Below are 124,471 nucleotides of genomic sequence, written 5' to 3'. Positions count from 1 at the left end.
GCTAATTTGACCTTCAATATCAGTTGCGACTATTTCAAAAACAATTGTAAAGTGCTTCATTCAGTGTAATATTGACAAACATATGACAATGATATACAACTATGTGTATAAGAGTTATTTAGACTTCTGCGGGAAAAGGCACATTTGAGAACAAGAGTCATCAGAAAGATGACATATCCCCCCGGCAGCTGTCTGTAAAGTAACCACTAGTGCATTTCTGTATGTAATGAGTCAACAGTTGAATGTTCTTTAAGAAGCATACATTGTTTACCCACAAAAGATCCACCATGGTCGCATCCATATGAATGCCAAGTTTCGATCAAATACATTGAATATTTTTCGAATTCTGCCCCAGAAATGAACCTCATCCCCAATTGAGTCTATGTCCAACTTGATTCCATTAAAAAAAAATAAAAAATAAAAATTAGAAAAATCCCAAAATTTGAAAGGCACCACTTCAGTATGTACATGATAGCTTTGCCAAGTTTCGATCAAATACACTGAATGGTTTTCGAATTCTGCCCCGGAAACGAACCCCATCCCCAATTGAGTCTATGTCCAACTTCATTCCATAAAAATTTTAAAAAATAAAAATTAGAAAAATCCCAAAATATCAAAAGGCACCACTTCAGTATGTGCCTGATAAGAGTTGCCAAGTTTCGATCAAATACACTGAATGGTTTGGGAATCCTGCCCCGGAAAAGGAAATGATTACGGACGGACAGACGGACAGACAGGCTGATCACTATATCCCCCGTATTATATGCCGGGGGATAAAAAGTAAGTGTATGACCTGTTGCCAACTTCTATCCCTGCCCTAAGGAAGAGTTTGGCCATTAACAATTTTTTTGTCTGGCTGTGACATTGACCTTTGACATAGCAGATCAATGTGTTATTCCAAAGATGTCCAAGCAATGCATGGTTTCATACGATAACTGTGGCTATCAAACTGAGGCAAAATATTGGAAAATCCCCATTTACACAGCTGGCTAAAGAAACAAACAACAAACAAATTATCAATTTCTTTTATTTATATGCATATATCACACATTGAACAGTGTTCATATATTGGTTCCTGATGCAGTATGCACTTTCCTCCTATTCTTCAATACTCATAACAGAGCGGGATAACTGTTCACTTGAAAGCATCAGCAGACCATGCACACCAGTTCAGAGTTACTTGCCCTCAAACATCCTTTTCCTTCTATATTGCCATGGAAAAACAGGAACAAGGATGAGGGGAGGCCAGATGGGCTCTATCCCTGTTGCATTGTGTTAGTAGAATTGTGAACATTCTATTTGGTGTTTGGGTCCACATTTATAGACAAGTAGTCGCAAACATCATTCCTTTCAAGTGATTACCACATGGCCAAAGACAATAATTTCTTCAACGTCCTTGAAGGATCCCACTCCGACTTGGCATTGGTTGGTCTTCTCACATTTGCCTGACCACCCTTTGTGAGTGTGTCCCAGTGTCAATTGGCATATAACTTCTCGGTAGGCTCCCATTGAAATAACAGGACTCTCCTCATCGCTGTCTGCCAATCCCTTCGGATATCTGGAAGGGTCCTTCCAGACTGTCAACCTGTCATCCGGGTATCTCAAGCTGGACTTCAGTTTCTGCAAAATTATGTATAAAGATTGTAGCAAAAGAAAAGAATTGTTGCAACATGTACTTACAGATAAAAGGCAGCAAATTCACTTAATTTATCATCTTTGAGTTTTGTTATATACCAAACAATTGAGATATATATTGTTCCATGCTGATGAGTTGAAACAATCATTAACTGACATCTCTTAAAAATGTTCCTAGCAACCTATGCTTGCCATACAAGCCAAAGTAATAGATGAGGTAGCAAGTGGGCTCATTGATCGCTCGTAATCGTACCCAATAACATGGGATGTTGTCCATAACAGTCATCATCGGTGCGTCTGGATCGAGCTCATAACATTAATCTCTGGTTTGTCTAGTTGAGATTTGAGATTTGATTAATTTATAATCCTTGTCATTTAGCCGAACTATTGCTGGATGTGGTGTTAAATGAGTGAATTGGGTTTAACGCCTCTTTGAACAGTATTCCAGTTATATCACGGCATGTAAGCTTGATGTGGGAAGAAAGCCCGAAGTGATGCAGGTCTTACATGTTTACCACTTTGATGAAACCCACAAGCAAGTGTATGATGCTACCCTCGATTCAAACCCACGACCATCGGTTTCTGTCAAGCCCAAGAGATGCAACTATGCACAGCAAGTTGTAGTGCCTTTGATAATTAGGCCATCCATGCCAACAGGTGATAAAGAACAAGCAAACTGAAGAATTATTTGCAGAATAGCTACATGAACATGATGAACCAAACAGAATAATTTCAAATATTTACCACTCACTGCTACTCTTCTCTTGTTCCTCATTGCTTCCCTTTTTCCATTGATGCTGTGCAGATGACTGACTCATTCATTCATCCAGACATTCTGCAAACATAAGTAGCATTCACATTAGAGAAATGTCCAAACTGTACATGCTGTACATTGAATTCAATTGAAAAGGCCCCAGTTGAGTTTCCAACTTAGAACTGTCCTTATTAAAATATTTCATCCCAAACATTCAGAGATAAAACATAACCCCATATTTAACAACTGTCAAACAATTATTTGACAACAAAGCCAGGGTCATTCAACATACACTTTACATAAGGAATCCCTTGTTGCAAAAAAGATCCTCGCCAAGGTCAGAGTCATTCCATGAAATATTGAATGATTAAGTTATGAAGCTTATACAAAACAAGGACATAACAGTGTAATTATAACAATATCCTAAGCGTAAAAAAAATAAAGTCTTTGGTTGCCATTATTGTAAATTATAATCTGTATTAGCATCCCACGAAAGTTAAGAGTTAATAATCGTTCCTAGATCTTGGTACTTTTCTTCATTATCTATAAAAAAGCGGATCTAATTTGGATCATCTTGTTTTGACCACAAATCCATTACGCCTCTTATGCTAACAAACAGTTGACCATAATACTAAAAAAAGGACCCTTGGCGTTTACGGTAAAGTATGTAGAGCAGGAAAATATCTACATCAATCCGTTCCATAAGATCTCTGCACAGAAATCATAAGGCCTCGAAGCCCTGCTACGTACCTGGCAATGCCAATCGCCTTTCCAAATACTGTTGACTTCCGCGTTGTGGATGGCTGAGAGGAACTTCGGCCGGCATTTCCGTGGTGGAGGTGAATGAGAACAATGTATCGATACACGAGGTAAGCTTATCGTAATCAAGAATCACAGTGTTTATCGATACACGAGGTTTGTTTACATCCATGTTCTAAAATGGCGCCCTGGACCGTAGGGGAATATGGGTAAAATGGCTTGTTCCGGGTTAACACTAAGCTGGGCCCCGTCTCTAATATCACATTATTGTTTGGCGCAAGTTGACGACGCGCATAGAGAGCCGGGAACCAGGTTAACACGACATAAGCTGGTTCCCGGCTCTCTATGCGCGTCGTCAACATGCGCCAAGTTATATTAGAGACGAGGCCCAGCTTATACACTGAACACGATCGGTCCTTTCGTCAAAACTGGCCAAATATTGAGATTGCAGCTGAGGTCATGCTGGCAGCTGAAGTGACACATTAAGGTAAGGAATATGTGAATATTACAATGATCACGTATTAAAGTAATTTACCACATGTAAGCCTGTCACATGTGACACATTAACTTTTATAGCCAACATGTAAGTAAATGTATAATTATATTTTTATATGACAAGTAGCCTGTCTATCATATGTTAGTATTTGCTTATGTATATAATGTAGAAATATGTTTACTTTAACTGGATAATTTGTATGCTAATGTGACTCACTGTCTTATTTCATATACTCCATGTACTCTGTGAGAATGATTAATAGCCTCAACATATTTTTCCAGATGTGAAGAATCAAGAACAGCTTTAATAACAGGGAAGTTTTGCATCAGAGATCATCGTGAAGTGGAAGAAAAGACATTTTAAGGGTATGAACATTTTCACTTGAACTAGTTGAACAATAACCATGATGACAACTTTATCATTGGGGAATTTTTGGTGGTGGGGTAGCCTAGCGGTTGAAGCGTTCACTCTTCGTGCTGAAGACCCAGGTTTGATTCCTGCCACATAGCTGCGATATTGCTGAGTGTGGCGTTAAACATCAAACAAAGCTAACAGCCGCATACTTACTCACGTGGGGATTCCAGGTTGAAGTTAGTCCCCATCAACATGATCAACCTATGCTAGTTGTGAGAGATAACTTAATGGATCGGGTGATCAGGCTCCCTGACTTGGTTGATCCATGTCATTGTATCCCAATTGTGTGGATCGATGCTCAGGATGTCAATCACTGGATAGACTGGTCCAGACTTGATTATTTACAGACCGCCGTCATATAGCTGGAATATGGCTGAGTGCAGAGTTAAACAACAAACACCAACATGATTCTACAACCTGCTCTTGTGGATACCATTTTGAAGATCCTACACATAACTTCTTTTCGGGTCTTAACTATTGCAATATGTTCTACTACATGTGTTTTAAACATATATTTTTTTTATAGTGAACTGGATTTGCAAACAAGCCGATGGCTTATCTAAATGATGCTGAAATACAAAATAAGTATTAATAAAATACTAATTCTATACTATTGCAAACTATCAGTTGAGCAATAATGTAATCATCTGATTATAAGTAGATAATGAAGGAGAAGTCCATATTGATTAAATCTACCAGATTCTGAGATAAATGCACGTATTGATTGATTTATTTCAATGTTTTCCTGTACATAATTTTCAACAATTCCATATAAAGCTTTCTTATATCATATCCATGCTGTATAATAATACCTATTATTTCTAATAATAGCATAATTTGGACACACAAATAAGTAATGAATGGTATTTTTATAACAGGTCCCACACATGCGGGATAGGTCATTTGACATGAATCAGTTTTATGTGAATTTAAATCACTACAAGCTGATCTGAGTCATGAAAGGATATGCCTTCGATTCTGTGAAAATGGAAATGCTAAAACATCTCCCAATATTAACCATGCTATTACAGAATCTGTTCACTTGTTTTTGTATGTAAAATATTTTTGAACGATTACATCCATCTAATGATTGTTTGTATGTGTGATATGCCAGTAGACGTATATGTGTACAAGCATGTGCATACACATAAAAAAAATTATGTTTGTTTGGCTAGGTACCAGTATATGAATAGGTTGTTTAGTGCGACTTGTATATTAGCATCATCATAGTTTCAACAGACAGTTTATGTATATCAAATGTTAAATGTCTTTGTAGGGAGAATTGCGTATCAAAACTGTCATTATTTTATTACTTATGAGTAGAACTTTTTAAGTATCTGGCATGATACATTTCCTTGGTCCACAGACACATGTTACCAGTAAACTGACTTGATAAGTAGCATAACAGTCAGTGTGGTTGGAAACTAATTAAGCCGTCACTACTCAATTAAGTAATTAACAGACAATTGCAAGTGATAATACCCACCTGACACTAATTGCCCTGTTAATCCCTAATCCACCATGAGTTGACATTGAGCTCATCTTGCTAATGAGCTGTTGTGAGCGTAACGAGATGATAAACATCAAAGGTGGGGCAGGCTTTGATCAAGTGTTCTGTAGAAGAGATTATGTCACTTGTTTAATGTTTATTTAGGATTAGCTACATCCCTTGATGCGACCAAGACCATACTTGAGGTTATCAGACAGTTTGTCTGGATACAGCCTGATGTCTCAACTGTACTTATTGGATTCTGCCTTGTAGCAAACTATGTGTGTGACAAGGACTTTGACCACTCTGTGCAGATGCATAACAATGCATAATGAACTTGGGGTATGATTCAATTATGTCACACAAGTCAAAGATAGGTTCCACTGTATTTAGAAACAGACGATAGATGCAATACTGTGTAACTTTATAACAATCAAATGATTTACAATTACCCTTGAAAAGTTCCAAAACCAAATAGAACTACTTAAATTAGGATTACACTTGACCAATATATTTGGCAGTTTTTGCCGTTATTGTTAATCTGAATTAAAGATAAATATAAATAAAAATATGATAATGCATATCACACACAAGTGTGTATTATACGCAAATAAATAAGTCTTGTATACATTGATTAATTGGAAAGGGTCCTAATTGGGATTGTTCACTAGCCAATATATTAGCAAATATTCCCATGGGCGCTTATTAGAGCGAGGCGCTTATTACGTCAAATACTTTAGTTCTGTTTTTATGTATAAGAACCTATTTTATGCAATTTGCATTGCCTTGTTTACCTTTCCTTATGTTTTGATGTAATGCAAACATATGAGAAAAATTCAGGTGAGCCTGCCTTATGGCACTACAGGAATTGTTTTCAGAAGATCAATTACAATTTTGTATTTTCTGTACAATTTACTGTTTGCTATGGCTTTTTTACATTGGTTAACATGGTTTGGTTAACAGTTGCTTGATAAATTGTCATTACCTTACTCATTGAGAAACCAAATTTTTACCCTTTGTCAATATATGTGTGTTTCTTATATTTTTAATAACAAGCTTTTAAAGATGTTATAAATTGTTTCAGGCACCTGGATTTCACAATGACACCAGATCAGACAAGTCATACAAAGGACTCTCCGGATGATGAATAATCCTCCCCAGAACAACTAACAGGTTCACCTCAGAAAGTGATGATTCTGAATGAATAATGCCACATCAGTGTGATTCTGTAGGTTGTTTTATTACGACATTAATCAAGTCTAAAGGAATCAATACCACAGCAGTGAGACTGTTTATGTGGTGTACACTGACGCTGACTATACAAATCTGAATGACTTTTGTGGTTTACTGCACAAACATAATTGACTTTAGATATTCTTCTACCTTGAAATTCTTCTGAGATTTGACTAATTTGTTTATTTAGAAAATGGCATTGAAGCATCTGTTTCTGTTTTTGAATGTTCTTGCAAACACCTCTGGTTACTGAACCAATGAAATGTCATAAAATCAATAAATATGATTTTTTATCTTAACAATTTTTTTGTTTTGCTTCTTTAAAGAAATATGATATTGATCATTCATAACATAGGTGCTAACATATATCAAATATACTAATGCCCTGAATGTTTTTCTACAATTAATACAGCTCACTGAACGAAGTTTTTAGTTCCATGTCAGTAGAAAAGTTACATTGATATTTTTATGTACCAGTACTTTATTAGGTGTTTTCTGTGGATGCCATTAGTCTTATGCACCCATTTGGGTTAATGATATTCTGTTTCGAATTTCAATGAAACTCGTCTGTCAAGATGTAACAAGTATTGATACAGTTCCAAAATAAACTTTTAATCTCACCAGGAACAAAGGCCCAAGTGAGCACATAGCCAATGACTTTCATTTTTTTGTCAGAGTGAGTATGGTGTTATGCCACTTTATGAGCAAAATTCAAACAATATTATGATGGGTGACACCAAGCAATGTACCGATGTGGTGAATCGAATGCTTCAACCACTAGGCTAAAACAAACTGGGAATATGAAGATGATATGTAAGGATACCATCATACCAGGACTGAATGCTTTTCATTTAATACGCTGAACATCTAAATTGAAATATATATGAACTTGAAAAATGTTTTCACCAAAAGTACATGCCCATAGATCTCAACTTCAAGGGGATATTTACAACTAAAATAGCACAGCATATTACTACAGCTATCTGCTATGCCCAGGCTAACATTATTTACTAGGAGAAAGACATCTCGAAAAATTGCATCCGGATACCTGCCGGATACCTGCCGGATACCTTCAGCAATGTTCAATTTTCATGGTTAGTTTCCAATATATTTTTAGGTGTTTCACACTTAATTGAACAAAATGCACCCCCCAAATTGTGACATGTTTTTGGAAACTCAGAATGAGGTATCCGGTGCCGGATCCCTGGACACCCAGATTGAGGTATCCGGTGAGGTATCCGGTGCCGGATACCCGGATTCCAGGTGACATACTTTCCGGTGAGGTGTCCATGCCGGATACCACAGATCTGGTATCCGGCAAGGTATCTGCCACCGGATACCCGGACGCGTTTTGGGTAAGTGTCCGGTGGTATCCGGCAGGTATCCGGATACCGGAAACTGCATTTTTTTTGCTGTGCAACGGAACAATCACTGAGACACAGTTTTTCACAAACAAGGTACTTTCTTTATGTTTGTTTTATACACCTTTACTATCAGACATAAACACAGAAAAGATTAGAACTACCATATTATTAAAACAGAAAAGCTACGTAAAGATATGTTTCTATTGTAAGAGATACAGGTTTTTGGAAAGGAGGGCTAGCATAGACAGTGAGTGAGTGAGTTTTGGTTTTACGCCGCTTTTAGCAATATTGCAGCAATATCACCAGAAATGGGCTTCACACATTGTACCCATGCCGGGAATCAAATCCGGTTCTTCGGCGTGACGAGCGAAAGCTTTAACCACTGGGCTACCCGACCGCCCCTAAAAACCGAACTTGCTAGATGAATGCAAAGAAATCGCGAAAATGCGTTTCCCAATCGTGTTATTTAACTATTTCTGTTGCAAGCGAAAACCAAATGATTTAGATACATTTAGTCTTTTTACATTATATGTCAGTTTACTTCCCACACCATTCTCAAAGCACAGTGGCTCAACTTGAACCTACAATAGAAGCAACGACGTGTGGTGCGCGGATAACCATCAGATACACCAACGGAACAATCACTGAGACACAGTTATTTCACAAACAAGGTACTTTATTTATATTTGCAAGCGAAAACCAAATGATTTAGATACATTTAGTATGTTGTACGTTAATATGTCAGTTTGCTTCCCCAACCATTCTCAAAGCTACATACCTCTGGATATAAGTATTTATAGACGCTTCAATACTCATTCGTAATCCCTTTTGAACACACCACCAGACCCGTGAAGATTCCGGGGTAGAATAGGTCTTCAGCAACCCATGCTATAGGTGACTTGTCGCAACACGTGACTAACGGGATCGGGTGGTCAGGCTCGCTGACTTGGTTGATGCATGTCATCGATCCCAATTGCGTGGATCGATGATCATGATATTTTTCACTGGGTTGTCTGGTTCACACTCGATTATTTACAGACCGCCGTCATATAGCTAGAATATTGCTGAGTGCCGCGGTAAACAACAAACCAACAACAACAAATACATCACCTGTTTTTCTATCCAATATGCTCAAGGATATCTTGTTTCCAATTATATAACCAGTCATTTCATCGATCATTTAATAAGACAGATAGATATATTAAATTAAATCAAATTATCTTTTTTTAATATTAGATTGATTATGCTGAGACCACTTTGACTGAGGTTGCTAAGGAAGCTGATGCTGATACGGCTGCCGCCATCCAAACTCTTGTTCCTGAGTGCCAGGGTCTGACCATCTATGCCTTGGAGGAGGCAACTGAAGACCCCAGCACAGGTACGTGGATTACACACTTATACTTATGTGCATCTCTATGGACATTCATGAATATACTGATTGTACCTGTGTAAATGTGTATTGGAGAAACCTGAAACCTGATTTTTAACAATGATGAATCGCCGATTCTACATTAACAATATTTCTTTTAACATCTTAACTGGCGATTTTATGAACGTTTTAAATTATTAAAATATCATGTTTTAAGTTGATATACTCATTTTTGATGAACAAAACAGGAATTACAAATGGGTCTATAGTATGTTGTTTAGTACTATTGTGAACGTTTTATCATTTATGAATTACTGTTTTGATCATCAAATTAATACCCGTGAAGATCCTGGTTAGATTCAATTTTCAACAATTCAGGCTGGAGAGTCTGAACAGGCAACTGACGAGATCGTGTAATCAGGCTTGCTGACTTGATTGATGCATGCCATCGCATTCCCATTGCATGGATCGATGCTCATGATATCAATCACTGGATCGTCAGGTCCAGATTATTGGCAGACCGCCGTCATTTAGCTGGAATATTGCTGAGCGCGAAGTTGAGAAACAGACAAACAAACAAATAACACAAATCAGTTGGCACACTCCCATGCCGTTAGGGTATGACACCATGCTATCATACAAGACGAACAACTCGATCCAATTTACTCGCCTCTTACGACAAACAATGCTGGGTAACGGGTACCAATTTTATTCATCGGGTCCCCGTAAAAAGACTCAATGCTTGTTGTAAGAGGCGACTAACGAGATCGGGTGGTCAGGCTCGCTGACGAAGTTGATGCATGCCATCGCATCCCCATTGCATAGATCGACGCTCATATCAGTCACTGGATTGTTTGGTCCAGACTCGATTTTTTACAGACAGCCATCAAAGAGCTGAACTGTTCCTGAGTGTGGCGCTAAACAACAAACAAACAAAGACATGGTTAATATCTGTCCGAATACCTCCGATTTAAGTTTCATGCATTTATGACTTTTCTTTGCAGGAAGAAAGAAGAGTGCGGTTTGAAAACCTATGTTAGACTGCGATATGTCGAGGGACTAGGGTGGAACACCTACTGTGCACTTGAGTTAAACTGCGTCATCTGAATGTGATGACAAAAAGCAACATAACACATCGACCGTCTTGTAGTTATCAAATTCATGATAGATATTGTATGATTCTTTAGTCTGATCTACATTTAAGAGCCCTATGGTACAAATTAGTCCAGATTACACCATTTGACACTTTTCAGTAATTATTTTGAGAAACATTGCATTTGTGTAGCAGTTTGTTTTTCCGTGAAATAAAACATCTATTCATATTTACTGGTATTTTAGATATAAGTTCAGTTTTTTAACCTACACAATATTTGTTGTGTCCATATTAATTTGAATGGACGTTGATATTGACTTTTTGTATCGAGTTTTGAAAACCTGTTTGTAATTGAATAAAATATTGTTCATGGACATGAGTATTTCTGTCGTTCTTTAGAACCTCGTAGATTCCGGGGTAGAATAGGTCTTCAGCAACCCATGCTTGCCGTAAAAGCCGACTATCCTTGTCGTAAAAGGCGACTAAAGGGATGGTGGTCAGGTTTGCTGACATAAAACATTTTACTAAAGTTGTTTCTGAGAAAACGTGTCCCTTTTGCAGACACCATGCACTAAGTAAAATAACACTGGTCGTAAATAAGTATGCACAAAACGTAGAAAAATATGTATCAAGGGAAGTAACTCTCAGACAATTTGCACAATTTTCAATCTTAGATCCAGTTTCAGTTCCCTACATCCTATCCTGCGCCACTGATCGCACCTTTGCCTCGACAACACTTTGTTAGTGGGTCTTGTCATGGGGGAAGACATCACTGTGAATATTGTCCTTGAACAGAAACACTCACCACCTCACAACTACCGGCGTCTGGCAATAACTGAGAGTAGCCAGAAAACGCTTGACAGAAGTGGCTGTTTCCCGCCGAAATGATGACTCGTTTGACTGCTCACGTGTAAAACTGTCAACCACAACAAACCTTTATAGTCATTTTTCAAACCTTCATGGAAGTAGTTTCTCCGTTATAACATCACCATCATCAAAATGATAGTCTCAGGTACCGAAGATCAGTGTCTAACAGAGAAAAAAAGACACCTATTGAAACACCTATTTTGTCTATGATAATTACGACTTTCAAAGGCCCACCTATTTTGGTCATTATAACTCACAACAGATCTTCAAGACGAAAAGTGTTCTGAGGCGGCCCCTGAACCTGGAAGTGAAGCCAGCGTTATCGGAGCGCCCGACGTCAAAGCCTCAAGTAATTCCTTGTGGAATTCCAACAAATGACACCAACATTTTTCATTTCCTGTTGATATATTTGTTTGATTGTTTGTTTGTTTGTTTGTTTGTTTGTTTGTTTAACGCCGCACTCAGCAATATTCCAGCTATATGACGGAAGTCTGTAAACAATCGTGTCTGAACCAGACAATCCAGTAATTGACAACATGACCATCGATCCGCGCAAAGGGAATACAATGACATGTATGAACCAAGTTCGCCAGCCTGACCTCCCTATCTCGTAAGTCGTTGATGTTTCGTTGAGCCGTAAGATTGCCCTGGATATGGACCAAACCTGTCTTGCCATGATGTGAGATAGCCGCCCACATCATAAGGCTACCCCCACCAAGCCTGTCCACTTTCTGTACGCAGTTTCCGGCGTAATGTTCTCCCCGACGTCTGAAGATCCGTGCTCTTCCATCCCCTCGACGGAGGGGGAAAAAATTGATTCGTCGCTGAACAAGACATCTCTCCATCGCAGTTGAGGCCATATCCTGTGTCGACAATTCCAATGCAGTCGTTGTTGATGACTCAATATTGTCGACTCAATATGACGCGTCGAACAGAACGTCTTGCTCGTAGACCTGCCGGTCTTAAACGGCTTCGTACGGTCTGGTCGGAGATTCTGCGCAGTCTGGGTATTTGGGGTGTGGTTGAGATGGCTGTGGTCGTCCTTTCATGAAGGTGGCGCAGTCGGATGTAGCGATCTTGGGCGGGGATGGTTACTCTTGGTGTTCCCGACCTTGGCCGATCAAATTTAATGTTGACACATGCTGGTGAAACCGATCCCATTGCCTTGTGATGATCGTGGCTACAGCTTATCGGGATTCCCCTGTCTGCAAGCGGCCTATGACGTTGTTTCTTTGCATTTCTGTTAGTCTTGGCATGTTGTTGAACTTTCACTGATCGAATGACGCAGATGCGAGGCAATCAAAAAATTTGCACTTTAAAACCGTTCATGGTGCTGCTTCACGTGCAGTACGTGCAGCTCCATGGCCCTTTTGTCAATGCACCGGGTGCGTTTTTTCCGAATCATACGTGTTTCCCGACTAATGGTTTGCAAGTCCTTGTTGTGATCATTTTGATCCGGGAAATTTGTCACTGACACTATAACACATTAAACCTTTTCATTTTGTGCCTCTTGGTCCTCTAATTTTGCTTTGATGGCCAAAAATATCCGTATTGCGTTTCTTTTTGTAAGCTGAAAGTAAATGCAGGATATTGGGTATATATAGTATTCTATCCACATCTTCAGATCCAGTAAGAATACTAACCATGCTGTAGGTTACACGATGCTGTGGTATATTCTGCAGGTTACACGATGCAGTGGTATATTCTGTAGGTTATGCGATGCAGTGGCATAATCTGTAGGTTACGCGATGCAGTGGTATATTCTGTAGGTTACAAGATGCAGTTGTATATTCTGTAGGTTACAAGATGCAGTCGTATATTCTGTAGGTTACGCGATGCAGTGGTATAGTCTGTAGGTTATGCGATGCAGTGGTATATTCTTTGGTTACAAAATGTTTTCTTTCGTTTGAAGAACTAAAAAGAAGATTTAACGTAAACGGAACAATACTAGATTATCAACATCTTTTAAATAACATAACGTGACAATGGGGAGAAATAATTAATGATAAAGATTATATTTTATTCAACAAATGTACATGTTTCAACATTGTTTATTTAAATCTATTCTGTCGTACAAAAGGATCTCGGATTTTTTATAATAAATTCATCAGTTCAAACACATTTGATAAAATCTTGAGAAATGGGAAAATATATATCTACAAAAAAAATCCAATGGAATAAAGTATTGACCCAATTTAGAAATTAGATATGTGAAATTGTTAGAGTTCCCGGATAAATTCATATACAACGTTATTTACACACACAAAATATTACTTATATAAAATTGATGGATAATGATGTGTGTTCCTTTTGCAACTGTAATTATATGTATTTTGTAACTGTGAATCTGTTCATGGTTTTGTATGCAAGTTCAGTCATTTATGTGCACAACAGGTGAAGATCCTGGACTAGCACATTCTACACATTACATCGCAGGATAATTGGTTTGTATCCTCGCGTAACACTTTTGGGCTGGGAGTAGTGATTTTGGTGTTTTGGGGGTCTTTGAGGCATACCCTCTTGGCCCTATTGTATAATGGTGGTTCTAGAGCCTACAGCAGACCCCCTATGCGCTTTTCCCTGGGGGGTCCCATCATTTGGCTCCGTATGGTTTGTACCCGCGGAGCCGCGTTTGCTGTTCTGTCCGGGCACCTTCGCGTTGACAGTCAGACGTGTTTAGCGTTTCCCAGCCCAGGAGTGTTCTCCAGTCCTTGTACTTTTCTGTATATAAACCTGCGTCCTTACATCCAACTCAAGTCTTTGTTTTTTCTTGCAATGGTGCAGCATCTACTTCTGCTAAAGCATTATCCTAAAATAATGATGTGTGTTCCTTTTGCAACTGTACTTATAGCTAAGATCTTTTATTATGTATTTTGTGACTGTGAATCTGTTTATGTTTTTTTGTATGCAAGTTCAGTCATTTATAAAAAGGAAGCCTTAAACTTGATATCACGAGACACACTAGTATTGTCTCTGGACTTGATACTGGTAACACTGTTGTGAACCATATTCTCCTAGCAGGTAAAAGATTTACTTGAGACCCAGGCATTAAACAGAAAAAGTTAACATTTGAGACCTTTTTGCCACGGTTGTCAAGGACATTTGTAAAACAGAAAATAAATTGCTTGTAACAATAATACTCAATATTTATTTCTCAAAAATGGATGTATTTAGTAAACATACTCTGTTTGATCAAGAATCACATCATATTTGTTTTTTAGATTTAAATTCTACTCATCGTTTATTATTTTATTTTTAACAGCTACGTTTGAAACCATAGCAATCAATTTTATCTAATTTGATTTTGTTTTCATGTCTTCAAGTCACGTTCAGGGGTACCATTGATTGATTGAAGCACAACATAAAAAATTGTAATTACAATTCTGAATACATTATACACTTGTTTATACCCATATATTCCCTGTTTTAGAATAATGACTCCCACCATGTACAATTTTGTTAATATCACATGCTATTGTGTCATAGATTCCTTAATATGGTCTCTGTATACTACTGAAATGGAATAAAAACTGTTTGAAAAAACAACAACCACGTTTGTAACTGGTGTGAGGCGAGAGTGTTTGTTCGTTTGTTCAATTAACTTTGAACTAAAAACGTGAGTAACGACATTCTTAATCATATGGCACCCATCATTTGATACTTGACAATTTCAGGTAGAAAGTGTATAATCCCCGCATCGACGTTATCATGCATGACTTACACTCTGAGTAAAAACTGATCGTTGGTCGAAGCACGCGAGTTTTAAACTTGAGCTGAGTTTTGTGGCATATGTTACAGAAAATTGATAACATAGCATGACGTGTAATTGGCTTCACAGGTCCATAGAATAGGAGATAGCTTCAGTCACGTTCCACACTGCACATGTGTAAGGCACGCCTATAGTCAGTGTGTATATGGCACACCCATGATATCACCACACATGCTGCATATTATAAGGGGCTGTCGGGTGGCCTAGTGGTTAAAGCATTCGCTTGTCACGCTGAAGACCCGGGTTCGATTCCCGACATGGGTACAATGTGTGAAGCCCTTTTCTGGTGTCCCCCGACGTGATATTGCTGGAATATTGCTAAAAGCGGGATAAAACCATACTCACTCACGCATGTCTTTATTGCTTTGATTGGTTGTTCTTTTTAGCCGAAGTCAGCTGTATGACGGTGATCTCTAGGCCTCGACCAGGCAATCCAATGAGAGTGCTTCTAACTGAAATACGCAATACACACTACCGTATACGAAATAACATGGCAACGAAGCATGTTGGCTTTGTCTGCTTGTGGTTCTTCTTGCTAAACGATTTTGGAATTTTACATTGCGAGAAAAGGTGACGCATTGTTTAATATATAGGACACTGTGCCACAAGACCACCGAGGCGGTCCTGTACGTTGGCTACTTGGTGCAAGGTCACAACCTTTCTGTGGAATGACAATGTCTGAATTTTTATAGTGAATAACAAGATAACTTGAGTTTTACTTAGTATAATTAGCATGGACAAGGTGTTTTACGAGTTAGTGTCTTGATTGATTATCGGAGCGTATTGGTTGCTTTTCAACGAGTGCATCTTTTGTCTGAATGAGAATCATAACTAGCGATCTGTCCAATCTGGCCAAAATGTATTTTGAACCTGATTTGAATTTCGTATTGCTCACCACCGACAACATGTTGATTTTTTGCAATACTCCCAACATTATAATCTCTAGTTCTGATTATACCTATGACCTGACCAAGGCCTATCTCATCGAGTAATAGATGAAAGACAAATGCTGGCAGCTAGAGCGTATGGTGGTTCTATCCTTTCCATAAACAACAAGTAAATGCAAAGGATGGTGTTATACTACATGTATTTTATTACACCTTCACGCCTTGTAATCTTATCTGACAACATTCATTGTTGATCTCCGAACGAAGGCGCAATAAGGTAGCCAGAAAATGACGTACAAACCTCGTTAGATCTTCCAAACAAATATGAATTTGCTCCTTGGGATTGTACCCATACCTGGTCCCCCTTCTTCAGTTGTAGTATAGCGGAGTTGCTTGCACCGTCATTTTCATCACTGGAATGAGCATGAACACTCACAACAAGATTGTTGTTGTGCATGAGCTCCAGCCACAGCGATTTTTTCTTTTGAGTTAAAGCGTGGACTTGGAAGCTGTAGATCCCGCTCTGGGGACATTTGAACCTCCCCGTATGTCTGTCGTACGCCTTGCCGACGTTCAGGAATATGTTGGTGTTCCGAAGGACTTGTCCACGGGTAATCAATACATCATGCGACAGACCAGTTGAAAAGGCAATCTGGTACACTGGTTTACCCATCGCAGCTGAAACAAAACATATTTTTATTGAAAATAACCAACGATTTATTGGGAATTACTCATAATTTGTCCCGGGTAAATGAATTATCTATATCCCCTGCGTTTAGGTGCGCATTCAACTTGGATAGATAATATTTATATTCCGATTTTCGAGAATTTCAAACCAAAATTGAAGAAAAAGTATAACATTTACAAAAACCTTGTCGATCTTCTTTTATCCTGACAATAATTAGTATCGATTTAATAGCTTTTGGAAAAATAATTAAAAAATTAATAAACTTCACTAAAATCGCGCCATATCTGATGAATCAGCTTTGCAAATGATCAATGTATGATATTTGTGCAGATACTAGAACTTTAAGCATATCGAATGTTTATATCATAATATGTTGATTTCCACTTAATAGGATGAATTCTTATTGTTGAATGAGCGTTTCAGGATGCCAGTTAAGAGTTTTATATTACAGAAGATAAAATCAAGTTTTAGGGTCATATGAAACGACAATGAAATGGCTCTAGCTCTGCCACTTGGTTCATGTATCCATCATACGCTAAAGGTGTGGGGCGTTGCTCGTGGTATCAGCCACTGGTTTCTCTGACTCGATTATAATTATTTGCATCTCGCAGTGCTAATAACTTAAACCAATATATAACATGTAAAGGGAGAAGGGACCACGTTCGCCTAGTACATTAGATTTCTTTACATCCAAAGCCTCTTACATGCCTTTATCTGTACAGATTTTTATATTTAAAACTTGTATATCACTCGTATATCAGATTCACAAAGTAGAGTGAGTGAGTGAGTTTGGTTTTACGCCGCTTTTACCAATATTCCAGCAATATCACGGCGGGGGACACCAGAAAATGGGCTTCACATATCGGAAATCGAACCTTGGTCTTCGTGACGAGCGAAAGCTTTAGCTACTAGGCTTCCCGACCACAAAGTAGAACTTGTGCAACTTTAGTATCGATTATCAGCAAAAACAGGTCATCAGGATTGGCTTCAAATTTATTGGCTTTAATAGTTATCTTAAAACATAGAACAATATCTTCTAAGCCAATGTGCTTGCATATATATGGCCCCGAAACAAACTTTCATTAAAAGTAACTCCTAAGTACATTCCAACACCTTCCGGTAATACCACTTTTCACTTATGCCAGGATACCCCTTTCTTAAAAAATACACCTATTGTCTTTTACAAGTAAATAGCAAATATTTTCCTAAGACACCATATTTTCTATCATAAATAAGAACACCACCACAAGTGAACAATAAAGAGAACAAATGCACTATGTCTTGATATGACTGAATGCAAAAACTACAAGATGATTCGATTTCCTGTGCTGTCTCACTAATGAACATCGAAAATAAATAGTGGCTGAGTACACAAACTTGACGAACACCAGTGCTACATTCACACACGTCTAACAAAGATAATTTACACATCATTGGACTTCAGAATAAATAGACTGAGCACATTTTACCATTTTGGATGAAACAGCACTTCTCTTTAGTACTGTCCACTATATTGTTCAAGTAATGAAACCAAATGCTTTAGAAAAATCAATGAATCGCTTTTTTCATTAAAACCGCTGAATAACAGAGTAAATATATTATTATTGTTTGAGTATCCACTGCGGAAATCTGTATGCAATGCCACAAGTTTTTTATATACATCATCAGCCCAAAATCTTAAACAAGATTTTAGAATTGAAACATGGTAGCAAAATATGCTTAATATAGTAATAACCCTTTTAATATTTGGAGAATGCACATCCCCTTTAAAATATATAGTGGCTGAGAACACAAACTTGACGAACACCACTGCTACATTCAAACAGGTCTAACAAAAATAATTTACACATTATTGGACTGAGCATATTTTAACATTTTGGATGAAACAGCCCTTCTCTTTAGTACTGTCCATCTTGTTCAACAAACATTACCTGCGCCTCGGCACAGTAGCTGGCGTCACAGGAAAAATCAATAGGGTCGATAATGCGTCGGTGGAGATGACTTTCCCACGATTTTCATATTCATATTTCACTTTAATGATACAACGTCCGCCCGGAGAACGGAAGGTTCTAGGTTCGATGGTACTTGTTGTACCCCATTTCAGCTCACCACCTTTAATAATCTTCAATAGTTTCTAACTAACGATGTAAAACGAAATCTAATCGAATTTTGAGCTGATAACTTACATGGATCAAATATGAGCGACACCCGCCATTTCTTGTCACAGACAATGGGACTGTCTCAAACTATTTTGTAAATTATTTCAAATTCATACAAATGTGATTTAGCGATGCTCTGTTTTTCATTGTTTTGCTAGTGACACGTGCATCAACCTACCCTTGCCCATCGAAATGATCTTACATGTGTGACAACCGGTGACGACCAAGTCAACTGCATTCCTTATATACGGATGTTATAGTACGTTTTACCATTGTGGAAAAACTACTCAAACGTGCAGGGTTGATGTGTATTTGAGGAAATTATGGATCCAATCAACAAGCACATGCTTATGTTTTCGTTAAAAAAAATCACGGCCAAGAAGGGAACAGAATTTTGAGTCTACCCTTCAGATATACAATTCTACAGAAGGGTCGTTAAATACGCAGGTCGATTTTTGCGTGTAGGCATACAGTAAGTGGTTCCTCATTATGTAAGCATCACGGAAATATAATTTCCTATGTTAAACACGAAAACATATACCTTGGTGTGTGTTTGAGTACAGCTTACATAATGTTACAATTCATATGAGTAAGGTCACCGCTGTTGGCAGATTTAACCGATTTTAACTTGCCCAAAAGTATCACAAACCATATGAAGACTCGTGATTTGTTAGTCATCTTTGAATGCAGGACCAATGAATACATACTGATTATGCATGTAGCCGTTTTATTTAATTAACATTTTCCTTTGTGTTAACAGGTATTAAGAAGAAGGCGGTGGGCACAGTGTAACACTATAAGTCAAAGTACCTACTAATTTTTTTATCATATACAATCCGCATATCAACAAAGGATACCCCTTATGGAATATAAGTATCTAACTTACTGTTTAGGGGGACCCTCTCGATGTTCAATCAGCACCGTTGCATATAATTGTAAGTAAGTTATTTTCAACTTACCCGCAAGGACCACCAACACAAGGAAGATACTGCATAGGTTCATCTCTGAAAGTGTTAGGTATACCTTCGTGCAGAGATGGTTATAAAGCATACAGGTGTGAAAGTCATTAGCATGGGTATACCAGGATATAGATAGAATCACTGCAACATGTGCTCGTGTCTGTCAGTGAATAGAATACGTATGTAATTACGTATGGGAGTATGGCGAGAACTTACTGCCACGTGAATTGAAACAGTCAAAACAAATTCATGAAACATTGTGCAATTCTTGTAAATCAATGTGTTCATGAAATATGGAGGCATGTAGAAGTAATACAAGATCCCGTCTGTATCCATACCCCTATTGCCGCCACACACAAAAATTACGTATTTACTTATTTTATTATGTTCATGTCACCAGACGTGAACGTAGGTTCATTACATATATACATGTACATACATGTACATATACATATTTAGGGGCACGGGTGATCATGACCAAGTCGTCTAAGGCGCCGCGATTTTCTGTGTGGAGTAGTGTCCCTCGTGCACGCCAGAAACCTATGATTATGGGTTCGAATCCCGGTTCGCCCCGATTATTACCCCCTAAACACCTTCAGCGTCTGGCCAGAAAGTGTCGTACAACAAGCGCTCGCCCAGCATGCATACGATTTCTAATTTGGTCTGGTCAGCAACGTGAACACCGATGGCCTGGCACGGGTGCACAACGATTTGATAGGGCCTGGTTTCTGATTAGTCGACCCTGGCTTTTTTTGTGCAGGGCCAATCATTAACACTTTGTATCTGCATGCTGAGCCTGGGAATGCTTTCCTTTTGTCTTCATGTCCACTGCGGACACATACCAAATCTGTCAATTTGTCTGCCTACTTCCAACACTGTTTCCTGACTCGTGATATTCAACTGAGAAAAATTCTGGACAATAGTGAGTGCACTGTCTAGAGTAATAGGGCCTATTATCAATTGTTGCTGTCACATATTTTGACCGATTGAATTACCTTTTTACCCAATCCTGTGTATATCAATATGTGTTGTTAATTACTCAACGAGGTGAGGTGAAATCGGGTTTAACGTCGCGTCCAGGATTATTGCACTTATATTAGCGACGTGCATGCACGTGAGAGTGTGGCTGCTTGTACTAGTCCGGACTGATGCCGATTTATAGTGCCGCAGTTTGACATATATACCCCACTCAGACACGGCATACTGACTCCGAGCCGACCAGTCCTTGTTTTAGCCCCTTAATGCCGAGCGTCAGACAGGGTAACAACAAGTACCATCTTTTAATGTCTTTTAGGATGACGCTTCCGGGGATCGAACCCCGGACCCCCGGGGGGACGCACTACCACAAGAACACGGAGGCGGTCTTAATTACTCAATGTTCATTTGATATTTACTCAATTACAATTAACATGTATTCCTGGACTTGACAGTTTTCGGGTTAACCGTGGCGTTTCAACTTGCAAACAGGTAACACTACGTTAAAATGACTAAAATTTACAGGAGGTAAACTGAACTACAACACAAAACAATGAGAAAGGAAAGTTTAATAGATGAATTGGTAACATTCGAAATCACCCAATCTATGTTACATGAAGCTGTTTGATTATTTCTTCTAACAAGTCCAAGCAGACAGCCCGTTTGTTTGGTGCTTCTAATTCAGGGCAACAGAGCCAGTGGGATATCACTCGCAATAACACCCCAATGGGATCTGACCCGTGAAGATCCGGGGTAGAATACAGGTCTTTAGCAACCCATGCTTGGCGTAAAAGGCAACTATGCTTGTCGTAAGAGGCGACTAACCGGATCGGGTGGTCAGACTCTCTGACTTGGTTGATGCATGTCATCGTATCCCATTTGCGTGGACCCGTGAAGATTCAGGGGTAGAATAGGTCTTCAGCAACCCATGCTTGCCGTAAAAGGTGACTATGCTTGTCGTAAAAGGCGACTAACGGGAAAGGGTGGTCAGGTTCGCTGACTTGGTTGATGCATGTCATCGATCCCAATTGTGTGGATCGATGCTCATGATATTATTCACTGGATTGTCTGGTCCAGACTCGATTATTTACAGACCGCCTACATATAGCTGGGATATTGCTGAGTGCGGCGTTAAACAACAAACCAAACCAAACCATTTGCGTGGATCGATGCTCATGCTTTTAATCACCGGATTGTCTGGTTCAGACTCGATTATTTACAGACCACCGTTATATAGCTTGAATATAGCTGGAATATTGCGGCGTTAAACAACAAACTAACGAACCAACTGTATATATTTATATTATCGGTAGAAGCCCATCAAAGCCGGGACAACCTGAAATGACGGATGTAATGTCTAAATGCAAGGACGCGGGGCGGTACACCTGCCACACAGTGTGACAAAGAGATAACAGACACGCATGCAGGCACGCTGCACAATGTTGAAGGGGTGGATATTTATTTACATTCTGTCATCGTGTTACAACGCATCCTGCTAACCGACCGCCTCAGTGGTCTAGTGGAAGACCGTCCGCCTGGAGAGCGGAAGGTCCGGGGTTGGATCCCCGGGCGCGTCATACCAAAAGACGTTAAAAGATGGTACTTGTTGTTACCCTGTCTGGCGCTCGGCATTAAGGGGCTAAAACAAGGACTGTTAAGCTTGGAGTCAGTATACTGTGTCTGAGTGGGGTATTCATGTTAAACTGCGGCATGGTATCTCAGTGAGCTAGCACTATAAATCGGCATCAGACCGGACTAGTACAAGCAGCCACACACACGTACATGCAGGTCGCTAAATAACTGCAATTATCTTGGACGATTTCATCCATCACATCCTGCTAACCCGTGCAGATCCAGGATAGAAAAGGGCTTCAGGAACCCATTCTTGCCGTAAAAGGCGACTATGCTTGTTGTAAAAGAGGCGCCTGTAAATAATTAAGTCTGAAACAGACACCAGTGATTGACATCATCAACAGGCTCGCTGACTTGATTGATGCATGTCATCGATCCCAATTGCGTGGATTGATGTTGATGATGTCAATCACTGGATTGTCTGTTTCAGACTTAATTATTTACAGACCGCCGTCATATAGCTAGAATATTGCTGAGTGTGGCGTTTAACAACAAACAAACCAACCAAACAAACATTAACTCTCCTACCACAAAATTCGCCATTGAAGTAGCAATATGGGCAAACCACAGATATTTCACAAATCCGAAAAAACTCCAGTCAGCCCTGGGCGGAGTAGATCAATGATGCAATAAATTGGGGTTCACCCTTTCAAGTGTAAATACTATGAGAGTTCTATTCAAACGCAGGGTTAAAAGATCCTGTGATATCCCGTCTATACAAAAAAGGCAAACTAATCAAATCAGAAAAATCCGCAATATCTATAGGGGTTACCCTAGATCAACACCTCACTTGGACAAAACATATAGAATATGTGGAAAGTGGATATATTAAAGACCTGAATGTATTACGGGCAATTTCAGGTACATCTTGGGGCACAACCAGGGACACTCAGCTGGACCTCTTCAAATCACTTATCAGATCAAAAATGGTTGATGGTTTTGAGGCATTTCACTCAGCATCAAATACTGTCTTGAGCCGCTAGACAAAATACACTACAAAGTCCTAATGCTTGCCACAGGTGCAGCAACAGGTATTTAACTAGAAGCACTGCAAGTAGAAACAGGAGAACTCCAATTGAAACTAAGAAAAGAGCAGGCAATATTTTCGTTTTGCGGACGAACATCAAAAGCTTTGGTGAAAAAAATATAGCGAGACAAAGTACCCAAACTCCATCACTAAAGCCAACTGTGATATTAGTAAGTGAACTCATCCAAAGTCACAATTATGATGACACTCAGCCACCAGAAACATACTACAAAGGGTTACAACCTCCGTGGACTTTAAAAACTCCCACAGCTGACACTGTTGTAACATCAGAATTCACTATAAAAAAAAACCTACAACGATCTGTAGCTATCACTAAAATTAAACTATCTGGGATGGATCGATACTAGAATACCAGCAACAACAGTGCTGGTTACAGGATCAATATCCACAGCTCCAAACACCAAGAATATTCGCCTTGCCCGATGGTCAGCCAGTATTCACTGCTGTATTGGAGGCAATTCATCATGCACTAAATGTCATACCGGAACTACCGAAAGCAAAGGCAGCCATCCTATCAGCTTTGCTACGTGCAGTTTAAGCCATCAGCGACAGAAACTCAAACTCCAGGCCAAACAGTCAATAATATTCTATACGAATATACAACAGGTGGAGCTGTGTTGGATCACCTCTCACACATATATTAATGGATATGAAAAGAGCAGACACACTGGCAAAGCTAGCGCAACATAAAGCGGAAATACAGCCTGTTCCCTTATGAAAACTAATGATAAAAAGCAAAATCAAAGTTTCCATATCCCAGAGATGGCAAGCCCAGAGGGACGCAAGTAAGATCTGCAGATGGCTGTACACATTTAAACCCAAGAACCACCAAAAGCCATACTCATACTCAAATGAAAGGAAAGTTGAAATAGCCATCTCACGCCTCAGACTCAGTCACAATAAGCGCCATGACAAGGTTTGTCCATCTTGCAGTCATACTTAAATCATTGCTCGCTTGTTGCTGGAATGTCAAGACCATGCCCCAGCCCGGGCTCGGTTGAAACAAGAATTGCAGTTAGATCCGCTATATGTCGTAGATCTCCTAAAGCCAAGAGATGCACTAGCGAGGAGCAAACTGACTCTAATAATAAAACTATATCAATTTTCGAAAATAGAAATAATATCAATACAAAAACAGAAATTCTATGAATAACAAAACTCGCAATAGATATGTGTAACCTACTCATACAAGAGTCCCAAAGAGGGAGAGGTTCAGCCGAAATTGCTAAGGCAGAAGCCGACCTCTTAAACACTTAATTAAGGCAACAACAACAAGAATGGTTCTGTAGTTTGACGATGGCTAACCCACAGCGTGTCGTGCTCGTTGAATCAAAGCGAGTTGGGAGAGAGGTCTTACTCAGGTATAGACTGAACAACTGACGACTTAAATGCATATGCATAAGTGTGTTACTTCTGGCTGTCCTGGCAAATGCACCACTGTTCATGCATATGTCAGGAACGAGTCTCCGCACATTCATCCGCCAGAAAATGACAAACAAACAAGATTTCTGAGTACCCTGCGTCAGCGTGTGGACACTGAGTCCCTGCCTGTTCCTCGCATATGTGATGAAGATGTATCAAGATTGGCCCGTGAAGAAGCTGCTGTTCTCCAGTCACATCAGACCTTGCGCCCTGGCTTGTATAGGAGATGACAGACGAATATCCGAGTCCTGCCGCATTCCCCTGCAGCAGTTGACCTTCCCATCCATTGGACAAAAAACTTTACTGCAGACAACAAGAGCTTTCTCTGTGTCAACGATGGAAGTGATGACCGTATTCTCTGCTTTGCCTCAGATGACCAACTTCAACTTCTTCAGCAGCTTGACCTCATATACAAGGATCGAACATTTTACTCTTATCCCCTTTGTGGGTTCCAAGATGACACAACGACTGGGCATGACACATGCCTACTAGGAGGATCCAGACCCGAACCGTTTGGTGAGACGTGCCCCCACTTTACCCTTGCTGCCGCTGTTCGGTACACGACACCTGGGTCGATGCCATGGATGAAATGCTACATGTTCCCCCAGCTATCCTCTTCAATGATTTTATAGTGACCGATTGGGTTAATGATGCAGCACAATTCCTCCCTGGCATATGGAATCACCATGACAACGTCGAACCGCACACTAACAACCACCTGGAAGGATGGCATGCTCACCTTAACAGAACTGTTCAAAGTGCGCATCCCAACATCTTTGCCTTGGTCAGGACCCTGCAACGACTGGAGAAAACAGAACGAATCAAGCTGGCGTGGTACCTCAATGGTGCCCGACCCCCACCACGAAAGAAGATGACCGTGAACTGGAGCAACATATCGTCAGGCTCAAGGAACCTCTACAGATCCGTTTAGTGAGTCCGCTCCAGTTCCCTGATGCTGCTGAGCGACTGCTAAAACTGGACTGGTATTAGTAGTATTACAAGTATTATAAGGGTTGGCATGGATTTCATATTTTCATTGTAAGGTTTTTTATGTCAATTGTAATATATGTGTGTATGAGTGTAATAAGATTATTTGGGGATCAAATGTTGGATTTTAAATTGTGAGAAGTGTCAAATATTTCTCATCCCCTCTTTATTATGTTCATATATATGAAATAAACCACGAGTCTACTTCAAGTCTAAAGTTATTCCTTTCTTGTTGCATGGATAAGTTCATTACGGTTTAGGGATGTAGCTTTTGCTGTTGTGTGCCCTGAACCATGAAGTTGTTTTGATAACACTGCAGACAAAGTGCACTGTAGGCAATAAGAGAAGACAACTTTGTTTTTTTGTGAGTATCTCATGCCGCGAGCAGAATGTACTTTGCACACGGCACGCGACGGACTTTCACGTGACCGAGCAGACGACAAACTGAAGACGAAATAACACAGTTGTTTGAGCAGGTAACGCGAAGAAAATGCAGTATGTGACCTGGGTAAAAGTGTTCACTCTATTTCTGCTGCATCTAACATGTGCATATGCACAAGAAGGTGAGATAATGAATCTGTCAAAATGTATGCAAAGTGATGACACGTCAAACATGTCTTGAATCTTGTACATACCATTATTTAAATTCTGAAAAGGAGCTCTGTGGACCTCATCAACCTATGCTGGTGGTAAGAGGCGACAAAACAGATTCGATGGTCAGGCTCTGTGACTTGGTTAAAAGCGGGTCATCGTACCCCGACGGCGTTGATCGTCCCTCATAATAGTTATTTATAGGCCTTCATCATCAAGCTGGTATGCTGCGGAGTGCCGCGTTAAACAACAACAACAAAACCAATCGGAAAAGGATATGTACTCTAAATCATTGTGTAGAAAAAAGAGAGTGAACATACTGTATGGATGGAACATTGAAGTCAAATAATAATTGATCCAAACTATTGCATTGTTTTGTAATCATGTCACTTTTATTTCGATGCATTTGAGAGTTTCACAATCTGTCAGTGGTGACAGTAATGGCCGCTTATGTTGTTCCAAACTTGTAAAAACATGCACATCCTGTATCGTCGTGAAACCTGAATCTGAAGCTAGTCCTATTCATGTCCTTTACATGTCAGGGATAAAGCACGACTCCGAGGTGGTTGTTGAGGAGGTAATAAGTAAGCGTCGCGGATGAGTGCTTTAACTCAATTATAAACCGTCTAAATGCAAGAAATGATAAAACAAATAAGAAAACATCGATGTGGGTGGGAAATAAATTATTTCTGTACACAGTTAAATCGGTACAAGCTAAAATAAATAAACAATAACACTCAGCAAAAATGAAAACAAAAAGCAAAATAATTAAAAATAAATCAAATTAACAAACAATAAATATACCTTTAAATTATCAATGTAATAGTGAGAATGCACCTTTAAATTAGACTTAAATTTATACCCAAATATTATACCTTGTACCTGTAAAATAAACAAACATACTTTGTTTACATCTATAAATAGACATTTTATGATAAAATAATAAATTTTGAAATAAATAAATGACAAAATAAAAACTTACAAATACTGTGGATTTTCCAACCCATAATAAATTCTTTGCGATTCCTTATAAATCTTCTTTGATTTCCTTTTGAACGCTTACATGTCTGTCTTGAGAGAACATGCGGTATTGGATGACAGGAAGTAACTTTAAAATCAGGACGATATCCTGAGCATTCTGACACGGATTTTTAACAAGGAAAAAACCATTAATACCACAAATGTAGTAAAAAGAACAAAAGTTAAATATTTAAAATACCAAGCTGAACTGAATGAATTTCTTTGAATAAAAAATTAATATACCAAATACTAAAAATGTCAAAATAGAAGTAACAATCGATACATCTTATAGTGAAACAATACAGTGTGTCGCAGTATAAAATGAATTCGATCAAAGCGTGCGAGAGATGAAACACGTGCAGCAGAGACAAAACTAAGTCATGACATCTAAAATTGAACACTCTTTCACCACCTGCCCCGGTGACTCAGTGGGAAAACAGTGGATATTACAAAACTTAATACGATTTTTGAGGTCGCATACCAGGTCTGATTTGCAAAAAGTAAAACCTCTCAAGTGGTTATTACGAGATCGAGATCGTAAGGTATCTACAATAACATTGGCAAAGGTGGCATTACATAGGATAACATGACATAAGATGGTTAAGAACCCTTGGCCTGTGTTGGAGTTATAATGCATGTATTTGTGCAAGGGCATGTACATTACGGCTACGGCTTCGAGAAAACTGGAAACTTTATCACAAAAGATGGTGTAATCGTAATGTTCATAGCCGTGTGACCCGAAAAGAGCCGGGGTAGAATAGGTCTTCAGCAACCCATGCTTGTCGTAAGAGGCGACTAACGGGATCGGGTGATCTGACTCGCTGAGTTGGTTAATGCATGTCATCGTATCCCAACTGCGTTGATCGATGCTCATGATGTCCATCACTGCATGGTTTGTCTGGTCCAGACTCGATTATTTACAGACCGCAGTCATATAGCTGGAATATTGCTGAGTGCGGCGTCCTAGCCCCTGTGCAGGCAGCTTGACTTGATTCACAAGAAAATTTAATTATGTCATATCGTGCACAGGCTCAGAAACTTCAGGTATATTATATATGGGTGAGGTGAGGTGAAATTGGGTTTAACGTCGCGTCCAAGATTAGTGCACTTATATAGCGACGTGCAAGTACGAATATGTGTTTGTGTGGCTGCTTGTACTAGTCCGGACTGATGCCGATTTATAGTGCTAGCTCACTGAGATACCATGCCGCAGTTTAACATGAATACCCCACTCAGACACAGTATACTGACTCCGAGCCGACCAGTCCTTGTTTTAGCCCCTTAATGCCGAGCGCCAGACAGGGTAACAACAAGTACCATCTTTTAACGTCTTTTGGTATGACGCGGCCGGGGATCGAACCCCGGACCTTCCGCTCTCCGGGCGGACGCTGTACAACAGGTATTATTATATATGGGGACCTCAAATAGTTCAACCATTGACAACATAGCATTGTAAATTCTATGCTATATTCAATGTTGATAAATATTACTGATAAACATATTCTAACAGCCAAACATGTTTGCGTCCCACAGATATCGAAATGTCAATTATTTGCGTCCATTCACAATTTGTATGATTGTAGTAAGCCCTGATGTTACAGTAAATCTAGCATAGACGCCGATTCACTGTGCACAGTTAATGAAATTCGTGCATAACCTGTTCTCGTCACGTTATGACTGACATATTATATTACCGATGCGACGCTACTTTATAACTCACTCACGTAGACGATAGAGCATTCTCTACGGGATCTTCACTGGAAGGCACGAACTGTTGGTGATCCTATGTGGGAATGTCTCTCAAGGCGTGTTGTTGTCGACCCCACTCTTCGCGCCCACGTCCGTGTTTGCTCAAGCATATAGCGACATCTTTTCTGTAATGTTTGTAAGATTTAGAGAGTCTTCATGTTTACCTAAATCATTTTGGTCAATATTTATCTTTTGGTATTTACTTCAGGTTCACAGGTTCAATGTCAAAACGACTTAAGCCATCTTTGTCGGTTAATATTGACAAGCTACGTTGACATACAGTGTAATGTGTGATATACCTTACCTTCACGACCCGTGAAGATCCTAGGTAGAATAAGTCTTCAGCAACCCATGCTTGCTGTAAACGGCAACTATGCTTGTCGTAAGAGGCGATTAACGGGATCGGGTGGTCAGGCTTGCTGACTTAGTTGATGCATGTCATGGTATCCCATGGATCGATGCACATGATGTCAACCACTGGATTATCTGGTCCATACTCGATTATTTACAGACCGCCGTCATATAGCTGGAATATTGCTGTGTGCGACTTTAAAGAACAAACAAACAACCAAACAAATCTTACCTTTCCAAATTTCACCCCAGATACTGTGTGTCATCCTGACCTGATATCGTACATCCTTGCTCGTATCATACAATGACCGATCTCAATCTTCAGATTTGCGGCATATTATTAGTTATGGCGTCTTTATTTGCCGTTTACGATGTCATATTAGGTTTGCAGAAAAGAAATATTTGGTGATGCGTAAATCGAGCCCAATATTATATTCTGCTTACCGAATATGACACCGAATACGGCAAATATAGACACCATAACGAATTTTTATGCCGAAATCCTTTTTACTGTTATCTTTATCGCACATGTCATGTCAAAGTTACAACCGTTAAGGGTCAAAGGGAGACTACTCTTCAAACCTTATTGGTCCACTATAATCACAAGATACGCTCGTGAATCGTCCTCAAAAACATATAAGTAACGGTTCTTCGTTGTACATCACTGGAGACGACGTGAAGGTCGATTTGACATTCAATACCTGGTCATCTATTTGAATACCTTTCGACACTACTATTTATAGTTTTTTTTCCGTACAACGCGTTCAGCAGGAAGTGTTCAATTAAAGTGTTCATACACTAAGCCCTCCTGATAGCATGGAGAAAGCTGGGGACCTTTTCTTATTCTTATTCTCAATAACTCTTCCCCCAAGTAAACTGACTGATCCCCCCTCTACTACCGTGCCACGTTTCAAATGAAGAATGTTGCATTTGTCGAGCCCAAAGGACATGCCAATATCATTAGAAAAGGACTGGACAAACAGAATCTGTTTTTAGTGTGGATCCTTCATTGGCAATAAGTTCAAAGTCATCCATGTAAAGGAGGTGAGTAAGGGGTGTTGACAATAACTGGTCATTCGGCAAATACCTTACGTCACTACTATTTATAGTTTTTCCGTACAATGCGTTCAGCAGCAATTGTTCAATTCAAGTATTCATATACTAATAGCATGGAGAAAGCTTGGGACCTTTTCTTATTCCACATGGGCAGCCATTAAAAACTTAAAATATTATCAGAAAATGTTAAACTCATCTCTGAGAAATTATTCCAACTATATGATGGTACCCGGTGGTCTGTCATTGATAGAGCCTGAGGCAGACACATCCGTGATTGATAAAATAATTTCCTACTTTAAAGTTTCCACTGTTTCTTTCATGCTGGTTGGCTGAATGGGTAGTCACGTGATCTGATATTTGGAGTTTACACTCCTGTGAACGGACTGAAAAGTTCACACGATGTGAACAATGTTTTGTGAAACTTTTGCCGGAACTAATTTCCGGGGTTTCCCCGAATTCTCGATTGGTGTTTCAATCAATAGGTAAGGAAAGAAACTTATATTTAATAAAACCCTAGAAATTGCCTACCTGTTTTACCTATTGGTCATCGGAGACGAGAAAATATCCGTAGACGGAATTACTATTACGGTTTCTGAGTTGGCCGACCTACTCCGTGCATTCTAGGCCAAGAAGCGGCGGCACATGAGGAATGACGGGGCACAGAAATGAAGCTTGCATCAGGTCATACAGTAGGTCCATCTCAGGTGACAAGAAACACCAGCTAAGCAAAGTATTACAGCACACACAACAAATCCAAAACTCAAAATATAACACACCCTGACGTTGAAAAATAACACAAAACACACAAGTTTCAGAGCACTCGGTTCAATCCCCACCAGTCGCAAGCTTGGAGGTTCACATAGTTTAACCAGCACTTTTAAATTGTTCACACTTCAATGAACCCATCCAAACTGACGTTCATTTCGTAAATGAACCACACCGCCAGAGAACGATGAAGTTTTAACCAACTCAGGGAGCCTGACCACTAATTAAACATGCCTAGGTTGATGCAGAGATATTCTAACACCGAATCTTCCCTATGGGGCGTGATCATTATGCTACAAGTACATTTATTGTATATATATGTTACAGGGAATATGTATTATCAGGGAATATGTATAGTCCCTGAAATTTTATATATAGTTAATGTCTCATTCACTCAGGGAATATACATAATCCCTAACATTTTCAGGTATTATACATATTCCTTGACTTGACATCAAGTTTTTTAAACATATTCCCTGAAATTACTTTTGATGCTCTTATATGGTCAAACTTGATAAAAAAAGAAAAATTATGAGAAGACAAATTTATTTGACATGATAACAAATACCTTTCTCTTCACCTCATGAAGAGCCCAACCGTTAATCAAACCACGACCTCCCATAATGATTGGTAAATATGAGCGATTGAGGGAAGAGCGAGGGTGGTGGGATCTATTGTCTGACATGATTCTTTGTGTGAGGGTGTCAATACCCTTAATTTCTTGTTTCGTCCAATCAACAACACCAAAAGAATACGAAAGGATGGGCAAAGCATAAGTATTTGTGGTTTCCAGATTTTCTTATGTCTACATTTGTACTCTGCCTGAAGTTTTTCCTTGATATGGGCATTCTGGAGTTTCTTATCTGCACCCCTAACTACGTTTAGGCCTGACCTTCCACGAGATGGTCAATAACTCCCCCTCCAAGTAAACTGACTGATCCTCCCTCTTCTACCTTGCCACGGTTCAAATGAAGAATGTTGAATTTATGGAGTCCAAAGGGCATGCCGATATCATTAGAAATTGACTTGACAAGCAGAATCTGTTTTGTGAGTGAGTTATTTGCAATAAGTTCAAGGTCATCCATGTGAAGGAGGTGAGTAAAGGGGTGTTGGGGATCTGTGCTGAGGAGGTCCAGGATGCTAACCTTCCTCTTTGCTAAGCAAAAAGCTAAAAGGATTTAATGACAAACAGAAAAAGCAAAGGACTGAAAGAATCGCCCTGAAAGATTCCTCTTCTTATAGAAATGGGTTCCGAAGTCACCACCTGCCCCTGCGAATACATCTCAAGTTGAGTTGACCAGCAATTCATAAAAAAAACTTGAGTAAAACAAGTAGCTATAGTCGCTCGGGGAGGTCAATACATTCCAGTGACTTCAAAATCCATCCGTGAGGTACAGAATCATAAGCTTTTCTGTAGTCTATCCAACACATTGAGAGGTTACGGTGGTAAGATTTAGCCTCTTCAAGGATCCCTTTCTGAACTCCTTTCTGCTCCATGTAAATAATGTCATTGGATGCACAGTATGATGACACAATATCTGTAAGACATCCTGTAAATATTTTGTATTCCGTATTCAGACAAGTAATAGGGCGGACGTTTTGGGGGATCAGTCAAATCACCTTTCTTTGGGAGAAGTATTGTTCGACCCTTGCACAACCAAGACGGAACATCCCCTGTATCCACAAGAGATTTAAAACAGTGAAGTTATGGTGTTTGGACACAAGGAAACAGTTTCCAAAACAGGTTTCGAATACCATCAGGTCCTGGCGCCGTATTAGATTTGGACTTATTATTATTAATATTATTATTATTGTTGTTGTTGTTGTTGTTACATGGCATCTCTATTTCTAAAAGGTTACTTCTGGCACATCACAGACCTCCATTACGACACAACGTACTGGTCTGAAATGCGATCCTGCAGTGACCAAGTTCCTGTGCGGGGCATCTATGGCGACTACTGGTGTGACGCCCCCTGGCGGCTCGTAAACGACAGCATCAACGCCATGGTCAACATCAATCGAAACGTCGACTTCATCCTGTGGACTGGGTAAACACATAATGCATTCAAAGGGCTTCAATCAAAAATATGTTTGCCGTTCTAATAGTACATGGACGTCACGGTGTGCATGGGAAATGTGGAAAGCTTACAACATCGTTTCTGATTCTAACGCGACAAGAGAGTCAGGTACGGATAAGAGTGAGTGAGTGAGTGAGTGAGTATGGTTTTACACTGCTTTTAGCAATATTCCAGCAATATCATGGCGGGGGACACCAAAAATGGGCTTCACACATTGTACCCATGTCGAGAATCGAACCCGGGTCTTCGGCGTGAGGAGCGAACGTTTTAACCACTAGGCTACCCCACCGCCCCTCGTCAGCATGATGATGGTTGAGTAGCCTTGTGGTTAAGGCTTTTGCTTGTCATGTTGAAGATCAGGTTCGATTCCATACGTATTGGTAAATTAATTGGCCGTTAATGACGTAGGTTATAAACTTTTACCCTATTGGTGCGGACAAACCAAGCTTGACAACATGTAGGAATGTAGAAATAGAACTATCGATTAGCGGTCAATGGCGTTACAAGTGAAGGCTTTAACCACAAGGCTACCCGACCGCCTCTGGCACAGATAAGAGTCTCAACACAACATGACGTTTTCGAAGCTTATGGCCACCTCTCTAAAGTGATTTCAAAAGAAGAAACACAATGATATGAAAATGGAGTTCTTTCTCACGACAACGGATCGTGGTAGATCTATGTTAGAAACGAGTTAACACATTAGACAACTGATCCATCCATCATGATAATGCAAGCGGATAATTCGTCCCAATAATATTTTTTTTTATAAAAGCCTTCTAACACAAACCACTTTAATTTGTTTCCCAATTCCATAATGATAAATACCCTGCAGCTACATGAATTCGCTGCCGCACCATATGTTTTGGAAGTGACGAGACCTCTTCTGTTGCCCATATCTCTAAAATACTAAATAATCTCTCTCACTCATTTCATTGGACGTCTGTTTTTTGCATCCAAGCTTGGTTATAAATGCGTCTGAACAGGATAAATAATTCGGCCCTTTGAAATGACTTCGTCCTTTCCCAAAACCAAAAATTATCACTTTAAATGGCTCCTCTAAGGTACCACCGGACCATGTTCCTTCACCTGAAGAAAACGCGATTCTCTTATTTGACAAATGTGTTAAAACAGACATGTACCATCTACCTGTATTCCACTATGTGTGACCGTCTCCGTTGTCTACCAAAAGACGTTAAAAAATGATACTTGTTGTTGATGATACGCTGCCTTGCGCTCGGCATTAAGGGGTTAAAAAACAAAGACTGGTCGGTTCGGAATCAGCATACTGTGTCTGCGTGGGGTATTCATGTTAAACTGCAGCATGTATGTCAGTTGGCAAGCACTACAAAATCGGCTTTAGTCCGGACTAGTACAAGCAGACACACACACACACACACACACACACACACACATGCACGTCGCTGTATGAGTGCAATAATCTTGGACGCGACTTTAAACCCAATTTCGCTTCACCCCCACCTTGTGTTACAGAGATAACGTGGGCCACATAGAGGACGAATACTCCAGTGAGACGTACGTCATGGACATCCTCAGAAATATCACTAATGCCTTGAAGACGGCGTTCCCGGGGGTCAAGGTGTACGCCACGATGGGGAACAACGACTGGTTCCCTTCCGACCAGCTCCCTGACACATCACACTTCCTGTACAACGCCACTGCCGACCTCTGGGAAGACTGGATTGGTGACCAAAATCAAGTTGAAAATTTCCGTAAAGGTAGACAGTCACTACATTACGTTAGAGACATAGTGATCAAATGCATAAGGGTTTACAGCTGTTGTGTACCATCTTGAATCTGTGTGATATGCTTCCCTGTTTAAATATGGTTCTCCCAACAGAATTCGTGGGGTATTGGTGCTCTAAGGAGTTGTTGTCTCTTTGGATCTGATGACTTCACAGGTTGCACGTGTTTGCTTCTGTGAAGAATTGCGTCCCTTAGCTGTGTCATGATTCGGTGACCAAGCGATCATTATGATTATGGTCCTTGGTTTGTCAGCACCACAGTCGGGGCTTGCTCTTCAATCTACGTTACTTTTGGCGTTCACATTAAACCGATAAGCCACGTTAGAATTCATAATTTTCTGAATAATTCATCTCATGTCAGGCGCCTACTATACTGTGAAGACAACCCAAGGACTGAGGATCATAGGACTGAACACAAACCTGTACTACACCTCGGACAAACTGACCGCTGATATGACCGACCCTACTGGTCAGTTCGCCTGGCTTGAGGAGGTCCTCAGGAACGCCAAGACAGCTGGAGACAAGGTAGTTACACAACAAATCAGTATATTTCAAATTAATATTAAGTTGAAGTTAGGGCCTTTGTTTGAAAGCCTTTTGTGAAATAAATCTGTTTGTTAACATAATATGTAATTTTTCGAATTTTAGAAATCCTAGGTGATCATCTAATTTGATCTAAATACTGTCAGTGAACGTGTTTAAAATGGACGCATCTTATTTAATCTAACGGACTTCTGAAACTAAGCTTCATAGTGCCAACACTGTTTTGTTATTTTGGTATTTAAACACAAATAATGAACATTAATGTAGTTGAAGAAACCACACTGACTTCCCTTACTGCTTTCCTTGCTGAAGGTGTTGATGACCGCCCACGTCCCTCCAGGCATCCATGTTCCTGGGAAGGTCAAGCGTTTTTACACCCATTACAATACCCGCTTTCTCGATATCAGCCGTACATTCTCCGACATCATCGTGGGCATGTTCTTCGGTCACGACCACTACGACGGATTCAAACTCTTGCAGAAGAATGGTGGTGGGTAGCAAGCTGCCAATGTCATTGGTTATTAACTGCTATCTTCGAAGATAATGAATTATACTTCTATAATATCGAGGGATATAAATACGGAGGGATATTATGGTCATGGTGCTTCGAACCGAGGGATGCACAAGAGACAGGTTCCAGGCATCTACTATATATGTCCTCAACATCCACAAATTCTACGCGTTTGGAGTCATAAAATGTTGTGAACTGTGCTCTAAAATCTTAATATTTTGAAATGTATATAAAAGCGACAAAACCCTTTCCATATTCAATAGAAACCTCTGCGAAAAGCAGAGTCCATTGTACAATTCCGATTATATCATGAGCATGTGTTCATGAATCCCTATCAAATAGTGATGATACTAGGTGTTCGCGAAAAGGTGAGCGTATCCTTCGTGATGGCACCCGTCACAAACACATCAAAGACAAGTCAACTGTTCACCAGAAAAAAAAACAGGAACATATGGTATAAAATAGGGAATTGCATTGGACATATATTTTGTCACTAATGCGTCAAATTTGGAAATGACCTCCACATATATACCATAAAACTTTTGAATGTAACCGTGATCAAACAACTTCTGACCAAGAGTCGTATGATGCTCTTTGCAATCTTGGTATTGTATCTAAAAAAGTTGTGAAATGTAGACACCAAAGGCTGGAACTGCTTGAATATTGCTGAGCCTTGTGATTAAGGGAAAGTTGACTATTGGAAAGTTGAAGTCATCCCTCTTGGCATACACTCTTGAATTTGAAACCGAAAGCGTAGAATGTGAAGTATGAGATCTGCTCAATGGTGTTTTAGAAAAGGTGGTATTTGATCCTGGTCGATGTTATCAGGTGCTCCATATCCGCGTGCAACCATGAAAGAAGAATTATATTTCAAGCTATTGGCAATATCATCCATTGATTATATAAAGCAGATAGCATAATGGTTCGCTCTAGGTGGATTTTCTTGGTATATTTCAGGGAGTCCAGGTGTGCCTATGTTCATGGCTCCATCAATCACCCCCTGGCGTTACAAAATTCCAGAAAAATCCGGGGATCCTCACAACCCAGCCATTAGACTTGTCAAGTACAACCAGCAAACCGGAGTCCCACTTGACATCCACCAGTATTACATGAACCTGACGGACAGCAACAGAAACAATGCATCAGACTGGAAAATTGAATACAAAGCCAGCGAGGAGTATGGACAGACTGATCTCTCGGCAGTCTCCGTTGATAATATTATAAAGGCATTCAAGACTGACAAGTCCCTTCTGGATAAGTATATCAGATACAACACCGTCCTTGCTAATGGAGACACTACAGTGAATGCCTGTGACGAGAAGTGTCGAGCTGAATATAACTGTGGTTTCATAATGATGAACGAGATTTCGTTCGACTCTTGCTACAAAGCACAAGTTGGAGGTTCGGCAAGGCTGTGTTCTTCGTCCCTTTTCATTGCCATGTTTGCCACCATGTATTATGTACTTATTTAGAGAGAAATATCTGTTTCGGATCGATTTCTGTATACAACAATTTGAACATCTGTTGTATTTTTGTACTGTTTGTATTTTTGGACCGAATTTAATTATTTTCTTGATGTATTTGCAATTCAGCAATTAGATGGTCGATCAGTACACGTTATTATATATTGGTACTGATATAGCATCCTGTTCCTGTGACATTGAATAAGATTTTATGCAAAGTTTTTAACAAATCTGAAACAATTTCGGTTTGGCCAGGAGATGACATTCACGTTGTTTTGTTAAAGATAATCCTGACCAAGTCGAGCAATAATGGCCAGGCGTTGTCATGTTGAAAGGTAATGCCTGGGACATGACGACGCAAAAACGGTAGAAGAACAGGGCCGATGATCTCGTCGCGGTAGAGCTGTTCATTGAGATTTCCCTCTACCTCTATCAAACGGGTCCTCTGTCTTGCTGTAAACCCACCCCATACCATAACGCTGCCGCCCCCGAACCGTTCTTGCAGTCAGTGTTGCTGGCTGGAATCGATTTCGTAGGTGTTGTTCGAATCCAGTTGTCTTGTCGATTATTGGTTACGCGCGGCCTTCCACTCCGAGGATGGTCTCTGACTGCATTCGTCTGTAGCCAACGTTGCCATAAACACTAAATAGTGTTTCTGTGGACGTTAAATTGTCTTGCAACATCACGTTGACTCGATCCTGCTTCAAGCATACAAATGGCTTGCAGACGCTCGTGGCATTTGTTGTATTCTGAGTTGTTGTTGTCAGCACGATGCTAAACAATGCATATGGAATCCCGTTAACGCACATGTTTTTATACCCATTCTTCGGTAATGACATACATGGGGTTTGCATAAAAGTCAACTTTTGCATGGAATGCATGCTTTTCTGTAGCAGTTGCGTTTTTGTGACTTGAAAACCATACTTAACTTGTTTGAAAAATACACTAAAATATTGGTGTCACAGGAACTTATGCTGCATATATGCTTATAACGAACTACGATTATAACAAACTAAAGTTAGTGGTCCCTATGAGTCCTTTATAACCGAAGTTTACTGTAAGTCATCCGAATACCCATGGTTCACGCTAAGGAACTACACAGAGGTGAGACACTAAGGTGAGATACTAAGGTGAGACAATAAGGTGAGATCTTATATTTAACATTTTAAGTCCATGAAATAGTGATGGAACATTTTGTTTTCACTGTTTTGCTTATCATTTAATAAAATAATGTTTTACAAAACTAATTTCTTTTGTTTTCTGCAAATGTTACATTTATCAATGCGAATACACAAATTCGAAGCTTATTACCTGAGATAGTTTGATAATGCGACATCACAAGGTTTATTAATCCCACATTTTGGAATGTGCACTTTGTTGGTGATATATCGAAAATATATTTGAAGAAAAAGTTCGATTATGTCTAATATTAAATGAGTGAGTGAGTTTGATTTTAAGCCGCTTTTTAGCAATATTCCCGCAATATCACGGCGGGGGACACCAGAAATGGGCTTCAAACATTGTATTCATGTCGGGAATCGAACCCGCGTGACGAGCGAACTCTTTAACCACTAGGCTACCCGACCGCCCCTCAAATATTAAATCTTCACACATTCGTTCTAAGGCTAGGTTGTAGAGAGTGAGTTTTAGCTTACATATATGCTTTAATATTTTCTTGTTTTCACACATCACCATTCGTGCATTTTTGCATTTAATCAGAGGCAGTGGTGGCTATTTGGTCTAAGGCGTTATCAGGCTTGGTTCACGTGATTCCAACAACATTTGGCTTGTCTGCTTACTAAACATTTACTACCTGGAACAATCGGGCAGTAAATTATATACCCGAGAAATAGTATTTACACAAAAGACACTTACAACCTTCAAAAAAGGAAACGCACAGGTAGTGTGCAGTTCATTGAACCTGACTACCCAAAAATCCGGTATATGAATTGGGTATAAGTTATTAGAAAATGTTTATGGCCTGATTTTCTACAAACGGTGCGTCAAAACGCAGCCATTGTCGATTTGCAATGTCTTAAACGGCATTGTTTTCACACTTGTTCAAAAATGTCATGGAGGAAAACAGTAAAGCAAAATGCACGTGCATGTTATGGCATTCGTAACTCGTGGTAGCGGTTATAAAAAGGCAAGCATAAGCCAATAAATTGTAATTCAATGGTCAACATTTTTCAAGTTCGAAATTGCCGATCGGAACATCGCCATAGAACGTACCCAAAGAGGGGAATCGCAGTCTTCTGTTGCACGCCACTTCAACGTCCACCACAGCACCATTTGCTGCCACTTGCTGCCTTTGTGAACGATACACACAGTTCAATTCCACTGCAGACCGCCCGAGAACCGACCGACCAAGGGTTACGACCCCTGCACAGGATCGCTACATTCGACTGTTCCACCTACGTCATCGCAATGACACAGCTACGGAAACTGCAGGTCGCATCCCTAGAGGAGGATAGCGGACCAGACTAGTACTGTCAGGATCCATCCTCGCGAGGCTGGAATCCCACCCAGAAGACCAGTTATCGTCCCTGTTTTGCATCAGTTCCGTCGACAGCGACGCTTGCGTTGGTGCCATACCTTACAGCATTGGAATTTGAGAAACTGGAGGCGAGTGTGGTATAGCGATGAATCGCGATTTCTTCTTCACCGGCGAGATGGAAGGCATCGTGTTTATCGTTATCGAAATGAGCGTTTTGCCCCACATTGTGTATGTGAATTCGACAATTTCGTTGGCGGTAGTGTCATGATGTGGAGGTCATATCCTACACCAGGAGATCTGGCTTGGTTGTGGTTCAGGGAAATTTGACACCAAATCGCTACATGAATCAAATTCTTCAACCTCACCTTTTGTTTTTCCTTCATACTTTACACTACTGACATCGCGAATGTTTAATCTAAGAGTACATACTTACACAAACTGCGATGCAGTGTAAAACAATAAAAGCAAAAATAAAAAATGTCATGGGCGACCCTGGGGTCTGAAACGCCACAAATTACTTTCTTGCGACATAAGGATCATGAGTTATGGGTTCGAATCCCAGATGAACCTTCCTTGTATGTGGTACATTGTAGACATATTTTGCTCAAGTATTATACTTACACGTGTTCAATGACTGACCAAATGTCAGAGCTGTGGTCAGGTTCCCCTGATCATGGGCTTGAAGTCATGAATCGTTATTTTTGTGATTTTTGTTTTACGTGAATTTCACCGAAATTGTAAAAAATGTACACAGCAAGCTTCACTTTGTGTTTTCTTCCCACAATGGTGCTGACACGTTGAGGTGTTGCTCAAGTACTGATCGACTCTCTTAAATTCTCAATAATGTTTCTCTCTCTGTTGTTGTGGTGCTGGGACTGTAGAACAAGAACACCAAGGTCCCGTATAGTCGTGTGAGCTACAGACCAGCGGTTTCTTCTGTCAAAAGTTTGTTGTTTTGGGGTTTTTTGTTTAACGCCGCACTCAGCAATATTCCAGCTTTATGACGGCGGTCTGTATTAATCTAACGGGATCGGGTGGTTAGGCTCGCTGACTTAGTTGATGCATGTCATTGATCCTGATTGCGTGGATCGATGCTCATGAAATTAATCACTGGATTGTCTGGTCCAGACTTGATTATTTACAGACCGCCGTCATATAGCTGGAATATTGCTGAGTGCGGCGTTAAACAACAAACCAACAAACCAACCAAGACTTGCTGACATAGTTGATGCATGTCATTGTATCCCGATGCTTATGATGTCAATCACTGGAATGTCTGGTCCAGACTCGATTATTTACAGCGGACATTCAAGAATTGCCTAGTTGTATATAATAAGTGAGTGAGTTAAAAGTGAGTGAGTTTTAAGTTAAAAGGCCAAATCGGCAGTATGTCAGCCACATCGGGAATACAAGTTATACATTAATAATTATTATATTTTGACTTGAAAATATATCATCAAAGGAGAATAAAAAAATAGACTACCACAGATGTGTTGTTTTTAAAGTAATGTATAATCATAAAAAGGCGATGGTAGTTAATAGCCTGTGACGGTAGTATAGAGCCCATGATGGTAGTATAGAGCCTGTGATGGTAGTTTAGAGCCCGCGATGGTAGTTTAGAGCCTGCAATGGTAGTTTAGAGCCTGCAATGGTAGTGTAGAGCCTGCGATGGTAGTAAAGAGCTCATGATGGTAGTATAGAGCCCATGATGGTAGTTTTGAGCTAACGATGGTAGTATAGAGCCCGTGATGGTTTTATAGAGCCTGTGATGGTAATATAGAGCCTGCAATGGTAGTATAGAGACCGCGGTGGTAGTTTAGAGCCCGCGATGCTAGTATAGAGCCCGCAATGGTAGTTTTGAGCCCGCGATTGTAGTTCAGAGTGTGTGATGGTAGTATATTTCCTGTGATGGTAATATAGAGCCCGTGATGGTAGTTTTGAGCCCACGATGGTAGTATAGAGACCGTGATGGTAGTATAGAGCCCGCAATGGTAGTTTTGAGCCCATGATGGTAGCATAGAGCCCGTGATGGTAATATAGAGCCCACGATGGTAGTATAGAGCCCGCGATGGTAGTATAGAGCCCGTGATGGTAGATTTGAGCCCGCGATTGTAGTTCAGAGTACGTGATGGTAGTTTAGAGCCTGTACTGTTAGTATAGAGCCTGTTATGGTAGTTTTGAGCCCGCGATTGTAGTTCAGAGTCCGTGCTGGTAGTTTAGAGCCTGCAATGGTAGTATAGAGCCCGTGATGGTAGTATAGAGCACGTGATGGTAGTATAGAGTCCGCGATGGTAGTATAGGGCCAGTGATGGTAGTATAGAGCCTGTGATAGTCATATAGAGCCCGTGATGGTAGTATAGAGGCTGTGATGGTAGTATAGAGCCTGCGATGGTACATGTAATATAGAACCCGCGACGGTAATATAGAGACCGCGATGGTAGTATAGAGCCCGCGATGGTAATATAGAGTCAGTGATGGTAATATAGAGCCCGCGATGGTAATATATAGTCCACAATGGTAGTATAGAGCCCGCGATGGTAATATAGAGTCCGCGATGGTAATATAGAGCCTGCAATGGTAATATAGAGCCTGCGATGGTAGTATAGAGCCCGCGATTGTAGTATAGAGCCTGTTATGGTCGTTTTGAGCCCGTGATGGTAATATAGAGCCCACGATGGTAGTATAGAGCCCGCGATGGTAGTTTTGAGCCCTTGATGGTAGTATAGATCCCGCGATGGTAGTATAGAGCCCACGATGGTAGTATAGAGCCCGCGTTGATATAGTCATACTATAAACAGAGTACTGCTGAATGCGGTGTAAAAACAACAAAGTACTGACAGAGTATATTTTATCTGTAAACTATCAATGCGTCGCAAATATTACACTTTGTTCAATGCTGAGTTTCCTTTTCTGTCATGCAGTGTTGAAAGGATGATACTTGTGTTTGGGTACGCTGGAAAATAAAACATTACCTTGCATTATCCCATACACCATATCAAAGCTCAGTTACTGGTGTATCAAATGAATCTATATTTAAAAAGTGCGTGTATGTTGTTTTGATCGCACATAACAATATTATATCTGTGGACAACATTTTCGAACAAAGACTGTCGATGTACTCACAAGAGAAAGGAACACGCCCTAAAGTCCCGGTTGAGATCAGATACAACTTTCATATCCTCTTCAGTCAGTTCAAAGTCAAGAATCTGTGAATAGATAGAAAAGCTGCATCTATGGAAAGCTGTGTATTTTGTAACAGTTCACCAGAAAGTGTCCTTACACGATCTATTCTTTCTCAGCACGCATATTTGACAAGAACGGTGAGTGAGCGAGTCGCGCATAACGCCGCTTTTAACAGTATTCCAGCTAAATCACTGCGTGTCAACTTAATGTGGGAGGAATTCCAGAAACGATGCAGGTCTTAGACGTCTACCACTTCGGTGAAACCAACGAGCACGGGTATGGTGCTTACAAACCTAGAAACATTATCAGGGCGAACCGGGATTCGAACCCACAATTGCAATCATGCGTTTCCGGCGTGCCCAAGGGACGCAACTCTGCACAGCGAATTGCGGCGCCTTAGACGACTGGGCCACCCGTGCCCTCTTTAACAAGAACAGGGCACCGCTGGTAAACAGAGAGGTGGTGAGTGGTCATGTCAATGGATAAACATGAGTGGAACCGTTCCCAACGTTTGCAGGATTGTTGTCACCCAAAACCGTAGAGTGAACGAGGATGCAACTGTGTCTTATATTTTGTACCTGTGAACTGGCTTTAGAGTAAACTACGGTTATTACGAACTTAAAGGGACTGCTAATTTTAGTTCGTCATAACCGTAGTTCGTTATAAGCATATATACAGCATAACTACAGCAAATAGTCAGGACCAAAAAAGTAAGTTCGTTATATCGGTCAGTTCGTTATAAGCGTGTTCGTTATAACTGTAGTTTACTGTATTCGCATTCATCTAGTAATCTAGCACGTGAGGCGGGGTGAAGTGGGGTTAAACGGCGTTCGAGATTATTTGCTCATATAGCGACGTGAATGTAAACGAACAGTTTAAACGCATCACCACTATACCAATGACTCAGTAATCTTGAACTACAGTAAACTATGGTTATAACGACCTCAAAGGGACCACAAATGTTTGTTCGTTATAACCGTAGTTCGTTATAAGCATATATACAGCATATATACAGCAAATGGCCGGGAACCAAAAAAACAGTTCGTTACATCTGCCAGTTCGTTATAAACGGAGTTTACTGTATATGAAGGCAATGTTTGGTTGGTTGGTTGTTTAACGCCGCACTCAGCAATTTTCCAGCTATATGACGGCGGTCTGTAAATAATCGAGTCTGGAACAGACAATCCAGTGATTGACATCATGAGCATCCATCCACGCAATTAGGTTCGACAAGCATCAACCAAGTCAGCGAGCCTGACCACCCGAACCCGTTAGTCGCCTCTTACGACAAGCATAGTCGCCTCTTACGGGAAGCATGGGTTGCTGAGGACCTATTCTACCCCAGATTTTCGTGGTTCGCATTGTCTGGTAAAAGAAACATAGCGTTATTCTTGAATACCTGTATATTCTCCTTGATCCTAGATGGTGTGACGCTCTTGGGAATGACGGAAAGGTTCCTTTGTACCCCCCAGCGCAATGCCACCTGTGTCGAGGAAGTAGATACGGTCAAACACCGTTGTGTCGAATATTGATATGTCGAACTTTGATGTGTCGAACATACTGTTAAGGCATGTTTGCTGCGTATTCCTGCTTAAATCATCCTTATCGGTTGTGTCGAACATCGGATAATTCGAAGTATTTATGTAGGTCCCTTCAACTTCGACACAACGGGTTTGACTATATCAACCAATAAAGGTGAAGAAACGTGAACTGTAGTGTGGATAAATGGAGTTCATAAATGTTGTTTTTTATGATCTGTTTTACATACTGCACTTCGTAACACTTATGGGAATTTTATTACGTTTCAGGGGCGGTCGGGTAGCCTAGTGGTTAAAGCGTTCGCTCGTCACGCCGAAGACCCGGGTTCGATTCCCGACATGGGTACAATGTGTGAAGCCCATTTCTGGTGTCCCCCGCCGTGATATTGCTGGAATATTGCTAAAAGCGGCGTAAAATCAAACTCACTCACTCACTCACTATTACGTTTCATGTGGTTCGGTGATAATTATGATGGGTTATCACCCATGAATAAAAGCAAGTTTTGGCGACTGAGAAGTAATATGTGCCAAACAGACAAGGCTATCGTTCATCATCCTTCTTCGTTTCAGCATATTTTGACGAAATGAGTGAGTGAGTTGGGTTAAACGCCGCTTTCAACATTATTCCAGTTATATCACGGCGTGTCAGCTTTATGTGGGAAGAAAGCCAAAAGTGATGCAGGTCTCAGACGTTTACCACTTCGGTGAAACCCACGAGCACGGATATGGTGCTGACAAACCTAGAAACATAATCGGGGCGAACCGGGATTCGAACCCACAATCATAGGTTTCTGGCGTGCCCAAGGGACGCCACTCTGCACAGCGAAGCGCGGCGCCTTAGACGACTGTGCCACCCGTGCCCCCCGTGAAGGCTGGTGCATTATAAGTATGCGAAATGTCGTATCCTTATAAACATTTACCTGTGCTGCCGTTTTACCGTACTTTCTGCCCAGTTCTTGTAGTGTTGGTTCCGTGGCGATAAGTGGTCGATCTTTCATTGACCTGAAGTAAATAGTAACGAGTATCACTTTTTACTAGTATGTCCGCATTATGATGAACTAAGAAAAGTATATTTACCAAAATATTTTCATATAAACCATTGTACATTTAAGTTTAAACTATTACTGACCACTAGCAACATTGAAACCATAAGAAATCTTTCTATGTACATATATCATGCTTTTATACAAAGAAAATCAAGTTTGGAAATTATATGATTGTACCAATTGCTCCTGTAATCATGTTTGTACTATAGGCCTGTGGCCTCCTCAGTACGTTGAATGAAGAAATTGAGTCGAATCTAAATAGTGATACTTAGCAATGACTACCTTTCCTAATAATTGTCAATTCGTTATGGAATGACAAACATTTTTTTTCGTTTTACCTAATATAAGACCAAACTGTTTTTGTGGAACAAAGTATTTTTTTAGAAAGCATCCGCTTTCAGTTGAATGTCGGTCACGTTAAGGAGGGTCCCACTTTTGGAACGCTGACATGTGGAAATTATTATATATTCTTAACGAACGTGCTGACTTACTGTAAAGCAGGGTTGTCAGCGGACCCAAGAGGTGCGTATGCGGTGACTGTAACTCCGTTCTCCTTGCAGAACGATACTAGTTTGTCATTGGTTAGATACGGAGATACCTCAATCTGGGAATTTATTAAACAACAATCTCATTAAAATCATATCTTGGTTTTCGCTACCGCTAAACAGAGATCTGAGAACTCCCCATTATGGTTCACGTCAGACCGACATTCCGCGATTTTTGACCGACCAATTGAATGACTGACAAGAAGTCGACATTAGCCAATCAGAAGGCCGCTTTATCGTGCTTTACGGCACTTAGTTCAAACTGGCGACGAAGCTTCGAAACATATTTTGACAAATTTTCGATTAAAAATTCGAAACCCGAACAAAAGAACATTCATTCGGAATACCACGTACCAAGGTTTTCGAGGTTGCATGATTAGAAATCACATTCCAACTGTCACTTTCATAATCTGGTTAGCGACGCTCTGATTGGTCGGATGAAAGATCGTTCTGACGTGACCCCTAATGGGATGTCCTCAGATCTTTGTTTAGCGGTAGCGAGAACTAAGATCTGATTTTAATGAGATAGATAAAACAACAACATTTGTAGGATAAATCATATCGTCAAAACATCTGTGTTCCTCCATCACTCGGGGCGGTCGGGTAGCCTAGTGGTTAAAGCATTCGCTCGTCACGCCGAAGACCCGGGTTTGATTCCCGACATGGGTACAATTTGTGAAGCCCATTTCTAGTGTCCCCCGCCGTGATATTTCTGGAATATTGCTAAAAGCGGCGTACAACCATACTCACTCACTCACTCACTCCTCCATCACTCGTTAACACATACAACAGAATTTCGGTAAAGTCTCTGTTTTAACCAACGATCAAAACACGGCCTTGTTCCAACTGGAGAGTGAGTGAGTGAGTGAGTTAAAATTTAACGTTGCGTCGGCATTATTTCAGCCATATAGCGATCCAGCTGTAGAAGGTCACCTTCTTGGTGTACTGGACAGAGCGAAAGGTCAATGGTTTGATCCCCGCCACGTTATGACAAAATACGTTGAAAATTGGTTCTTGTTGTTACCCTGCCTTCCGCATGTCATTATAACTAACGTGAGTAAGTGTGAATGAGGTGGGTTTAACGCCGCTTTTAACAGTATTCCAGTTATATCACGGCGTGTCAGCTTAATGTGGGAGGAAAGCCCGAAGGGATGCAGGTCTCAGACGTTTACCACTTCGGTGAAACCAACAAGCACGGTTATGGTGCTGACAAACCTAGAAACATAATAGGGGCGAACCGGGATTCGAACCCACAATCATAGGTTTCTGGCGTGCCCAAGGGACGCAACTCTGCACAGCGAATCGCGGCGCCTTAGACGACTTGGCCCAACGTGCCCCTTTATAACCAACGAAACTGACCATAGATATTTAAGACATTTGAACTAAATTTGTGTCAGCATCGGACAAAACATACATGCCAATATTTACCTTCTTATATAATGGTTGTAATGATATGTGAAGAAATTGAGGTGTCACCATCGGCGGCAACATACAACATGAATGCAAAATTTCAGCTCATTGATCTGGCAGGTTTCAGAGAAGTTGACAAAGGCATGTGATCAATGTTATCTAAAACATAAACATATTTACCTGATTTGTTACGGGTTTCAGCTTAAGCCCGTCTGTTTTCAGTAATCTTTCCATTTGTTCCAAGTTAAAGTTAGACACGCCGATGTATTTAACCAGTCCTTTGTCAACCAAGGACTCCATTGCCTGTTGCCAGACAAACAACTGTGTTTTATTAAAAGATAATTTCATATATAGGAGAACTCAAGATCTTAGCTTCAAAATAATTATGCACATAGATTCTACTTGTCTTGGTTTTATATACGCATTTGACTTTGAAAGTTTTCTTTTAAAGAAAAATCAAACCTTATACAGTAAACCATACAATATGTTCGTGATATCTGTAGTCCCTGACTCGTAAATCGTCATCCGCCATTTTGGATTCTCCAGCTATTCGTAAACTATATTTATGGATACGTATATATGTGGCAAAACGATTTCTTTTGAACAACCTGGTATTATTGTTACAGAAGAACTTTGTCACTCTGAGAAAGAGCTATTGTAGCGCTAGAATGCAACTGCTAAAGAGTTTGAGCTATAGCTCTTAATTCGTGTTTCAGAATTCGTTTCCCATGTGAATTCTGTTGATAATGTTGAGTAAAACAATTGGGAATTTGAAAAGACGCGTTTATGTTCTTAGTACATTTAAACGTGTTCGTAATAAAACTGTTCAACCATATGTACATGCAGTCGATTGATGACAAATTCATAAATGTTAATTAATGACAAGAAAATGAGCAGTGGAGATGCCCGACCTTCCACGTGTCCACGTAGTCTACGTCAGACATGAGAAGGTTGCCGGCTGCGTCTCTTGGACAGATTTCATTGGACTCCTGTTTAAACAAAGTGAAAATTTTGCTGTATACTTCAGAGTGTAAGATTTTTTCAAAGTTGAGAGAAGTGATATTTTCATTTCAGTGAACATAACACTTGATATCTCACTGCAGTGAACATAGCACTTTATAATTCACAGCAGTGAACATAACACTTGATGGAACTATTGTCATACATGAATTACCTCCCCGCAAATTGTCTCCCCTTATCGTAAATGTCTAGCCCGTACACAACTGTTGACTTCCTTTTTACGTTACTTCCACACTGACAGGGCAATATAATGACAGATGGTCATTTATGGAGTTATTTGTCGCTTCTTGCCGTTTGTAATTCTCTTGAAAATGTTTCGTTATAAACTGTAAACTTTTCATTTAACTCATCAATCGAGACTGTTTGTTTCGCAAAGCGCCATGACGGAGAATTTCCGTGACCCTAAAATATATTTGTTTCTCTTGTTTATATTTTTTGAGATATTGAAAACACGGAACTACTTATTAAGTCGCAGTTACAAGGGGTGGTGAACCGTCCCTGCATGTGAGTTAGTGAGAATTTACGTTTCAAGGTTTTACATTTGTAATGAAATAATATAACCTTCCGGTAGACAACTACACAAAAAGTATGATAAATAAAACATTCCATTTGTATCGTGAAATAATAGGTTTCATTGACTGATGGGGGGGGGGGGGGATATCTCATTCCTCGCTCGATGTGTAAGAAGGACAAATTCACTGAAGTTCGTATTCCCGAGGAATTTTAATGTAATCGTTCAGAACTGAATGTCCGGGTTGGCCGAGTGTATGCACGGCTGTAGGACACGTACCTTGAAGGCAAACGGAGCATGCATCAGGTACAGGTCGACGTAGGACACGTCCAGCTTGTCCAGGGAATCACGCACGGCTGCCTCTACACGACCAGGCTCGTGATGAGTACACCATAGCTAGAAGGGGAAACGAATAGGTTGAATGCAAAATAAATTAGATGTTTTTGGTTGGTTTGTTTGTTTGTTCGTTTGTTAGTACGTTTGTTTTTGTGTTTGTTTGTTTATTTATTTATTTTTTTGCTGTTTGAAGCCGCATTCGGAATATGTGACTGAAGCCTGTTGATTGTCGAGTCATTATTATTGCTATTATTGGCAACGACGGGCTACCTTAACACTCATGTCACCGAGCCTGATCACCCGATCCATTAAGTCGCCTCTTACGACAAGCATCAGTCGCTTGAGAGCAATTCCAACTGGAATCCCCACGTATGTTCAGGTTTAATCTAAAATCTTGAGTTTGATAACGTCATTTGGCGTCGTAACAACGTAGAATATGAAGGTGCTTATTTAATACAGTTCAAAATTTAGCCCCAGGAATTACTTCCATGGTCTTCTGAAACTGAACTAGTTTACACTTTTAATGTATTGTGGGGGGCACGGGTGGCCCAGTCGTCTAAGGCGCCGTGATTCGCTGAAAAGAGTTGCGTCCCTTGGGCACGCCAGAAACCTATGATTGTGGGTTCGAAACCCGTTTCGCCCTGATTATGTTTCTAGGTTTGTCAGCACCATACCCGTGCTCGTGGGTTTCACCGAAGCAGTATATGTCTGAGACCTGCATCACTTCGGGCTTTCCTCCCATATTAAGCTGACACGCCGTGATATAACTGGAATCATGTTAAAAGCAGCGTTAAACCCAACTCACTCACTCACTCATGTCAGTGATCAAACATTTTAGTTTCAAAATCATTTACTTTCTTACTTTGGTGGTAATAAATAGGTCTTCTCTTGTAACTGTACCGTCGTCGACCTTCGCCTTGATCCCAAGACCTACTTCCGCCTCGTTGCCATAGCACCACGCACAATCAATATGGCGGTACCCACTTTCAATAGCAACCTTGACGGCTTCAGTCACCTTGCCTTTCTCGGACTGAAAAACGTAAGCGTCTAGAGGATTAATTTATTGATATGATTGAACCACAGTTATATTTAATGAAAGGTGGTCACGACCGTGTTTCAGTAATAATTTAGTGGCATGTCTTCCTCAAAAGGCAAGCTTCCATTTTCCCTGGAGATATTTGCCTGACATCCTATCGTCAAGTACGCGGATATGCCAGGTAACCAAATGGAAGTTGCTTGGCTTGGATAACGTGGGAGTCCAAGAAAGTTGTGATTAAAGCAGTGTATAAAATTCCCGAAAATGTGGGGAAAATTACCAGACCAGATAAAATGTTGACAGTCGAGAATGTTCTAGACAAACGAACACAAGTAACAAAAGGGTAAACAGAAGAATTGTACCGTTTAATGTTGTCGACAAAGTAACTTCAACTCATTGAAAATGTTGTAACTCATCTTCCAAGTCTGCTTTATCCATAACTGAAAACTAATCCATAATTACAGAACAGCCGATAACCCACCGATATAGAACACGTGCCCATTCCTAGGGCGTCGCCATATTGGCAACATTAAACAGGGCTCCATACACACAGTAGGCATCGCTCTTTTAAGGAATACTAGTACATACACTGTTATTAACAATACAAACCTAAAACATTAATATCAATAAACGAGACAATGACTGAATAAGTTGTTTAACGTTTACAGTAAATTCACCTCTTACCCGGAATTAAAACTCAAATGCTTTAGGTATCCTAACCATACAGTGAGTGAGTTTTGTTCTTGGACCATCACGGCGGGGTACACCAGAAATGGTTTTCACACATTGTACGCATGTAACGAATCGAACCCGGGCTTACGGCTTGACGAGCGAATGCTTTAACCACCAGCTGTCATCTCGATTCTCACACAGTTATAATGTTACACACACGTCACTTATTAGAAGACTGGACCCATAGGCGACAGACAGTTGAGCAGAGTGCCCTTTTTACCCGTTAAAGGGAAGATGGGAGCACACAGGACTATAGACTAGCATGTTGTCTTTGACATCTTTTATTACACAATACATTGAAAAAAGATTAAAAATATAATTTTCCTGATGCTGATGTCATATGGAGCAGGCTTGAACTGGTTAAACATGCTTTTATATACATCTAGATTGTTTTTGTTTTCATAAATTAAAATATTCCAGTCATGGTGCAGGATTAACAGGACTAATCAAGACCGACAAATGCCGCAAATGAGGATTATGAAATTAATATCCCGTTTTACTTATATATAAAGGACGTGACCCAGCGTGACACTGAATGAGAATGTTGGGGTCAGTATCTAGAACATTATTACGCCGTTCTATTTACCACACCAGTACATCCCAGTCTGAACATACAATATACACGACTGACAGCAGCGCTGATCGTTTTCAGGATGCGCACCTATGCCTTTTTAAGCATACGTCATTGGAAGTATTACGGTTATCGGGTTTTATTGGTTATATTGGGAGTATGACTTTTAACAGTATAAGTACGGTATTACGGTACGGTTTCTTCAGCAAAAATAACGACTACAATATTTGAAAATTTCTTTGTGAACGTATATTTTTCCCCCTTCTTATTCCTCTCGTAATGATTACAATATAGTAACACAACACTTGTTCGAGGAGACCGCCACGTACACACACGCACGCGCGCCCACATATACACACGCACACGCACACGCACACGCACACGCACACGCACACGCGCCCCAAGTCTAAATCCGCCCCAACTTTCGAGAAGACACGCGAGTCTTACACAAACGCACAAATACACACACAGACACTACACACACACATATAGCTGTACCTTCCACGTGCCGAGGCCCATGCTGGGCATACATCCGCCGTTGTAGAAAGAGACGAAGGGGAGTGAACCTGACATCTCGACTCAGAGACGAATAACGATCGCTGTTACCTTCAACTGTCTTCTCAGTCCATTAACAGTCTGATCGGATGCAGTTTCACGAATCACCTTATCACGTGACGTCCTGCGTAAAACACACATCCGTGTTCTACCTGTGATGTACTCTAAAGCATTTGGCCGCCGGTTTCAGACTGGGGTCCAGGCAATGTCATATTGGATGTAGATAATGCAAATACTACACGTAGCACGATCCGGAAACCAGTCAATTGTAAATCACGTGGTGTTCGTTGTGAAGGTGACCTGATCTGAGCTAGACTTTGTGAGGCTTCTACACTTATTATTATCAGTTTAAAGTTTATGCCACTACGGCGGTCACTTCAGGCAATCCATTTACAATTTACTGAGTCTGCGGGGTAGTCTAGCGGTTAAGTCTTTCGCTGCTCACGCTAGACATACTGGGTTCGATTACAATGTTTGAGGCCTATTTCTGTAGTCTCTCTACATGATAAGTCCGGCACAATGAGAAACTTGGCGTAAAAACTTAACATGTTCACCGTCACATGCAACGAAACTTTCAGAGGGATTGTAACAGAAACAAGTGTTTCACCCCACCACGCCTAGTCATAATACGATGTACGTTCGCAAATGCTGGTCTAAGGGAGGTAACTCCTACGGCCCTTATTATGTCGCGAAACAAGGTTCAGCGTTGCAGTGTATGTGCGTGCGTGCGTGATTGCGTGTGTGCGTGAGGGCGTGTGTGTATGTGTGTGAGAGTGGGTTTGGGAGCGCGCGGGTGTGTGCGTGGCTGCTTGTACTAGTCTGGCCTTATGCCAGTTTTATATATAGTGCTAGCACACTGAGGTACCTTGCCGCAGTTTAACATGAATACCCCACTCAGACACAGTATACTGACTCCGATCCGACTAGTCCTTGTTGTAGCCCCTTAAAGCCGAGCGCCAGGCACTTTAGTCAGATCTGACAACAAGCATGACGCACTGATGACATAATCTGTCCCTCAATCTCCAAGGGCAGAAACATGTGTAAACGAAAGGGACTTCACGTGAAATTTACTCATGTGATTGTTTTTTGCATAGGAGTGAAAATTCTCACGTGAGCAAAAATATGTACCATGTCTGTTTCCATGTGGTCTTACGTATATGATGGTTTGACACTTTCGTATTCACACCGTCACAATATCTAGAATTAGCCTTGGGGAATCAGCACGGGATCGGGCACCACCTTCGAAGAAACCAAACAAAGTGTCTTCGGTCAGCCCCTATTTTGGGGTTTTCTCGACAATCTCTTTATATTTAATATAAGAAATATTGTTACACATAAAGTACAAAGTCATGTAGGACATTAATTTTACAGTTTTCACAAAAGAAGCAGTTATCACAATATTGTGTGATATTAAACAATGATTATATATAAGAGTTTACATTTCATGATAAACAAACGTACCGTGAGCTAAGTGATAAAACAACCAATTACAAATAACAATATTAAAGTCAGTCAACAAAGATACCTATGAACAAAGCTTACATAATCTTATGTGACATTTATTTTCAGCCACTCCTAATTATGATTACGCCTTGCGAAATGGCACTGCAAAAAGGTATATCTCATTTACGTACAAACATAGTTAAACCCAATATCGGTATCAAATGTACGCAGATTTAAATATAAATTCATTTATTTATGCAGGTATATGTTATACTTGAAGGCAATATATATAGTTTATCTAAACTACCGCAGCAAACAAACTACATCTGATAGCATCCACATACACTGAGTTAACGGGCCCATTTACCAATGTCCATTCTCATTACTGAATGGTATAATATATGGATATATGTACATTTTATGCATTGCTCTTTATGCAGACATGTTTGCTGAAGCTGTGTTACAAATGCATTATGCTCAGACCAATGTAAGTACAAGAGAGTTACCTATCCTATTTGTACATCGCTAACAGATGAACTAAATGATTACATGAATATTATTACTGACTTTAGCTCTGGCGTAGTTGTGCTATTAGCATACATATGTGGGATATAAATAATCATATATTAGCTTTAGAAATTAACGTTTTCTGCCAGGTTAGTTCCATCAAATAACTCTTATAAGCAATTATTTAAAGCAGTCTGGATTCTGTTTATGAACGAGTAGTACATGCAATGTATGGTTCATCATAGAATCCTTACATTAAAAGATAATGTACATACCTCGTGTGATATAAAAAGTCTTAACAAAGTGAGGTAGTTCGTCTGCATTTACACGACGTTTCCACGACACCCGAGTGTTAACACCTTTATTTCCGACCCGGAACATGTTTGATATTCAATATATGCTATACCGTGGAGTTAATACTTAAACGATAGTTTGGTCTAAACCCAACGCACGTACATTTGACAGATAAGTCCGTTAAAAAGATAAAACCCACTTAATATATTTGCCCTTATACATGGTCAATAACATAAGATTAAATACTTTTACAGCTGATAATATTGCTCTATATACGGTAAAAATTATAAAACAATTACATATTTCGAGAAATAGTAAAGTGAACATGACTTACTGTCATAGAAACCAAACAAAGTGTCTATGGCCAGCTCCTTTATTTGGGATTTCTCGACAGTGAGGTACCCCCGGGGCTAGTCAGTATATATACTCTAGACACCTTGAATGGTCACGAATTTACTGCATGTTCAACTTGATAATTTGAGTTCGTGCGCCGAGAATAGGGATTAAGGTTTTCCCAAGAAGTTTGACCAAGTAATATCCACATAAGTTGAATAATAATTAATGAGTAGTCCGAAAATATTGATATGAGTTGGACGTATCAGCAAACGTGTGCTAAGCGGTCCTTGCGATAGAGGCTGAGATAATACTGACCATGCTCAAAGGATGTTATACAATTTTCTAGATAGCTGCGCTCTTCACATGGGAGAATGACTAAATGCAGTGCTTTACGTTTACCTAAATTAAACCTAATAAAGAATATTACCACAGTTAACTTTTATATAAATATTGAGGAAAAAATGACCAATTTTACAACTATGACAATACCCCTGGGCGTCCTGGAGCTTTTGATTGAGAACGTTCAAAATATCACAATCAATCAAAAAGACAAAACACAATATCAATCATGAAATATGAATACACTAGCTAAAACAAATGATACATGATGCATTGCTCCAATATTGCTGCTCACAAACTAAAATGATTGCACTGAGGTAGGTGGTTCCAAAATCGTATACAAATTATTATGGTCAAGTAGGAGGTAGGCGCTGAAAGGTTGCTTGAAGATCTTTTGGAGTTGACGAGCATTGAAGTACGAAATTCTAATGGTATTGAGAATAGTGATGCAGTTTTAGTAAGCTGGTTAGTTACAATGAAGCCTGGCCAGTCAACAGAGAGGGTGGGGAGGAAGTAACCAGCAATGTGGAGGTTTTCCACAGTTGAGGGTGATTGAATATCCCAGTATGAAGGACAGAGTGTCAGAGATATGACTGGGATTGCCACACATTCAGAACCTGATGTGAGTTCAAGAACTAGACCATTCCGAGGACCTGAACGCTGTTGATAGAGAAGAAGAAGAAGGATGGAAGCAATAGCAAATATTATAAGTCCTTGGAGAATAGAAACAAGGTAGTCAGCAAGATCAGTAAGGACAAAGCTAGCTGTACCTGAACTGGGTGGAGTGTGATCATTATAATTAAGGGCAGGAGGTAACACAGCTTTAACAGGGCCAACGCAGATTACAAGCGTAAGCGCTGCTGAGATTTTGCGGATTTTGAAGAACATCCAACTAACCAGTTTAATGGCGACACCTGAGACAGCAGCAGCTGTGACAGCAATAACAGCACAAGTGTCAAGCCAGGAAGTTTGAATGGGAATTTGGCCATCTATGAGATGTTCTGCAATTGTTTTGAAAATAGTTTCATCTTTCTTTCCACTTTCTGCAATGAGCTTCAAACTAAGATGAGCTTTCTTGTTGTTAGCCAAAATAGTTGAATATTCGTGTGAATATATGCTAAAAGAATGGTAAGGTTGACATTTGTCTTCAAATTAGTATCTCCTGGAATGGTAGAGGACAGATGAATCAACTTAATGCTGAAGCAGAGCAATGTTGACAGGATACAGATGGGTGTAGTTATGTAACGGAAATCACAGAGCGTTTTAACTGCGATTTTGTCATTTTGGAATAATGCCAGAGGACAGGAAACGATTAAAGAGCTATATGAAAAGGACAGTGCAGAATATTTTCATCCCCATTGCATGATGCTAAAGTGTTAATATCCAAGTTAACATAATGTTGAGTTTCAGGAGAAAGTGCAAGATAATCAGGCATATCCAAAAGTTGAGTTTTATGAGGAGATGTAATGTTGATGGGAAGAGGCAGGGAGATAATTTTATACAACTGGAGGTAGTGAATGAAAGAGGAAATTGGAAACTTTTAGAAATATAAACGGAGGATTTTGCACGAGCAAATATGAATTTGGCATTGGAGTAGTAGAAGGCAGATGTTGTTTGCAAAAGTCTAAAGCTATGATATTTTTGAGAGAAATTGAGTGAGTTGGGTTTAACGCAGCTTTTATATCATGGCATGTCAGCTTAATGTGTAAGGGAAAGCCCGGAGTGATGCAGGTCTCAGACGTTTACCACTTTGTGAAACCCACGAACATGGGTATGGTGCTGGCAAACCTAGAAACATAATCGGGGTGAACCGTGATTCGAACCCACAATCATGGGTTTTTGGCCTGCCCAAGGGATGCAACTCCTGGTGTCCTGGTGTTCAACAACATATGCTTTCTGTATCTGATCTATCAAGAGAGAAGTTGATGTAACAAATGTGGATTGAATGGATTTAACATAGCTCCATAGCACAGGCCATAAAACGGATGGCATCATGATTTGCTTTCACATCTTTGATAGCATTTTTGAATCTGGTATCAACTAGCGTCATAAAGGAGGACAAATGTTCTGAGTGCTGTTGTAGAGTATGTGCAACAGTCATATCCTGTTTGGTGAAAACATTTTTGTGTTGGGCCAGAATATTGACATCATTTGTTGTGGCTGTTCCAAACAATGTTTTTGATAAGGAACCAACAAAACTTAGGACTGCCCCCTTTGTACGAGTTGATGATGGAGTTTTAGATTCGGGAATTTATTGCATTAGTTGTTGTCGCGTTTCATTTAGTTGTGAAACAATTTTTTTAATAACATTCACTTGTTCGAGGAAATCGACGCGCACACGCACGCACGCCCCCCCCCCCCCCCCCCCCCCCCTCCACACACACACACACGCGCGCACGCGCCCCAAAACTTAATCCACCCCAGTGTTCGAGAAGACACACAATACAAGTCTCTCTCTTTCACACACACACACACACACACACACACACACACACATACACGCACGCACGCACGCACGCACGCACGCACGCACGCACGCACGCACACGTCTGTACCTTCCACGTGCCTAGGCCTATGCTGGGCATACATCCGCCGTTGTAGAAAGGGAGTGAACCTGACATCTCGACTCAGAGACGAATAACGATCGCTGTTACCTTCAGCTGTCTTCTCAGTACACTAACAGTCTGATCGGATGCAGTTTCACGAACCACCTTATCACGTGACGCCCTGCGTACAACACACATCCGTGTCCTACCTGTGATGTACTCTAAAGCATTTAGCCGCCGGTTTCAGACTGGGATCTAGGCAATGTCATATTGGATGTAGATAATGTAAATACCACGCGTATCATGACCCGGAAACCAGTCAATTGTAAATCACGTGGTGTTCGTTGTCAAGATGACCTGATCTGAGCTAGACTTTGTGAGGCTTCTACACATATCATTATCAGTTAAACGTTTATACCACTGCGATGGTCACTTCAGGCAACCCATTTACAATTTACTGAGACTGCGGGGTAGTCTAGCGGTTAAGTCTTGGCTGCTCACGCTAGACATACTGGGTTCGATTTCCCCATATGAGTACAATGTTTTGAGCCGATTTCTGTAGTCTCTCTACATGATATGTCCGGCACATTGAGAAACTTGGCGTAAAACTTAACATGTTCACCGTCACATGCAAAGCAACTTTCAGAGGGATTGTAACAGAAACAAGTATTTCACCCTACCACGCCTAGTCATAATACGGTGTACGTTCGCAAATGCTGGTCTAAGGGAGGTAACTCCTACGGCCCTAATTATGTCGTGAAACAAGGTTCGGCGTAGTGAGTGTGCCTCCGTGCTTGATTGTGTGTGTGTGCGAGAGGGCGTGCGTGTGTGTGTATGTGTGTGAGAGTGGGTTTTGGAGCGCGCTTTTGTGTGTGTGGCTGCTTTTACTAGTCTGGACTTTGGACTTTTATAGTGCTAGCCCACTGAGACACCATGCTGCAGTTTAACATGAATATCCCGCTCAGACACTGTATACTGACCCCGAGCCGACCAGTCCTTGTTTAAGCCCCTTACAGCACTTTTATCGGATCTGACAACAAGCACGGCGCACTGCTGACAGTCTTCCCCTCAATCTCCAAGGACAGACACATGTGTAAAAGGAACGGACTTCACATGAAATTTACTCATGTGAATGTTTTTGCGTAGGAGTGAAAATACTTGGGTCAGAAGTTTTTGATGCACTAATTATATTTTTTCATAAACTGTCCACATGGCCCGCCCCAAATGTATATATAAACGTTACCAGCGATATTTCTAGGATAAAATATGACCAACACAATTTGAAGCAGCAATAACAATTGTATTGTAGAAATTCATCATTCAGAACAGTAAAATGCGAATTTACTAATTCAACAGCAAAGTCCTTGACCTCCAACAGGGACATTTCTTGACAAGGGGACATTCGTCCAGTATTCGATTAACAATATTGGTTACAACTTTAAGGTGACGACGGCCCAGACCGTTCAATACGGGATATGACCTCCATGAGCGGCAATGCATCTTCGAATGCGGCGTCGAACTGAGTAGACAAGCGTCCTCACATCGACTGCAGGTATCCGATTCCATTCCTCACGGAGGGCAACGATCAACGCTTGTCTCGTGAAGTGAGGATGTTGACTTTTCAGAAGACGACGCCCCAGCTGGTCCCAGAGAAAGACGACGCCCCAGCTGGTCCCAGAGATGTTCTATGGGTGACAGATCTGGTGATCGAGCTGGCCACGGCAGGATAGTCACATTGTTGGCGTTGAGGAAGTCTCTAGTAATACGGGCTTTATGGGGTGTGGCGTTATCTTGTTGGAACACCGTCCGTTGTTGACGCTGGATGAAAGGAAGAATCACTGGCCGTAAGATATTGTCAATGTAGCGTTGTGCTGTCAGATTGCCTTCGATGATGACAAGTTCCGTCTTCTCGTCCCCGCAAATGCCGCCCTAGACCATCACACTTCCGCCCCCGTAAGGTTCCACCTCCTGGACACAACAAGGAGCTGTACGTTCACCACGTCGTCGATAAACTCGCTTCCGCCCATCAGGTTTGAAGAGTTCGAACATGCTCTCGTCACTAAACAGCACTCGCCGCCATTCCTTTAGTTGCCATCGCTGAGTTTGCCTGCACCACGTCAATCTGGCACGTCGATGTTGACGGGTCAAGGTCATGCCCTTGAAAGGGCAATAAGCCCGGAGACCATAATGTCGTAGTCGTCTGGTCACTGTTTGTCTGCTGACCGCATGTCCTAAGCTGTTGGCAGCTGATGACGTCACAGTAAGAAATCTGTGCCTCAGATAAAGTACCCGTAAATAGCGGTCATCCTGCGGGGTCGTGACCTTTGGTCTGCCACTCCGTGGTCTGTCTGCGGTTCTGCCAGTCTGTCGGAGACGTGCGACCAGTCTGGTAATGGTCATTTTGGAGCAGTTCATGTTAATGGCAACCGCTCTCTTTGTCGCTCCCATCTGCAGCATACCTATGGCTCTCTCCTTCTGGACATCGGTCAGTCAGGTATGTTCGTTGGTGTTATTCATCGCAACCAATAATAGGGAACAGATCCGTGCGTAATTTATACCCGAAAATTGCACGATAATTTGGGAAAAAATGTTTTAAAAAATTGCTGACAAACACCAATATCTCCCCAAACCCGCAAAGCACGTGCAAAGAACGACAGAGAACATGAAGGCTGTATTCGTGATATGTGTTCTTTACTGTTTTTTTAACAGGTTGTCATCTTTGTTTCAAATTGGCAAATCAGTTAATGTTGGTAACGTTTCTTTTGGCCCTCAGTTTATATATATATTATATATATAAATTATGAAAATATGCGTTCACATGACCAATGTACTCCGATTCAGAAAAGAGTGAATAAAGGTTGTTGTTGTTGTTGTTGTTGTTGTTGTTGTTGCTGTGTTGTTGTTGGTGGTGGTGGTAGAGCGTCCACCTGGAGAGAGGAAGGTCCGGTGTGCGATCCCGGCCGCGTCATACCGCGTACAAGACGTTAAAAGATGGTACTTAATTGTTACCCTGCCTGGCGCTCGGCATTAAGGGACTAAAACAAGGAGTGGGATCCAGTTTACTGTGTCTGAATGAGTATTTATGTTAAACTGCGGCATGGTATCTCAGTGGGCTGGCACTATAACATCGACATTAATCCGGACGAGTACAAGCAGCCACACACACACGTGCATGCACGTCGCTATATAAGTGCAATAATCTGGGTCACGACGTTAAACCTCATTTCACCTCACCTCTTATGCAGAAGTCTTTTCGCTAATCACCTGTGACCGTTGCCTCCAGTTCTCGTATGAATACATGAGTAAATGTCAGCCTGTGATTCGGGCATTATAAATGTGCAGCAATGCATGAAGGGCGTCGCCGTTGTGCACCAAATCTCAGCGCAGTACAATGTCAAATGTTCTAAACAGTTTCAATGAAGCGTGACGACGAAGTAGTCATTTGCACATCGAGGTAGAAATAAGAGTGATTCAGTCAAAGTTCACAACAGTAGACGCAGACGACACACGCTTGATTCATTTCTCCGGGGTTGTCCTGAACACAAAGATGGCGGCAGTTCGCGGATGGCAAGGAACCCTTCTTATTCTGTTTATAGTGGGTGCGTCGAAAGCGAACGAAGGTAAATCGGCTCATTTTATTTTGTTTAAAATCTATATTCAACTCGATTATACAAACGAGGACATTCCAAGTCCAGAGAGTTTTCCAGTGACTGAATGAAGCGCGATAGGGTAAATCATTTGTTTCCAAGGGTTTGTTCTTTAACGCCGCACTCAGCAATATTCCAGCCATATAACGGTGGTCTGTAAATAATCGAATCTGGACCAGACAATGAAGTGATTGACATCATGAGCTTGCACTTCTGAGCAGATAGGTGGTTGGTCGGGACCAGACAATCCAGTGATTGACATCATGAGCATCGATCCGCGCAATTGGGATAGATGACATGTATCAACCAAGTCAGCGAGCCTGACCACCCGATCCCGTTAGTCGCCTTTGACGACAAGCATAGTCGCCTTTTACGGCAAGCATGGGTTGCTGAAGACCTATTCTACCCCGGATCTTCACGGGTCGAGCAGACAGGTGGACACATACCATGTTGATATGTGTACTGATGACGAAATGTTAAACTCATCATTGCATTTGCTTAATTTTGACCGCTTTGCGGATAATTAATTACCTGCACCAGAGGTACATGTACGTACACTTGTACCCAGGCAGCACATGACCTCAGTGATGATATACGTTCAGCCCGGATGCAGTGATGCGTGCATGACATGCACACGTTTCAGAAGACAAGCAGGCGAGAAGCAGTTTTTCCTCAGCCCTTTTACTGCTATTGTAAGTCTCGTGAAACTGGCGGGACCGGTTGGTCCAGTCGTCTCAGGCGTCATCATTCGCTGTGCGGAGTTGCGTCCCTTAGGCACGCCAAAAATATACGATCGTGGTTTCGAATACGAGATTCGTATTGATTTATGCACATCGGAGGAAGGGGGAGGGTGCTGCCCTGCCCTGCCCTGCCCTGCCCTGCCCTGCCCTGTAGGACATCGCGATATGCTAACAGAGTCCCGGTCCCGGCTTCTACGTGTGGACATACAACCTCTTTCTATGGAATGAGAAATCGAACAATTTTTGTTTCCCAACTAATTTTTTTTCAGGACCTCCATCATGCAGTGACTTTATTTTAAAACCTTAGACACGTTGATGTTTATGTGCAGAAGTTTCAACTGGCCCATGCCCGGATGTGCCCATGCCTTTAAATATATTTAACATAGGCGGATCCAGTGGGGTGGGTGGTGTTGGTGCTGGTTGGGTTGGGGTGTGTGTGTGTGTGTGTGGGGGGGGGGGGGGGGGGGGGGGGGGGGTCCCCCTTTGAAAACCAAATGTAGTATGTTGTAAGCAGTAAAATTATCTGTGAGTGGATTTTAATATTTTGCACCCCTCCCTTTTAATAATGCTGGATCCGCCCTTGGTGATGTCTTGATCTTTTACCAAGAAACAATACCATTCAGTGATCTGAAACATTGGGTGAGGTGGGGTGAAATTGGGTTTAACGTCGCGTCCAAAATTATTGAACTTATATAGCGACGTGCATGCACGTGTGTGTGGCTGCGTGTACTAGTCCGGACTGATGCCGATTTATAGTGCGAGCTCACTGAGATACCATGCCGCAGTTTAACATGAATACCCTACCCAGACACAGTATACTGTCTCCGAGCCGACCAGTCCTTGTTTTAGCCCCTTAATGCCGAGTGCTAGACAGGGTAACAAGAACCATATTTTAACGTCTTTTGGTATGACGCGGCCGGGGATCGAACCGGTCGGACGCTCTACCACTAGACCACGGAGGCGGTCATCTGAAACATTGATATGATGACAGGGAACACAAAGGGATTCAGCTTTTTCTAAAAGACTTGTACGTAATAGAACATGTTTGAGTCTTTTCTTCCTAAAACACTGTATGAAAACGTGTAGCACCAAAAGTGATAATAATGATAATCATGTATTTGTTCATGAGAAAAACGAAAATATTCCAACGATTAGCATAAAGTCATTAAAATAGTCCTCTCTCAAAGGTTTCTTCTGGCACATCACGGACCACCATTACGACACAACCTACTGGTCTGAAATGCGGTCCTGTAATGACGAAGTTCCTGTGCGGGGCATCTATGGCGACTACTGGTGCGACTCCCCCTGGCGGCTCGTCAACGACAGCATCAACGCAATGGCCGACATCAAGAAAAATGTTGATTTTATCATGTGGACTGGGTACAGTATAGTGGACATAAAAAAGCCTGAAACTTAAATTTATGATTTTATTATTTATATGACTTTTATTGTTTGTTGTTGAACGCCTCACTCGGCAATATTCCAGCTATATGACGGCGGTCTGTAAATAATCGTGTCTGGACCAGACAATCCAATGATTGACATCATAAGCATCGATCAACGCAATTGGGATACGATGACATGAATCAACCAAGTCAGCGAGCCTGACCACCCGATTGACTTTTTAGAGTTTATGGAGTTGTAAACGTGAAAACCGGTGTCCATGCCGTGTAAATTATAGTGGTCTGCGTAAATCCGAATAGCGGATGTACGCAGTTTTTGACTTTTTTGACTCCATAAGTGCAAAAACACATTGAAAGCAATTCTCATAAATACATACGGCAATATTAATTTCACAGATTGCTTATTAAATTACGAACACTGTGGACAAAAGTACGGTGGTTGGTTGGTTGGTTTGCTTGCTGTATTACGCCGCACTCAGAAATATTCCAGCTAGATGACGGCGGTCTGTAAATAATCGATTCTGGACCAGACAATTTGACATCAATAGCATCGATCTACGCAATTGGGATCAATGACATGCATCAACCAAGTCAGGGAGCCTGACCACACGAACCCGTTAGTCGCCTTTTACGACAAGCATAGTCGCCTCTTAATGCAAGCATGGGTTGCTGAAGACCTATTCTACCCCGAATCTCCATGGGGCACGAATTTAGTGACATCGTTCAGCGCAATAACGCAACACAAGCCTCGCCCATTCTAGTTTATCAGTAGTCCGTTAGTGGGCGTGGGCTTATTTTTGGTTTATTTCAAAATAATTGCTTCGTTAGCCAATCAGATGCGATGGAGTCACATTCAGTTCCATTCGTGACCAACTCGTGTTATTCCGGGACAAGCCGAATAGCGCCTTCTTGTCGTAGCGCTGTCTGATCTCAAACGGGAACCATAATCGGCTGTGTGTGAACCTGGCCTTAGACACTAACTTGAGTAACTTCAGACAGCTATGATGATGTCGTACCCTTCGATGTTTCAGTGACACAGTGGCCCACATCAAGGACAAATATCTCAACGAGTCTTTTAATCTGGAAATTATGAAAGTAGTGACTGACGCCCTGAAGGCGGCGTTCCCGGGGGTCAAGGTGTACGCCACAATGGGGAACCACGACTGGTACCCCTCCGACCAATTCCCCGTCATCTCGCACTCCCTGTACAATGCCACTGCCGACCTCTGGGAAGACTGGATTGGTGATGCAGAACAGATGGCGAACTTCCGAAAAGGTACACTGATTTTTTATGTAACCAGAATACGTCTGTATTCTTTTGTCGTTGTTGTTTAACGCAATTATCAATTTTCCAACGGTAATTTGGCGGCCTTCAAAGAAGAGCGTAACCATCCACGTCGTCGGTGCATGATGGCACACTGTCAGCCATGTCTCTTTGTTTGTTTGTTGAACGCCGCACTCAGCAATATTCCAGCAACATGACGTAAATAATCGAGTCTGGACCAGACAATCCAGTGATTGACAACATGGTAATCGATCCACGCATTTTGGTGAGTGAGTGAGTTAGTGAGTTGGGTTCAACGCCGCTTTTAACAGTATTCCAGTTATATCGCGTCAGCCTTATGTTCGAACCCACAATCATAGGTTTCTGGCGTGCCCAAGGGACGCAACTCTGAACAGCAAATCGCGGCGCCTTGGACGACTGGGCCGCCCGTGTGCACCCCGCCCCTCCCCCGACGCAATTGGGATACAATGACATGCATCAACCAAATCAGCGAGCCTGACCACCCGATCCCGTTAGTCGCTATCTTGGGAAGCTACTTGAACGGACATTAAAAGGTTTCAAAGTAAAATCTCTGCGACCAACGTTGCTTAACTTGATTTGTGGTTTGTGTGCTGTACCCGGATTTAGTTAAGTATATTGGAAACTCTTTCAGGCGCCTTCTACACAATAAAGACACCCCAAGGACTGAGGATCATAGCACTGAACACAAACCTGTACTACACCTCGGACAAACTGACCACTGATCTGACCGACCCTGCTGGTCAGTTCGCCTGGCTGGAGAAGGTTCTCAAGAAGGCCAAGGGTGATGGAGAGAAGGTGAAACATCTTGCTAAGGTCAAAATAGTACACCCTCGTTAATCCAGAGTTAATGCAGGATATATTCGTATAGTCAAAGGCTGTTTGTTATCTTGTGACTTTCATTCAGCTATTTCATTAAATGACAAAAGACAAATTATTCCATACGGTGTTATTACACACGACATTGCCAGTTCGAGATGTACAAAGTGAGTGAGTGAGTGAGTGAATGAGTTGGGTTTAACACCGCTGGTAACAGTATTCCAGTTATATCACGGCGTGTCAGCTTAATGTGGGAGGAAAGCCCGAAGTGATGCAGGTCTCAGACGTTTACCCTTCGGTGAAACCTACGAGCACGGGTATGGTGCTGACAAACCTAGAAACATAATCGGGGCGAACCGGGATTTGAACCCACAATCATAGGTTTCTGGCGTGGCCAAGGGGCGAAACTCTGCACAGCGAATCACGGCTCCTTTGACGACTGTGCCACCCGTGCCCCAGGATTTACAACGAATGTGTGTGGTATCGAATAGTTTTTAATTTTAAAACGACAAGCTGTCCTGACTTGTATTGGCAAGAGTGTTTCTGTTGCTATTTATGTTTTTCTATGAATGAGAAATCTGTGAAACGTTCCAATTGTCATTTGATTCATATTATATAAATTACTTGTCCGATAAATTCATTTGATCACAGCACTGACAATAAATCTTCACAGCACGGGTGACCTAGTCGTCTATGGCGCCACAATTCGCTGTGCAGAGTTGTGTCCCTTAGGCATGCCAGAATCCTATTATCGTGGGTTCAAAATCCCATACTCTCCCTTATTGCGTTTCTAGATTTAAATTTGTCAGCAGCACCATACCTGTTTTATTGAAATGGTAATGTAAACACCCAACACATGCACTCACTCACTCACTCACTCACTCACTCATCAATTGTAGGTGTTGATATCCGCTCACATTCCTCCCGGCGTTCACGTTCCTGGGAATGTTCAATGGCTGGCGAAGAATTTCAACACCCGTTTCATCGACCTACTACGACAATATACCGACATCATCGCAGCCATGTACTTCGGCCACGACCACGCTGACGGATTCAAGTTATTACATAAGAATGGGAGTAAGTCGCGCTTTTAAATAATTTACATATTATTAAATATCCTTTTGACCCATGAAGATCCGGGGTGAAATAGGTCTTCAGCAACCCATGCTTGCCGTAAAAGGCGACTAACGGGATCGGGTGGTCAGGCTCGCTGACTAGGTTGATGCATGTCATCGTATCCCCATTGCGTGGATCGATGCTCATGATGTCAATCACTGGATTGTCTGATCCAGACTCGATTATATTTTACAGACTGCCGTCATATAGCTGGAATATTGCTAAGTGAGACGTTAAACAACAAACAAACAAAACATATCCATTTCCGCGAAAATCACTTTTCGCATCCTGATACTATAGTCTATAGCATATCAAAGTGCAAGTTTTAAAGGAGAAAATGCACCATTGGCATTCGTTGTTGTTCCCAGCCGTGCAAGGTACATGTATATTTAAGGTAAAGCACCACTTTTCGTCCTGTGTATTGCTGTAAATTCAATTAACAACAAGAAAGATAGCTCAACATTTACTGCATAGTTTCCCGACATGGGTACAATGTGTGAAGCCCATTTCTGGTGTCCCCCGCCGTGATATTGCTGGAATATTGCTAAAAGCGGCGTAAAACCATACTCACTCACTAACTGCATAATAGTTGAACTTTACTGTATATATGGAGATCTTAACCATGAGACTCTCGGTCCCGTTATATAACGGTCAATGCTCTTGCTGGATGTCCTGAAAAATATTATGGGTAAAAAAAGGCTCCTCCATCCAGGGAAAAATTGTGGCCTTGAATCAGTGACTGAAAAAAAGTTCTGCTTCTAACAAAATCTAAATAGCTGATATATAGTTGGTTTTAATGTCACGTTGTGATTTGTGTATTTTAATTGATCGCAGGGACTCCGGGTGTTCCGATGTTCATGGCCCCGTCGATCACCCCCTGGCGTTACAAGATCCCGGGGAAATCCGGCGATTCCCACAATCCCGCCATCAGACTCGTGAAGTACAACAGGGACAGTGGCATGCCGCTTGACATCCACCAGTATTACATGGACTTGACTGAGAGCAACAAGAACAACGCCTCAAACTGGACAATAGCCTATAAAACTAGTGAGGCGTTTGGACTGTCCGATCTCTCGGCAGACTCCCTTAATGGCGTTATAAAGAAGATGGAAACGGACAAGTCCTTGCTTGATAAGTACATCATGTACAACACTGTCCTCGCTAACGGGGAAACAACAGTCAATGGATGTAACCAGAAATGTCGAGCAATATTCTTGTGTGGCTTCACCCACATGGAGAAGCCATCATTCGATTCTTGTGTTGATTCTCGGGTCGGTGCTGCAGCAGAGATATGTTCTTCTCCCATCGCTTTTATCGCTTTGGCTCTACTTTACCTACTGATGTAAGACACTTGATTATTCCCCGAAAAACCGGAATTCGACATGGCCACCTTTCACGAACGACAGCCCAGAATTGTCTGGAGACATGGCACACTTTGAACATGCCACTCGAACCAGAATATGTTAGAATACGACCCAGGTATTGTCGTTGAAATGAACATTGTCAATAATTCATGTCAGCTACGCAGATAGGTCTCAGCTAAACGGGATCGACGACCCCTGACGATCTGGGGTAGAATAGGTCTTCAGAAACTCATGTTTGTCGTAGAAGGTGACTGAAGACACTGAAGAGTATGTGACTATAAATCTTAACTCACTCAATCACTGAAGAGTAACAGAAAGTGTTTTATATCGATGTGCATCGTTACTTTAGCAATATAGTAAAATAATAAGTTGTTCCACCATGCCTCCGATATTTTGAACAGTATCGAATTTATATGTGAGTCCTGAGTACTGTAAACTACGGTTATAACGAACTCAAAGGAACCACCCATTTTAGTTCGTAATAACCGTAGTTCGTTATAAGCATATATACAGCATATATGCAACACATGGCCGGGGCTAACAAGTAAGTTCGTTATATCGGTCAGTTCGTTATACGCGTGTTCGTTATAACCGTAGTTTACTGTAGTCACATGTAATCGTTCTCATTGCCTGTTTATGTTTTTCTTTGCGTAATCTGTTTATATTTACACCTGTCCAATGTATTGTGTTTTGTGAAACCAATGAGGCATTTATTTAAAAAATCTCATTAACATACTGTTTCACGCATTCCCTAACTTGCATGTGATCATGTGCTGCGCCAATGTGTTTCACGTCGCTTAAATTAACAACATCAATGTATGTCAAAGTTACAACAAGTGAGACCTCATGTGTATTCGTCATATCCGTACAAGGTAACACAAACCCAAGAAACTTTGACCTTGATTTCAATTGACAGTGACCCGGGTAAGATTTGTTTGTTTGTTTGCTTGTTTCTTCCAGCTCTATGCCGGCGGTCTGAAATCATGTAAATAATCGAGTCTGGACCAGACAATCCAGTGATTGTCATCATGAGCCAAGATCCACGCAATTGGGATACGATGACATGCATCAACTGGGTCAGCAATCGAGCCTGACCACCCGATCCCGTTAGTCGCCGCTTACGACAAGCATAGTCGCCATTTACGTCAAGCGTGGGTTGCTGAAAAACTATTGTAGCCCGGAAATATATATATACACTGTATATACATATGGACAAACTCGATTATTGACAGTCCGCCGTCATATACCTGGCATATTGCTGAGCGCGGCATAAAGACAAAAATAATGCACTTGAAAACAGGCGACCTCTTACGCAACCATTAGAGTGTTTTTTACTTGATAGAAGCGTTCTAATTGCCTGTCTGTGTTGTAAAAGCTCCCGGCCTATTGTAGATATCATTAAATGTTCATACCACCGGAGTTCCATTACTGAAATACGTTATGACATAAAGGGATATATTTTTGACAAGCATATTTGATATTTTGTCACATACCGTAGATTTCCCCTATTTCGTGGATATAACTTAATAAACATATTTGTCCTTGAGAAGGAAAACGTCTTGTACATGTTTTGTGAATTCTGCAACCGACTTCATGACCTCTGTGGTACACGATACATGGAAAGGAAGACTCGCGGTTCCACAGTTAGCCCAGGACCTGGGTTCGATTCCCAAATTGGTGCAATTTATTATGCCCGTGCACGTTCTCCCGGTTGTAGTTCTACTTTGGGGGGTGCTGTATCTTTATTCATGTTGTTTAGTCCTGTTTTATAGGGGGCGTCATTGAGAGTGCTTCCGATGCAGAATTAGACATAATATTGTTGGTGGTGGTTTGTTGTTTAACGCCGCAGTCAGCAATTTTCCAGCTATATGACGGCGGATTGTAAATAATCGAGCCTGGACCAGATAATCCAGTGATTGATATCATGAGCATCGATCCACGCAAGTCAGCGAACCTGACCACCCGATCCCGTTAGTCGCCTCTTACGACAAGCATAGTCGCCTTTTACGGCAAGCATTGGTTGCTGAAGACCTATTCTACCACGGATCTTCACGGGTTTTGACATAATAAAGACTGTTCTAACACCATTCTAAGCATTGCATCTGTCAATATCTGTGCAGCATAAATATTTCATTCCATAATATGCAATTACACACTAAGGGTGTGTAGGTAATACGATCCACTGAACCTCGCTCACGACTCAGCGGGCAAAATTCAATGCGGATCAATCCTTAATTTTGAAAGAGAGACAGTGCGCTTATGAAGTTGCGAGTCGTTTTGGCTGCCATTGTCAATCATATACATATATGTGTCTGTGACAAGTCATAATTATAATGGTTTATTATTTAATCAGATAGTATATAAATGTATTGCTACATATAAAAATATTATTCAGCATTACACACAGACGATGTAATTGATATTTTACATATTGTATATACGTGTAGATCTAAGTCAGAGCATTTACACAACAATAATTAGAAGCATGGTCTAAACCAAAGACCATAAAAAGATTTTATGGTCTCTGTTGGAACTAAATGGTCTCCTCGTGAACATATGTCCAATACAATCTTGGTTACTATCACACGAAGATGAGATCTAGAATTAAGATCATCCGTTTCACAAAAAATATTTGGTCTGTCACGCTAAGAAGGTAACATTAGAAGTTATACCTTCGTTTTCCGTGGATAGCATTTCCCGCGAGCAGAGTGTTCTTTGCACACGGCACGCGGCCTACTTTCCCGTGACGAGCAGACGACAAGCTGAAGACACAACACAATTGTGTGAACAGCCGACGCAGGGTAACATGTTGTGCGTGACCTGGAAACACGTGTTTACTGTAATTCTGCTTTATTCGACATGTGCATCTGGACAGGAAGGTGAGATTCAAATATGTCGTAAGAAGAGAATATATTATGTTATCACTCGTTAACCGTGTCTGAAAACCTCATTATTCAACTTCGAAAAAGTTGCTCCTGTGCTGGTCGTAAGAGGCGACTACAAGAAACTGGATCCGATGGTTAGGATTAATAGCGTGTCATCTTGTCCCGACGGAGTGAATCGTTCCTCTTAATTTTGGTCTGTACCAGGCACGATGGGGCGGCCGGGTAGCCTAGTGGTTAAAGCGTTCGCTCGTCACGCCGATGACCCGGGTTGGATTCCCGACATGGGTACAATGTGTGAAGCCCATTTCTGGTGTCCCCCGCCGTGATATTACTGGAATATTGCTAAAAGCGGCGTAAAACCATACTCATTCACTCCAGGCACGATAATATAAAGGCATTCGTCATCAAGCTGAACTGTTGCGGAGTACAAAAAACAAATACAATCGAAAAAAGATGTTTACACAAAATCATTTCATTGTGTTGAATTTTCAAAAATGTACGTGAAAATACTAATGGATAGTATAAGTCCTTTTATAATAAATGCATTGTTTACCAATCGTCTTTTAGTGGTGGGGACATTAATGGCCGCTTATGTTGTTACGAAATCGTATCTACATGCACATGGTGTATCGGTCGTGAAACCTGAATACGAAGTTAGTCCCTTTACGCTGATCTACATTGTCTTAACTCGCCATGTTTGTGTAAATACTTTGGGAGGGTGTACATGATAAGTCACTACCGTCATTTAACACTCCTAGTCTCGAAATTCACCCGTATATATTGTCACCGGGTCATAAAACTACTCTTGCCACGTTTGGAACGTAACCGCTCCGCTCCCCTGCAGTAAGTCGTCACGTCAAGCGGTCGTTGTTGTAAAGTGACATCTCATTCTCTGTTACGAAGGTGTACCTGTCAACAACAGAAAATGTTTTCACTGTAATGACAGCGTAGAAGACGAGGTCCATGTTTTGTTTCACTGCGTATTATATGATGATATCAGGGCAACTCTTTTTAATGAATGTATTGCTAAATCTTTTAGATATACCTGATATCGACAAACTTTGTTTAATTTTCAGTGACTCCAGTGTGTGTTTTATACTTGCCAAAGTCTGCTTTTTAATTATTAATCGTAGAAAACATCTTTTATACGGATAACTTTTTACTATATCATCTTTATATCATTAATGTATAAATTCTGTGACAATTCGTCTCTCATAATTCTATTGAATGGTTCTGTACATTTTATCTATGTCAAGTTGTACAAAGCTGTTTTATGTATGTACAGGAGTGAGACGTTAAGAAACTATTGTCTGTCTGTCTGTCTGTTACAGAATTAGAGACCTGAATATTTCATCCTCTCGTGATTTAATGGCTCACTCTTACCATGTATTGACTTGGTCTATGTTATCTCATATATACTAGAATAAACATAACATTCATATTTTTAGACAGCAGGATTAGAGCTTTCAAATGGTGTATGAAATGTAGTTGCAACGATGGTTTTCAAGCTGATAACTTCCTGATAAATGTAGGCTTCGTCTATCACCATTTAGTCTCTAGGAACTCGGTGTGACAGCAGAAAAAGATTCTGGTGGACTGGTTTTGTAATTAATATTGCAAGCGTATGCCGCCCTGCTTCAGCTTAAGTTTTCTGGCCTACATTTTTTTCCACTGGGACAACAGTTGTTTTTTTAATTAAGGCCCTTGAGTTTACTCTGCTGAGTTTAAGACACTGGTCGTGCCGTTGGATAGCTTATGTTCAGCGGGTTATTTTGATACCACCATCTTCCTTATGGGTATAGTATTTTGTATGCTAGTCGTGTTTTTCCATGTTAAGAAACACACTTTGGCCAACCCCCTGGACTAGTGTATTCCCTGGCTGGCCAGGAGATATTGTCTCCTCCGACGTCCGCGCAAGATGGTTGGTTTGGTTTATTTGTTGTTTAATGCCGCACTCAGCAATATTCCAGCTATATGACGGCGGTCTGTAAACAATCGAGTCTGGACCAGACAATCCAGTGATTGACATCATGAGCATCCATCCACGCAATTAAGATCGATGACATGCATTAACCAAGTCAGCGAGCCTGACCACCCGATCCCGTTGGTCGCCTCTTACGGCAAGCATGGGTTGCTGAAGACCTATTCTACCCCGGATCGCCACGGGTCCCGCGCAAGTAATAAACATTTGTCAAGATATTGTGTCTTTACTCCCAGGCCTTGTTACATAGATGGCTTAGAGGTCGATTTGTTCCTGGGTGGTCACTCGAAACTCAGGATTCGTTTGTAAGTGATTACGGGCACTTTTGATCTACTACTCAATTACTCTGGTTGTATTGGGCTAAAGTTATCTTACTGTCCAAGAGACTTATTTTAAGGATAGGCCCTCTGTGTTTTCTTCACTCATTATAGTGTTGAATTGATTAACTGGTGTTAACTGGTCTGTCTATGTATCTTGTCAATATCTTGTCAAAGTGTTTTAGCTACTGTCAATTTATTACTGTAATACAGTTGCTTAGCTAAACTGCGGGAATAATCAGCGATCATTGTCAATATAGATAGGGTTTATTTTGTCATCTATTGATACAATTAACTAGCTGCTAGTAATAATCCCTTGAACCTATTACCACGTTTTTATTATTTCTTTATTCTTGTTTAATGACACCTCTGATCACTGGAGCACAGCTCGGTGACAGGACCAACACCAGTATATATTATAATTATTAATAACAATCGTCCCACTCGTCTGAGACACGTACCATAGAAATCTATGAAGGCGGATTCCAGTACCGTTTCGCCCTGATTATGTTTCTGAATTTGTCAGCACAAGACCCGTCCTCATGGGTTTCACCAAAGTTAATAATGCATCACTTTGGGCATTCCTCCCGCAAGAAACTGACACGCCGTGATATACATGAAACACTGTACAAAGCGGTGTAAACCTTCACTCACTCCCTTATACATAGGAGAGCGGTTATTTATGTAAAATGTGTCCAAAAGATTACCCCTGGCTCGTGTTGACGCTTTTAGGCGCGTATTTTTGCTTTGACCTTATTCTGCTACTGTTTCCAGAAACCTGAGTGGATTTGAGAAAGACAGACAGACAATTGTTTATTAACGTCTCACTTCTGTACAACATACTACATATATATATATACATAGAACAAAGATAAAAGTACAGAACCACTCAATATGAGTTATGAGAGACGAGGTCACATAAAAATAAATACAAGTAGAATATATAAGTGGTAAAATATATCACGAAGGTAAATCTAAGCATTATATAAAATATTCTTGCGTTTCTCAAGTAAAAGTTTGCAGGTTTTGGCCGTTAGAAACACCAAATCATCATTGGACATAATAAAAAGGAAAACGTATCAACATCAGATAGAGCTTGAAAAGTATCACAGAGATTCGCACATGTAGTTAAAAGGCTATCAGTAATGTTTTTTATATAAAGGACAATGAAATAAAACATAGCTTTCATCCTCCACGCATTCATGACAGTTAAAACACATCCGTTCATTCAATGGTATATTATTGTAGCGACCTGTCTCAACATGGAGTGGCGGTCGGGTAGCCTAGTGGTTAAAGCGTTTGCTCGTCACGCCAAACACCCGTGTTCGATTCCCGACATGGGTACAATGTGTGAAGCCCATTTCTGGTGTCCCCCGCCGTGATATTGCTGGAATAATGCTAAAAGCGGCGTAAAACAATACTCACTCACTCAACATGGAGCGGGGCAACACCACAGCGGAATAGAGCTAGAGGCATTTATCACAAAAGACTGTGGGAGTTGCGCAAGTTATTGCACCATTAAGAATCCTGCAGCTATCATCTTCAAATAAGAATTCTCTGAAATGAAAATAGTACTTAGGTAAATAGGTTTTTCTCCTAAATCTCCTTGACTCTGTTTTAGATCTTTGAAATCGGTCGCATCGTTTGATACAAATGTCAACACGTTTGAGATTTAGAAAGACGCAGTACTACGAGCTACTGGTACACATTATCATCTGATCGTCACTTCACACTGAATTAGTGAGTTGATTTAAGTCACATCAGCAACACTTCAAGACAGAATGTAGTGATTGTGTTCTGGCCTAACACCGACAATGCAACGGTTGATTGTGTGGAACCTTATTGCTGCTGTATATTAAAAACTCTAACGCCGTTTTTCACCTTCATGAATACTAGCCCCGCTTCTATCCACTCCAAGCATGCGTACGTGACTATTAAAACACTTCCACTATTGCTAATAGCAACGGCATACACTTTCAAATGATGGACATGTTTGAAGTTTATCCCATTTTCCTCAAGAAGAAAACAGTGTAAAACTGGCCAGGATTACATTTCTAGCGGACACTGGATATGTTGTGTAAACACACCCCAAGTCTCCAAACAGAGATAACTGGGCTTCCAAGCCTTATTACGCCTGTGCTCTAAAGTTTACCTCACTGACCTTTGACTATTTAATACAAAATGGTCATAGACTTTTTGCAGAATCATGTAACCCTAAAATTGGTGGACTTTTGCTTTGATTAATATTTAATACACCGTTGTTTGCTATAATCTGTTGTGGGGCCACGGGTCCTCGTCTGAGGCGCCGCGATTCGCTGTGCAGAGTTGAGAAACGCCAGAAACATGTGATTGTGGGTTCGAATCCCGGTTCGCCCCGATTATTTTTCTAGGTTTGTCAGCACCACACCCGTGCTCGTGGGTAAACGTTTGGGACCTGCATCACTTCAGGCTTTCTCACATTAAGCTGACACGCCGAGATATAACTGGAATACTGTTAAAAGCGGCGTTAAACCCAACTAACTCACTCACTCACTCTTATCTGTTGTGTTGGCCGAGGTATAGAGTGACCTTCATATTTATGTATATCACAATTTATTTTATCATTTTGAACAATATTTAGCTTTTGTTTTTTAATCCAGGTTGACAGGCACAACGTGACGCGATACCTGATCCATATTTTGCCGTGATATAGCTGAAACAACTGTACTGTTCAAAACGGCGTTAAACAAAACTCACTCACTCATTCAGATCCAGGAAAATGGAAATTGACTCTCTGGAGGATACAGTCACTGTTATTTGAGTTTAGTTTAAGTATAATTCCGACCCCGAATCTCCATGAATACATGACGCAAGTGCATTATCACAATGTGTCACCGTACAGAAGATGACGTATTTAATACCTTGTATCAGCTCTCAACACGTCAAATTTTTAATACGCATAATTTGAATTATTATTTCGATGAAACATGTTTTATAGGGAAGAAGTAGGGAACATATTTTATTTAAGTATTACATGTTAATTGCACATAATACAAAGTACAGTTTTAAAAATCATCCGTCCATTGGGAATACGAGACACCAGATACTTTAAAACGGTAAATGAAATACATTATCCGATTATACTAGGATTATAGTATAGGCATTCATAAATACAAATATTGACTCGCTGACATAAGTCGTACATAAATACCAGGCGACTTTGCTTGTCGTAAGAAGCGATTAACGGGATCGGGTGGTAAGGCTCGCTGACTTGGTTGATGCATGTCATCTTTTAACAATTGCGTAGATCGATGTTCATGATATGTATCACTGGATTGTTTGGTCCAGACTCGATTATTTACAAACTGTCGTCGTATAGCTGGAATATTGCTTAATGTGGTGTTAAACAACAAACAAACAAACAAACAACATATATACCAATGCTATCACTGAAATACATGCGCTGGGGTGTAACCAGGACATGTCAAGGGCTTACATAGAGTCTCACCCTATGTTTCTCCTCGCCGATCACGCTGTCACATCTGATTTGGGTCAAGATGAAACGTTACGGTTTTGCCGTTATGTTCAGGCTTGTTAAAATAAATGTATTGTTTCTCACGACCTGCCGCTCCTAAACTTTCCCCGCCCCTCATGTTTGTTCCATGTTTTAAGCACTCTTATGAAACGACTTTGTCAGATCCAACTTCATTTTGAACCAAAATTCTACGTTTTGGGAACCTTGGCCTCGCGTATGTCTCTTTATACTTCGAAGCTTTTGCCTTCCAAAAGAAATAAAATATAAAAATATTTTCTCCCTTACTACCCAGTCAGTTCTGAAAAAGGTCATGAGAAAGAAGAAGAATTATTTTAAGTTAACCTGTACTTGGCCCTACTATGACGGTCGCGATCGTGGAAGTAGCCTCGCTGCTTATTTCTGTTCACCGACCTTGCTAACTAATATTATTCAGATCACGCTTTACGGATAAGTTTATCCATATTAGAAAGTCGTGTAAATATGCGTCATGAGGAGCCGTTGTAAGGCCAAGTGTTGGAAGGTCTTGCGAGTGAACCACGACCGAAATACTTACACTTAATCGGACGCGTGGTCGTGAGCCGGAGCCACTTCAGTATGTTGGCATGTAGGGTTTGCCATGTTTTGGCTGTAATATTATGGGTCAGGTTAATAGAGCACTAAGATATATTTAAGTGTAAACTGTTATGAATTGTCATTGGGATTTGGACAATAGCAAGTGGAATTTAGTCCAGGATGGTTACTTCAGTGCTAAACACCTCACACCTCACCCAACCCCGTCTTATAGGTATATCAGTTGGGTAATATGTCTTACAATGTAGAGCATTTGATTTACATGTCGTTCTGACGTGTTTAAAATATTAAATACTGCGTAAACCGTCACTCCACACCCATAAAGTAAAACTACAAACTCTACACCATATAGCCACGTCAATGAGGAATGCCCAGCCCTATACTATATGCCGCCGTTCAGATAATCACATTCTGATTTGTTTGTTTGTCTGTTGTTTATACGCCGCACTCAGCAATATTCCAGCTATTTGACGGCGGTCTGTAAATAATCGAGTCTTTACCAGACAATCCAGTGATTGATACCATGAGCATCGGTCCTCGCAATTGGAACCGATGACATGCATCAACCAAGTCAGCGAGCCTGATCCCGTTAGTCGCCTCTTACGACAAGCATGGGTTGCTGAAGACCTATTGTACCCCGGAATCTTCACGGGTCAATCACATTCTGAATGTAGAGCCGTAAAGACCAGGGTTAGAATGGGTCTTCAGCAACCCATGCTTGTCACAAGAGGAGACTATGCTTGTCGTAAGAGGAGACTAACGGGATCTGGTGGTCAGACTCGCTGACTTGGTTGATACATGTCATCGTATCCTAAACGCGTGGTGTGAAGCCCTTTTCTGGTGTCCCCCGCCGTGATATTGCTGGAATATTGCTAAAAGCGGCGTAAAACCAAACTCACGCACTCACTAAATGCGTGGATCGATGTTCATGATATCAATCACTGGATTATCTTGTCCAGATTCCATTATTTACAGACTGTCGTTATATATCATTCTATCTCAGAATCTAAAAGAATAATTCAATGAAAAGTCCAATATTTATATCACCTGTTTCAATGCAGTGATATATGTATGTTATTAAAAGTTGAAGTGTGTTAATCATGATCCCAGAAAGAAGTGAGCAACTGTCACGCGTTATTCACTCAGGTACACGGGCCTTATTGTACGATATTGCAAAGCACACATGCCATGGTTGATTTCGACATCCTTTGGTCCAATGAAATAACACGCGTCACAAGAGACGAGTAGGTCGATTTGATATTCAATGCGTAGTCATCTGTACAAATATCTTACAACCCGACTATTTCATTGTCTATCCTTGCGCTGCGTTCAGCGTTTCTTACGAGTTAAGGTCTCAAGATAGCATGGATAACGTTTTCACATCGGGCGTCATTAGTATTGAACAATTGAATGTCGTTTAACGTTACACTAACAGCCACGCATTATAAGCATCCAAATCTCATTTAAGCTTAGGACCCATTCTAATCAGACAGGGTCAGTCACTAAACCACGAATATAACTGACAAAACAGTAAATGTTGCAAACACGACCTTTAAGTGTCTATGTTGGAGTCATAAAAATATGTTTACAGAGACATTTGAATACACGCGCCTTGCAAATTTATCGTGTTTGAAATCATCGATGACAAGCTCTTGAAATTACCCTCTCCAGGATGGATATATTTGAGAGGTGGATAATTTATTATGTTTTATTACATATTGTCAAAACAATAACCTTGCAGCTGTTATACGGTGTGGGAAAGGTTGGCAAAGTTTCAAAAGTGTCCATAGTTCGATATTGTATGTAGGTGTTCAGAAGATATATACAGCACATTAGGGGGCGCGATTCGCTGTGCAGAGTTGCGTCCCTTTGGCACGCCAGAAACCTATGATTGTGGGTTCGAATCCCGGTTCGCCCCGATTATGCTTCTGGGTTTGTCAGCACCATACCCGTGCTCGTGGGTTTCACCGAAGTGGTAAACGTCTGAGACCTGCATCACTTCGGGCTTTCCTCCCACATTTAGCTGACACGCCGTGATATAACTGGAATAATGTTAAAAGCGGCATTAAACCCAACTCACTCACTCACGATACAGTACATAAAAGTAGATACCCGAAAAGTTACAGAGTGTACTTTTAAAGTGATATATGCATTACATACATCATGTACATACAAATATATATACAGAACTGTTTCAATGTCAAGAGCCGATTTTTGGTATTACAGCTCTATTGATTCAAAAAAAACAAAATATAATTACCATAATGATGGTATCATGGTTACTTGTTTGTTTGATGTTAAACTCCACACTGAGAAGTTATATTCCATGAGGGTTTTTATTAATCGAGCCTGAGTCAGACAATCTAGTGATTGATATCAGGAGCAACGATCCATGTCGTTAGGGTACGATGTCACATCATCCACCAGCTCACCGTAGCTGATCATCATTTAGCTTTGGTAGCTTGAGCATCATGAACGCTGCTGCATGTACGTGTATCGTATACTCACAAGGTATACTGTGTTACAAATATTGCCTATGAACTCACCGTTACTTTGATGTCTAAATTTCAGCAATATTCGAGGTATATGACGGCGGTCTGTAAATAGTCGAGTTTGCCATACAGGTCCAGTGATTGATGTCATGAGCATCGATCTAGGCAATTTGGATACGATGACATGCATCAACCACGTCAGCGATCCTGACCACCCGATCCCGTTAGTCGCCTCTTACTGCAAGCATGGGTTGCTGAAGACCTATTCTCTTTCCGGATCTTCACGGGTCTATAAGCTCATTAAGAATTGACGATGCATTATATGTACTTGTAGAGAAGTAAACGTCACTACTGATACATGCAGTTATTTAAAATCAACTTTTCTTTCTCAAAGGTTACTTCTGGCACATCACGGACCACCATTACGACACAACCTACTGGTCTGAAATGCGGTCCTGTAATGACGAAGTTCCTGTGCGGGGCATCTATGGCGACTACTGGTGTGACTCCCCCTGGCGGCTCGTCAACGACAGCATCAACGCCATGGCAAACATCAACCGAAACGTTGACTTCATCTTGTGGACTGGGTAAACAGTTTGCCGTTCTATAAGTACATGGATGTCACGGTGTGCATGCGAAATGTAGAACGCTTAAAACGTCTCAGGTCAGAGATGTTACCACTTTTGTGGATTCAATAAGGACAGACCAAGGGTCATAATCGAAACGAATGTGGGATTCTAACTTGAACTTGCGACAACGTACGATAATGCACAGATTTGAGACTCAGCATCAAAGTGAATATGAGGCAATGGCCACTGGGCCACCAGCAACCACTGTAAACCCATTTCAAACAAGGAAACACGATTGATATGAGAACATCTTAGATAAGGGAAAAGCAAGTTGCGGCATATTAGACTAACAGGCCATCCATGCCAACTTTCATAATATAAATACGAGCGGACATTTCATCTGTATATTTTTGAGAACCTTCGACCAACATGACCCTCGATTATCCAGTGCATTGTACAGTAAAGCACGGTTATAACGAACACGCTTATAACGAACTGACGGATATAACGAACTTACTTTTTGGTCCCGACTATTTGCTGTAGTTATGCTGTATATATGCTTATAACGAACTACGGTTATAACGACCTAAAATTAGTAGTCCCTTTGAGTTCGTTATAACCGTACTTTACTGTATCTGGATAAATATCGTGAACCTACATGTATGCGTGACCATATATTCGTTTCGGATGTAACGGCACCCCCTCTTTTGCTCACTCATAAAAGTATTTTAGTGTCGAAGCTATAGTATCGAATGAGTGTCAAAAGGCTGAAGCATTCCGTCCCTTTGAAATCACTACGTCTTGTCCTGAGACCAATACATTTCAATATAAATGACCGTCCTAAGGTACCACCGGATCATGTTCCTTGACCTGAAGACAACGTCAAACATATGACACATTTTGCACGTTCAAAAGAATTTATTTGATAAATGTGTTATGACGTACATACACCATCTACCTGTATTTCCGGTGTGTGTTATTTGACAAATGTGTTATGACGTACATACACCGTCTACCTGTATTTCCACTGAGGGTTATTTGATAAATGTATGATGACGTACATACACCATCTACCTGTATTTCCACTGTGGGTTATTTGACAAATGTGTTATGACGTACATACACCGTTTACCTGTATTTCCACTGAGGGTTATTTGATAAATGTATGATGACGTACATACACCATCTACCTGTATTTCCACTGAGAGTTATTTGATAAATTTGTTATGACGTACATACACCATCTACCTGTATTTCCACTGTGTGTTACAGCGACAACGTGGCCCACATCGCGGATCAATACACCAATGAGACGTACGTCGTGCATATCCTCAGAAGTATCACTGACGCCCTGAAGGCGGCGTTCCCGGGGGTCAAGGTGTACGCCACAATGGGGAACCACGACTGGTACCCCTCCGACCAATTCCCCGTCGACTCGCACTCCCTGTACAACGCCACTGCCGACCTCTGGAAAGACTGGATTGGTGATACAAATCAAGTTGAAAATTTTCGTAAAGGTAGTGATCAAATGTTGCAGTTTTCACATCTTGAGTCTGTGTGATATGGTGCAGTTATGTTTTTTTCCCATGGCATTTAGGGGTGGGTTGTTGTTAGGCGTTGTTGTCTTATTACATTTCTCACTGAACAGGTGACACGTGTATGCATCTGTGATGAGTTGTGTCCCTTAGCCGTGCCCGGATCAGCTAACCATGGATTCGTCCTGATTATGTCCCTTGGTTTGTCATCATCATAGCCGAACCTTGCTCTACAATGTCTAAAATTTTGGCGTTCACGTGAAAATGACACGCCATGTTATAAATGGTGTACTTTTCTATGGGCGTTAAAACCAATTCACTTAATCACCCAACAGTACTAGTATAGTACAGAATTCATATTTTTCCGAATAATTCATCTCATGTCAGGCGCCTACTACACAGTGAAGACAACCCAAGGACTGAGGATCATAGGACTGAACACAAACCTGTACTACACCTCGGACAAACTGACCACTGATATGACCGACCCTGCTGGTCAGTTCGCCTGGCTTGAGGAGGTTCTCAAGAACGCCAAGACAGCTGGAGAGAAGGTAGTTACACACCAAACCTGTATTAACCAAATTGGTTTCAATGTTAAAATAAACGCCTTTTCCTGAAAACAATCACGGACTATATTATATGTATATGCTCCTAAAATATTAATGTTTCGATTTTATGGAAACACAATGTACCAATACCGTGATGATCCTCTGCCGTGATCCATCATGCAAGAGGAGACACGGGTGGCCCAGTCGTCTAAGGCGCCGCGATTCGCTGTGCAGAGTTGCGTCCCTTGGGCACGCCAGAACCCTATGATTGTGGGTTCGAATCCCGGTTCGCCCCAATTATGTTTCTTGGTTTGTCAGCACCATACCCGTGCTCGTGGGTTTCACCGAAGTGGTAACTAACAATTGTTTGGTGGTGCCAACATTTTGATATTTTCGATTTTGTGGTCTGTATATATGGGAAAACACTCTTTCCTTTAGGTGTTGATGACCGCCCACGTCCCTCCCGGCTTCCACGTTCCTGGGAAGGTCCAGTGGTTTTACAATCATTACAACACACGCTTCCTCGATATCAGCCGTACATTCTCCGACATCATCGTGGGCATGTTCTTCGGTCACGACCACGCCGACGGATTCAAACTCTTGCAAAGACATGGTGGTGGGTATAACCTGCGCACGCCGACTTCAGTAGTTATCAACTACTATTTTCCTGTTGAATATGCTTCCATTATTATATCTAACTTAATCTTCATTTTCATATAATTACTAAATTATTCAATCTAATTTATGTCATCAAGACCGCAATGTTTCCTTTTTGATGTCATACTGATTTCAGCCACATATTTATAGATTTCTGTGCTCAAATGGAATGGAAACATTTTATTATGAAATTCGTGAAACGTGTATGCCATGGATACAGCCAACTAAATACAAAGAGATGCTATGACCGGAATGCATCATAACCAGAGATACAGAATAAGCAGGTCCCATGTACTCAATATACATACCCTCAACAAGCATACATTCTGCGCGTTTGGAGGCATAAACTGTTGAGAAGTGTGTTTTAAGATCTTAATATATTTCAAGGTATACAGATGTTGAGGATAAAAAAATAATTAATCACATCTTCATATTTTCGTAATATCTTCCAATCAACATATATTTACATGATTACATATTTAACTAAAATTTCTGATAATTGTTGGCTCTATTTTGCTCTGATAAATACAATACGAGAGTCATGGGTTCTTGGGAGGTTCTTGTTTGAACTGACAAGTTGGAAGCCCCAGGTGATGATAATGTAATTGCATATTAATACTTCTTTTGGCTGTTAATTGTTTACCACGTTTAGATCACAATTCTAAGCATTGTTTGACATCTACCGTATAAACGTGTTGACATATGAAACAAGAAAAGTGTTTAGGTTTGTATTTACACATCGTTACAGTATACTTGTTGTAAGGGCCCAATTAATGAAGACAATTATGCACGGATGCGTAAATAGATGTCCCACTTTCTAAAACGTGACACTGATCATTTTTTTTACTTATAGTCCTTGGAATATTGCTGACGACGGCGAAAATAGAATGCGTCTTTTAAACTTATCCACACAAATTGATTTAGGCTACAATTCTTCGATGCTTCCCAAGGATTTGTTTCTACTTTTATCCACGAGGGCGAAATTTCATAGATTATAATTCTGAAGCATTTACAAATGTTTCTAACATGAGATTCTAGTACATGTTTGAGATCATCTCAAAATTACTTGGGCGCGTCAGTTCGAAATAAAATATCGACATGCATTTCTTTAATTAAACTGATCTTGACATTAACAATAATTAAAAAGCAGTGTCTAAAAGAGCAATACGACCCTCGATGACGTCACAATTGGATAGCGATTTTTCCTTGTAGCCTTGAAATGGAAAACTATATCCTCCAACGAGACATACATGTATTTATCATTTAACTTAAGCATTTATCCATGACATAAGCTTATGACATAAAAACATGTATGTCATAGCCCAATGACATAAGTATGCAAATTAGATATGCAAATTAGATAACCGGAAGAGCGAGCGGTTTGATTTGAAACTATATATTATAAGTGAAGTTACACCAGAGATATAATCAGATTAGACAGAATCATTGTTGTTACCGTTATTAAAGTTTCAATTATTCTGCAAAAGTCTGTTCAAGTATTTTGTTTAAAATAATCCGAGGAACTCTTTTTCTCAGCGAATTGTTTATTTTGGTTTACATGGCTATGGAAAACATGTATCACTACGCACGATCTATACGTAAGATTTCGACAAGTTGCTGATGTTAATGTTTAATGCAATTATTCCTTAATTTGGAAGCAAAAATGTGAAAATGATAAATAGAATTCATCACTCGTGTTTTTTAATATGGGAAATATCAACCTCGTCCCGTTTATCGGTATTTGCCTCGCCAAAGGCTCGGCAAATACAGATTAACTAAGACTCGGTTGATATTTCCCATATTAAAAAACACTCGTGATGAATCCTCTATGTATACATATCCAACTGATTATATGCAGTATACAAAAGACCCATGTCTCAATGTATGCATGTGCACCATGTACTCACATGTGAAAATATACATAACATGCATATTTCATTTAACCCTTCACGTGTTTAACCACCCACACCTGTACTGCATACATATCGAAAGTGTCTCATGTGGGTATTAAGCCCATGTTTATGCGCCTATGTGAAAAATCATAATTACTTTTGAGTAATACATTGATGATGTGTGGTGAAATGGGGTTTAACGTCGCGTCCAAGATTATTGCACTTCTATGGCGACGTGCATGCGCGTGTATGTGTGGCTGCAAAAAGTGCTTGTACTAGTCCGGACCGATGCCGATTTATAGTGCTAGCCCACTGAGATGCCGCAGTTTAACATGAATACCCCACTCAGACACAGTATACTGACTCCGAGCCGATCAGTCCTTGTTTTAGCCCCTTAATGCCGAGCGTCAGACAGGGTAACAACAAGTACCATCTTTTAACGTCTTTTGGTATGACGCGGCCGCTCTCCGGGCGGACGCTCTACCACTAGACCACGGAGGCGGTCACATTGATGGTGTAAATTTCGTATCCACATTTTTACATTTTTACATGTTTGCATTTTACATTATATTTATCTTCCTGAAAAAAGATCAGCCCCAATGGAGTATTCGAATGTGGTTCATGGTGGACATCAGCAGTTGTTCCAACCTTTAAAGAAGAATGAATACAATATTTCAAAGTTCTTAACACTATTATCCATTGATTAGATAAAGCAGATAGCATAATGTTTCGCTGTAGATGGATTTTTTTTATATATTTCAGGGAGTCCAGGAGTGCCTATTTTCATGGCTCCATCAATCACCCCCTGGCGTTTCAAAATCCCAGACGAATCCGGGGATCCTCACAACCCAGCCATTAGACTTGTCAAGTACAACCAGCAAACCGGAGTCCTACTTGACATCCACCAGTATTACATGAACCTGACGGACAGCAACAGAAACAATGCATCAGACTGGAAAATTGAATACAAAGCCAGCGAGGAGTATGGACAGACTGATCTCTCGGCAGTCTCCGTTGATAATATTATAAAGGCATTCAAGACTGACAAGTCCCTTCTGGATAAGTATATCAGATACAACACCGTCCTTGCTAATGGAGACACTACAGTGAATGCCTGTGACGAGAAGTGTCGAGCTGAATATAACTGTGCTTTCATCAACATGAACGAGATTTCGTTCGACTCTTGCTACACAACACTAGTTGGAGGTTCGGCAAGGCTGTGTTCTTCTTCCTTTCTTATTGTCTTGTTAGCCATCATATATTATGTACTTTTCTAGAGAGAAATGTCTCTTTAAGATCTTTTTTTATTTATTCTTAGGCTCATATCTCTGTAATTCAAGATAAGTGACCAATCATCACCAACCGTGAGATATGGGACCTTATGGATGAAAAATCATATTTTGACTTCTTATTACTTTTTTAGTTACCGTATCTTAGGTCCAAAAAAGTCCCAAAGTTTCAATTCATATTTATTACAGAGATGCATGGTATCAAACATTTGGGCTCATTTTCTGCAAAGTCTTACTTTCCGATTTATAACTGTTTATGTAATGATTGCTGTTTTTAGATATTGTCTGATTACTTGAAAGTCGACATGTACGCTGAAATGTTTTAAAGTAATGTTTTTATTATATTACGAACTAACGAGAGAGAAATCCGATTGTTGTAGTCCGCACACATGGCGATTTTTACGGAAGTAAGTTGACGTCAAACGTCTTTCTCTATGAGTGAGTGAGTGAGTATGGTTTTACGCCGCATTTAGCAATATTCCAGCAATATCACACATTGTACCTATGTCGGGAATCGAACCCGGGTCTTCGGCGTGACGACCGAACGCTTTAACCACTAGGCTACCCGACCGCCCTCTTTCTTTATGACGTCACAGCATAATTGTATCACAGCATCCATAATGTCCATTTTCTCCTGGTTGGTCACATATTTTGTTGAAAGATTGTCAATCAGTATTTTAATCGTCAACCTACTATTTCTTGTGTCACAAGTGCGGTGCAAATAAAACATCATCAGTTTCGTGCTTTGTCCTTGAAGACGCTTCCGTACAATAGCTTGTAACACATTCGGTATAAGTCCGATTATTCATGTTTCAGGCTGATGAACATAATGGACAATTAGGTGAGATGTTATATCTCACCTTTTATTAAACCGTGCAATGGTGACAGAACGTGGTGTGTCCACTGTTGTGTTTGTCCAAACATATATCCATAATAAAATTATTTTTACAACTTTCATTTCTTTTGTTTTCAGTAAACATTAATGAAGCACATGAACTGATATCCACTGATTATTAACTTTCTGTTGAAATACCTCGAAACCAGCAAAACATTTCAAAGTTTATTTCCATTGCTTTGTTGCAACCCATAATGTAGAAACTTCTCTTTATATATGTAAACATGATCAGTTGGTTGGGTATCAACCCTCTTTGTAAACAAATACACTTGAAGTAGCGCTCGCAACCCTTAATGTTAACATTTATTTCTTTACAATAAGGGTGAATGTCGTATATATCAACAGGCAATCATGGGTTGCTGAAGGCCTATTCTAACCCGGATCTTTACGGGTCACTCGGCAATGACATTCCGTGTTATTGGTTGGCTGTTAGCTGAAACTGGAAATGACCATATTTAATTATTGCCGTGTTTCTCTAGTAGGAACGTAATCGTCTTGTGAAGATCCGGAGTAGGATAGGTCCTTAAGCAACACATGCTTGCAGTAAAAAGCGACAATGCTTGTCGTAAGAGGCGACTAACGGGGATCGGGTGGTCAGGCTTGCTGTCTTGGTTAATGCATGTCATCGTATCCAAATTGCATGGATCGCGGCTCATGATATCGATCACTGGATCGTCTGATCCAGACTCGATTATTTGCTGACCACTGACATATAGCTTGAATATTCATGAGTGCGGAGAAAAATAGTAGTGGCTGTGTTCTGACGCGTGGACAAAAAAGAGAGATATTGCTGTATGTGATCCTCAAAGAGAGGAAGAAAAAGAGATAGTGGTGTCAGTGTACCCTCAACACACGCTCCCCACCTCACTCTCCACACCCACACAGTGCAACTCACACTCCCCAAAGCCCGCAACACACACTCCCCAAACCACACAACACAGGCTCCCCACATCCCACATCCCGCAACACACACTCCCAACACCCAACATCCCACACCCCGCAACACACGCTCCCCACACCCCAAGCTCCACACCAATACCACACAGTCCCCGCACCCCTCAACACACACTCCCCACACCCCGCAACACACGCTCCCAACACCCCTCAACACACACTCCCCACCTCACTCTCCAAACCCACACAGTGCAACACACACTCCCCAAAGCCCGCAACACACACTCCCCACCTCACTCTCCACACCCACACAGTGCAACACACACTCCCCAAACCCCTCAGCACACACTCCCCAAACCACACAACACAGGCTCCCCACATCCCACATCCCGCAACACACACTCCCAACACCCAACATCCCACACCCCACACCCCACATCCCGCAACACACGCTCCCCACACCCCAAGCTCCACACCAATACCACACACTCCCCGCACCCCTCAACACACGCTCCCCACACCCCGAACGCACGCTCCCCACACCCCTCAAAACACACTCCCCACCTCACTATCCACACCCACTCAGTGCAACACACATTCCCCAAACCCCGCAACACACACTCCACAAACCCCGCAACACACACTCCACAAACCCCGCAACACACACTCCCCAAACCCCGCAACACACACTCCACAAACCCCGCAACACACGCTCCACAAACCCCGTAACACACGCTCCCCAAACCCCGTAACACACACTCCCCACCTCACACCCCACATCCCGCAACACACACTCCCCAAACCCCGCAACACACACTCCCCAAACCCCGCAACACACGCTCCCCAAACCCCGTAACACACGCTCCCCAAACCCCGTAACACACACTCCCCACCTCACACCCCACATCCCGCAACACACACTCCACAAACCCCGCAACACACACTCCCCACCTCACAACCCACATCCCGCAACACACACTCCACAAACCCCGTAACACACGCTGCCCACCTCACAACCCACATCCCGCAACACACACTCCCCAAACCCCGCAACACACACTCCCCAAACCCCGCAACACACACTCCCCAAACCCCGCAACACACGCTCCCCAAACCCCGTAACACACGCTCCCCAAACCCCGTAACACACGCTGCCCACCTCACAACCCACATCCCGCAACACACACTCCCCAAACCCCGCAACACACACTCCCCAAACCCCGCAACACACACTCCCCAAACCCCGCAACACACGCTCCCCAAACCCCGTAACACACGCTCCCCAAACCCCGTAACACACACTCCCCACCTCACACCCCACATCCCGCAACACACACTCCCCAAACCCCGTAACACACACTCCACAAACCCCGCAACACACGCTCCACAAACCCCGTAACACACGCTGCCCACCTCACAACCCACATCCCGCAACACACACTCCCCAAACCCCGCAACACACACTCCCCAAACCCCGCAACACACACTCCCCAAACCCCGCAACACACGCTCCCCAAACCCCGTAACACACGCTCCCCAAACCCCGTAACACACACTCCCCACCTCACACCCCACATCCCGCAACACACACTCCCCAAACCCCGTAACACACACTCCACAAACCCCGCAACACACGCTCCACAAACCCCGCAACACACGCTCCCCAAACCCCGTAACACACGCTCCCCAAACCCCGTAACACACACTCCCCACCTCACACCCCACATCCCGCAACACACACTCCACAAACCCCGCAACACACGCTCCACAAACCCCGTAACACACGCTGCCCACCGCACAACCCACATCCCGCAACACACACTCCCCAAACCCCGCAACACACACTCCCCAAACCCCGCAACACACACTCCCCAAACCCCGCAACACACGCTCCCCAAACCCCGTAACACACGCTCCCCAAACCCCGTAACACACGCTGCCCACCTCACAACCCACATCCCGCAACACACACTCCCCAAACCCCGCAACACACACTCCCCAAACCCCGCAACACACACTCCCCAAACCCCGCAACACACGCTCCCCAAACCCCGTAACACACGCTCCCCAAACCCCGTAACACACACTCCCCACCTCACACCCCACATCCCGCAACACACACTCCCCAAACCCCGTAACACACACTCCACAAACCCCGCAACACACGCTCCACAAACCCCGTAACACACGCTGCCCACCTCACAACCCACATCCCGCAACACACACTCCCCAAACCCCGCAACACACGCTCCCCAAACCCCGTAACACACGCTCCCCAAACCCCGTAACACACACTCCCCACCTCACACCCCACATCCCGCAACACACACTCCCCAAACCCCGTAACACACACTCCACAAACCCCGCAACACACGCTCCACAAACCCCGTAACACACGCTGCCCACCTCACAACCCACATCCCGCAACACACACTCCCCAAACCCCGCAACACACACTCCCCAAACCCCGCAACACACGCTCCCCAAACCCCGTAACACACGCTCCCCAAACCCCGTACCACACGCTCCCCAAACCCCGTAACACACGCTCCCCAAACCCCGTACCACACGCTCCCCAAACCCCGTAACACACACTCCCCACCTCACACCCCACAACCCGCAACACACACTCCACAAACCCCGCAACACACGCTCCCCAAACCCCGTAACACACGCTCCCCAAACCCCGTAACACACACTCCCCACCTCACACCCCACAACCCGCACTTCGCAACACAAGCTCCCAACATCCCACATCCCGCAACACACACTCCCCAAACCCCGTAACACACACTCCCCACCTCACACCCCACATCCCGCAACACACGCTCCCCAAACCCCGCAACACACGCTCCCCAAACCCCGTAACACACACTCCCCACCTCACACCCCACATCCCGCAACACACACTCCCCAAACCCCGTAACACACACTCCCCACATCCTACATCCCGCAACACACACTCCCCAAACCCCGTAACACACACTCCCCACCTCACACCTCACATTCCCGCAACACACACTCCCAACACCCCACAGCCCTGAACCCTACAACCCACAATCCGCAGTCCAAACGCCCGGCTAGTTTATGCCCTGATATACAAATCTTCAACACATCGGAAGCGTGGTAGGCCCAGCTAGATTTGGGTTATACCCACAAACAGGCAAGTATTCAGGTAGGTATGGGCCTTTTGCGGTTTTGGTATTAGACAAATAGACAAATACCTGACTTGATATCGACATCTCGATGTTCAAATAAGGTCATACGATACCCACGTGACTCGTTCTCAAAAACACATCAGGTAACACTGTTCGTCGATTTACATCAAAGGAGACGATAAGGTCGAATTAACATTTAGTGTTAAAGCATCTTTACAAATATATTACAACATTACAACTCAAAGTCTATCCGTGCCAAGTTAATGTTGTACCGTTCAAGTGTTTATACGTCTAAAAAAAGGTCTAAATAGTGTGAATAGTGTTTTCATGATGCTTCAATCAGCTAGTGCGTTATTATGAAATACATTGAATATTTATCGATAAAAGTATTGTGGTTATTGCAGTTAACATCATCGCCATGTCGCTGTTTACAGTCTATTCATGCCCGGCTGTGGGTAAACGCTCCTTTCAAAGGACAACAACGTTCGTCACCTCCTTTACTTTTCAAAACAGCAGATACAGTATTTTCTGGTCAACTAGTACTTGTAAACTCACCAACGAGCGCGCGATATTGATATTTATCGATAATTGTTGTATCCATGGTGATATATATGTCAAAATACAACATAATTACATAACTTACATGACTTTTTATCCCGCTTTTTTTTTTATTTTAGTTTTTTATCCCGCTGTTTTCCACTATTTACAATCTATATTGTAACGACGCTAATTCAAGCGTCATCATCAGTGATCCGAACCAATCGACCATTCAGCTTATTTCGTTAACTTCGGAAACAATTTATGCAGGTATGTAAAGTTTATAGCTGTCGCCAGGTTGTGTTGTATCATGTGATCACGTGCACGAAACAATTTCACGATGTATCTGCCATGGACGCTAATCTAAACTGTTTAATACACTTTAAACACTTTAATGTCAAGTTTGGTAATCCACTGCTCATGTCGGTCCCATTCTTACCCCCATAATGCGACCCTCGATTAACTGTTTCGCAAGGCTGTTTAATCAAGTCTCCAACAGGCCGAAGTAAAACACGCAATTCGAGAGACGTGATGCATCTCGCGGGACTTGTTCCCGGGTATGCTTAAGAGCGGAGAGTTGAGATTAGCCGGTACATGTGCAGGCTTTTACAAGACGCACAATCGTGCGTCCCGTACGCACAAAAGTAGAGAAAATGGACGCACAATATTCATGTACCTACAGCCCATCATCCCATGGGTACTTTGTATGAAGCCCATTTCTGGTGTCCCCCGCCGTGATATTGCTGAAATGGTGCTAAAAGCGGCGTAAAATCCAACAGTAAAATTTATTTTTTACTGAATCACTCACTACAGCGCATCAAGAGCATGACCACTGTCAACATGGTCATTGATTCATTCTAGGCTCTAAAGTAATTATCAAAACCCACAGTGCAATACACCATTTCATTACTTTAGGATCCTTATATTGCCTTCAAGGTCCTTCAGCATTAATCAGTTGGGGTCCTCTGAACCCCCACCTTTGCAAGTCAAAGTAAAATCTTGATGTGAGTGTATTAGAATATAACCTGGTACATTACACACACGGGTCTACATTCTCCAACTGTAGGGCGTAGTCAAATGGGATTGGATGGTGTTTGTTTGTTTGTTTGTTTGTTTGTTTCTTTTTTGTTTAACGTGAGTGAGTGAGTTCAACGCAACTTTGAACAGTCTTCAAGTTGTATCACAGCGTGTCAGACCCACGTGATGCTGACCTCAGACGTTTACCACTTCGGTGAAACCCGCGAGCACGGTATGGTGCTAACAAACCTAGAAACATAATCGGGGTGAACCAGGATTCGAACCCACAATCATAGGTTTCTGGTGTACCCAGCGGACACAACTCTGCACAGCGAATCGCGGCGGCTTAGCCGAATGGGACACTAAGATCACCTTCCTCTCTCACCTGCGAATACATATGGCCGCAGATAGGTGTATTCGTGACTCGCAGTAGTATGTCAAGCAATGAAGTGAGGCAATGTGCAATAACTCATGCAAGTCAAGGGGGGCACGGGTGGCCCAGTCGTCTAAGGCGCCGAGATTCGCTGTGCAGAGTTGCGTCCCTTGGGCACGCCAGAAACCTATGATTGTGGGTTCGAATCCCGGTTCGCCCCGATTATGTTTCTAGGTTTGTCAGCACCATACCCGTGCTCGTGGGTTTCACCGAAGTGGTAAACGTCTTAGACCTGCATCACTTCGGGCTTTCCTCCCACATTAAGCTGACACGCCTCGATATAACTGAAATAATGTGAAAAGCGGCGTTAAACCAATCTCACTCACTCATGCAAGTCAAATGATCCCTACTCTGAACCTTGTGCAAACCTTCCTTTTGCCTGACATTCAGAGCTGAAGCACATGTTGAGGGAGAAGTATTGCCGTTTGCGCAATATAATCTGAGAGCTCAATTGTCAGAACTCCCTGTCGTGTCCCTACTACTGGAGCCAGGCTGTTGCTTCATCTGACGTATGCATTATGCGTAAATAAATCCATGTTTTGTTTGTTTGTTGTTTAACGCCGCACTCAGCAATATTCCAGCTATATGACAGCGGTTTGTAAATAATCGAGTCTGGGTCAGATAATCCAGTGTTTGACACCATGAGCATCGATCTAGGCAACTGGGATACAATGACATGCATCAACCAAATCAGCGAGACTGACCACCCGATCCGCTTAGTTGCCTCTTACGACAAGCATCGTCGCCTCTTACTGCAAGCATGGGTTGCTGAAGCTCTATTCTACCCCGGATCTTCACGGGTCCATGAAGTATTGACGATGCATTATATGTACTTGAAGAGAAGTAAACGTCACTACTGATACATGCAGTTATTTAAAATCAACTTTTCTCTCTCAAAGGTTACTTCTGGCACATCACGGACCACCATTACGACACAACCTACTGGTCTGAAATGCGGTCCTGTAATGACGAAGTTCCGGTGCGGGGCATCTATGGCGACTACTGGTGTGACTCCCCCTGGCGGCTCGTCAACGACAGCATCAACGCCATGGCCGACATCAACCGAAACGTCGACTTCAGCCTGTGGACTGGGTAAAGCTACAAAGTTCCAAATAAAAAACATTCTTTCAATATATCAATGTGTGTTTCGAGTGTATATTTCTATCGTATTTGTCGATAGTGGTTGACAACAGTATATAAATGGAGTTGAACATGGGTTTTACTTGGGCCATAGCGCCTCGTGACCGTTTACTGTTGGGGGAACTCCAAGGTATTTCAGAATGTTCATATCTAACTGCACATGGTGCTTCTGAACGAAGGATCATTGTTGAGAAAAAATATACAATGTATCGTTTTGTGTTTTTTAATCCAACCATTTTTAGTCACTGAGTGATGAAATAAAGTATAAAAATGTTTGGAATTCGTTATCAAGATATAATAAAAGGAAATATAATGGTCATATGAAAGACATATTTAGACGTTTTGTATATTGAAAATTTCAGTCATTTTACAAATTGACATATTTTTACACAGTGACTGTACACCATCTACCTGTATTTCCACTGTGTGTTATTTGATAAATGTGTTATGACGTACATACACCATCTACCTGTATTTCCACTGTGTGTTATTTGATAAATGTGTTATGACGTACATACACCATCTACCTGTATTTCCACTGAGGGTTATTTGATAAATGTGTTATGACGTACATACACCATCTACCTGTATTTCCGGTGTGTGTTATTTGATAAATGTGTTATGACGTACATACACCGTCTACCTGTATTTCCACTGAGGGTTATTTGATAAATGTGTAATGACGTACATACACCATCTACCTGTATTTCCACTGAGGGTTATTTGATAAATGTGTTATGACGTACATACACCATCTACCTGTATTTCCGGTGTGTGTTATTTGATAAATGTGTTATGACGTACATACACCATCTACCTGTATTTCCACTGTGTGTTATTTGATAAATGTGTTATGACGTACATACACCGTCTACCTGTATTTCCACTGTGGGTTACAGCGACAACGTGGCTCACATCGAGGATCAATACACCAATGAGACGTACGTCGTGCAAATCCTCAGAAGTATCACTGACGCCCTGAAGGCGGCGTTCCCGGGGGTCAAGGTGTACGCCACAATGGGGAACCACGACTGGTACCCCTCCGACCAATTCCCCGTCGACTCGCAATCCCTGTACAACGCCACTGCCGACCTCTGGGAAGACTGGATTGGTGATGCAGAACAGATGGCGAACTTCCGTAAAGGTAGACAACCCCATTTCCAAGTTAGAGTGAGTGAGTATGGCTTTACGCTGCTTTTAGCAATATTCCAGCAATATCACGACGGGGGACACCAGAAATGGGCTTCACACAATGTACCTATGTCGGGAATCGAACCCGGGTCTTCGGCATGACGAGCGAACGCTTCAACCACTAGGCTACCCGACCTCCCCTCCAAGTTAGAAAGAAAATATGATCAGAATACCTCTTTGGATGTTTATGGTTCGCCCTTGACAGTCGTTAAACTCCAACTTGAATCAGTGTGATGTCATCGGAAGAAATCTTTTTCAGGAGTATGTTTACGGGTGGTGGTGTTTCTGTGTGGTTCTCCTAACACATCTGAGGAAACGCGGGTCTCCCGTGGTCCAATTGCTGTGTGGAGATTGTTGCATTGGTCGTGGTCCATGATATTGATTCTTGACTTTTAGCACCATACCTGATCTCGATTGCTTCAGCAAAGTGTTTGTTTGTTGTTTAACGCCGCACTCAGGAATATTCCAGCTATATGACGGTGGTCTGTAAATCATCGAGTCTGGACCAGACAATCCAGTGATTGAGATCATGAGCATCGATCCACGCAGTTGGGATACGTTTACATGCATCAACCAAGTCAGCGAGTCCGACCACCCGATCCCGTTAGTCGCCTTTTACGACAGGCATAGTCGCCTTTTATACAAGCATGGGTTGCTGAAGACCTATTCTATCCCGGATCTTAGTGATTGAGTGAGTGAGTGAGTGAGTGAGCTGGATTGTACGCAGTTTTTTGCAACACTCTAGCAATATATTAAGCTGAAAGGTGAACCTTCGTTTAATGCAGGGTTAAACCAAACAATATTATGTTACGTAATTCTTGTCTATATTCATTGCGTCAAATGTACAGACGCCTACCACACAGTGAAGGCACCTCAAGGATTAAGGATCATAGGACTGAAAACAAATATCTACTGCAACCATGATAAACCGACATGACCGACCCTGCTGGTCAGTTAGTCTGGCTGGAGGGAGTCCTCCAAAACGCCAAGACCGCTAGCATTTCCGTCAGTACTTTAGTCGGGACGAGGACAAGCAGCCTCCCCCCCCTCCCCCGAACGCGACGTAAAGCACTATTTAACCTCACATCACCGACACTTTCAGTTAACAAATATCTTTCGCATGACGTGAAAAGATAACAAACGGTATCCTGCATGTATGATAATAATATGTTTATTTAATAAACACACGATGTAAATACGTGAACAAGAAGTAATATACAAAACATCTCATTTGTTACAAAATTAATAGTAATTCAGACAATGGAGGTATACTGCGGTTACCAAACAAAAGGCATTATGAATGTCATGTAAATTCTCGGGTATTTGGTCATGAGCAAGGGAGAAATCTTTTATTTCTTATCGAGAACCAAAGTAACGCAGAAGGTCAACTTTTAATTTTTCTTAAATGGAACACTGCAATTCACTCACTCACTCGCTCACCCTCACTCACTCACTCGCTCACTCACTCACTCACTCACTCACTCCCTCACTCAACCTGGTTTAACCGAATCAGTGGGATATGTTCGTGAAAGGATGCTAGAAACACTGAATATATACACGATGCGAGAAATGAAACATGTGAAAGAAGTAAAACAGCCCAATGCGCAGGTTTTAAACATCTTTGGGTTTTATTTGTTTTCAAAGACTGCCATAGAATGATGTTATTAAGTCACACAGATGTGTTACAGTGTACAAATATGGTAATGCACACAAAACTAGTGAATATGGTTTCACAACAATGACTCACTGAAACATTTGTTATTGTTTTCAAGAAACATTGGGTATAAAGCTGACACAATCATAATGGTATACATGATACCGTTGACATTGATGTATCTATAGTGGTAGAGTTACTAATATTTTTCATAATTAATATTTTCAAAGTAATTCCTACAATGTTGTGATATTATTTTGAAATGAAGTAGATCTGCACATGGCAGACATGCAGGTATTGATAAAATTGAAACCGACAACGTTTATTATTCTTAACCATAAACCATACTTCTCCATGAGAGTTACCTCCCGAATGGTATGAAACGTCAATTACTCACACTGTACAAAAGTGCTAATATCTCGCTACACGGAAACTGGGTCAACGTTTCCCTAATATGAGCCCATAGGCCTATTCCCGGCTATCTCGAGAGGGAGACCTCGCTAGACAGAAATGGATCAACGTTTCACGCCCAACTGCGGGTCTGTCTCCGTCCTTCTCCACAGGCAGACATTTCAACGCAGCGAAATGCTGTATGAGGATAGAGGCCGGAAAGAGTTAGATTGGTACCCTGCACTTCGCCTCGCAGCGGCTGCAGGCGAGGAGCGCAAGCGCTCTATGGCAGGTAAACCAGTCTAGGACAGGACGTGGCTCCCTGTTGTGATTGTTGCCGAATAACATAAACATGTTTTGCGTAATAATTTACAGTTAGGAACGTTTTAAGAAATATTTTCAGTATCTTTCCAACGATTTTTCACCCCCATGATCCATGCCCCCATGCAATTTTCTCAAGCCCATAACAAATAAGGCATTGAACTGTCTCAGAAGCTAGTTTAAAGTCGTCCGGCATCCAAGATCTGAAATGGGCGTGTCCTGCCTGTGATGGACCCATTGGTCATCAAGAAATATGTTATTATCCAGCTACGTGAATTTCAAACTAAGGGTTTCGTTGTTGTATTATAATGCTATCCTGGTGTCATCATAGTATTATCCTGGTATCATCATGGTATTATCCTGGTATCATCATGGTATTTTCCTGGTGTCATCATGGTATTTTCCTGGTATTGGTGTGGCAAGTCTAGGCATTTACCATCTCCACGTCGCAGCCTTTTTTCAAGCCCCAGAGGGCATTCAATACCTTAGCGGCATAGACCTGATACACAAGGTTCAACACCGCGCTGGTCAGCGCGACGATGCTGTTGAATACGGAGAGGAGGCTGTTGGCAGAGCGATGTTGACCACCGCACGTCTGGCCGCCATCACCGGAGAAGCAGACGGCCATTGACCAGATAGAGAAGCTCAGATGCAGAAACCCAAGATTCAACGCCGTGCTCATACACGCCCGGACAGCCACAACCTAAACAACAAATAAATATAGTTATCACTGCCCGTGAAGAGATCACTCGTCTAATAAACATACAGCAAAGCGCGTGCTTATGCACTGCGGGAACAAGTTTCACGAACAAATATTGACAAAGTAAGGATACGATGTATGGATTGTTTGATAACGATGTTAGAACCTGCACCGAAACGTCGCTCCTAATTGAAATAAAGAAGTTGTTCATCCATATACTTTATCATTACTTCGTACTTCAACTTGGGGCGGTCGGGTAGCCCAGTTGTTAAAGCGTTCGCTCTTCACGCCGAAGACCCGGGTTCGATTCCCGACATGGGTACAATGTGTGAAGCCCATTTCTGGTGTCCCCCGCCGTGATATTGCTGGAATATTGCTAAAAGCGGCGTAAAACCATACTCGCTCACTCACTCACTCACTCGTACTTCAACTTCTAAATGCCTCTCAAACTAAATATTAACAGATCTCTACTTCACTACGCTTATTCAACGACATTGCGTGCAGAGATGACAGAGGATATTTTTAATGTGTCTCGAGGAGCCACGAGTGAAAATTTCTGGTGCCCCCGTCACGAGATGATAGATACATGATATTTCACGAGACACGTGGAATATCCTATATATTATGTACATTTTGTGTAGTTTTATGTTATGTTATGTTTTATTTTAGAATTACGTTTTTGTTACAAATGTAAAACCTAGTAACGTAAATCCTCCCTTTTCTACACGCAGGGAAGTTTCCCGACCCGTTTTAATTGTGACTTAAAATTAGTTCCGAGTTTGCAAAATCTTAAAAATATAACCAAAAGTCATATTTGAAAAATATTTGAGGTCACAAAAAATTCCGCTTTGCGAAAATAACAGTCTCGATTGACGAGTTAAATGAGAAATTTACAGCTTATAAGGAAACATTTTCAAGAGAATAACAAACGGCAGGAAGCGATTTTAACTCCATAAATGACCATCTGTCATCATTTTGCCTTGCCAATGTGGAACTATCGTAAAAAGGAATTCAACAGTTTGTGTATGGGCCATTCTTACGATTTGGTTCCGCCTAAGCGCAAACGAACATTGCTAAAAGAATTGACAACGCGTTGCGTAATGATACGTATATTCCCCAATATATATATATATATGCTCATGATGCCAATCACTGGATTGTCTGGTCCAGACTCGATTATTTACAGACCACCGTCGTATAGCTGGAATATACAAACAAACATGTGTACTATCAAATGAGGACAATTCTTCAAGACTTACCAGACACCTTATCTTGGATGGTATCTCTGCCTTTGCCTCCTTCAGCATCAGCAGCCCAAACACTCCGAACAAGAATATCTGTAAAAAATAACAGATAAGGTGGAACATCATTAATGGGAGAACATACGAGTGAGTGAGTGAGTTGAGTTTTAACAGTATTCCAGTTAAATCGCGGCATGTCAGCTTAATGTGGGAGGAAAGCCCGAAGTGATGCAGGTCTCAGACGTTTACCACTTCGGTGAAACCCACGAGCACGGGTATGGTGCTGATAAACCGATAAACATAATCGGGGCGAACCGGGATTGAGAGAGAACATCCGAAAATCACAAAGAATGATAGAATATACTAACGAAAAAAGAACTTGTGAAGATTTGTTGAATTCTTGTATAGGTATGGTGCTGACAAACCACATTGAATTGACACACTTTAGTGAGTGAGTTGGGTTTAACGCCGCTAAAGATGTATTTCAGTCACATAACTGCATGTCAGCTTAACGAGAGAGGAAAGCCCTGAGTGACGCACTTCTTACATGCTTGGAGGGCACGGGTGGCCCAGTCGTCTAAGGCGCCGCGATTCGCTGTGCAGAGTTGCGTCCCTTGGGCACGCCAGAAACCTGTGATTGTGGGTTCGAATCCCCGTTCGCCCCGATTATGTTTCTAGGTTTGGCAGCACCATAACTGTGCTCGTGGGTTTCACAGAAGTGGTTAACGTCTGAGACCTGCATCACTTCGGGCTTTCCTCCCACATTAAGCTGACACGCCGCGATATAACTGGAATACTGTTAAAAGCGGCGTTAAACCCAACTCACTCACTCACTCTTACATGTTTACATGGTAACACTTTGGTGAAACCAATCGGTACGAGTATGGTGTTGACGAACGAAGGAACGTGAAGACGGGCTCATTAAATCAAACATTAATGTTCAACATTAAATACATAAATACATAATCAACAATGCATAATAGTCGTGACCATACATGAAGTGCCAATGAATCCAAATATTTTCTTTTTTTAATAATAGTTTTAATTATTATTAAAAAAAAGAAAACATTTGGATTGTCCATCAAAGGCTTACACGCGTTAAGCATTGGCAAAAGCAATTGAAGATTGAAGATTCGTACCAAAAATCCTGTGTATATTCCGGTACCGGAGGAGAACGGACTTTGTGGATTGGCAATGACGAAGACGACAGTGGGAATACCCAGAGACATGCTCACAATGCCGATGACGACGTTGATCACTGACAATGTATGTAGTGTAGGTAGTCGACCCTTGACCTCTTCAAGAGGTACGCAAGCTGTGAAAAAAAAAATTGGTTCAGAAAAAAGTATTTACATTTTTGTTGCTCAAAATATTGTCTGGGTGATGCTTTTGCCTCAGAATGTTTTAATACCTTTCATCGCAGCAAACAGGTCAGAACTGTTTTCTATAGTGATAATTAGACCTAGTTTAAAAAAAGACTGACAAGCGGTGTTGTCAGAGAGGTTCGTTATCTCGGCTCAGCGGGGGGGGGGGGGGGGGGGGATTTCAACCCAATAAATCATGGATTTCTATATAACTTATATCAATTTGAGACTGTAATTTGACAGGCATATATTCGTGTACAAGAACTTGTATTTCTCTATCTACAACGTACATTCTATGTATGTGATATAAATTTATTTGAGATGTGTGACCAGTGTTAATTCCCTATTAAGGGCAAGCCCTATTAAGAACTCGCAGCTGTTATTTGCCAACCGCTATCTTGCGTCAATCCCTATCAAGAACTAATCCCTGCTAAGGGCCAACCTCTATTTAGGGCCAGCCTCGATTAAAGGGACAATATCTATATAATGGGCTAAACGCTATTAAGGGCCAACCGCTTTTAAGGAAATGACCTTGGGCAGTGCGTTGAAATAGGAGCTGGTCTCTAATAAAACGCGAGTCAGCTACAGCTAATAATTTCTCCCCCGTAGATTTGAATGTCATACAGTTTTCTAAACTGAGCCGTCCCTTTTTTCCGCACAGATACGAAACGAGTGAGTGGGTATGGTTTTACGCCGCTTTTAACAATATTCCAGCAATATCACGGCGGGGGACACCAGAACCTTCACACATTGTACCCATATCGGAATCGAACCCGTGTCCTCGGCGTGACGAGCTTACGCTTTAACCTCTAGGCTACCCGACCGCCCCTGAGACACGAAACGAAAAAAGGCCGGACCTTTCGTAAGTATCAGGTCTCACCGTAAACTGAAATTAATAAGGGCTGGGCTCTTAATTGAAGAAATATGGTATATGTAACTTGATTGTGATTCATAAACACATACTTAGGAAATAGTCGGAATATTATAATTGACTCGCGGATTTCGTAACACGGATTTCGAAAGACGCTGACCCATTTTCACATGTTATGCTTTCCCAACCCTGACTGAAATCAAGGCCCCGATCCCAGCGTTCTATCACAGACTCCATCTCATAGATCACAATGCTCGGAGTATTACATTTCAAGCTGGAGTGACCTGGCTGCTACGCTTGGAAGATTCTATACAGTGAGAAAATGACCGCCATTGTTGACAGAATGATCCCGCAACGCGCTGCACCCTGAACAAGCAACAAGATGTTTACGTGTCGCTCGCCTTGTTTGAATGTTGCGAAATCACGGATTAATAAGAGATTCACTTCCTTACATTACAGCATGTCTGTTTGTTTGTTATCAAGATATAGCTAAATGCATATGACATGGAAAATTGTAAAACTCAACTATTCTCAGCATGTCACAATAGATGTCACAATAGATGTCACAATAGATGTCACAATAGATGTCACATAATAGATGACACAATAGATGTCACAATGGATGTCACAATGGATGTCACAATAGATGTCACAATAGATGACACAATAGATGCCAATAGATGTCACAATGGATGTCACAATGGATGTCACAATAGATGACACAATAGATGTCACAATGGATGTCACAATAGATGTCACAATAGATGACACAATAGATGACACAATAGATAGATGACACAATAGATGTCACAATAGATGACACAATAGATGTCACAATAGATGACACAATAGATGTCACAAAAGATGACACAATAGATGTCACAATAGATGACACAATAGATGACACAATAGATGACACAATGGATGTCACAATAGATGTCACAATAGATGTCACAATGGATGTCACAATAGATGACACAATAGATGTCACAATAGATGTCACAACAGATGACACAATAGATGTCACAATAGATGTCACAATAGATGACACAATAGATGTCACAACAGATGACACAATAGATGACACAATAGATGTCACAATAGATAGATGACACAACAGATGACACAATAGATGTCACAATAGATGTCACAATAGATGACACAATAGATGTCACAACAGATGACACAATAGATGACACAATAGATGTCACAATAGATGTCCTCGAAGAGCTCACACAGAATTGCGAACTGAACTTGCTAATACAGTACAGCTGTGTGACCTACACGGATACATATCATATCAATATAATATACATTAGCTCAGTTAAGTGAGTAATACGTTTATGCCGTTACGTTATAGGGATACAAACGTACTGTCGCGAGAACTAAGACATATACCATGTCTCCACCGAAACAGTGACCAACCATGGGACGAAAGTATTTACCCGTGATCTAAGAAAACATTTGAAACATCCCCACGTTAATTACCTAATAACCTGTAGATCTACATGTGTCTACATTGTGAGATGAATTTTAGCCAGTTATAATAACCCCCCTCAGTGTATCACAACATCAATAAACGCATGGTGTTTACAACACACAGTATCGATCGATCAGCTGTGTTGCAAAGACGTTGCCATGCAACAACAAAAGCCTCTATTCCTGGTACGCCTGCACTCGCCCTAGGAGTGCAAAGGCTGCGGTAAAAGTCGGGTTTGGTCGGACCAAGGTTATTATTGGCTAATTATTCAGTTATAGACACGTTATCAACTGTTACAAAAACACAGTCAGATATATAACCTGAATATAACGATATATTTACACATCTACGTACATGAAGGCGAACATCGGCAGCATCCCATGGTGGGAAGAAATCAGTTAAACTGGTGAGTAGCTCACAGTACGACCGGGTGCTCGTTGACTCGCAACAACAACAGGGTGCCCGCGGCGGGCAGTGTGGAACCCCTGCCTGTGTTTGTCCGACCGGCCGAGTAATTGTGCAGGGGGGGTGACTAACCCATGGCAAATTGACCGGGCAATCTGAGGGCTTGTGATTTGTGAACCACTGCTTGATAAGCACCGGAGATCATATAATAGATGATATGGTCTCTGTAAGGACTAGTCATGGGTTCACGGCTGACTTTTAAGAAAACGAGGCTATGTCCAGCTTGATCGAGAGACAAATCAATTCGGGTGACAAGACATTGATTGAATATACGAATACTGAATGACACCTTAAATGTTTTGAGGATTTGTAATTATGTTTTTATTTAATTTGTATGTACCACTTCCTGGCAGTCCTTGAGGAAATGAACAATAAAATATTTTGGAAATCTGTCTTATAAACTTCTTTTACCTGATATTTTGTCCTGTATACTATTCCATAGGTAGCAAAATACAGGAGACACCGGTTGTTGGGATTTTCACGCCTGACTGGCTTTTTAACAAAAACGATTGGGTGAGTGGGAAGACCCGCTTATCTCCCTTGTTGTTCGGGGCCTGTTATTTAGTACTCAATCTACCCACAGATCAGTAGGACCCGTAAAGATCCGTGGTAGAATATGCCTTCAGCATCCTATGCTTTCCGTAAGATTCTGACTATGCCGTAAGCAAGTGTTTATGAATCGTTATGAAACAGCGATTATACAAGGTGTTCGTGCATCTTGCCCCATCGGTGGCACAAATGTTCTCTTCACAAGAGGTGAATGGAATGCCTAGGCCTGTTTGTATACCCAGCGTCAACACTGACGGGTCACCTTGGTATGTAGGTATACATGAGTTAATGTTTTTGAGTGGTTGAGCTCTTGACCCACTTGATTTGGAATGGTGTAAAGGGTAAAGCTTTAGCATGAGTAGAAATAGCCAACTATGTTTGAGGATGAATGCTTGTCTCGTTCCATGCATTGTAAACGGGGGTACGCCAGGGAGAACGTTTATCCCCACTCTTGTTTCCTGTACTGACCCAAATTCACAACCAATTCGAGAAACGTGGTCTGGCCTCAAATATATTGTTGATGCAGATAGTTCCATACATATACTGTAGTGAGGACACCAGCTGTGACCCACAGGTAATATACCTGTTGGCGCGGAGGCTCTGGTGTCCAATTAGCGCCATCCAGAAACGTATATGCCGTCATATATACTGCAAACCTTCAGTCCTGATACAAGCGGTTTTCTTCTGCTATTTCGGTGACCAACACCAATATCTATAGGTCCGCCCGTGTGCACCACGCATACGTTTCTGTGCAAACTCCTACCCCCCCCCCCCCCCCCCCCCCCCCCCCCCCCCTTTAAAAAAAGCTGTATCCGCCCATGCATCTACTTACATGAAGGCGTACATGTGCATGCTCCCATCGTCATAAGAAATCTAAACAGTCGTGCTTCCTCAGTAGATAACAATACGACCGGGGCCTCGTAGACTCGAGTCAATAATGAAGGTGTTCACGACAGGCAGTATATATACTGATCACCGCTCCGCGATGCGGGGTTTGGCTGTTGGTCGCTATCAATGAGTCGATTACGTAAGATAACTCAGGTGCGCCTCTTCACCCAGCCGTGCAAAACAGGCTCTTTAAATTTCGCAAGGCAGTTCCGACGTGCGTCACGAAGCCACGCCTACCTTGGATACTGTTGCTGCGTTAAGCAAGCTTTGGGGTGATGAGAAATGGCGGAAAGCCGAAATGTTGAATCGGTCCGATCGCTTTACCTCGTAACATTTCTCGAACAGAAAGCACCATTAGGGTAGATCGGGCATATTCCGATCCCCGGGGCAATTCCGACCAAGTTAGATGTTATTGACATATTTGAAGAGCCAATGTCATGTGGAGTCTGTTTTGAGAAAAGTGATGAAAACACATAATATTATATATGTTAATGAACTCTTTTTTTTCTTTTCTTTTTATCGATAAATTCCTAGACATCAGATCATTACAGCAGAGATATAAATGTTGTTATAAAAAAAACATTCAAAAAGGAAATAAACTTACAGTTTTAATTTGTGTAAGGGTGGAAAGGGCCAATGTCTGTATTTTGGCCCTTTTTTTACCCTCAGGCATTTGCATGGGATTTAACATGTGAGATTGAGTAACTACTACTGAAAGTACAAACACATACTATTGAAGTACATTAAAATGATTTTAAATAATGCCAACTTTGTTGAAATAGTTGAAAGATAATAATAAGGTTTCCAAACTTTCAAAACCTCTCTCAGACAACCAGTCTTAACCACACACGGAAATGAGAGCTAAAAGGGCCAAAATCTGGCAAAGTGACTTTGGCCCTTTTGGAACTTGACTTTGGCCCTTTTATATAATTTTAAGTAGCTATATTTCAAAAACGCATAAATGAAAACATACAACATTTTTTCTACGGGTAGACAAGAACTCATAGATGTTATTTATGCAATGATAAGCAAAAAGGGCCAAAGTGCATTTTGGCCCCTTTTAGCTCTAAGCCCTTCATTTGCTTATTCCTTTTAAAGGAAAGAACGGAGTCGGAATTTCACAAGACTATATTATCTTCAGTCGCCGTGATTAGGCTGGGCGTTCTGGCACGCCCGGGGCGGTGGGGTAACCAAGTGGTTAAAGCGTTCGCTCGTCACGCCGAAGACCCGGGTTCGATTCCCGACATGGGTACAATGTGTGTAGCCCATTTCTGGTGACCCCCGCCGTGATATTGTTGGAATATTGCTAAAAGCGGCGGAAAACCATATTCACTCACTCCTTTCTACCAACAACTATGTTAAGGGCATCTGGAGGACTCCCTCCAGCAAGACGAACTGACCAGCAGGGTCGGTCATAACAGCGATCAGTTTATCATGGTTGTAGTAGATATTTGTGTTCAGTCCTATAATCCTCAATCCTTGAGGGGCGGTCGGGTAGCCTAGTGGTTAAAGCGTTCGCTCGTCTCAACGAAGACCCGGGTTCGATTCCCGACATGGGTACAATGTGTGAAGCCCATTTCTGGTGTCCCCCGCCGTAATATTGCTGGAATATTGCTAAAAGCGGCGTAAAACCACACTCACTCACTCCTTTCTACCAACAACTATGTTAAGGGCATTTTCAGCATTTTACTTTTTGTTGCCCTGCCTGGTGCTCGACATCAAGGGTACTGCTGTCCTTGACGTTATACAAGTGCAATAATCTTGAATGCGACGCGACGTTAATTCAATTTCACCTCAGCTCAGCATAATAATCTGGGTTGACACAAAGGGATTACTGTTATAATGTGTTTACTGTCTTAAGAAGCAAGTGGAGACTCGGGTTAGAACGGGTCCCTAGCACTCTATGTTAGAAATAGTCGGGTGGTCAGCAGTGGATATATGTCACTCATAATATCCACCACTGGTTTGACTCGATTATTTACATGGGTCTTCTCAATGATCCACAATCGTTTCTTCGCAGTAAGATTGCGAGCTTTGTGTGAAACAAATAAAAAATATACTTTCGAAATTCCTTGTTATTACCATTGTACAGAAATAACACTCACTGCCTGAAGACTAATCAAGGAATTGGATTTGCAATCTTTCAATGGACTCGCGGATTTCGTAAGACGGATTTCGTAAGACGCTGACCCATTTTTACATGTTTATGCTTTCCCACCCATTGGATCACAATGCTCGGAGTATTACATTTCAAGCTGGAGTGAACTGGCTGCTACGCTTGGAAGATTCTATACAGTGAGAAAATGGCCGCCATTGTTGACAGAATGATCCCGCAACGCGCTGCACCCTGAACAAGCAACAAAATATGTTTTCGTGTCGCTCGCCTTGTTTGAATGTTGCGAAACTCAAACATGGATTAAAAAGAGATTCACTTACGTACATTACAGCATGTCTGTTTGTTTGTAATCAAGATATAAATAATGCATATGACATGGAAAATATAGCACTGTTGTATTCACACAAATACTGTCCTGAAATCGATTCGGCATGTGGTGTATCAAAATCCTAAAGAGGGAAAAGGGTTACAATATGATTATCGACAAACCGTCATTATTAATAACCTAGAATTATATTTTCCGAATACAACTCAACTATTCTCAGCATGTCACAATATATGTCACAATAAATATTTTATTTATCAACCCATCAACTCTCAATTTCTGTTCAGGCAGCATATTTTCCCTTCTACCAGGGGCGGTCGGGTAGCTTGGTGGTTAAAGCGTTCGCTCGTCTCAACGAAGACCTGGGTTCGATTCCCCACATGAGTACAATGTGTGAAGCCAATTTCTGGTGTCCCCCGCCGTGATAATGCTGGAATTCTGTTCAAAGCGGCGTAAAGCCATATTCAGTCACTAATATTAAACGTTTGTTCACGATTATCTTGTTAAACGTGGGGGTGTGGGGTAGCCTTTTGGTTAAAGCGTTCGCTCGTCACGCCGAAGACCCGGGTTCGATTCCCGACATGGGTACAATGTGTGAAGCCCATTTCTGGTGTCCAACGTCGTGATATTGCTGGAATATTGCTAAAAGCGGCGTAAAACCACACTCACCCACTCCTTTCTACCAACAACTATGTTAAGGGCATTTTCAGCATTTTACTTTTTGTTGCCCTGCCTGGTACTCGACATCAAGGGTACTGCTGTCCTTGACGTTATACAGGTGCAATAATCTTGAATGCGACGCGACGTTAATTCAATTTCACCTCAGCTCAGCATAATAATCTGGGTGACACAAAGGGATTACTGTTATAATGTGTTTACTGTTTTCAGACGCCAGTGGAGACTCGGGGTAGACAGGTCCCTAGCACTCTATGTTAGAAATAGTCGGGTGGTCAGCAGTGGATATATGTCACTCATAATATCCACCACTGGTTTGACTCGATTATTTACATGGGTCTTCTCAATGATCCACAATCGTTTCATCGCAGTAAGATTGCGAGCTTTGTGTGAAACAAATAAAAAATATACTTTCGAAATTCCTTGTTTTTATCATTATACAGAAATAACACTCACTGCCTGAAGACTAATCAAGGAATTGGCTTTACTCAAAGCCAAACAAGTATAGTGACACTGTAATTCTGACTAAAATTTAATTTCGTAAATCAACGTTTTGGAATCATCATACTATTTAACTTGAAATTCAAGCTCTAGGCACGATATTAAAACCTGTAGTGATGCAGTTTGGTACTGTAATGCATACCCGTGATGCGGTGCGCCTCCGTGGTCTAGTTGTCTAGTGGTAGAGCGTCCGCCCGGTGAGCGGAAGGTCCAGTGTTCGATTCCCGGCCGCGTCATATCAAAAGACGTTAAAAGATGGTACTTGTTGTTACCCTGTCTGGCGCTCGGCATTAAGGGGCTAAAACAAGGACTGGTCGGCTCGGAGTCAGTATAATGTGTCTGAGTGGGGTATTCATGTTAAACTGCGGCATGGTATCTCAGTGTGCTAGCACTATAAATCGGCATCAGTCCGGACTAGTACAAGCAGCCACACACACACACATGCATGCACGTCGCTATATAAGTGCAATAATCTTGGACGCGACGTTAAACTCCATTTCACCTCACCTCACCGGAAGAGGCGAATAACGGGATCGAGTGGCCAGGCTCGCTGACTTGGTTGATGCATGTCATCGTATCCCAATTGCGTGGATCGATGCTGATGATGTCAAATGTCTGGTCCAGGCTCGATTATTTACAGACCGCCGTCATATAGCTGGAATATTGCTTAGTACGGCGTTAAACAACAAACAAAAACAAACAAACAAACTTAAAGTGCTTGACGCATTGGCACATACCACTTTGCAGATTTGGATAGATCGTAACATCGTCAATGTAAATATAGAATTCAAAACACCGAAAGCGGCGGGTTTGTGCGCCCCTAAAACTGAAAAGGAGAATATCTTATTATGTTAAAAATATATAATTCGCGTTCAATCAAGGTCAATAGGATTCTTACATGTACACATTTTACCATTCGTATTTTTAACAACAGCAACAGCAGTAAGTTTTCTCGAAAAATGTATTACTATGTTTTATGATACTTGCACTTTAAATCATTTTTTTATTTTGTGAGAGTTGGGCAAGATTTCTATCTTTCAATGTCTATTACTTCGCCTATTTAAGCATATGACTGAATAACCTACGACGATTAAAAATAATTTATTTTGAAAAACACATTAAATCACTGAAAGAAGCGTTCGTAATAATTCCTACCTGCACTTTTGATGACGCATACTACACCGGCAGGTATTACCTCCCTTTGAATACCAACACCTCAACGACGGACCTGCAATGCTGTGGCCTCGGGACCGGTTGTAAATGACCCCAAATCAAATTTAAGCACTAATTTGACCCCATTAAAGTATTGTGGGGTGTTGGAAAGAGAAAATATAATTTTATAAAGTATAATATTTTTTTAATTACTGAAAATAGTTTTGACGTAACAATTTAGTAAAAAGTAATATTCCTTAGAAACAACAACTATATTCCTCATTTGTGGATTTTTGCGTCGGCAGATATATAAATAAGAATAATTAGAAAATGCATAGTAAGAACATTCTTTAGCGTTAGAAATTGGCACTAGTCCTGAATTCCTTGCCAAAATGCCCAATAGTTAGGTATCATAAAGACTAGTAGAAATTTGCCATTTTTAAGGGTTTTATTATCATCATAAGGACTACAAATGTAGGTTTCTACTGCCGCTCTTACTAATTACGTTGATGTATTAAACGTCTTGGTTCTACTCCACTATTTCTAATCGTGGGTGAGTTGAGTTTAACTCCGCTTTTATTCACGTTATATCACGGCGTGTTAACTTGATGTGAGAGGAAAGCCCGAAGTGATGCAGGGAACACGAGTACGGTGATGACAAACCTAGGAACAGGTGAAACGGGATTCGAACTCACAATCATAGGTTTCTGGCGTACCCGAGGCGCCTTAGACGACTAGGCCACCCATATTCCCTTATTTCGTATACGGGAAGTGACGTACGTGTTACATGTTAATGGGAACGGAGAGCTCGTCTGGACTGCATTCGTGACCAGCTCGTGTTATTCCGAGACTTCTTGCAGGTTACGGAAAGGGGCGAGTGGTTACGAATGCTGTGTATTGTCATCACCGAGCATACGTCGTATTGTAATGTGTCTGCTTCGTGACGTCACACATATTTCATATGCGTTACTGCGTAAGGATATTAGTGTATCTTCAATCTGAATTTCAAATGGGGAATTTCCAAAAATAATTGATGGTTAAGAAAGCATTTCTTCTTTCTTGTTGATAAGTGTTTCCGAACGAAGGTGCCCGATTGTGAAGCGTCCGTAAAAGGTGCCCACGTTCAATTATATCACGGCGTGTCAGCTTGATGTGGGAGGAAAGCCCGAAGTGATGCAGGTCTCAGACATTTACCACTTCGGTGACACCCATAAATAATTCAGGGGTTACTCAAGAAAATAAACATCACAATAAATATGTTATCGGGCTGTGTATTGACGCGTGAAGGTGAATGTGGTGTATCAATATCATGCGTCTTGTTTTCTATAAATTACATGTTTATACTACAGGGGACGCAACTCTGCATTGAAAAAATTTCAACGGACATCCTGGTAACAGAAATAAAATATTTTTTTATTCAAAAGAGCAAGTAAACACATGTATATTATATTAACAGACGGGCAAAAGAAGGTATACACTTGAAATTTGGATTTAATAAAGAAATGACACCTTCCACCGAAACGTTACTCGGCTGAAACAGTAAACAGTTGCCGAAACACAGCAAATTGAAGGTCCAAAACACAACAATGATACCCGCATCAAACACATCCCCATCGAATAACCATTCTTGTCTGTTTCATGATTAACCGCTGTCAAACATGGGTGTATCGGATTAACGGGTCTAAAGCACTGATTAAATCGGTTCCCATCATTTGTGTCGGATAAAGCCGATTGTCAGATAAACGAGTGTCGGATTAACCAGACTTGACTGTACTTTCGTTTAGCCGGCAGTATATACAAGGCAATATGAACACATGAAACATGTTAAACCAGTTGTTGCAGTATTTACACAGGTATGATAGGGCACCTTTCCTAATGAGTATAAACAATCAAATGGCAATAGGAGTATTGAGGTAGTGACACTATACAAAGTGTCGTAAGAACTGCAAACGTTGAGCATACATCGTTGTTGTCTTCTCTGTGATGTCTGACCATTGGTATATATGATTTATATACACATGCAGCGTTTTAGCGAGTGAGTCTGCTTTTACGCCGCTTTTGGCAATATCCCAGCAATATCAAGGCGGGGGACACCAGAAATGGGCTTCACACATATATTGTGCCCGATTGGGGAATCGAACCCGGGTCTTCGGCGTGACGAGCGATCGCTTTAACCACTAAGCTACCCCACCGCCCCTGTAGCTTGTTATAATACACCGAGCACACTCATCAATGTGTAAAGGATAAGACTCGATAAGTCCTCGGTATCCTGTAAAATTTCAAATATAAGAATCGGATCATTTTGCACTTTCCGCCACCTGTCTAGCACCCCCGAGGTTCTATGGGGTTGAGACGAGCTGAGTGTGGGGTTTGGAAGCATGTCTAGGCCTTTATCGTCTCCACGTCGTCCTTGACCTTCCCCATTTTCCAGAATAATTTAAATGGCTGCCAGCCGACGACAGTGCTCACCAAGCATACCACCAAAATTGTGAGTCCTACGATCATATTGAACACGGCGAGTAGACTGTTAGCGGAGTGGTGTACTCCGCCGCACGTGGTGCCGCCATCACCCTTGAAGCAGATAACAGATGACCAGATCCCGTAGGCGAACTGGACTGCTCCCACGTCTATTCCCAGTGATAAAAACACTCGAAATGTGATCAGCTGGGGAGAGAAGAGAATATTGAATTCATAAAAACAGTGTTACAACTTAGCTGAAATTATTACCCTTACCTTCATTAAGTAAGTGAGTATGGTTTTATGCCGCTTTTAGCAATATTCCAGCAATATCACGGCGGGGGACACCAGAAATGGGCTTCACACATTGTACCCATGTCGGGAATCGAACCCGGGTCTTCGGCGTGACGAGCGAACGCTTTAACCACTAGGCTACCCGACCGCCCCACCTTCATTAAGAGCGGATTCTAATCTTATACAGGGGTAGCCTAGTGGTTAAAGCGTTCCCTCATCACGCCGAAGACCTGGGTTAGATTCCCCACATGGGAACTTTGTGTGAAGCCAATTTCTTGTGTCCCCCGCCGTGATAATGCTGGAATTCTGTTCAAAGCGGCGTAAAACCATACTCACTCACTTATATTGAACGTACAGTTTGTTCACGATTATCTTGCTAAAATTGGGGGTGGCGGGTAGCCAAGTGGTTAAAGCGTTCGCTCGTCGCAAGAAGACCCGGGTTCGATTCCCGACATGGGTACAATGTGTGAAGCCCATTTCTGGTGTCCCCCGCCGTGATATTGCTGGAATATTGCTAAAAGCGGCGTTAATCCATACTCACTCACTCACTCAGACAAATAACGTTTTAATAACCTTAGTGATATCTTTGTCCAATCCAATTTGGAAGTGTGTACTTTCTTTTGCCCGGTGAATTCAGTGAAACCCACGGATCATAGTTGGTATTAAGAGAGTATGAATGAATATGGTTCGTGTTGCTTTCAGCAATATTCCAGCAACATCACGCCGAGGGATATAGAGAAAACATATACATGCTGTAGTGGGAATCAGCGCTGCGAGCCAAAGCTTTATTCAATGGAAAAAGGCTACTTAAGTTTTAATGATAAAATCAGAAGAAGAAATATTTGGACGTCTACATCTCATTGAAAGGGTCATCTTTCCTTATCAAATCAAAAGACGTTTATTGTACAAAACGCCTCCGGCCCATATATAAGAGAGAGTTACGCATGCAGATACAATCATAAATGTTACGCATTGGGGTACACACGTTCTAATGTCTGCTTAATATAAAGAGAAAGATTTAATATATAAGATTCGTTCTTTGTCGCCAGCATAACCACAAGGCGTTTATTGGTGGCATTGCTACTAAATAATCTTTTATAAATTTCTTTCGAAGTTCGTTGTAAAATGGACAGACAAACACAAAATGAATTTCATTTTCTACCTCAAGATTACATAATGGACAAATTCTTAAACTGTCGCCATGGAAACTGTCGAGTTTCTTGAATTAATTATCTGTTTCACTGCCTACTTTGAAGATAGTTATGCTATGAAGATGTAACGTTATAAATACATTGAATGTAGTGTGGATCACGGTGTTGTTTTCGGATTTTTCAAAAGAGATATTTGTACAAAGTGTTTTTAGAACAAATGGTGTTTTAGATTAGTGTTCATATTCTATTGAAGGGGCACGGGGGGCCCAGTCGTCTAAGGCGCCGTGATTCGCTGTGCACAGTTGCGTCCCTTGGGCACGCCAGAAGCCTATGACTGTGGGTTCGAATCCCGGTTCACCCCGATTATGTTTCTAGGTTTGTCAGCACCATACCCGTGCTCGTGGGTTTCACCGAAGTGGTAAACGTCTGAGACCTGCATCACTTCGGGCTTTCCTCCCACATTAACCTGACACGCCGCGATATATCTGGAATACTGTTAAAAGCGGCGTTAAACACAACTCACTCACTCACTCCTATTGTAATATCACTTACTAGACATCGCAATCTCGCTGGGTCTGACGATTTCGCTTCATTCAGTGTTAATATCCCAAACATCCCCGTCAGGATAACCTGTTGAAGAAAGCTCGTATTTATAATCACAATAAATGTATAATAACCGTACAATAATTTTATTGAGAAAATAACGAAAAGGGAATCATAGAGTGAGGTGCGCGTTGCATCGTCTTAAAATAAAATCTGACGACGTAACTACATTTAGGTAAGCAATCCCTGTCGTTCTGAGTACAATACCCGTGAAGATCCGGGTAGAATTGATCTTCAACCACCTATGCTTAAGAGAGAATTCATAAAATGATAACATAAATAAATCGACCCGTGAAGATCCGGGATAGAATAGGTCTTCAGCAACCCATGGTTGCCGTGAAAGGAGACCATGCTTGTCGTAAGAGGGACTAACGGACCGGGAAGTTAGGTTCGCTGACTTGGTTGATGCATGTCATCGTATCCCAATTGCGTAGATCGATGCTGATGATATCAATCACTGAATTGTCTGGTCCAGAATCGATTATTTACAGACGCCGTCATATCGCTGGGTGCGGCGTTAAACAACAAACAAACATACAAATGTTGTGAAAGACTTGACAACCTTTAAACGACCCTGTGATTGTTCACCAATGAGGAGGATCAACAAACGGTGAGTAGATGTTGTTAAAGGCCGCAGCTATTAATATTCCAGCTTTATCACGGCATTGGTCAAGCAAGTGGATGACAGCATGAGACATGATCCACGTCATCGGGGTTTGACACAAGTAGACAAATCACCAATCTCATTAAAATCAGACCGCTACCGCTAAACAAAGATCTGAAGACATCCCATTAGGGGTCACGTCAGAACGACCTTTCATCCGACAAATCAGAGCATCGCTTACCGGATTATGAAAGTGATAGTCGGAATGTGCTTGTACTAGTCCGGACTGATGCCGATTTATAGTGCTAGCTCACTGAGATACCATGCCGCAGTTTAACATGAATACCCCACTCAGACACAGTATACTGACTCCGAGCCGAACACTAGTCCTTGTTTTAGACCCTTCATGCGAGCGCCAGACAGGGTAACAACAAGTACCATCTTTTAACGTCTTTTGGTATGACGCGGTCGGGGATCGAACCCCGGGCCTTCAGCTCTCCGGGCGGACGCTCTACCACGGAGGCGGCTCATAGACAAGAGAGAAAAACAAACATTCCAATTCCGGTACCTCTATTCCTGTATATATTCCAGATCCGGACGAGAAGGGGTAGGTTGGGTTGGCTGCAGTGTACACGATGGTGGGAATACCGAGAGCGAAACATACTATACCGATGACGATCTTGACAACCGACAACGAATAGAGCACCGACAGCCGGCCGTTGATATCCTCAAGCTTTGGACCTGTGACAAAAGATAAACATCAAGCTGATATCTCCTTTTTCTCGATCATTGCTATCTCGACATGATATTTTACTCGAGGTGGGGGGCACGGGCGGCCCAGTCGTTTAAGGCGCCGTGATTCGCTGTGCACAGTTGCGTCCCTTGGGCACGCTAGAAAACTATGATTGTGGGTTCGAATCCCGGTTCGCTCCGATTGTGTTTCTAGGTTTGTCAACACCATACCCGTTCTCGTGGGTTTCACCGAAGTGGTAAACGTTTGAGACCTGCATCACTTCGGGCTTTCCTCCCGCATTAAGCTGACACGCCGTGATATATCTGGAATACTGTTAAAAGCGGCGTTAAACCCAACTCACTCACTCAGTCACAAGTAGCGATTGTACCAGCATCCGCTGATCCGATGGAATCTCGTGGGTTTGACTAAAATGGTAAGCGTTCACGATCCGCGTCAATTGAACTCTGTCTGCATTTAGCTGACACGTCCTGACTAAAATAACAAATACTGTTCAAAGACTCGTGAAAACCTTCCTCACTCATTCATTGACAAAACATAAACTCATGGAGTCGAGGTCACCAGCACTGTAAACGTTACAACTGTAAGACGTCATTCGTCAATGGAAGAAATTTGTTTCCAATAATTGTTAAACCAAGGTACCATTCCAAGCGAAACCGTTTTGAATTACAAATTCCAGATTGCGGAATCGTGTCCCGCTCTTTTAATGTAGACGTTCCTTATAGTAATCGTCGGGAATGTGAAAACTCCAGATTCACGGTTTCCAAGCTAATGAGGTCTCGCTGTGTGGACAAACAGTATAGGAATTGGTTTTCATTATCCAAGGTTACTTGGAACATTTCAAAAGTTTGATGTCGTGTACAAAACTATATTCCGTTAGTTTTGGGGGCAGGAGGTAAGGAGGTCTACACGTTTAACACCCAACAAAATCAACTTAACTGGATGCTTTAAGTCAATGAACAACATCTTTAATTGACATATTTTACTGTCTGTGTCAACAGCCCCACAAATCCCCATTTTAGGGGATGAAATACAAGAATGAGTTTGCCACTATCGGTGTGACTCGGTGTTCTAGAACATATTATTTCCTTATTTGAAGAACATTTATGAACATTTTTTAATACCAATTTCTGGGTTTTTTCTGAAATCTCATCGAGAGCTTGTAACATTTTCACAATTAAATTATATATTTGAAGTGTGCGCTGAGTACGTTGTGAACGATCCATGCTACATGATGGATAACTTGTCCATGAGGTCCATTTACCCTCGATTATCCAGTAGCGTTATAGAGTCCACGTTAGTCCAACATTTTCTTTATATCAGTTTCAGACACAGAAACAGTCATGAGACAGTGAAAGTACTATGTCTGAAACTGATGTAAAGAAGATGTGGGACTAACGTGGACTTTATTATTTTATTATATATTACATGTACACCGAGTGAACATTTGCCTCATTTTTTTTAAATATATATATAATTCTACATCAAAGCTCCTTCGCGTTGGGCGTAACGTTACATGAAAACTTTGATCCAGAGGATATACAGCGCAAAGAAATTGTGTAGCATACCTACCTACTGGCGACAGTAAACTCATGCTGCTATAGAGCGCAGATACATTCCAGACAGTGAAACAAATTGTAATCTACATGTGGTAGCATCCGAATCAGGAATGAGTACATGACGCATTTGAGTTTAAATGACTATGTATTATAAAAATAGAAACCAAACATATCACGTAAACGATGCTAGTAATGTTTTCACACAAAAATGGTTTCATGAAACAATGGCACAAGAGGTATTGATTTCTCACAGTCATAGTGATATACATGATACATATTTACTTTTAATTGAATGGAATGGCATAAAACTCGTTTGTTGGCACATCATATGACGGCAACATGTGTTGCATTGTCAAGAATTGAACGAACAATTATGGCAGTGAGACAATGACAGCACGGAATGGCATACAACATGTTTTGTATATCTACAGAGGTAAAGTTATTAATATTTTTTTCATGTGGGAGACAAACACAAAACAATATATATTTCCATGATGATTTATGCATTTCGCATGTACACATATCATTATATACGTGAGAGACAAAGATATGGTTTCTTTTCAAAATGTGTTTGCATCTATAATACTATTAATCATTCCATACAGTCTCATTTCCTTTGAACATTGTGCTCGACTATGACAAACATGTTAAATGTAATGGTTTACAGTTAGGAATGTTTTGAAAAATATTTTCATAATTAATTATGCATGTATGTACACATATCTTTATTCATGTGCGAGATAAAGATAAAGTTTTTATTTTTAAAGTTTGTTAATATTTTTCCAATTATTTCTCATCCCTGTGTTACTTTCTCAATCAAAAAACAAAACAAAGTATGGCGCATGGCGTCGTGCAATAATCCTATCTCTCCTATCCGTACCTCAGCACGGAATTTCTCTCGCCCATGGCAGTTATTTGATTGGCTGGACTGCCTCCAAACGTAGCCATTTTTGCAAATGGGTCCAGGGTATTCATCATGATTTAATAGAGATATGATACACTGGATGGTCGAGGTTGTGGTCTATTCAGGGAAACTAGTTATCATATGCGAACTGATATGTTGGTGAAGTTAAACTTCCTGCCGTTATTTCATATTCAGTTTCATAAGATAAGTTTAACGGTTAAATTAGAGTTGAATTAGAAAATGGACAATTTGGCACTTGAGATCTTAAGTTATATCGGGAAACACGATGTTTCACTTCTTTAGTTGTGCTTATTTGGCTCGCTCGGACAGTGTAAACATGTATACGGTCTTCACATTCAATGTTATTAATCATTATTAATTAAACTATATGTTATCAGAGTGACTGAGAGACTTTCAAACTCGCTGTGAACAATACTTCAGGTGTGTCACGGCGAGGCGTACTAAAATGCAATTTCGCTAGCCTGCTTTACTGAAAGGTCACACGGAGGGATATGAAGACCATTAATCATAATTCGGGCGAATCTAAGATTTCAACGTACGACCAGCAGATCCTTGCACGGCCAAGGGACGCAACTGAGTGAGAATTTTTTGGTTTTACTGTGCAAAGTTACGTCTCCTGGTCGGTCTGTTATTATGTGTTTTAATCCATGATTTACCCTTGTTATGATTCTTGGTTTCTCAGCTAAAAGTCTGCGCTCTTTGGTTTCAAGTTATTTAAAATAAACAAAAAGGTGACACGACCTGATATGAGTGAAATACTGTATAAAGCCGCGTCAAACACACTCACCACTGATTGCGAGTGAGAAGCCACAATGGAATAAGGCAACTTAACAACGCCACCCTAAACAGCCTTCGACGAGTGGGTCATCCGTGGTGTCGCTCCCCCCCCCCCCCCCCCCTCCCTTACACAGAGAGAGAGAGACTCCAGTCCCCAGCCTCCCTCCCTACACACACATATCCCCAGTCCCTAGCCCCCACCCCTTACACGGAGAGAGAGATACCCCAGACCGCCACCCACCCCCCCCTCTTACATACACAGAGCCCCAGACGCCAGACCGCACCCACACCCCCACCCCCACCCAACGACACACTCACATCCTACCGGGTTTGTTCGGACTGTAAATACATAAAACTACATCACGACATACGGCATGGTGAGGACAACGATTTGCTTTCCTAATAAACGTGCGTGACAAATCCACTGACACGAACTGAAACACCCGGAAGTACATCTACCTGCATCATATCCACAACACCCCACCCCACCCCACCCCACCCCACCCCCATCCACCCCATCCACCTCAGCCCCCACCCCACCACCAGATAACACAGTGTACGATTGTAGGGGATTCATTGCCGAGACTGAAAAGCGATCGCTTGTTAGATATTCTGGGCGCTCATAAAAACGGGGAAAATGACATGACATTTTGTGAAAAGCCTACATGTGTTTTAAAAATCGTATATCGTGACTGCGGTTGAATCTCTAGTGTTTGGTTTCCATCCTGTATGCTAAATATAGTTGGAAAACATTGTAGTGTGTTGACTGTGACTGTGTGTTAACGCAGTGGCCTCCACCGTGTTCAGTGTTTCCGTATCCGTGTATGTCGATATCAATTGACATCTGATAGGACCGTCATGTTCTTGTTCCGCATCATCAGTATCAGATAATTTAACAGTAACAAAAGTTTTCAGTATCAGTGACATTTGTAGTCAACAATAACCATGGTGTCCATGTACTACTAGTCCTGACTTATACCGGTTGTATTGTGCTTATAGCCCACTGAGATACAATGCCGCAGTTTAACATGAATTCCCACGCATATATATATATATATATATATATATATATATATATATATATATATATATATATATATATATATATGCACGCACGCACGTCTACACACACACAGAGTGAGAGAGGAAATTCTGATAATGGCACGCACGCACACACACACACAGAAATAGAGGAAATTCTGATAATGGCACGCACGCACACACAAACACACAGAAATAGAGGAAATTCTGATAATGGCACGCGCGCACGTCTACACACACACAGAGTGAGAGAGGAAATTCTGATAATGGCACGCACGCACGCACAGAGTGAGGGAGGAGATTCTGATAATTGCACGCACACACAGACAGAGTGAGAGAGGAAATTCTGATAATTGCACGGACGCACGCACAGAGTGAGAGAGGAAATTCTGATAATGGCACGCACACACACACGGAGTGAGGGAGGAAATTCTGATAATGGCACGCACGCACTCACGCATGCACACACGCCCACACACATACACACACACACACACACAAAGGTCATTCTGAAAATGAAGAGAATCTCAGGCCCCCTTTTCTGCGTGACATTTTAACAAACAAAGACTAAAAGACTAAATGTTAGTCGTCTTATTTAGCCTTCGAAATTCATGCTAGTCCGCGAGGCCGGAACTATTAATTTATCTCGAGGACAAATACAAAAATAATTATGGTAGCCCTCTTTGACTCTGACTACTTCTTAACCAGTTCTCACTGCTTCAATTTTGCTACAAATAGGAACTTAATGAAAACAATATTAGCGGGAATAGCCACGAGCTCAGAGGACTTGTGAAATATAGTGTACACCAATTCTCTGGATTTGTCGTATGAAAACGAATTCCTAAGATAGTTATTCCTAAACTGCAGGGCAAAAACCCTTTGCAAAAATAATGTTCAGGTCAAATCCAGTTTTCATGTGTATGCTTTCTTTTGGCCGTCAGTTTATAAACTTGCAAGTCATGCTGATATTCATGAAACCAAAACATGCTACCCTGACAACGCTTGCATTGATCACAGGGCCTAACAATCGTGCTGATCCATTATCGATCTCCTGCGGCCATTCTCATACACATCGCACGAGAAGTGTTGTATACAGAAGCACAGTGACACAGCAGTTTTTACCCCAATGACTTCTATTGGGGGTATTATACTACTACTACTGAGGGCTGGTCTTGTAAAGCGCTGTGCCCTGGACAAGCATTATCAGACTGTTTTGCCATGTGTCACTGTTACATTGTGGAAAGCAAATACGTATCCCTCTGATCGGGCTTTTAGGATATTTGATATGATGAAATATAGATTAATGTTACTACACACAAACTATCATTTAAATATTGTGGCTTTCAGCTTTAGCAATATCCGGGACGCCACGAACAGGCTTTACACACACGACCCAGGTGGGTGTCCAACACGGTTGAGCCACTATACCACCCTTACCTTGTTTCAATATATTATATTAATATCTTCGCTGTGCAGAGTTGCGCCCCTTGGGAACGCCAGGAACCTATGATTGTGGGTTCGAATCCCGGTTTGCCGCGGTGTCAGCACCATACCAGTGCTAGTGGGTTTCATCGAAGTGGTAAACGTCTGGGACCTGCATCACTTCGGGCTTTCCTCCCACATAAAGCTGACACGCCACGATATAACTGGAATACTGTTAAAAGCGGCGTTAAACACAACTCACTCATTCACTTATATTGATATCTAAATACTCGGGTAGTAGGGTAGCAGAGACGAAACCAGGCTTTTGAAAAGGGGGTGAACTCCCCTCTGAATGACAAAGTGACAAGAACGCATAATTCTTTGGCATGTGGTGTCTAAAAAGAAAGGGGTGTCAACTTTATGTCATGTTGGTCCCGTCACACGAAGCGACATTAGCATTAATACTATCGCCCACACTTTAACATATGGGTTGAACTACGAAAGTTGTAACACTAAAGTCTGATCTGGAAACATCAATTTTGAGTAATGTAATATATCATTCATAGCCAATACAGCTTATAATTGTAGACAGTACACAACATGCTGACAGATTTTCGCGTCCCCTCCCCTCACCCCCTCCCCTTACCCCCCGATATATAACGGTACAACAGATCTACCCACCCATGTAACATACTTTTACCTACCCGTGTCGCTTCCTTCCTTGTCTCCTTCGGCGGCTGCCATTGCGAGATGTAGTTATGATAAACCAACAGATTAAACCAGGCCCTCAGCAGATCATGACAGGATCCAAGTGAAACCCACACAGCAATGAAATAAATCAACACACCTCCGCTGACAACATAAACGAAACAGCAGGCCTCCGGATACGCTGACGTCAATACCTACAGCGGTGTATGAAACTCACCGGTCAATAAGACACCACGCTCCACTGCCCGCGAAACCTCAGCGGGTTCATATATAACTAAGTTTGTGGGGACAGAATTCGCCAGTGAAACGTCTTTGGCGAACTACGGATAAACGGGCGGTAAATATGACTGGTTATGTTAATTCTCGACAAATTCGATTTACGCTTGAAAAGATATACATGTGTTTAAATTCACTTCCCAGTCTTTATCTAGGGGTGTCATTGTGACTCAAGCTTTAACCGCATGTTTCCATGACAACGTGCTCGAGTTTGAAATATTGCTTCGTATTGTGTGAATGTAATCGCTGTGTATAGAGTGTATGTTCAATAGCAGTGATTCAACACACGGATTACTTAAATAATGCATTTACATGTAATTAGAGTGTCTGACACTTTCCTCCTTACATTTAAAAGATAACTTAATCCGTTGTCTGTTGAAAGACACAATTGTGATGTTAATAAATGGAGTACGGACTACAAGAAAACATGTTCTAAGTGAGCGAGTGAGTTTGATGCCACCCTTCATCGCTACAGCAGTCTCTCAGCGAAGTCTCAGTGAGTGAGTGAGTATGGTTTTACGCAGCAATATTCCAGCAATATCACGGCGGGGGACACCAGAAATGGGTTCACACATTGTACCCATGTCGGGAATCGAACCCGGGTCTTTGGCGTAACGAGCGAACGCTTTAACCACTAGGCTACCCGACCGCCTCTCTCTGAGACAGATTCGAACCATTATTTGACATGTGGACTAACCATTTGAAATTCTGATTTTATTACTTTTTATGTCAAGCAAACAATATTGTTATGGGCGTAAAACATGTGGCAAAATTGTTAGGTTTTTTTCACACACACACACACACACACACACACACACACACACACACACACACACACACACACACACACACACACACACACACACACACACTCACATCCACATACACAAGCACACACACACACATCCACACAAACACACACACGCACAAGCACTCAAACACATCCATACAAACACACACACACACACACA

General features: G+C 41.6%; 7 protein-coding genes across 12 annotated transcripts; 3 read left to right on the top strand and 4 right to left on the bottom strand.

Moving 5' to 3' along the window:
• Window positions 1–16,373: 16,373 nt before the first annotated feature.
• On the bottom strand, window positions 16,374–20,053 carry LOC125378297 (complement C1q-like protein 4). The gene is made up of 2 exons (XM_048393763.1): window positions 19,936–20,053; window positions 16,374–16,807 (listed from the first exon to the last, which is right to left on the bottom strand). Exons 1-2 carry the CDS (start codon window positions 20,024–20,026, stop codon window positions 16,374–16,376), a joined length of 525 nt encoding a protein of 174 aa, XP_048249720.1. The 5' UTR covers window positions 20,027–20,053.
• A 6,343-nt stretch (window positions 20,054–26,396) lies between these two features.
• On the top strand, window positions 26,397–38,331 carry LOC125378254 (acid sphingomyelinase-like phosphodiesterase 3b). The gene is made up of 6 exons (XM_048393634.1): window positions 26,397–26,562; window positions 33,387–33,579; window positions 35,101–35,345; window positions 35,734–35,897; window positions 36,228–36,405; window positions 37,384–38,331. The coding sequence occupies exons 1-6, from the start codon at window positions 26,490–26,492 to the stop codon at window positions 37,896–37,898; spliced, it is 1,368 nt and encodes a 455-aa protein (XP_048249591.1). The 5' UTR covers window positions 26,397–26,489; the 3' UTR covers window positions 37,899–38,331.
• A 4,889-nt stretch (window positions 38,332–43,220) lies between these two features.
• On the bottom strand, window positions 43,221–58,537 carry LOC124150916 (aldo-keto reductase family 1 member B1-like). 3 transcript variants are annotated; one of them, XM_046523111.2, is made up of 10 exons: window positions 58,344–58,537; window positions 50,838–51,005; window positions 49,919–50,035; window positions 49,020–49,097; window positions 48,289–48,411; window positions 46,645–46,757; window positions 46,028–46,109; window positions 44,969–45,052; window positions 43,510–43,592; window positions 43,221–43,339 (listed from the first exon to the last, which is right to left on the bottom strand). In XM_046523111.2, exons 1-10 carry the CDS (start codon window positions 58,407–58,409, stop codon window positions 43,300–43,302), a joined length of 954 nt encoding a protein of 317 aa, XP_046379067.2. In that variant the 5' UTR covers window positions 58,410–58,537; the 3' UTR covers window positions 43,221–43,299. The 3 variants fall into 3 exon arrangements, with proteins under 3 accessions (XP_046379067.2, XP_048249592.1, XP_046379066.2); XM_048393635.1 differs by lacking the exon at window positions 58,344–58,537 and adding an exon at window positions 52,921–53,167; XM_046523110.2 differs by lacking the exon at window positions 58,344–58,537 and adding an exon at window positions 52,813–53,164.
• Window positions 58,538–61,670: 3,133 nt separating this feature from the next.
• On the top strand, window positions 61,671–87,929 carry LOC124150918 (acid sphingomyelinase-like phosphodiesterase 3b). Of its 3 annotated transcripts, none has more exons than XM_048393633.1 (6): window positions 61,671–61,954; window positions 80,880–81,072; window positions 82,327–82,571; window positions 82,977–83,140; window positions 83,576–83,753; window positions 86,449–87,929. In XM_048393633.1, the coding sequence occupies exons 1-6, from the start codon at window positions 61,882–61,884 to the stop codon at window positions 86,961–86,963; spliced, it is 1,368 nt and encodes a 455-aa protein (XP_048249590.1). In that variant the 5' UTR covers window positions 61,671–61,881; the 3' UTR covers window positions 86,964–87,929. The 3 variants fall into 3 exon arrangements, with proteins under 3 accessions (XP_048249590.1, XP_046379069.2, XP_046379068.2); XM_046523113.2 differs by lacking the exons at window positions 80,880–81,072; window positions 82,327–82,571; window positions 82,977–83,140; window positions 83,576–83,753; window positions 86,449–87,929 and adding exons at window positions 63,909–64,101; window positions 65,156–65,400; window positions 66,062–66,225; window positions 67,146–67,323; window positions 68,197–70,813 and having other exon boundaries at window positions 61,687–61,954; XM_046523112.2 differs by lacking the exon at window positions 61,671–61,954 and adding an exon at window positions 68,719–71,605.
• Window positions 87,930–94,861: 6,932 nt separating this feature from the next.
• On the top strand, window positions 94,862–97,177 carry LOC125378296 (acid sphingomyelinase-like phosphodiesterase 3b). The gene is made up of 3 exons (XM_048393762.1): window positions 94,862–95,001; window positions 95,949–96,193; window positions 97,089–97,177. Exons 1-3 carry the CDS (start codon window positions 94,862–94,864, stop codon window positions 97,175–97,177), a joined length of 474 nt encoding a protein of 157 aa, XP_048249719.1.
• Window positions 97,178–97,393: 216 nt separating this feature from the next.
• On the bottom strand, window positions 97,394–106,330 carry LOC124150921. Of its 2 annotated transcripts, none has more exons than XM_046523115.2 (4): window positions 106,108–106,330; window positions 101,686–101,861; window positions 100,565–100,642; window positions 97,394–99,308 (listed from the first exon to the last, which is right to left on the bottom strand). In XM_046523115.2, the coding sequence occupies exons 1-4, from the start codon at window positions 106,139–106,141 to the stop codon at window positions 99,030–99,032; spliced, it is 567 nt and encodes a 188-aa protein (XP_046379071.2). In that variant the 5' UTR covers window positions 106,142–106,330; the 3' UTR covers window positions 97,394–99,029. The 2 variants fall into 2 exon arrangements, with proteins under 2 accessions (XP_046379071.2, XP_046379072.1); XM_046523116.2 differs by lacking the exon at window positions 106,108–106,330 and adding an exon at window positions 104,616–104,850.
• A 5,994-nt stretch (window positions 106,331–112,324) lies between these two features.
• Window positions 112,325–123,548, bottom strand: LOC124150922. Its single transcript, XM_046523117.2, has 4 exons — window positions 123,221–123,548; window positions 116,610–116,782; window positions 115,387–115,464; window positions 112,325–113,596 (listed from the first exon to the last, which is right to left on the bottom strand). Exons 1-4 carry the CDS (start codon window positions 123,258–123,260, stop codon window positions 113,315–113,317), a joined length of 573 nt encoding a protein of 190 aa, XP_046379073.2. The 5' UTR covers window positions 123,261–123,548; the 3' UTR covers window positions 112,325–113,314.
• Window positions 123,549–124,471: the final 923 nt, after the last annotated feature.

This window comes from Haliotis rufescens, unplaced genomic scaffold (genome assembly GCF_023055435.1).
Source record: "Haliotis rufescens isolate VD_foot unplaced genomic scaffold, xgHalRufe1.0.p SCAF_12, whole genome shotgun sequence".
In the NCBI taxonomy this organism is placed as follows: domain Eukaryota; kingdom Metazoa; phylum Mollusca; class Gastropoda; order Lepetellida; family Haliotidae; genus Haliotis; species Haliotis rufescens.
Note: the sequence above shows the minus strand (reverse complement) of the source record. Positions and strands in the feature narration are given on the sequence as shown.

Bases quoted from the DNA above. Each gene is read 5' to 3' on its own strand.
- LOC125378297 (XM_048393763.1), bottom strand. From the start codon at position 20,026: ATGCTTTATAACCATCTCTGCACGAAGGTATACCTAACACTTTCAGAG. The intron at 16,808-19,935 runs GTAAGTTGAAAA...GTTTTGTTTCAG, and splicing joins TGTGTTGGTGGTCCTTGCGG to CTGCGATGGGTAAACCAGTG.
- LOC124150918 (XM_048393633.1), top strand. From the start codon at position 61,882: ATGGCGGCAGTTCGCGGATGGCAAGGAACCCTTCTTATTCTGTTTATA. The intron at 61,955-80,879 runs GTAAATCGGCTC...TCTTTCTCAAAG, and splicing joins TGCGTCGAAAGCGAACGAAG to GTTACTTCTGGCACATCACG. The intron at 82,572-82,976 runs GTAGTGATCAAA...ATCTCATGTCAG, and splicing joins AGTTGAAAATTTTCGTAAAG to GCGCCTACTACACAGTGAAG.
- LOC125378254 (XM_048393634.1), top strand. From the start codon at position 26,490: ATGCAGTATGTGACCTGGGTAAAAGTGTTCACTCTATTTCTGCTGCAT. The intron at 26,563-33,386 runs GTGAGATAATGA...TATTTCTAAAAG, and splicing joins ATGTGCATATGCACAAGAAG to GTTACTTCTGGCACATCACA. The intron at 33,580-35,100 runs GTAAACACATAA...CTTGTGTTACAG, and splicing joins GACTTCATCCTGTGGACTGG to AGATAACGTGGGCCACATAG.
- LOC125378296 (XM_048393762.1), top strand. From the start codon at position 94,862: ATGCGGTCCTGTAATGACGAAGTTCCGGTGCGGGGCATCTATGGCGAC. The intron at 95,002-95,948 runs GTAAAGCTACAA...TGTGGGTTACAG, and splicing joins GACTTCAGCCTGTGGACTGG to CGACAACGTGGCTCACATCG. The intron at 96,194-97,088 runs GTAGACAACCCC...TCAAATGTACAG, and splicing joins GATGGCGAACTTCCGTAAAG to ACGCCTACCACACAGTGAAG.
- LOC124150922 (XM_046523117.2), bottom strand. From the start codon at position 123,260: ATGGCAGCCGCCGAAGGAGACAAGGAAGGAAGCGACACGG. The intron at 116,783-123,220 runs GTAGGTAAAAGT...CTTTTGTCACAG, and splicing joins CAAGGAAGGAAGCGACACGG to GTCCAAAGCTTGAGGATATC. The intron at 113,597-115,386 runs GTAAGTGATATT...TTCTCTCCCCAG, and splicing joins CAGCGAGATTGCGATGTCTA to CTGATCACATTTCGAGTGTT.
- LOC124150921 (XM_046523115.2), bottom strand. From the start codon at position 106,141: ATGACGATGGGAGCATGCACATGTACGCCTTCAT. The intron at 101,862-106,107 runs GTAAGTAGATGC...TTTTTTTCACAG, and splicing joins ATGCACATGTACGCCTTCAT to CTTGCGTACCTCTTGAAGAG. The intron at 99,309-100,564 runs GTAAGTCTTGAA...TTTGTTGTTTAG, and splicing joins CATCCAAGATAAGGTGTCTG to GTTGTGGCTGTCCGGGCGTG.
- LOC124150916 (XM_048393635.1), bottom strand. From the start codon at position 53,010: ATGTGTGTTTTACGCAGGACGTCACGTGATAAGGTGATTCGTGAAACT. The intron at 49,098-49,918 runs GTACGTGTCCTA...TTGTTTAAACAG, and splicing joins ATGCTCCGTTTGCCTTCAAG to GAGTCCAATGAAATCTGTCC. The intron at 46,758-48,288 runs GTAAATATGTTT...ATAAATTCCCAG, and splicing joins TGAAACCCGTAACAAATCAG to ATTGAGGTATCTCCGTATCT.